This window comes from Hibiscus syriacus, unplaced genomic scaffold (genome assembly GCF_006381635.1).
Source record: "Hibiscus syriacus cultivar Baekdansim isolate YM2019G1 unplaced genomic scaffold, ASM638163v2 tig00110940_pilon, whole genome shotgun sequence".
In the NCBI taxonomy this organism is placed as follows: Eukaryota; Viridiplantae; Streptophyta; class Magnoliopsida; order Malvales; family Malvaceae; genus Hibiscus; species Hibiscus syriacus.
In genome coordinates this window covers 952,428-1,075,654 of record NW_024062923.1, presented here as the reverse complement: position 1 = coordinate 1,075,654, position 123,227 = coordinate 952,428, and the positions used below count along the sequence as shown (strand labels likewise).

The 123,227-nt window shown below is 35.8% G+C and overlaps 13 protein-coding genes, 1 long non-coding RNA gene, 1 other non-coding gene and 2 pseudogenes across 19 annotated transcripts; 9 read left to right on the top strand and 8 right to left on the bottom strand.

Moving 5' to 3' along the window:
- The first annotated feature begins 25,634 nt into the window (after window positions 1–25,634).
- Window positions 25,635–27,448, top strand: LOC120147605 (glycerol-3-phosphate acyltransferase 1-like). Its single transcript, XM_039160935.1, has 2 exons — window positions 25,635–26,378; window positions 26,545–27,448. Exons 1-2 carry the CDS (start codon window positions 25,635–25,637, stop codon window positions 27,415–27,417), a joined length of 1,617 nt encoding a protein of 538 aa, XP_039016866.1. The 3' UTR covers window positions 27,418–27,448.
- An 8,761-nt stretch (window positions 27,449–36,209) lies between these two features.
- LOC120147601 (putative pentatricopeptide repeat-containing protein At4g17915) lies at window positions 36,210–38,468 on the bottom strand. Its single transcript, XM_039160931.1, has 3 exons — window positions 38,407–38,468; window positions 38,014–38,203; window positions 36,210–37,849 (listed from the first exon to the last, which is right to left on the bottom strand). The coding sequence occupies exon 3, from the start codon at window positions 37,800–37,802 to the stop codon at window positions 36,432–36,434; it is 1,371 nt and encodes a 456-aa protein (XP_039016862.1). The 5' UTR covers window positions 37,803–37,849; window positions 38,014–38,203; window positions 38,407–38,468; the 3' UTR covers window positions 36,210–36,431.
- On the top strand, window positions 37,951–43,168 carry LOC120147602 (chaperone protein dnaJ C76, chloroplastic-like). Of its 2 annotated transcripts, XM_039160932.1 has the most exons (10): window positions 37,951–37,967; window positions 39,732–39,987; window positions 40,381–40,509; window positions 40,590–40,719; window positions 41,211–41,331; window positions 41,986–42,067; window positions 42,290–42,340; window positions 42,426–42,464; window positions 42,793–42,892; window positions 42,997–43,139. In XM_039160932.1, exons 2-10 carry the CDS (start codon window positions 39,760–39,762, stop codon window positions 43,125–43,127), a joined length of 1,011 nt encoding a protein of 336 aa, XP_039016863.1. In that variant the 5' UTR covers window positions 37,951–37,967; window positions 39,732–39,759; the 3' UTR covers window positions 43,128–43,139. The 2 variants fall into 2 exon arrangements, with proteins under 2 accessions (XP_039016863.1, XP_039016864.1); XM_039160933.1 differs by lacking the exon at window positions 37,951–37,967 and having other exon boundaries at window positions 39,760–39,987; window positions 42,997–43,168.
- A 250-nt stretch (window positions 43,169–43,418) lies between these two features.
- On the bottom strand, window positions 43,419–46,534 carry LOC120147604 (protein Mpv17-like). The gene is made up of 6 exons (XM_039160934.1): window positions 46,220–46,534; window positions 44,395–44,550; window positions 44,149–44,281; window positions 44,025–44,064; window positions 43,618–43,737; window positions 43,419–43,584 (listed from the first exon to the last, which is right to left on the bottom strand). The coding sequence occupies exons 1-5, from the start codon at window positions 46,463–46,465 to the stop codon at window positions 43,650–43,652; spliced, it is 663 nt and encodes a 220-aa protein (XP_039016865.1). The 5' UTR covers window positions 46,466–46,534; the 3' UTR covers window positions 43,419–43,584; window positions 43,618–43,649.
- A 1,301-nt stretch (window positions 46,535–47,835) lies between these two features.
- LOC120147629 (protein OPI10 homolog) lies at window positions 47,836–49,011 on the top strand. Its single transcript, XM_039160951.1, has 3 exons — window positions 47,836–48,605; window positions 48,862–48,936; window positions 48,991–49,011. The coding sequence occupies exon 1, from the start codon at window positions 48,014–48,016 to the stop codon at window positions 48,578–48,580; it is 567 nt and encodes a 188-aa protein (XP_039016882.1). The 5' UTR covers window positions 47,836–48,013; the 3' UTR covers window positions 48,581–48,605; window positions 48,862–48,936; window positions 48,991–49,011.
- Window positions 49,012–49,636: 625 nt separating this feature from the next.
- LOC120147482 lies at window positions 49,637–50,435 on the bottom strand (annotated as a pseudogene).
- Window positions 50,436–60,154: 9,719 nt separating this feature from the next.
- Window positions 60,155–64,947, bottom strand: LOC120147575. The gene is made up of 5 exons (XM_039160916.1): window positions 64,776–64,947; window positions 63,491–63,598; window positions 62,400–63,123; window positions 60,692–60,873; window positions 60,155–60,584 (listed from the first exon to the last, which is right to left on the bottom strand). Exons 2-5 carry the CDS (start codon window positions 63,584–63,586, stop codon window positions 60,396–60,398), a joined length of 1,191 nt encoding a protein of 396 aa, XP_039016847.1. The 5' UTR covers window positions 63,587–63,598; window positions 64,776–64,947; the 3' UTR covers window positions 60,155–60,395.
- Window positions 64,948–77,173: 12,226 nt separating this feature from the next.
- Window positions 77,174–78,409, top strand: LOC120147632 (S-norcoclaurine synthase 1-like). Its single transcript, XM_039160953.1, has 3 exons — window positions 77,174–77,427; window positions 77,514–78,092; window positions 78,167–78,409. Exons 1-3 carry the CDS (start codon window positions 77,176–77,178, stop codon window positions 78,407–78,409), a joined length of 1,074 nt encoding a protein of 357 aa, XP_039016884.1. The 5' UTR covers window positions 77,174–77,175.
- A 3,945-nt stretch (window positions 78,410–82,354) lies between these two features.
- Window positions 82,355–94,143, top strand: LOC120147535 (ribosome biogenesis protein BOP1 homolog). Its single transcript, XM_039160882.1, has 19 exons — window positions 82,355–82,413; window positions 82,922–82,939; window positions 84,074–84,163; window positions 84,424–84,540; window positions 84,614–84,768; window positions 85,154–85,271; window positions 85,379–85,480; window positions 90,737–90,893; window positions 90,980–91,088; window positions 91,328–91,430; window positions 91,544–91,694; window positions 91,801–91,933; window positions 92,064–92,167; window positions 92,250–92,320; window positions 92,448–92,508; window positions 92,966–93,193; window positions 93,300–93,384; window positions 93,683–93,861; window positions 93,968–94,143. Exons 3-19 carry the CDS (start codon window positions 84,104–84,106, stop codon window positions 94,051–94,053), a joined length of 2,019 nt encoding a protein of 672 aa, XP_039016813.1. The 5' UTR covers window positions 82,355–82,413; window positions 82,922–82,939; window positions 84,074–84,103; the 3' UTR covers window positions 94,054–94,143.
- Window positions 94,144–94,985: 842 nt separating this feature from the next.
- Window positions 94,986–95,505, top strand: LOC120147612. The gene has a single exon (XM_039160940.1). The coding sequence runs from the start codon at window positions 95,061–95,063 to the stop codon at window positions 95,472–95,474; it is 414 nt and encodes a 137-aa protein (XP_039016871.1). The 5' UTR covers window positions 94,986–95,060; the 3' UTR covers window positions 95,475–95,505.
- Window positions 95,506–96,876: 1,371 nt separating this feature from the next.
- LOC120147778 lies at window positions 96,877–96,987 on the bottom strand. Its single transcript, XR_005518312.1, has one exon. It is a non-coding gene; the product is annotated as a small nucleolar RNA snoR100 (small nucleolar RNA).
- A 1,050-nt stretch (window positions 96,988–98,037) lies between these two features.
- On the top strand, window positions 98,038–102,180 carry LOC120147691 (protein CONSERVED ONLY IN THE GREEN LINEAGE 160, chloroplastic). Of its 4 annotated transcripts, none has more exons than XM_039161004.1 (9): window positions 98,038–98,447; window positions 98,708–98,757; window positions 98,857–98,935; window positions 99,046–99,141; window positions 99,337–99,417; window positions 99,543–99,634; window positions 100,627–100,719; window positions 101,307–101,375; window positions 102,012–102,180. In XM_039161004.1, the coding sequence occupies exons 1-9, from the start codon at window positions 98,124–98,126 to the stop codon at window positions 102,163–102,165; spliced, it is 1,038 nt and encodes a 345-aa protein (XP_039016935.1). In that variant the 5' UTR covers window positions 98,038–98,123; the 3' UTR covers window positions 102,166–102,180. The 4 variants fall into 4 exon arrangements, with proteins under 4 accessions (XP_039016935.1, XP_039016933.1, XP_039016934.1 ...); XM_039161002.1 differs by having other exon boundaries at window positions 99,043–99,141; XM_039161003.1 differs by having other exon boundaries at window positions 98,854–98,935.
- A 1,048-nt stretch (window positions 102,181–103,228) lies between these two features.
- Window positions 103,229–105,361, bottom strand: LOC120147690 (annotated as a pseudogene).
- A 1,915-nt stretch (window positions 105,362–107,276) lies between these two features.
- On the top strand, window positions 107,277–110,202 carry LOC120147619 (DNA repair RAD52-like protein 2, chloroplastic). The gene is made up of 4 exons (XM_039160943.1): window positions 107,277–107,627; window positions 107,719–107,756; window positions 107,839–107,930; window positions 109,976–110,202. Exons 1-4 carry the CDS (start codon window positions 107,296–107,298, stop codon window positions 110,111–110,113), a joined length of 600 nt encoding a protein of 199 aa, XP_039016874.1. The 5' UTR covers window positions 107,277–107,295; the 3' UTR covers window positions 110,114–110,202.
- Window positions 110,203–110,893: 691 nt separating this feature from the next.
- Window positions 110,894–114,402, bottom strand: LOC120147423. The gene is made up of 10 exons (XM_039160801.1): window positions 114,152–114,402; window positions 114,005–114,074; window positions 113,699–113,823; window positions 113,378–113,486; window positions 113,195–113,258; window positions 113,051–113,106; window positions 112,559–112,666; window positions 112,070–112,219; window positions 111,443–111,613; window positions 110,894–111,262 (listed from the first exon to the last, which is right to left on the bottom strand). Exons 1-10 carry the CDS (start codon window positions 114,367–114,369, stop codon window positions 111,029–111,031), a joined length of 1,305 nt encoding a protein of 434 aa, XP_039016732.1. The 5' UTR covers window positions 114,370–114,402; the 3' UTR covers window positions 110,894–111,028.
- Window positions 113,428–113,602, top strand: LOC120147424. Its single transcript, XR_005518286.1, has 2 exons — window positions 113,428–113,531; window positions 113,566–113,602. It is a non-coding gene; the product is annotated as an uncharacterized LOC120147424 (long non-coding RNA).
- A 580-nt stretch (window positions 114,403–114,982) lies between the features above and the next one.
- On the bottom strand, window positions 114,983–116,497 carry LOC120147536 (probable xyloglucan endotransglucosylase/hydrolase protein B). Its single transcript, XM_039160883.1, has 4 exons — window positions 116,211–116,497; window positions 116,021–116,121; window positions 115,742–115,935; window positions 114,983–115,560 (listed from the first exon to the last, which is right to left on the bottom strand). The coding sequence occupies exons 1-4, from the start codon at window positions 116,395–116,397 to the stop codon at window positions 115,161–115,163; spliced, it is 882 nt and encodes a 293-aa protein (XP_039016814.1). The 5' UTR covers window positions 116,398–116,497; the 3' UTR covers window positions 114,983–115,160.
- Window positions 116,498–123,227: the final 6,730 nt, after the last annotated feature.

The window sequence follows — 123,227 nt, the reverse complement described above, 5'->3', positions numbered from 1 at the left end:
CGTGTTTTGTTAAAAGAATAAAAAATTATTAGAATGTATATTTTACCAAATTATCTTTATTATATATTCGTTTTTTTAACAAGTTGAATTCTACTATAATATTACTATAATTAATTTATATATATTTTTTTAAAATTTAAATTCATAAAATTTATATATTTGTTTTACAAAATTGAAAAGATAAATAAGTTTAACGAAAGGGTAAACTTTTATTTTTAACCACTGAACTTTATATAAAATTATAATTATGGATTTTTTTTGTAAATTTAAAATAATTTAAGGATAAATTTGTAATTTAACCTTCGTATAATTTTTATTATTCAAAGATAGAATAAGGATAATTTTGGGGGGGGAATTTTAAAGACATTTTAGTCTAAAACGCCGGTAATCCAACAATACCTAAGGGAAGAGGAGTAATCACATTTTCAATAATATACCAACAAAAATCAATTATTTGTAATAAAAGATTACCGACTAACTAAACAGATATGCCGTGAACCAAATGACCCATTATATAAAACTTATTTATATAGAGTTGGTCAAGTTCTTGGGCGTGCTGCAGTTTATTTTCGCTGTAATTTAGCGATAGAGGTTTGAGATTCGTCTACAAAGTGATGAACGAAATAAATGGTTGGTGTCTATTTATGCAAGCGGGGGTGGTCGCAATTACTATGGGTTGTGGTTTTGGCCTTCTATATAGCCACGCGATTAGTATTGTACTATCATTGAATGCAAACGCACATGCCTATGTACCTATATGACGTTTTTGAGTGGCATGAAAATTAATAGGTATTACTTTGGTTCGTGTTGGCCCAAGTTAATGCCGGATCTATAAATTTTAATATTTTTTTCAACAAATGGGTATGTTATTTTTTTTCTCGTTATTTTAATATATTGAACTATATTAATTAACGTATCTAAAATAATAGATATACACTTGACTCCTAAGAAGTAAAATGCATCTTCCCTGACCCCAAGTAACTTTAAGAGAGTTTAGAAATCTTAACGAGTTTGATAGGATCCGTTTGTAAAGTACGGTGTTATGGCCATGTCCAAATTAGAGGTTTTAGATGAGTAAAGAGGAGTTTGATTCACGGAATTTAAGATTACCTTTAAAAATAACATTATTGGACAATAACATTATTATGATAATGTTGTATTACCATATTTGGTTTATTTAGTATGAATGTAAGCTTGTAGTGTTTGGTTGGAGGAATATAAAATTACTTGTATGCATATTTTACCAAATTATAATTGTGATATATATTTTTTAAAGTTAAACTTTAATAATAACTTATGAATATTTGAATGAAAATTCATAAAAATATTTTAATTATTATATTATCTAACTTTTGAGAAAAAATACATTTAAATATAATTAGTATATTAAACTTATATTTTTAAATAATGTTCATAAATATCATATTTATTTATATCAAATATAATATAATATAAAAACAATGTTATGATATTGAGTGGATAAAGATATTTTTTTATATATATAACATATGTTTTTTAATAGAGAAAATCGCCTCAGTGACCAAAAATGCCTTATAATATACGATTTTAACCAACTTTTTTCGGATTTGCCAAAATGACCAACAAATGCGATCGCTAATTCGCAACGCGATCTCCATTATCGCAAATTCGCGTTGCATTTCGCGTTGCGATAGTTGAAAATCGCGTTGCGATGGTCTACAGTGTCGTTGCGATTTTCCCAATTCGCAATGCGAATAAGTAAATCGCAACGCGAATTGGGAAAATCGCAACGCGAATTGGGAAAATCGCAATGCGATACTTACTATCGCAATGCGATAATACAAAATCGCAACGAGATACTGACTTTCGCAACGCGATTCTGACTTTCGCAACGCGATTTACATAGCGTCATTCGTATTAACGCGTATTTTTTTTCAAATTCCAAACACGAATTTTTTCTTAATAAATCGGAAACTGAACCGTCCACAGTAATCGCAACTCATAACCTCAAACCCAAAATCACAACACTCAGTCCCATCTCCATCTCTCACTCTCTACGGCGAAATCCGTCCCCATCTCCGAAGATTTCCGTCCCCATCGCCGGCGAAATCCCTCACAACCATTCATAGTCAAAAATCCCTCACAATCATTCAGAAATGGAAAATCAACCTCCGAGGGTTAGTTTTTTTATTTTTATTTTGAAATTTTTGCATTATTTTAGGTTTTTCATATTGAGATTGATGATAAGTTTACTGGTAATTTCAATAATAGATTAACCATTTCACTTAGATTTCTTATTAAATTCATTCGATTGCTGCCAATACTGCTAAACTGTTTAGCCTGTGAAGTTAGTATTTGTCTTTGTTTTGTCTTTTGGTTGAAGTAATGTAGAAGAAGAATAGTTTCGAGAATGAAAATCGCAACGCGGAAATAACTATCGCAACGCGAAACCAAAATCCCATTGCGATTTTCATTTCGCGTTGTGATTTTCATTTCGCGTAGCGATTTTCATTTCGCGTTGCGATTCTCTCGTCGCGATAGTCATTTCGCGTTGCGATTCTCTCGTTGCGATAGTCATTTCCGCGTTGCGATTTTCATTTCAACCAAAAGACAAAACAGTGTTGCAAATTTTAGTTTCAAGAATAAACTACTATTTATGTTTATTTTTTTGGTATATCTTGACAGTGTAGTTTTTGGTATATCTAACTTGGTATGTTTATTGTTTTTGTAGAAATTTTTTTCGGCTTCATTGACATTAAGGAATAAAGTTAGCCTAGCCACTACAATTGCTTCGAAGCTTTCACCTACACAAAGAAAATTGTTTGAAGAAACCTGCTTCGGGCCATGGCTGAGAGTACAGCATCCGGGTGGAGATGCTAATTTGACCCATTTGTGGCTTCAGACCATGACTAGCGATCTACCCGACAGTATACAACGTGGTGAGGAAGAGATATGGTTTCATTTTCCACCGCCGTATACTTGTTTTGGGCGGAAGAAGTTCTGCTTAATCACTGGTCTACGATTCGGACACGATGATGTAGGCCGGTACACTCGTCATATCACCCGCCCATCATGGTTATCCAGGGTTTTTCCTGATGAGTCAATAGAGAAGCCGAACTTACACGTCGACGACATGAAGAAATTGTTTAATAAGAAAGATGGTTTTACTCGGATGAATGACGTCGATGTTGTCCGAGTATGCCTTCTACTACTTTTGTATGCCGGCTTTTTAGGCAGAGAGGCCAGACAACCTATTCCTCAGGAGCTAATATTATTGGTAGAGGACCTAAATGCATGGAATCTGTTTCCGTGGGGTTCATATATATGGAAAGCTACCTGGACTAAGTTGTCGTCTGCCTTTGATGATCGTAAAAGTTTGCGGGGCGATGGGTCGAAATACACTTTGTCAGGCTTTGTTTGGGCCTTTAAGGTAAGAATTTCTATATAATGTTTTCAAAATTATAATTAATTATTTAACAATTACTAATGTTTGTTATTATATTGTTTGTAGATTTGGATATTCGAGGCCTTTCCCGCCATGAAGACATATGCAATAAAAACTTCAAATGATATTCCTAGGGCTATTTCCTGGAAGAGGAAACGTCTGTTGGATTGGGAAGACTTAATACCATATGCGACAATAAATAATGTAAGTTAACACAAATATTATCATATATAAACAAGTTATTAATAGTAGACGTTTAACTTTGTTTGAGTTTTTATATTTTTAGGAGGCCAACATTCCATTAATGAGACTGACACCCATGGAGGCTGAGCTTGCCACTGATTGGTGGCAAGTTAGTCAGCGTTTTCTTGATGGCACGAATGATGAGCAGCCTCCACTTCCTCCACTTCGAGAGCCATCACCTCACCCAGAGCCATCACCTGATCGACCCGACTAAATACCTCTACAACGAGAGCCATCACCTATCCCGTCACATCATCGAGCCTCTTCTCCACCATCACCTCATGATAGGCGACCGACAAAGATGCCACGACTTCTATCTCCCTGTTCTCCTCCTCCACGGGATGAGTCAAGGGAGTTACGTGATGAGGTCAATGCCTTGCATGAGGAGATCGGTACTCTACTCGATAACGATTGTGCATGGCGTGTGGAGGTGTCTACTTTACGTGGTGAGGTTGTCGCTCTACGTGAGATGGTAGTATCGTTGCAGAATGAGGTTCATACTCTACGCAACGAGGTAAGTTTAAGATTTTCCATATTTAACTTTGTAGATGCTTAATTTGTCTGGGGCCTATATCATTTTCAAATGAAAGCAGTTATGGGGAGTTAAAAACCAGAAAAAAAAAACGTGGGGGGGGGGAGGACACGATCAGATAACAGAAAAAAGGAGACAAAGAGGGGGCAGAAGAGAATTAACCGAGTGGTCATTGGGGGAGAAAAGACAGAAAAGGAAGGCGGATTATCAGCCATCAAAAAAATTACAGAGAAAAAGATAATCACAGATTATAGGGAGAGGAACGAAAAAAGAACTGGGGGAGATCGGTAATTCATTACCATTACGAGAGGGACGAGGGACCATTTTTCAGTTTATTTTTTTTTACGCGGTAGAGCAGGAACAAAAATGGTGTGTAAGATATTTCTTTGCCACATTCAAAGATCAATTGGTGTAACAAAGGATTCAGTTTACTCTTCTGAAAAGCAGTAGAATCAATACAAGCAGGTTATCTTCTTTATGCTTTATAAATACTGAGCATGCATATTTGTCATTTTTTTATTCGAAGCAAATAGAAATATTAAGTTAGTCTCGATTTACCTGTTATGCTTCGGGTCTAGATTGAAATTTGTTTTAGGAAAAGTTCGGCTGGTAGTAGTTTCATCGCACAACAGTATTGGTCGAGAGCGTTGTAAGGGCGCCAGGGAAATTGAAAAAAAATAGAAAGCAAGGAAGGTTTCTCCTCCATCATTTTTCCCCTGGAAAATTCATAGCAAAGAGATACACAACAAAAACTTCTCAAAATGTTTTATTTCTTTTGCATTTCAAACAACTATATTTTCTTTATCTCGAAACCGGAATAAAATAGAAAAAGAGACAACCCATGTAATATTCTCATCATTTTCAAAACAAAAAAAAAAGATTACAACCGAAAAAAAATCTTTTTTTTGAGGTAATTTTTGTCTCCCTTTAACGTTTTTTTCTTTGCAACCATCTCTTTGGTTTGAACCAAAATATAGGAAAAGATGAGTAGTTTACCTTTTGTTAGTAATCTCGTTGACAGGGTCTTGTTGTCGGGGCTAGGAAATTGAACAGTCGATCATTTTTAGGGGTAGAGGTTCTTGCATGTTGGCATTGGTTTCGTTCTTTGGTTAAAACAGAGAAGAGAAAGGTTAGGAGAGTAGAACAAGGCGTTTTATGTTGATTAAGGTGTTGTTTGGTCTCTTTGGCCATCGCGGTGGCCAATCGGTGTTTATGGCGGCGCAAGTGGAAGCCTTTAGGGCTCTTGATCGGAGAAGAAGAGGAGAGTGAAGAGAGTAGAGTGAACGGCTGAGTAGCTTATTTTAAGTTTAGGTTTTAATTAGGCTTTACATTAGGCGTTTGGTTAAACTAGTGTGTAGTCACCGAAGTTTTCAGGTAAAATTATCTTTTGGTCATTATAGGTCTAATGCTTATTTTCAATTTAGTCACTTGTGGAGCTGTTTTTTAAGTTCGAGGTTCCTTTTGTCCAAATATTATTATTTTCCAGTTTAGTTTCCCTGTTTATTATTTCGGTATATTCTGCTCACGCTCCTCCTATTTAGTTATTTTTACGTTTTAATCCCTTGTTTGTTAAAGGACAAATTATAACCTTTGTGCCTGGAATGTTATTATTTTTGTATCATAACTCAATGCTTGTACAGTTTGTTACTTTAGCATCAGATTTACATTCCCATTTTAATTTGGTCACCTGACTTTAAGTTCTTTTAAATTTTTTTTATCATTTTTACAATAGTATGTTGTTACGTTATTTAGGTTTCAACCTTAAATTAGTTTTCTTTACGTTTTAGTTCGCTTAAGTTTTTATGCCTATGTATGTATAGTTATTTAGGGTTCATTTCGAATGTATGCTTCATATGGCTGAATGATGATGATATGTATGCATGTACACATAGGTTGTTCATTAATTAGATAATTATTTTATATATATATTAATTTTTGTATGATACCCTCACGTGCATAACTCGACCATATGACATAATTGGATTAAGGGTAATATACTTTTAATTTAAAATTGTTTTAAGTGGGCAGTCATAACTGATTTGAGGTCCGCTTTTAGTGATTTTAAAATAAAAGTGTATCCCGAAAGTGAAACCAAAAATTGATTCGTCACCTAAAATTTGAGAACGAAAGAAAAGGAAATGTTCATTTATTTAAATTTAATCGAGAAAATGTTGTTATATCTTTAAGATCTGGTCTCGATATTTGTAAATAATCGAACATTCTTTATCTTTCTAAAATGATTTGGTAATTTTAATTTAATTTGTTTGAGTGTTTTTTAATGTTTTAAATTTACATTTTTTATGAGATCAAAAATTAAATTAAATTTGAATTTGTAAAGTTCATTGCAAAGACGTTAATTAATCAGCTAGGTACCGATTTAGGGCGTTGTGGGGGTGCTAATCTTTCCCCGCACGTAACCGACTCCCGAACTTGGATTTTGGTAACGCATACCTTAATTTGTTGTTTTAATAAAAATTAATTTTTATTTAAAATAACAAACATTTTTGGGTGCCCAATCACACCCTAATCAAAGATTGGTGGCGACTCTTTGAACTGTATTTTTTCGATCATAAAGGAAATTTGAATTTTTTTCGAAACGAAAGGTTTTTAAATCGCATTTGTTTTTAAATTTAAAATCAATTGAAAGAGATAAATTAAAAATTAATGTGATTTTAAAAATCTCACCTTTTTTCACCTCTAAGGAAAAATCGTTTCGACAAACTTGATGATAAATTTACTCGTAATTTCACTTAAATTAACCATTTCACTTAGATTGCTTAGTAAATTTATTCGGTTGCTGCCAATAATGCTAAAATTTTTATTAACACTGTGAAGTTAGTATTTGTCTTTTTGTTTTGTCTTTTGGTTGAAGTAAATTTATTCGGTTGCTGCCAATTCTGCTAAACTGTGTATTCTTTAACACTGTGAAGTTAGTATTTGTCTTTGTTTTGTCTTTTGGTTGAAAGTTTGAAATATATTTGTCTTTGTTTTCACTGTTTAAATATCATGTCTGTTTATTTACTGATATTTGTATTTAATTATTTAGCGGACCGATAAGGTGGATGCTTTACGTCGGGTTTTTCTTACACGACAGAGTTCACGCATCAGACGGCGTGCACGTGCTATTAAGTCTCCGTATACCCCAATAGTGCGAAGACACTACAAGAAGAAGCCCGACTCGCCTGTCATCCCTCAAGAGTCCACTCCTATCGTTGAAGAGGCCCCTATCATTCCTCGAGAGGCCCCTCCCACCGTTCAAGAGGCCACTGTCATCCCTCAAGAGTCCACTCCTATCGTTGAAGAGGCCCCTATCATTCCTCGAGAGTCCCCTCCCACCGTTCAAGAGGCCACTGTCATCGTTGAAGAGGTCCCTCCCACCATTCAAGAGCCCGATTCACATGGCGTCATATGTAGGATTCTTGAGAAACCCTCTGACGTGCCGGACATGATGGATTCAAGTTGGCTCTCGTATGAGTTACCGACCAGTACCATACCGGTATCTGAAGTGGAGAAGAAACAACTACCGGACACAATTCTGGATAACACCCTTTGGGCTAAGACCGCAGTTGATTTTTATCTACATGAGCGAAGCCAGGGGTGTTTCACTGACATATGCAAGCTCAACGATGATATCTATTTGTTGCTTGATCGGTCTTGGTGGGGCGTATTATTAGGGGTCGAAGACAATGGCTATTTCGATGGAGGGGTAAGTCTTATATTTTTCTTATATTTTAATTTGATTATTTTTTTGTAAATTTATGTAAGTTACTAATATATGTCTTTTTTTGTAAAACAACATATCGATACGTGGGTGTCACGTCTTCTAATAATTAGGAAACTTAAGGAAAATAAAAGAAATACACGATATACAATTATGCCGACGTCTTTTAACGCCGTTCACTTGAAGAATCAACGAGATGAATCATTTGCGTTGGGCAATGGACAAGCTAAACTTTATCCTGCATGGTGGGAGGTCGATAAGGTTAGTGTTTATTTTAGATTGAGTTTAAAGGTATTCATAAATAAGTGCGCAAATAAATGAATTATTACTTATGATTGCAGGTGTTTATCCCTGTTTTGGAACGTAACCATTGGCTTCTCGTTGAGCTTCAGATCCCATCCCTTAAGGCAATAGTATATGACAGCATGATAAATTACATATCATTGGTTGATTTAAGAGATATTATTAAGGGATGGAGCTCTTATTTGGCTAAATTCTTGGATGCGATAAATTATTGGACTCGTTCTGGAAACAAGAAGCCAAAGAAGCTCAATATTACAGTTAGCAGAGACGAGACCGCACCATAACAAACGAAAGGACCCAGAGGGGATTGTGGTCCTCTCGTATGCTTGGCGTTGGACCGTTTGATCACAGGAAGTATAAAGTATCTACCTCCCACCGATATAGATAGAGCTGCAGTAGGCTTGTGGTTTCGACATTATATGGCTAGATCGATATATATGAGGCGCTGCCTACCTGCATCCGCGTTATAAAAATGTCCATAAACAATTGGTATGTTTATAGGCTTGTGGTTTGAAAATGTTTGGTTAAGTACCTAGAATTCAATAATTTGCTATTTGTAGGTTTTAGTTGTGTAGAAAGTGTTGTTTGAGCAAATGTTTGGTTTATGCAGGTTAATCTCAGAAGTGAGCTGCGTGAAAATGATGTATGGCTGCAAAAGTTGATTCAATAGTAGAAGTGTTATTTTCTCTAATAATTATTGCTTATTTTTTGATTGTTTAATTGATTTGTAAAAGGTGATTTGTAAAAGTTGATTTGTTTAATTGATGTTAACATAATTCTTATTTGTGCTTGTTTAATTGATTGAAATGTAATGGTTGATTTTGTTGATTTCAATCTGAATTATGTTGAAGGCAAAAAGTACTATCGCAATGCGAAATGAAAATCGCAACGAGAGAATCGCAACGCGAAATGAAAATCGCAACGCGAAATGAAATTCGCGTTGCGATTTTCATTTCGCATTGCGATTCCCTCATTGCGATTTTCATTTCGCGTTACGAAATTAGCGTTGCAATTTTTATTTCGCATTGCGATTCTCTCGTTGCGATTTTCATTTCGCATTGCGATAGTAATTTCCGCGTTGCGATAGACATTAAGATGATTGCCTATTAAGTGATAACAACTGAACAGATCATAGCAATTTTCAAACTCAAGTTACTAATACATGCCTAACTGAAAATGTTAAAAGTTCACACATAAAATCTACATAATACAACGTTTGCATTTAAAAATCACCTAAGTTAACAGTCCCAAAAGGTGAAGCAGTTGTGATTGGGATTTTAAAGATGATTGCGATTTTGATTGCCTTTTTCTTGACACCATATGAGCTTTGGATTTTGATGATGATCCATATTTTGGTAGATGAAAAGATGATTGTGATGGCACTGGTGATCCACATGTCAACCTTGTATGACCACTTTCCTTGCACCGACTACATGTCGATCTCTTCTTCTCTTCACCCTTAGACGGTATACGATCGTGACTTTTTGGTCGGCCAGGTAGCCTTCTGTCCATGGCTGGTGGTAAAACTGTTTGTAAGTCATCTGGTATGTCCCACTCAGAATGATGTGGAATAGGGTAGATAATCTCGACATAAGTCTGTCGATATACTTCTGTAGTGTAGCAATCCATAGCGTATGTGCTTGAATCATCTTGGTTTAGATGAAGAGCAACTTTTATAACATGGCCACACGGATAACTAGATGTTTGCCATTTCATACAACTACACGTCCTTGCATTTAGATCGACAAGCCCATTTAAGTTATTATCCAGTACTTCAAACAAAGTGTTTGAACATGGTTTAACTCTCCATGACGTTGACTTCACAACACATTTCGTTATCTTTTTTTCAGTCCATGGTGTAACACGATGTTCCAATGTTCCTGTAAATTTAAATAAATAATACTTAGTAAAATATATGATAAGTTACGAATTCAAAGAAATAATACATGCATGGTTTCTTTTCTTGTAGTACCACTTTTGAATAGAGGCTCGAAAAAACTCCATTAACATAGTAATGGGTAATTTCCGGGAATGACGACTTAGAGCGTTGATTGATTCTGCACTATTAGACGTCATGAAACCATATCTTGCTCCAAGTTGATGTACTCTTGACCATCTTTCAAACCCGACATCTTCTAGTATTTGAGCACACTGAGGCAAAACACGTCTTAAACAGTTTATATGCTTATTGAAATCCACTTCCCGATAAGCTTTTATAGCCTTCCAGTATGTCCATTTGTGCTTTTTTATACCAGCAGACCTTGATTTTAGATTTCTATACAAATGAATACCACAAAGTCCATGAAAAACATATGGGAAACACCTTCTAACAGCGTTGTCAATTGAGTTTGCCCTATCGGATATGATTGTCAGATTGCTAATATGACCTATGCAATCCCTAGGATGCCCCATAAACCATGTCCATGAATCAGAGGTTTCAGATTTGCCAACCCCGTAAGCTATTGGCAATATCCCATTGTTAGCATCCATGGCTACTGCTAATAAGTTTACTCCAAGGTATCGACCTTTCAAATGTGCTCCGTCAACTACATGCAAGTAATAAACGAACGAATCTAAAAAATAATATACACAAAAAATATAATCATTTAAATGTGAAATGTATGTAACTAACAGAAATGAGTCAACAGAATTATATTGATTTACTAACCGCAGCACCAATGGCGATAAACAGCAACTCAAAGCGTCCATCTCTATCTGTTTTGATATGAGTTACCGACCCAGGATTTTTCAACTTTAAATTGTGACAATAAGCCGACAGTTGGGCAAACGATGCTTCTGGCGACCCCCTCAACAATTCCAAGGCATGACATTTGGCTCTCTAAGCTTAAGAATATGATATACTAATCTTGAACCGAGCATTCATGTCAGTCATAATTTCATGTCCCCGATATACCCTGCCATTCAAAAACATTAACTCAGCCAGAAAACCACCCAACACCTTTTTGTTTGCCTGTCTATGGTTAGGAAAAACTTGGGTTCTTGAACATGTATGTTTATCAATAAAAGTCCTAACTTGAAACATTTCACAATCTTTTATCCTCTTTGCAATCATACGCCACGTACAGTTTTTGTCAATCATACACCTTGTTTCGAAACGATCTTTGCTTGATTTGTTAACTTTTAGTTGATAGCCATCTTCCACACATTTCGTATACAAAGCTATCTTCAAGTCTTCCTTTGTATCAAAACAATCATCTTTCTTGATACGAATAACTTTTGTGTAACAATCAACTGCTTTCTTTACCAACTCTTCTTCCGGTATCTGAAGTAATTCTGGCATATTCCAGTTATACTCCCGTGGCATTTTCTTTTCTTCGGGGACTTTTTCTTCTTCTTTTTCTTCTTCTTTTTCTTTTTTAGGATTATATGAATTACATAATGGATGTTCAACATGTTCATTCACAGCCTCCACTTCCTCCTCATTATCATCAACAACATCTTCCTCGGCAACGGTTTTTTCATCATCAAAATTCGGGTATTGACCAATATCAAAATCATTACACGCATGGTCTGTTTCTTCTTCTGAAACATTATCAAAATCCGAGTATTGACCAATATCAAAGTCCGGGTATTGACCAAGATCAAATTTCGAATACTGACTAGTACTCACAATTTTTTCTCTTGGTTCATCATCGTCTAATTGGTCAATACGAAAACCGAAATTTGGTGCTGAAAGTTGATTGGGATTTGGATTAGAGAAAGGTTGTGGGTTTTGAGAAAAACTTAGTTGATTACTACCCGCTACTGACCCAACAATACTACTTCTAGGTTCAACAACATATAATGTAACATCATCACTTGAAACACTAATGTAAGCAATGAATCGTTCAACATCTTCATTGTCGGTTAACAAATAAACTTTACCATTCCTCTGATAAGATAGCCTAAATCCACTTAGGGGCTCTAAATTCAATTTCTTTGAAACACGTAACATTAGAGTTTCATAAGTTAACTTTTTTAATGACAGTTTTAGTTGAAGATTAATGGGTAAAGGCATATATTGTAAAACACCATGAACATTCTCCCATGACCCTCCAAAACACAAATCTATCCAAACATGATCAACATTAGATGATTTCATGGTTGTAAATTAATTTACAAAACAAACGAGCTGCGAAACTAAGACCTGTTGCCGGATGGGAAAGGATGTAGGAACGGATATAGGAACGGATGTCGCCGGAGAGAGTGATATATGGAGATGGAATGAGTTGCGATTTAGGGATTTAGGTTATGAGTTGTTGCTTCTGCGTAGATATATACATAAAAAATTTGTGTTGCGAAACTAAAACCTATTGCGAACTTTGAAAATCGCATTGCGATTCTGTATTATCTCGTTGCGAAAGTAAGTATCGCGTTGCGATTTTCCTAATTTGCAATGCGAATAAGTAAATCGCAATGCGAATTTGGAAAATCGCAATGCGATACTGACTATCGCAACGAGATAATACAAAATCGTAACGAGATTCTGACTTTCGCAACGAGATTCTGAAAATCGCAATCATCTTCAAAATCCCAATCACAACCAGCTTCACCTTTTGGGACTGTTAACTTAGGTGATTTTTAAATGCAAACGTTGTATTATGTGTATTTTATGTGTGCACTTTTAACATTTTCAGTTAGGCATGTATTAGTAACTTGAGTTTGAACATTGCTATGATATGTTCAGTTGTTATCACTTATTAGACATTCATTTGACTATCGCAACGGGGAAATCGCAACGCGAAAATGGCTATCGCAATGCGAAAATGGCTATCACAATTCGAAATGAAAAATCGCAACACGAAAATGACTATCGCAACTAGAAAATCGCAATGCGAAATGAAAATCGCATTGCGATTTTCTCGTTGCGATTTTCATTTCGCATTGCGATTTTCTCGTTGCGATAGTCAGTTTCGTGTTGCGATAGTCTGTTTTGCCTTCAACATAATGCAGATTGAAAATCAACAAATCAACTATTACATTTCAATCAATTAAACAAGCACAAATAAGAATTATGTACACATCAATTAAACAAATCAACATTTACAAATCATCTTTTACAAATCAATTAAACAATCAAAAAATAATAATAATTCTTATTTCTTCATAAATAATTGAATCAATGAATCAACAACTTTGTGACCCCGTACATCCATTTCACGCAGCTCACTTAAGGATTAACCTGCAGAAACCAAACATTTGCTCAAACAAGACTTCCTACACATCTAAAACCTACAAACTGCAAATTATTGAATTCTAGGTACTTAACCAAACATTTTCAAACCAAAAGGAGTATATATGTTAACAAAACTTGCATTTGACTTACCAATTAACAATGGACACTTTCATAAGGCGGATGCAGGTAGGCAGCGTCTCGAATATATTGCTCTAGCCATATAATGCCGAAACCACAAGCCTACTACAGCTCTATCTCTATCGGTGGAAGGTAGAAACTCTGTGCTTCCCGTCGTCAAACGCGCCAAGCACAAGCATACGAGAGGAGCACAATCACCTCTGGCTCCCGGCAATTGTTGTGGCGCGGTCTCGTCTCTAACAACTGTGACATTGAACTTCTTTGGCTTCTTGTGTCCAGAATGAGTCCAATAATCAATCACATCCAAGAATTTAGCCAAATGAGAGCTCCATCCCTTGATCATATCTCTCAAATCAGACAGTGATATGTAATTTATCATGCTGTCATACACTATTATCTTCAGGGATGGGAGCTGAAGTTGGACGAGAAGCCAATGACGACGTTCCAAAACAGGGATAAACACCTGCAATCATAAGTAATAATTCATTTATTTGCACACTTATTTATGAACACCTTTAAAAAATTTAAAAAATAAACACTAACATTATCGACCTCCCACCATGCAGGATAAAGTTTAGCTTGTCCATTGCCCAACGAAAATGATTCATCTCGTTGATTCTTCAAGTGAACTGCGTGAAAAGCCGCCGGCATTATTGTATATCGCGAATTTTTTTCATTTTTTTCTAAGCTTCCTTATTATTAGTAGACGTGACACCCACGCATCGATATGTTATTTTACAAAAAAATACATATATTAGTGAATTACATTAATTTTTAAAAAAATTAATCAAAATCATATATAAGACAAATATAAGACTTACCTCCCCATCGAAATAGCCACTGTCTTCAACCCCTAATAGCACACCCCACCAAGACCGATCAAGCAACAAAAACATTTCATCGTTGAGTTTGCTTATGTCAGTGTAATACCCTTGGCTCCGCTCATGTAGATAAAACTCAACTGCGGTCTTAGCCCAAAGGGTATTATCCACAATTGTTTCCGGTAGTTGTCTCCTCTCCACTTCAGATACCGGAAGGGTACTAGCCGGTAACTCATACGAGAGCCAACTCTCATCCATCATGTTCGGAACCGGTGGGGGTTTCTCAATACTTCGATATATTACCCCATGTGAATCGGACTCTGGAATGGTGGGAGAGACCTCTTCAACGATGACAGTGGCCTCTTGAACGGTGAGGGGGACTCTTGAGGGAGGATAGGGGCCTCTTGAACGATTGGAGGGGACTCTTGAGGGATGACAGGTGAGTCGGGCTTCTTCTTGCGGAGTCTTCGCACCATTGGGGTGAACGGAGACGTAATAGCACGTCTACGCCGTCTGATGCGTGAACTCCGTCGTGCAAGGAAAACCCGACGTAGAGCATCCACCTTATCGGGCCGTTAAAAAAAATTAATACATAAATCAGTAAATAAACAGACATGATATTAAACAAAGACATATATGTTTCAAACTAGCATTGTATTCACCCAAGTCATTATTCTATCATAGTTCACAAAATGCTCAGATAACATTCCAGAAGTAAGCACTTATATAAACATTTAAAAGGAAAACATATATAAACATTCCAGAAGAAGAATAGTTTACTTTCACAACACGAAACTTAAAATCGCAACGCGAAAATGACTATCGCAACGCGGAAATGGCTATCGCAATGCGAAATGAAAATCGCAACGACAAAATCGCTGTGCGAAATGAAAATCGCAACGACAAAATCGCAATGCGAAATGAAATCGCAACGATAAAATTGTAACGCGAAACACAAATTGCATTGCGATTTTCATTTCGCGTTGCGATTTTGTCGTTGCGATTTCATTTCGCATTACGATTTTGTCGTTGCGATTTTCATTTCGCATTGCGATAGCCATTTCCGCGTTGCGATAGTCATTTTCGTGTTGCGAAAGTAAACTATTCTTCTTCTGCAAATTGAAACTTGAATGGATTGCATTACTTCAACCAAAAGACAAAAACAAAACCAAAAACAAATACTAACAAAAACATTTTAGCAGTATTGGCAGCAACCGAATGAATTACGAGTATGAAAAATCTTAAACTTACCTCGTTGCGTAGAGTATGAACCTCATTCTGCAACAATGCTACCATCTCATGTAGAGCGGCTACCTCACCGCGTAATGTAGACACCTCAACACGCCATGCACCATCATCTTTGCGTAAAGTACCGACCTCCTCACGCAAGGTATTGACCTCATCACGTAACTCCCCTAACTCATCCCGTTGAGGTGGAGAACAGGGAGATAAACGTCGTGGCATCTTTGTCGGTCGCCTATCTTGCGGTGATGGTGGAGAAGAGGCTCGATGATGTGACATAATAGGTGATGGTTGTCGTTGTGGAGGTGTATAGTCGGGTCGATCAGATGATGGCTCTGGGCGAGGTGATGGCTCCCGAAGTGGAGGCTGCTCATCAACCGTTCCATCAAAAAAACGCTTACTAGCTTACCACCAATCAGTGGCAAGCTCAGCTTCCGTGGGTGTCAGCCTCTGTAGAGGAGTGTTGGCCTCCTAACAATATAAAAGCTCAAACAAAGTTAAACGTGTACTAGTAATAACTTGTTTATTAACATATGGTAGTATTTATGTTAACTTACATTATTTATTATCGTATACCGTAGTAAATCTTCCCATCGCAAGGTCCGTTTCCTCTTCCAGGAAATAGCCCTGGGAATATCATTTGAAGTTTTTATTGCATATGTCTTCATGGCGGGAAAGGCCTCAAATATCCAAATCTACAAACAATATAATAACAAACATTAGTAATTGTTAAATAATTACTTATAATTTTGGAAACATTATATAAAAATTCTTACCTTAAAGACTCAAATAAAGCCTGTCAAAGTGTATTTGGAACCATCGCCATGCAAACTTTTTCGATCATCCAAGGCAGACGATAACTTATTCCATGTAGCTTTCCATAAATACGAGCCCCACGGAAACAGGTTCCACGCATTTAAGTCTTCTACCAATTTGATTAGATCATTTGGAATAGGTTGTCTGGCCTCTCTGCCTAAAAAGTCGGCATGCAAAAGAATTAGAAGGCATACTCGGACAACGTCGACGTCATCCATCCGAGTAAAACCATCTTTCTTATTCAACAATCTTGTCAGGTCTTCTACGTGTAGATTCGGCCTCTCCAGCTCAAGAAAAACTCGGGATAGCCATGATGGGCGGGTAATGTGTCTAGTGTACCGACCTACATCATCGTGTCCGAAGCGTAGACCGGTGATTAAGCAAAACTCCTCCCGCCCAAAACACGTATACGCCGGTGGAAAATCAAACCATATCTCTTCATCACGACGTTGTATAGTATCTGGTAGATCGCTAGTCATGGTTTGAAGAAACAGGTGTGTCAACATCGCATCTCCACCGGGATGTTGTACTTTCATCCATGGCCCGAAGCATGTATCCTCAAACATTTTTCTTTGTGCAGGTGAAAGCTTCGACGCAATTGTTTTGGCCAGGCTGACTTTATTTCTTAAGGTCAATTGAGCTGAATAAAAGTTCTACAAAAACAATAAACATACTAAGTTAGATATACCAAAAACTACACTGTGAAGATATACCAAAAACAATAATAAACATAAAGAGTGGTAGTTTATTCTTCAAACTTAAATTTGCAACACTATGAATTTCGTATTTGTCTTTGTTTTTTGGTTGAAGTAATGCAATTCATTCAAGTTTCAATTTGCAGAAGAAGAATAGTTTCTGAAAATGAAAATCGCAACACGAAAATGACTATCGCAACGCGAATTTGACTATCGCAACGCGAAACTAAAATCGCGTTGCGATTTGCATTTCGCGTTGCGATTCTCGGTTGATTTAATAAGCAATCTAAGTGAAATGGTTAATCTATTATTGAAATTACCAGTAAACTTATCATCAATTTCAATATGAAAAACCTAATAATAATGCAAAAATTTCAAAAAGAAAATAATTAAAAAAACTAACCCTCGTTGGTTGATTTGGTTGATTTTCCATTTCTGATTGTGAGGGTGGCTCTGAGAGATGGAGATAGACGGATTTTGCCGGAGATGGGGACGGATTTCGTCGGAGATGGGTGAGAGAGTGAGAGATGGAGATGGGACTGAGTTGTGATTTTAGGTTTTAGGTTATGAGTTGCGATTACGGGATATACTGTGGACGGTTCAGTGTTCCAATATATTAATATTCGTGTTTGGAATTTAAAAATAAAATACTTGGCCAGGATACTAATGGCGCTTTGAAAATCGTATTGCGATTATGTATTATCGCGTTGCGAAAGTCAGAATCGCGTTGCGAAAGTCAGTATCTCGTTGCGATTTTGTATTATCGCATTGCGATAGTCAGTATCGCATTGCGATAGTCAGTATCGCATTGCGATTTTCCTAATTCGCGTTGCGATTTACTTATTCGCATTGCGAATTGGGAAAATCGCAACGACACTGTAGACCATCGCAACGCGAAATGCAACGCGAATTTGCGATAATGGAGATCGCGTTGCGAATTAGCGATCGCATTGCGATTTTGTTGGTCATTTTGGCAAATCCGGAAAAAGTTGGTTAAAATCGTATATTATAAGGCATTTTTGGTCACTGAGGCGATTTTCTCTTTTTAATAACTACAAGTTAAATGTTATTTTAAATAATTATATTTTTACAATAATATTGTTTTTTCATCCCATAAAATTATAAACAGTAAATATACTGAATATTAAAAATATAAATATTTTTAAATTCTCAAGTTTATTAATATTTTAGTAAACCAAACTCTTTGTATATTATTATTATTATGTTTATAATTTTGAGTAAAGCACAAAAAATAAGAATTGAGAATGATCATTATAAGAAGAATTCATTAGTTCATGTGTATTCTTGTCCAAAGTGGTAGAAATTGTGTAATACCTAAGAATTTTAAGGTAATGACATTCCCACCATTTTAACCAAAAAATGCTACTATTGGGAAAAAAAATATTACCGAGTAATAATATTTTCCTTGAACCAAATGTAAGAATTTGATAAGGAAAAAGATTATTTCCTTTGATAATAATATTTTTCGCGAACTAAACGCACATGAGTTTATTGATAAGTTTAGAAATGATATTGGGCTAAGCAACAAAATTAAAAGGTGAAGAAGGCTAAGCAAGGATGATGGACTTGGAGAAAAGCCCAAAGTATAGTATCTGGATGAAGAAGCAACAATTTAGAGACAGACAACAGTTGTCAGAAGAATGAAATTTGTTAGTATTTTCTTTAATAGTATGCGGTAATTACCACCGACGTACATAGGTATTGTTTAGGATGGGCGTGCCCACCCGTACTAAAATCTATTTTTTATATTATTCATCTATTTTATTGATAATATTTATCTTAAAATTTTATTTGTGCTTATTTCATATAAAAATATTATGTTATGTTATATATGTGTATATCCTAAAAAATATTTCTGGTTCTGTTACCAGTGACTATAATGTATTATCTAAGGGTACTTATCGAGCGAGTCGTTCGCGAGTTAAATTGTGCTCGACTCGTGCTCGTTAAAAAAATTTGTTGCTCGACTCGTTGCTCGTTAAGTTTAATGTTCGTTACTCGTTGTTCGCATCATTGCTCGTTAAGCTTGATGCTCGTTGCTTGCCTCATTGCTCGTTAAGTTCAGTGAAAATTTTACCTTATTTTCTTAACTATAGGTAAAATCTACTAGTACACTATACAAATTGAATCATTTTGTTCACCCTACCGTTAACTATTTAACGGTGTTATGACATGACACAATAAATGGCATAATCATCAAAACGACATCGTTTTGAAAAACTCAAATATACACCAAAACGACGTCGTTTCGAACCCATTATAAAATATATATTTTATTCTTCATTTCTTCATTTTTTCCTTTTTCTTTCCCCTTTTCTCTCTAATTTGCAATCGGTTGTCGTCGTCGATCACCACACCATTTTCATTCCGGTCATTGTCCACCATTATTGATGGTGGCCGTTCGATCCCAAATTTCATGGGTCGGTCCATCTCGACCCTTGAGTCCGAATCCGGTGGTTGTTTCATCGAAAAATATCTCAAAACTCGTGAATCTGGACTGAAACGTTTTGACTTCCTTACTTTCAATCTCAAATTCATGGACTTTAGGTTAAATTTTGACAAAATGGAGGTTGGAATCAGACTCATAGTGTCGAGGTGAAGTTACCCATGAAATTTGAGACCGAACGACTACTATCTGCAGTGGTTGACGGTGGCCAGCAGTGGCATCCCATCACCTTCAGTTTTTTTTGTTAACTATGTTAGAGAGATAACAGAGAAGTGAGCAAAATAGAAAAATTGAAAGTTATGTGAGAAAAATAGGAGAGAGAGTATATTTCAATGAGAAACGGTGTAATTTACCCATTAAAGAATGATTTTGGTGTTATCAAATTTGTATATACATACAATGATGTAAATTTAGGAAATAATATAGAATTGGAGTCTCTAAAGACTAATATAGAATATTTAAAATTTAATGACTAATTTAGAATTTAAATAATAGTTTTAGGTCTATCTGCAACTAACTTTGATAATTAATTAAAGTTGTTAACAAGTTAGTAAGTAACAATTAACAAAAAAACAATTGTTATTTTTATTGTTGCTGTTGAATAACTTAGCGCATAGACGTAAATAAACATATAAATTAACTTTTTATTTGATATTAAGATGTTAGGTTTTATTAAAATTGTTAATATAAGTACTATATTATTATTTAATTTTTATAATTTATTTGTTATTAAATTCTAATTATATTTAATTTATGATATTTATTCCATCAAAGATTAAACATAAATTAAAGAATGATTTTGGTGTTATCAAATATGTTATTAAGGAATGGGTTTTGAAATTTGTTAGTAATTTAGTATTGAATGATATATATATAATAATGTAAATCTAGGAAATAATATAGAATTGGACTCTCTAAAGACTAACATAGAATATTTAAAATTTAATGACTAATTTAGAATTTAAATAATAGTTTAAGGTCATTCTATGCAATTAACTGTGATAATTAATTAAAGTTGTTAGCAAGTTAGTATGTAACAATTAACTAACAACACTTGTTATTTTTGTCGTTGTTGTTGAAGAACTTAGCATATGGACGTAAATAAGCATATATATAAATTATTTTTCATTTAATTTTAAAATGTTATGTTTTATTAAAATTATTAATATAATTAATGTATTATTACCTAATCTTTACAATTTATTTTTATTAAATTCTAATTATATTTAATTTATGATACCCATTCCATCAAAGATTAAACATGAATTAAATAACGATTTTGGTGTTATCAAATTTGTTTATGTTATTAAAGAATGAGTTTTGAAATTTGTTAGTAATTTAGTATTGAAAGATGTAAACGGATATATATACATACAATGATGTAAATTTAGGATATAATATAGAATCGGAGTCTTTAAATACTAATATAGAATATTTAAAATTTAATGACTAATTTAGAATTTAAATAATAGTTTAAGGTTATACTCTGCAATTAACTTTGATAATTAGCTAAAGTTGTTAACAAGTTAGCAAGTAACAATTAACTGACAACTCTGGTTATTTTTATTGTTGTTGAAAAACTTAGCGCATGGACGTAAATAAATATAAAAATTATTTTTTATTTGATATTAAGCTGTTATGTTTTATTAAAATTGTTAATATAATTAATATAGTATTATCTATTTTTATAACTTATTTTTTTATTAAATTCTAGTTATATTTAATTTATGACTTTGATTCTATCAAAGATTAAATATAAATTAAAGAAAGATTTTGATATTATCAAATTTTAAAATCTCATATTGTTACAAACACTTCGAACACATAATTACATGAAACAAAAAGCTCGAATGATTATACCTTACCAACCCAATGATTAACAAGGACTGCGTGACATATCTTAAAGGGTTTACAACCCAAAACCCAAAAGGAATTTACAAATAATTTGGTAGGTTATTTAACTCAAATAAATGGACGAAGAAAATCTAAAAGAAAAACCCTTTATATAAATGTTGCAAGGTAGCAGGCTGAGGGGCGCAAGGTGTGCGACCGTGTAGGGTCTCAAAAAATAGGGGTTTTGAATCGAATATATTTATCAGTTGTTGCTATTAATAAGTATAAAAATAAGGACCTCGAAATCGAATATATCTATCAGTTGTTGCCATTAATAAGTACAAAAATAGAAGTCCCGAAATCAAGTATATCTATCAGTTATTTCCATTAAAAAATATAAAAATAGAGATTCCGAAATCAAATATATCTCTATTTATCATTATTTTAATAAGCACCCATTTATTTTAATATAGGGAAATACTTGATAGTGGCATAACTTGGTATTAAGTTTTTTTTAAAAATAGGGTTTAGAACATCATTGTTTTAAAATACGAGCATCCATAATGCCTGTACAAGTTGGCAGCCTGTATTAGGTCCTATGATAAATGGATGTTCCTCTGAAATGAGTATATCTATCAAGAATTAACATTCTCAAAAAATAGAAGCATCGAAATCGAATATATCTATCAGTTGTTGCCATTAATAAGCATAAAAATAGGGGTCCCGAAATCGAATATATCTATCAATTGTTTTTATTAAAAAACATAAAAATATGGACCCCGGAATTGAATATATCTAAAAAATATTTATTTTTTTATAAGAATTTACACAGGACCCCGATAACCTAGCAACGGTCGTGCAAGGTAGGTCATGAGTTGCACGATCTTAGCCATCGAGAATTGCATGATCTTAAGTGGTATAAGAAAAGAAAATCAGTCAAAGAATTCCCAATTCAAAGATGAATGAATATAGTGGTATTAGATATGTTGCCGGCTAGTATCACACAGTTCTTGCTAGCCTAACAGGCTGCCATAGCAGCTGGAGAAAAGGGGTCTCGGTAATTGGAGAAAAATATAAATGTCATCAATTTCTTGTTGGAATATTGTTTGAGAAATCAGCATTTTGGATCGATTATCAGATTGAATAAAATTCAATTCTATTAAAAATTTATTTTTTTCACTTAATTAGAAGTCTAAAAATTTCGAATTGATTTGACTAGATTTGAAAAAAAGTTCAAATAAAATTTGAGTTATTAAATAAGACTCGTAAAACTCAAAATTTATAGTAATTATTAGATTAATTTTCAAATTCAAATCTAGTCTCTCAATTTTACATGATATATGTATATCATATGTAATTTTTTTGAAATAATATATATATATATATATATATATGGTTATAAAAATCCGTTTAAATTAGAATCAATTAGTATCATAATATTATAAATATTTAAAATTAAATTTAAACAGAAACTCAAACAACTCAACTCGATTCAAATTCCATAAACTAAGGGTCTGTTTGTTTCACTGAAAACATTTTTCGGAAAATGAAATCTGGAAAATGAATTACATTTCCGGAAAACATTTTCCAGAAAACATTTTACAGTGTTTGGATGCTACATTGTAAAATGTTTTACACTGTTTAGTTAATTTTTCAGAAAACAGTTTTCAGAATATCTTTTTAATAAAGAAACATACATATTCAATATGTTTTTATTCTTTATCTTAGTTTTAAAGGTTCATTTTATTTTTTTATATAATTATATTTTATAAAAATTTGTATTTTTATAAATACATCAGACTATATTTTTAGATAATATTAATAATTTATGTTAATTGTGTTATAAATACACTATTTTAGGTTTAAAATCTTCATGATGCTTATTCATTCATTTTTTTATAAATGAATTTCAACGTATAATTAATATTATGTAGGTTTATTTGATATAATATTAATAATATATTAAGAAGGGAAGGTATTTCGAAAGGAAAAAGAAGGGAAGGTATTTCGGTTATACTTCAAATATGTCGGTAATGACACATACAATGGCTAAAGGCATAACTGAGGTAAATGAAACTACATGTCTAATATGTTCAGAGGAAAACTATAGCATTACTAAAGGAACAACAATCTACATAGAACATTCCAGTAAATCATTACACCTTTCAAAGAAACTCAAGTAAAAATAAAAGTAAACAGCCTATGAGTTGCAACTGTTATTTTCCTAATGATATAGGAATCAATTATGAAGCGAAACTTTGGTCGCATAAAATCCAAACTTATACAACTCAGGAGATTGATGCCAGCTTAAGCAAAGAAAATTGTCAAGCAACATAGTCGTTTTAATGAAAAATGAATATTTTAAGCTCTCAAAGATGATGGCAGACAACAAAAACTGCACTCAATTTTTCAATATTCAGAACATACTTCTTCAATGCTGGTGCTATGATCAATTGACAGCTGCAGTGCAGTCAATCTCATGGACCGAGCAGAAGCCTCATTAACTGGCTTAACTGTGTTTTCACCCGGTGCCAGTGTCTCCTCCATTATACCCTCAATGCTTGATCCATTTTCCTCGTGCTTTCTTCGTCCATACTGGAACCAACATCTTTTGCTTCATAAGAAGATAAAGTGCTAGAGCAGCAGCCTTCTCTGGGAAGAACCTGTACAGATTACCAAAAACATCAAAACACCCCTCCAACGTCAGTCATCGTTAAGCATATGAACATCAAATTTCAGTTCAAAAGCAACAATCAAAGCCACGTGACCATATACATCAATTCAAACCAAATATCCCTCAATTTCATAATCCATACGAATAGCGTAAGTGCAGAACCATTCGTTTTTAATCAGAAATGCAAAATGGTCATAGAATTCAAGATCAAAGCATTTAAAAAAAGGTCAATAAATAAAATTTCAACAATAAAAAAACCCCAATTCACATTATAGAAATCAGGTGCTACAGTAACTCAAAAGAATCCACCAACCAACAAAAAATCGATTAAATAAAAAGCAAATCAAACCCCAAAAAACGTACAGCTGAACATAGTTCTTCAAGTGCTTCTCTTGACTGTACATCCAAGCAAACACCACAACTATGGAAAATGAAAATGGAGCTTTCAGAACTTTATTTTATGCCTCATCGGTGAAATTGAAAATGGAAAATGAGGGAAAGATGAAACAAGAAAAGGATATCAAGGAAGATGAAAAGGGAGAAGATGAAACGAGAGATACATGAGAAGACGACCGCCTGCCTCGCCAGTGAGAAGGATTCCAAACAGCCGATTGATTTTCTGGTGTGGAACAAGGGAGGAGAGAACCAAAGGCTGTGTTTTATGTGTGGAGCAAGGGACAGGACAAAGCTGGAAATCAACTTATGATCCTTTTCCAAACGGTAAGTTGAAATACCGTGTTTTCCTCTCCCTTTTCCATTGACTATAAAACATTTTACGTTAACCAGAGTATTTTACGGGAACCAAATACAAAAAAAGGGAAAAATATTTTCCGTAAAATGATTTCCTCATTCCAAACACACCCTAAAGTAATTAGCTCAAATTTTTTTAATTATACTCAATCAAATACATTACGTCTACCGAATATGAAAGATAAAATCACACGGAAAAAAGCCAACAGGGCGACACTAATTAAAGCAAAGTCAATGGGGAAAAGTGGGATTTAATTTTTAAACGATATTGAAAATAGTTTTGAAGAAAGTCAATTTGATCAGATGATACAGTTCATCTAACTTTGGATTGGTTCGTGTGGTGGAAAAAGAAAATAAATTTTGTATTTATTGGTTCATTCGTGTGGAAAAAGAGGAGAAAAATTGAAAGTCCATACCCAAGTAGTCCATTTTTCTATGTGCAAGCTCCAAGTATACGAAGCGCGCATTCCAAGTAAGAAAAACCCTAAAAACAAATTAGGAAGGCGGTCACCAAGAATCTGTCCTAACTACTTCAGCCAATAAATAATTTAAAAAAATGCAGCTGCTCATGCACAGCTACAAGCATGTTCATGGAAACAACTTAATAAAGTATCAAAATAAATAGCAGGAGAAGATTGATTGTGCAATCAATGCTATCTGTGTGGATTACCAAATACATCTTTTGGTCAACCTTTGCCTCTCCTATAAATATATTCTGTTTTCTCTTTACTCCTCTGTGCACAAATCGTTTACCATAATTTTCTTCATCTTCTAAAGAAAACCACCCTTTTGTTTAGCCATGTTTTTTCCTATGGTGTTTCTGAAGCTAGCCAACTGGGTCTTGTACCAGCTGCTGGCTAACTCGTGTTATCGAGCCGCCAGGAAGGTGATGAACTATGGGTTCTTTATAAGGAACCAAACTCCTCGGTCGTCGTCACAGCAACAAGCTGGTTCTTTATTCCCTGGCGTCGCTCACTTTGATTTAGGCAACGATATTAGATCTCCTCGTACATTGGTTTGTGATATTCATGGAGTTCTATTAAGAACAGACACCTTCTTCCCTTACTTCATGCTCGTTGCTTTCGAAGGTGGTAGCATTTTAAGAGCCTTTCTCTTGCTTTTATCCTGCTCATTTTTGTGGGTTTTAGATTACGAGCTGAAACTGAGGGTTATGATCTTTATATCCTTCTGTGGGCTTAGGAAGAGAAACATCGAGAGCATCGCCATGGCCGTGTTGCCCAAGTTCTATCTCGAGAATCTTAATCTCCAAGCTTATCAAGTTTGGTCTAAAACAGGTTCGAGAGTTGTGTTCACAAGTATACCTAGAGTAATGGTCCAAGGATTCCTAAAGGAATATATGAACGTCGACGATGTTGTTGGCACCGAATTGCACACCGTCGGGAACCGTTTCACAGGCTTGTTGTCCACCTCCGGTTTGCTCGTAAAGCATAAGTCTTTGAAAGGATACTTTGGAGATAAACAACCAGACGTTGGCCTTGGAAGCTCAAGCCACCTAGACCATCAGTTTATCTCCCTATGCAAGGTATTTTCATTACATCCAACTGTGAAATTTTGTGTTGATTTCGGGTAACCTTGCATTTAACACTAGACCACCTACCGAGTACATTTCTTGTGAACATTGACATGAAGTTGTTTATGGAGGAAATTTTGGGTACATTAATTCAAGTTTTTGTTGGTGAATGCGACAGGAAGCGTATGTGATGGATAGCAGAAACAATCAAAGCAGCGTGATGCCGAGGGACAAGTACCCGAAGCCACTTATATTTCACGACGGGAGGCTAGCGTTCTTGCCGACTCCATCAGCGACGCTTTGTATGTTCTTGTGGCTTCCATTTGGGATAGTTCTTGCCATTTTCAGGATCCTCGTCGGTATCTGCTTGCCTTACAGGTTAGTTATATTATGTGGTTCATTAAGTGGAGTTCAGCTACGATTCCAAGGCTGTTTCCCTTCACCAAAATCACAACACAAAAAAGGGGTTCTATACGTCTGTACGCATAAAACACTTTTGGACCCAGTTTTCCTCAGCACGGCATTGTGCAAACCATTGACGGCCGTGACCTACAGCTTGAGCAAAATGTCCGAAATCATAGCTCCAATCAGGACAGTCAGGTTGACCAGAGACAGGAAACAAGACGGTGAAACCATGCAGAAGCTGCTAAGCGAAGGAGATTTGGTGATCTGTCCCGAAGGAACCACATGCAGAGAGCCTTACCTGTTAAGGTTCAGCTCGTTGTTCGCCGAGCTAGCCGACGACATAGTTCCAGTAGCGATGAACGCTCACGTAACAATGTTTTACGGCACGACCGCCAGCGGATTGAAATGGTTGGACCCCATTTTCTTTCTGATGAACCCCAGACCGAGCTACCATGTTCAAATACTCGGAAAGGTGCCACCAGAGTTCACATGTGCAGGGGGCAGGTCTAGCTTCGAAGTGGCGAATTATATTCAGAGGAAACTGGCTGATGCCCTGGGATTTGAGTGTACTACCTTAACTAGGAGAGACAAGTACCTGATGCTAGCAGGTAATGAGGGGGTTGTCAATGACAATAAGAGAAATTAACAATACTAATTAATTAATTAGCACACTTGCATCACCCCTGATGTCAGTTCTTTTTAGCTATTTTTCGGACCTGTTTTTACAGTTTTTGTAACAGATATGGTCCTTTTTGTCAGATATTATGAAAATCTTACAGCGTTGTGTCTGAAATTTTTACCTGTATCTGATTTATTGTAGTTGCTGAAGTGAAAGTGAAACGAGGGAATCACCATATATTATAATATCACTGTTATGTATGGCTCATAAAAAGTCTCGTTGTGGGGTTACGAATTATGTGGGTTGGGGGGTGTGGGGGCGCAGCCCCCGCGGTACGGTATAGGGTTGATTTTGTAATTATGTACCAGGGTTTTCTATTATAAATAGAGATGTAACCTAGACATAAAATATCATTGAATAAAACTTCTAGCGCCGCCTAGGCACCGAGGACGTAAGCACATTGTCGAACCTCGTAAAATTCTCGTGTTCTTTCGTTTTCTTTACCCGTTTTCGTCAACAATTGGTATCAGATGTCAGGAGCAAAATTCGAAGTAGCGAAATTCGATGGTCAGGGTAACTTCGGATTATGGCAAACGAGGGTGAAGGATCTATTGGCGCAGCAAGGGATCTTGAAGGCTTTGCGACCTATAAAGCCGGCGTCGATGGATGAGGAAGATTGGGAAGAATTGCAGCAGCGAGCGGCAGGAACCATACGATTATGCTTGGATGACGAGGTCATGTATCACGTCATGCATCTATCGTCTCCAGACGAAATTTGGAGGAAGTTGGAAAGTCAATTTATGTCCAAATCCTTAACGACAAAAACTGTATCTGAAGCAGCGGCTGTATGTACTGAAGATGCAGGACGATCACGATTTGGCGCAACACGTGAATGTCTTCAATCAAATCGTTTCTGATCTGGCTCGGCTTGATGTGAAAATTGAGGATGAAGACAGAGCGATGATTCTGTTGTGTTCGTTACCTTCCTCTTACGAACACATGGTGACTACTCTTACATATGGGAAAGAGACTATCAATGTTGAGGAGATTACTGCAGCCTTGTTGGCTCACAACCAGCGGAAGCAGAATGCAGGGGAAAGCTCTCAAGCCGATAGTTTATATGTCAAGGGTAATCGAGATCATGGACGGAAGCCAGAGAAGGCAGGGTCCGGGAAGCGGAATTCCAGATCTAAATCCAGGGATAAGAAGACGATTCACTGTTACAAGTGCAAGGAGGCGGGACATATGAAGCGAGACTGTCCGAAGTTGAAAAAGCAGACTGATGAGAAGCGTGATGGCTCATCCAAGTCTGTGAACGTGGTCGAGGATGATAATTCTGATTGCAGTGAGGGTGATATGCTTTCTATTTCAACGACACAATTGACGGATGCTTGGATTGATTCTGGATGTTCTTATCACATCACGCCAAATAGGGAATGGTTTTCGACATACAGGCCGGTTAATTCTGGTTCGGTTTATTTGGGTGATGATCGATGTTGCAATATTGTTGGTATTGGTGATGTCAGAATTAAGATGCCGATGGCCGTTCGATGTTGAGTGGTGTACATTCCACTTGAAGAAGAATTTGATTTCCTTGGGCACTTTGCACAAGAATGGTTTTATCCCTAAGACGAGGATAGGGAACCATTCGGATTGTTAAAGGAGCATTGACTGTGATGAAAGGCAGACTGCAGGGAATATCTACAGATTTAGGGAGTACCGTTGCAGGTGGAGTTCACTCTGTTGAGTCCTGTGATGATACGACAAAATTGTGGCATGCGCTTGCTCATCTTGTGAACGTGGTATGGCAGAATTACACAAGAGAAACTTGTTGCATGGTGTCAAAGCTGTAAGCTCGACTTTTGCAAGTATTGTGTTCTTGGTAAACAGACTAAAGTCCGTTTCAAGACTGCGAAGCACACAACTCAAGGGATTCTTGATTATGTGCATTCTGATGTATGGGGGCCTTCCACGACATCGTCTTTGGGTGGATCTAGGTACTATGTTACTTTTATTGATGATTTTTCACGGAAAGTTTGGGTGTATTTTTTGAAACAGAAATCTGAAGTTTTTGAGAAGTTCAAGCTGTGGAAAGCTGAGGTAGAAAACCAAAAGGACGAAAATCAAGTGTTTGCGGCTGACAATGGTACACACAGATTCACAGTTCCTACAATTCTGTAAGGAGCATGGGATTCAGAGGCATTTTACACTTCTGCGCAAGACACCATCGCCAAGGGCATCGCTGGCTGGGAAAGTTGCAAAAGAGGTATGGACTGGTCATGATGTTAGTTTTGATAACTTACGGATTTTTGGTTGTCCTGCTTATGTGCATGTACCTGATGAGAGATCCAAACTTGATGCAAAATCGAAGGAGTGCATTTTTCTGGGTTACAAGAAAGGTGTCAAAGGATTCAAGTTCTGGGATCCATTGCGAAGAAAGTTGTGATTAGTAGAGATGTCGTTTTTGATGAACAGTCTATGTTGCAGCAGAAGCAAGACACGACAGTGGTAGATTTCGAGCAGTTTCCAGTTGAGAAACCAGAAACTTCTCAACCGACTTCTGGTGGTTCCACTACGGATGATTTGCAGGATTATAGTCTCGCCAGAGACAGGGTGAGACGGACGAATATAAAGCCTCCGAACAGATTGGGTTTTGAAGACTTGGTATCTTTTGCACTTACTGTTAGCAGTGATGATCCAGTTACTTTTCATGATGCCGTTACTAGTCAGGAAAACGACAAGTGGATGGCAGCCATGGTTGAGGAGATGGAGTCTTTGAATCACAATCGCACATGGGAGTTAGTTCCCCTTCCTGAGGGTAAGAACCGATTGTTGCAAATGGGTGATAAGAAGAAACCAGTAGTAACAGAAAAAAGGGGGAGAAGTTCAAGGCTCGTTTGGTAGCGAAGGGTTTTTCACAGCAGAAAGGAGTTGATTATGATGAAATCTTTTCTCCTGTGGTCAGGCACACTTCAATCCGAGCAGTACTTGCATTGGTGGCTAGTTGAGATTTGCATTTAGAGCAGATGGATGTTAAAACTGCTTTTTTGCATGGTGATTTAGAGGAGCAGATCTACATGCGGCAACCTGAAGGTTTCACTCAACCTGGAAACGAGCATTTAGTTTGCAGATTGAAGAAATCTTTGTACGGGTTAAAACAGTCTCCGAGACAGTGGTATAAACGGTTTGACTCCTATATGATCAAGATTGGCTACAACCGATGTGAGTATGATTGTTGTGTCTATGTTAAGAGCCTTGATGATGGTTCTTTTATTTTTCTATTACTGTATGTTGATGATATGTTGATTGCTGCGAAGAACATGGATGATGTTATCGGTTTGAAAACTTTATTGAGTCAGGAATTTGATATGAAAGATTTAGGTGCTGCAAAGAAATTCTTGGAATGGAAATTTGCAGGGACAGACTCAAGGAAACTGCGGCTATCTCAACGGGGTTATGTTGAGAAAATGCTAGAAAGGTTTGCGATGCAGCGCGAAACCAGTTCACTCCATTGGCGAATCACTTTAAGCTCTCATCAGAAGTGTCCTAAGACAGATAAGGAAGCTGAAATATGGCAAAGGTTCCGTATTCTAATGCTGTTGGCTGCTTGATGTATGCGATGGTATGTACTCGTCCTGATTTAGCTCATGCTGTTAGTCAAGTTTGTAAGTACATGTCTAAACCTGGTAAGCAACATTGGGATGCAGTCAAGTGGATCTTTCGGTACTTAAAGGGTACTGTGGGACATGGAATTGTTTTTGGGAGTCAGCGGGATAATCCTTTGGTTGTAGGATATGTGGATTCAGATTATGCAGGTGACTTGGATAATAGAAGATCTACAGGGTATGTGTTTACTCTTGGTGGAGGGCCTATTTGTTGGAAGTCTACTGTTCAATCTGTCGTGGAACTATCTACAACTGAAGCTGAATACATGGCAGCGGCTGAAGCTGCAAAAGAAGCTTTATGGCTTACTGGTTTAGTGAAGGAGTTGGGTGTTCAACAAGGTGGAGTTCAGTTGCTTTGTGATAATCAAAGTGCTATTCACTTGGCTAAGAATCAGTGTATCGTGCTAGAAACATATTGATGTAAGGTTCCACAAGATCAGAGAGTTGGTTGCATCTGGAGAGGTTTTGTTTCAGAAGGTACATACTGAGAATGCCGCTGATGTTCAAGCCAGTTACGACAGACAAGTTCAAGCATTGCTTGGACTTGTTGAATGTTTCGAGTTGTTAAAGAAGCAAGGTAACCCAACCCACATTGAAGTTTCCAAGGGGCAGGATATTCGCGCAAGGTGGAGATTTGTTATGTATGGCTCATAAAAAGTCTCGTTGTGGGGTTACGAATTATGTGGGTTGGGGTGTGGGGGCGCAGCCCCCGCGGTACGGTATAGGGTTGATTTTGTAATTATGTACCAGGGTTTTCTATTATAAATAGAGATGTAACCTAGACCTAAAATATCATTGAATAAAACTTCTAGCGCCGCCTAGGCACCGAGGATGTAAGCACATTGCCGAACCTCGTAAAATTCTCGTGTTCTTTCGTTTTCTTTACCCGTTTTCGTCAACAATCACCCCCTTCGATCCTTTGTTATAACATAACATGCAACAAAATTTAACACTCAGAGCAATAAACTAGACATTTGAGCGCAGAAGACTTTTTCGAAGCATTACCTCCCCGGGGGAACTGATGGTCGAAGCTCTATACACAAATGTATGATTTTATGTAAGAAAATACGAATTTATAAAATTTTAGAGAGCGGAAATAAATTATAAAGAAAAAACTTACATTATACAAGAGTTTAAAATTTTCAGAAGGTGACCACCCATCAACCACCTCGTCCATCTCTGGCTCCACGCCCACACATTTGACATACATGTTGATACTAGGGAATGGACTGGAAATATCAACCTATGGTGATATGATTCTGAAGGAATTCAGTGCACCTCTAATTCGTCCAAGTTCAGAGAAAGAAGACCAACTGGAGAGCAAGACTTCCAGTGAACTACTCTTGGTATTTTCTATGAATTACAAGTACAGCTCCAATACAATAATAATTGTAATAATAATAATACATACCTGAGCAATTATCGCATTGAATCGACTATTATAAAAGTCAATAAATTTAATAAACAAGACATATTTAAATAATGATCATATACCGTAAAGCTTACATCAGAATAAAACATAAATTATATTTCTGTAAGATAAAACTCAAACATAAAATATGAAATATTTATACAATTAAATGAATCATTATAAAATAGAAATAAATTAATAACTGAAATATATTTAAATAATAACTTACGTATTTATAATACTTTTTCTCTCACGTACACAGTTCTAGAATCTAGATTCCTATTTTGGCTATGGGTTCAATAATTTAGAGGATGGGGGCTATAATTTGATTGGGATTATACAGTAGTTGAAATGGATAAAGAGTAAGGGGGAGGATTGAGGTATCGTTTTCCTGCACAAACGTTGGAACGTGTGCACATGCAACATTAACCCTAACCCTAATCCTCTCTGTGCTCGAAATGAATGATGCAATGAATGCTTCAATACTTATTGGTTGCTTTAAGATTGAAAATCCAATACCATCCTTACTCTCGCCGCAGTTCAAGTGATGGCCGGTTTGGACCAAGGCCATTAATGAACCGAGTTTAAACCGATATATTTTTATTATATTAGTTTATTTGGTTTTAAGTTTGTTCGTCTTCCATTCATATTGTTAAAAAATTTAGAGTTAAGTTTATGTTTATTTATTTGAAAATTATGTAAATTTATTTTCGTTCATTTAATGTTCGTAGATATATCATGTTCAATGTTTATAAACATGTACATTTAAATATTTTTGTGAACTCTAAACTAACATACATATTTATGAATATTAAACGAATATAATTATAAATATGTTGATGAATATGTTTACGAATAATTTTATTTATGATTAAGTTTTAATTAATCGTGAAGATATTTATAATTATATTTTGAATATATTTACAAATAATCAATGAGATATCTTGAGTTGTCTATTATCGCGTTCCATGTTTTCTTATTAATAATTGTCATATGATACCGAGAATCGCAAGAATATAAGACATAAAAGAGAAAGGTTTCTCTCATCAAAGGTGATCTTCTTTCCTTCTGTTTCTCCACTTTTTTTGTATTCTTTTGATCACAATTTCAAACCGAATTCTGTAATAACTCTTTACTTAAATAAAAAAATAAAAATAAAATTCAACTTTGTCTATTAACTTGTGTTGCACGTAAATCTCCCGATTGAATCGCATAGGATTTTCTTTACGAAGACAAAGTGACTTTGTCTAATAGGGATAGAGAGAAGGCCTTGCACCTTAAAACACAGTGATCCATCTTATGCCGCTAACTTGCTGAATCTACGAAGGAAGAGACAAGTTACCATCGCTATAAGAAATAAGAATTCTTTTCGATTCGGTCGGGAATAAAGTCTCTTTATTCAGCTCTATGCAATTCTTCTTGAGCAGATCACAAGTAATAATGGTATGAACTATGTCATCAAGACTAAGGATTAGAAAAACTGCAGCAAAGAGTTCAACAAATTGAAAACGTTTATAAAAGAGACCATATGATATGGTCTGGTTTCCATAAATGCTTGTTTCCCTATCAGTATTGACATGGACATCGTCATCTTTTTTTTTTATGAAATATGATGTCCAATTCACAAAATAGACAACTGTCTTACCTATCTGATCAATATCCAATTGCATAAAACGATATCATCAATATCAAAACCAATTGGTTTAGCAGCAGTAAAACACAGAAGCATCCACTTCAAGGTTGTAATACGTCAATTACCTGTGGTTACTTTAGACACTAGCTTCTGCGAGGCTAAGCCTTTTGGGTTAAATATGCTTCAGCAAAATCCAATTGAATTCGATATCATTCCTAATCCATGCAGTTACATGTCTATCACCCCAATTTGATTTAATAGGGAATTTAATGTCAAGTAAGAAAAGAACATCTTTACGAGCAAATATAACTTTTAATACAAGGACCTAAAGGTCATAGCAACAAACATCAGAAGGATAAGCAAGCTTTAACCACAGAGTCAACCCGCAAAAGAGAATTTACACAAATATGATGTCCAAATACAATTTGGAAAAAGTCAACATAGCTACTTTGCACTTGACTACCTAAGAAAACCTATATATAACCTATTGTGCCCAAGATATGTCCTTGTTTTCACAAATCCATAGGTATCCTTTAATAAACAAATACAGGAGGCAAGCCAACAAAGTATCAGCCAATCAATTAGGTTCTACAAGGCAGCTGTAATTATGAAGGACACTCAATTTCACTCGAGCCTCTTTTCTATTTACAAAATTGGCTTAAAGAATTTTACAGAAACTTAAGCAATCAGTCCCTCAATGTCAGCATTAGAGCATTATGCAGCCAACTTTTGACATCTTACCAAAGCTCTGTTGCTAAATGATCCAGCCTCAAAACAAGCTACAGATGCGGCAGTTGCTTCATTTATAATAGAAGAAGATACTAAGACTTTAAAGAAGAGAAAGAAAATAAATAATTGCAAGTGTGCTAAAGCGAATGCATGCATGTCAAGTCTCCTAACTATTCAGTTTTCATATTATCATTCCATTGAAACCTCCTCTCTCTCTTTTCTCTATGATCCTCTCCCACTCCCTTTCTTCTTAGACTAAGAGCAGAGAAAGAAGAAACAAAAAATAAGTGAAGAATTATGAAACCAATGTTAAATATGTAGTTAGCCAATTGGAAAGTGATGTCTAAAGTCAATCATTTTTCCTTGTTCTACAAAATAGGTAAACAGACAATAATACGGTGCAGGAGGAAAGCTGCCTAGACAACCTTCAAATTAAATATAATTGTGTAACCTAACAAATACAAGCCCTCTCCCTCCAGCCCACCTTCATATATATATATATATATATATATATATATATACAGACATGCACATGTATATGTGTATATATATAAAGCCCTTTTTCCAGGCCATCAAGTTGAAGATTTAAAATTTAATTTTATCATAGGCTTGGATTAATAAAATTAAGATGTTTGAGATGTAGCTGGAGATACCGAGTTTATCTATACACCTTCCAAAACAGTGCCAATTGTTTCAAGCAATAAATTTATAAGAATATATATAAAGCTAATTTCTTCGTTATATCACAAGAAGAATAAAACAATTAATTTCTGAAAGGAAGTAAGTCCTTACACGATTCCATAAGGGAAATTTGAATTTTGATACAGAGCAAAGGAAGTCAAATAATCCAGAAAAAGGCCGAAACAGAAGAAACCACATGACAGGAAGCCAATCACGTAACAAGCTTCATAGACGCATCTCTTGTGAATAAGCTACACAGTTTTTGAAGCTGAATAAGAGTTTTCAAGCAGCAGACATCACTCCATCTAGTTTTTTATGCCGAAAACACACATAAAGTGCGCACATTACACAGTAGCTGCAGCTTGATTCAGAGTTGCAAATCTGTCTCTTGGCCTAGAGTTTTTTAACTCAAGAAAGCCACCAACCTTATGACAAAAGAAAATCATATTATTCCAATCAGGACCTTGGTCCAAAATGAATGACCCTCAATGGTAAATCAGCTGAACTAAATAATCTTCTAGCTTCTAGTACTGAAACTGAAAATAATGGTTATATTATCAGTAACTCAATATTCGAGCGATGTGAATCTTAGACTGAAGCTTTTTCACCTCTCCAGGAAATCCAAAATGGCAAAGACCAAGCAGGACAGCCTGTTGAGCAGACTTCAATATTTTCATGCCATTTCATGAACAAGATTGGCTGCAGAATGGTTCCTCCTGTCCCTGTGAAGGTTGTGCACCAAAGAGGAGTAGGTATATATAATCTCTTACCTCCATTGAGTTATAGATTTTCATTGCATCATCAGTCAGACCGACTTTACACAACCCACCGACCAAACAATTAAATGCAATCAAATCTGAATCAGCTGAACTAAATAATCTTCCAGCTTCTATCACTGAAATCGAAAGTAATGGTTAAATTATCAGTGACTCAATATTCGAGAAATGCGAATCTTAGACTTAAGCTTTTTTGCCTCTCCAGGAAAACCAGAATGGCGAAGACCAAGCAGGACAGCCCGTTGAGCAGACTTTAGTATTTTCATGCCACTTCGTAAACAAGTTAGCAGGAGCTTGGCCGCAGAATGGTACTTCCTTTCCCTGCAAAGGTTGTGCACCAAAGAGGAGTAGGTAAAAGAATCTCTTACCTCCATTGATTTATAGACTTTCATTGCATCCTTAGTCTGACCGACTTTACACAACCCATCAACTAAACAATTTAATGCAACCAAATTTGAATCAAAGCCCATCATATTCATGTACTTCAAATGTTGCGCAGCCCCATCTATATTACCTGCCTTGCACAATCCATCAATCATTATTGTGTGTGTATACTTGTCACACTCCAACCCTTTTTTTTCTATCTCATCCAACAATTTATAGGCTTCTTCAAACTCACCAGTTTTACAATACATGTTAATCAGTGTGTTATAAGTCACTATATCAAGCTCAATACCACTCTTCATCATGTCCATCATGTATTCAGCCGCCTCTTTTACCTTACCTATCTTAACCAGAGCACCGATAACCGTACAATAAGCAAAACCATCATATGTATACCCTCTACCCTTCATCTCTGACAATAGCTCAAGCCCCTCTAAGAACTTCTTTTTCCTAAAGAAGCATTTCAATACGGTAGTGTATGTTATGGCATTTGGAACATGCCCCGATTCCCCTATTTCCTTAAGAATCCTTCTTGCTGACCCTAATCTACCAATCTTGCATAATCCACTAACAAGAATATTGTAAGTCACTAACCCTGGCACAAATCCATGGCGCTGTAAATTCCTAAACAACATAAGAGCATTATCGGTATACCCATTCTTGCAAAGACCATTCATCATAATGTTAAAAGTAGCTCTAGAAGGCGAATGCTCACCAAGTATAATATCAAAAACCCTATTGGCCACATCTGGTTTTCCAAGCTTGAAAAAGCAGTTCATCAAAGTATTGTAACTCCAAATGTCAGGAAATATGCCTCTTTGCATCATTTCATCGAACAGATCAAGAGATCGAGCTATTTGACAATTCCTAGCGGCACCGGCTAGCAAAGAATTATAAGAAATAATATCAGGGGTAAGCCCAGCTTCTCTCATTCTATGAAGAACAGAGTAACCGGCATCAAGTCCAATGAAACGACAGTATGCATCAATCAGTATATTGTAAGTTACAACATCAGGGAGCACTCCCAATCTTATACCATCAACAATAACTGATTCAGCTTTCTCCAATTTATGGGCTTTACATAATGAAGCTACACAAACATTGAACAATCTAGTTGATAAGCTACGACCCATTCTTCTTTCTTTTTTCCAAGCACATTTAAACCCTGCCAAAAGTTGAAGAAACTCACGAGGATTAAGAATTTTGTAGTTTATATCTATATTCTATACAGTAGATAAACATAAATATATATAACTTACGTATTATAACAAATTTGGAGGAAAAAGAAGAAGAAGAAGAGGTCAGTTCAGACTCCCTAGATGAGAAAAGAAAGGAATCCACCTTATGAAACTCGACTTGTCTGGGTCTCCGCTGGCAAACTTGCCCTCGACTAGCAGGAAATGGATGAGGAAGTATAATGGCTTGGGCAGATTTGTGCAAATAGTTAAAAATTATGCTGCCGGCAGGGTTTCAAATAGCGGTGTTGCTGTGTCCATTTCGCCATAGCAGCTCTGTCCGCCACCGGTAAAGACCTCTAGCAGCGTAAACAAATCTCCAATCTATAGCGGCTGATGGCGGCCGCAAATAGCAATGTAAATGGAAAATATCGCGAAAACGGCCCGGTATTTCCGCCAAACCAATACCTTTAAAAAATTTCTAATTCTCAACAAAGTGAACGAGAGAGCAACAAGCAATAGGATCATTAACAGAAAATCAAGTTTATGTTTCAAAAAGTACCTGGTTTGTCAGAAACTTGACGACAAGGAAGGGTTTTGGTCAGGGACTGGAACCGGAAACGAGGGTGGGTTGGGAATTTTAAAAATATATTTAATAAAATTCTTTTGATTATAATTTTATTCGGAGAAAACATGACTACTTGAGTAGTTAAATTTGAGGGTGAATTGTTGAAATGGTCTATTTTCTTTCATAATTTTATACTTTTACTTATCAATTTTGAAAAGATCATATTTTAATCATTTATATTAATGATTTATTAAAATTTAGGGGTTGTTTGTTTACTTCAAAATGGTTAAGCGCTGAATGATTCAGAGACTCTGTATGAATTAACTCTGAATGTGACATGTTATTTGATAATGGCTCTGAATCATTCAGAATGTATTTTTGTGTTGAATCATTCAACACTATTTTGTTGAATTAGTCAGCACTGAATCATTCAGAGATGCGAAACAAACGCGCTGAATGTTGAACGTTCAGCATTCAGCGTTGAATGATTTCATTAAGAGGCAAACAAACAACCCCTTAGCCACTTGTTAAATTATAATTATTGATTATTATATTTTGATCACTAAATTTTTAATTTAGATCAATTCGATATTGTATCATTTTAGTAAAACAAATTAATTTCAATTTAATCTATAAATTTTGGACAGAATATTAATTTAATTTTAAATTTTTTTAAAAAATATTAATTTAATCTTAAAATTTTAAATAAAATATTAATTTAATCTTTAATTTTAATGATTTTTTATCATCAGACAATATTCACTATTATTTTTATTGATCACCGTTGAACATTAAATATAAAAAAAATCAAACAATCATAATAATAAAAGAAAATATATATTTAAAAAAATTAAATTTAAACAATTACGTATATATACTTATTATTAATGATTAAAATTTTTAAATATATATTTATATTTATTCTAAAGTATTTAAAAAATAAAAAATCAGATATATAAAGAAAGAGATATAAATTTATTTAGGAACCGAATGGCTCTCTTAAATTATCCATAAGCCGACACGTGCAAAACTTAGTCTGATTCAGTTTAGGTTGGTGTAGTGTAGAATCTGGATTACTTGTGAACTGAATGGCTCTCCTTTTTTTTCCAACAAATTAAAAATCTCTCCTTTATGCCATCTCGGCATTTCACTCTTCCACGCCTGAATCTCCTCCTCAAAATTTCCTATTTTTTCTATATTAATCCAATAAATAATATTTAATATAATGAAAATAGTAATAATAAGTCTCTTTTTCTCTCTGTCAGTCTCTCCGTTCAATCTTCCCTGTGTCTTTGTTTAGTGTTTATAACACAGAAAAAAAGAAAGCCAATAAATTTGCGTGCAACAATGGCTCAGCTACTCTCTCCTGTATGTACAGATGCTCTGAAACTCCATAACCCATCTTTAAACATGAGAAGAAGAAGCTCGTGGAAGGCCATGGCTAAGAGTGGAGCTTCTTGGAGCTTGATGGGCCATGGTGGTCTAAGGAGAGGTCGTGGCAGAGTCAAGGCTACTACAGGGAGTACTGCTTCTACTGATTCTCTTACCGATGATTATTATGCTGTTCTTGGTCTGGTAATTCTTTAGTAATGTTTCCATTTGATTTTGTTTTGAGCTTAGTGATTCTTTGTTGTTTCTTTAAAATTTGATTTGTTGGGGTTGGATCTGGTTGTCAAATTACTTGGTTAGCAAGGAAGGACGCATAATTTTATGTCCGGTGCGAGCTAAAAAAATTATATTAGAAATTTAGGCATGTAAATTAGATAATCAATATAAAACACAAGTATTGGATAGTGATAAAAAAACTATTATGTTCACAAGTGATGTTGCTTACTGGATATTCATCATAGCCATAGCTATTTTGGATCTTTATATTTATCAATTATCATGTCAAAGGCAATCAGTATTTGAATTTTTGACATGATTTCGCTCCCAGAAATATAAATAATTTATGGCCTGTTTCCATAGCTTCCGGATGCCACGCAAGAGGAGATTAAAAAGGCCTATTATAATTGCATGAAGGCTTGTCATCCAGACTTAAGTGGAAATGATCTAGAGACCACGAATTTCTGCATGTTCATCAATGAGGTCTATGGGGTGTGTTCCTATTCAGAATGACCTTTTATGTATCATGTAAATATTTATTCTTACTGCTATAATGCAACCTTTCTTTGCAGGTTCTCAGTGACCCCGTACAGCGCATGGTTTATGATGAAATTCATGGCTATGCATTGACCGCAATCAATCCTTTCATGGATGATTCTGCCCCAAAAGACCATGTATTTGTCGATGAGTTTAGCTGCATAGGTATGAGCTTCCGTAAATTTCCATCATCCATGTAGAAATTTTGCCCTTTCCAAATGCATATGGTTTGTACATAAAAAAAAATTAAGGCTACTCTTGCTTTATGTTATTCGGACGTTTCATTTTCCCTTGGTACATGTGTTTGACACATGTTCAAACACGAGCATGAGGGTATGATCCAACAAATACATGGAAAAACTCAGAAAAATTGAGCAGACGTATCGAATACTCATAACTAATACTCACTCTGAGTCCGTGTAACATAGTTCTTGCTTAACTACAACCTAGTAGAGGTGACTGTATTTTCAGCAAACGAGCTGTTGGGACACTGTTCTCTGAAATTATGCTTTTGTTTCGAGTATTTAAAATGTTCTTACTTAACAATAACATCACATTCTATTGGAAGGAAGTGGCAACTAAAGCAAAACTCCTACCACTACCCGTCTACGATCTCTAAACTGACACTTATTATGAGCTAATTGTTTCCTTCACAGGCTGCAAAAATTGTGCCAATGTCGCCTGCGATGTTTTTAGAATTGAGGAAGACTTTGGACGAGCCAGAGTTTATAGTCAATTTGGGAATCCTGAGTTAGTGCAACAGGCAATTGACAGTTGGTAGGTACTTGCTTCTGGGTATAATAATGTCATTATGTCATCCACTTTCCTTTAAGTATGCTAAATATAGTCACCTGGAGAAGACTGCTGTATGGTCTTGTCTCATCAGCAGTAACTCGCCACCATTTTCAAGCTTAATCGCGTTAAATTGTATGATTTTTATATTGAACGTTCAATAATAGTAGTTCAATGCGAAGGATAAAGAAAATGATGAGAAGTCATGTTCCAAAGCTATGATGAACACAAAATTCAAGCCATCAAATGTGTTATTACATGGGAATCATTGTGAAGCTTATTGATGAGGAAATTTCAGACCTCAACTTGAGGACGTCTGGTTTATTATATCGTTTCCGTAACCATTAACATATCAGTTATGCGAAGGAAGTAATTCTGGAAAGATGAAATTGTCGACAATGATTTCTGCTCCTGTTCTACTTCATTTTTATTCCACTCGGTTATATATTCTCCTTTAATCTTTCTAGGCCTACTGGTCTACATTTTCTTTTAGTGGTATAAGTAGTCTCTGGTTAAATACGATCAATTATTAGAACAATTGGGTAAAACTAAAATTTGACTTTTACACTGCGTGTAGCAAAAGTTAAAGGATTTACATGATTTAAATGATATGATTGCTGATCGTCTTGTGCTATTCAGCCCAGTTGATTGCATCCATTGGACTTCTGCAGCACAATTGTCGTTGCTTGAAGATGAAATGCGCAGGGTTGAAAGAGTTAATGTAAGGAAGAAACAGTCACTCAATGGTTCTTTTCTCCTACAATAATTAACCTTGATAAACATGAGCATTTTAGATGGCATCTGACTGATCAACTGTGGGTTTAGACACTGACAGAACATCATGAAGTTGTGTTAATCTTTCAGTGATACAATTCATTAATCTATATATTCAAGTTAGTTGTTTAGATTACTAGAAGTTTGAGCTTTTTGAATGGATGATCAGGTAGCATTGATGCTTTCAGGAATGGTATCGTCATCAGATGTATTCAGAATGGTAAAACCAACACTTATCTGCTACCATTTGCATTTCTGGTTTAGAACTTTCTTTGACTATCTACCGACCTCTAATTGTTCGGCAGGCAAGTTCTCGATGGGAAAAGAGGCAGGCAAAAGTGCTGGTACGAATTTTATTGTTTCAATATTCTCACATGATTTTAGTCGTCATGTTTCAGATTGTCAGGTCCAGTTGGTTCATGTAGTTACCTATGAGAAAAATATCGTATACCGAACACATTCATATCCAATATTCCTTTCAAATTCAGGATTTTCCTCAAATACTTAAATGAGAATTTCATAAATACTTCCATGTTAGGAGTAAATATCTACTAGCTGTCGTATTGGGAGAGGGAGGGACTTTCATTAAGGGACATTGCATTGAAGATGCTACGTAAAGTCGTATCTAACAACAGCGACTTGAACATTTCTTTCTCGTTCTTTACTTACCAGGAACAAGCTAAAGTAAGGATGATGCAGCAGAAAGATGCTGGTAAAACCGATTCATACTGGTCCGACCTCTGGGGCAAGCAAAAAGAATACAAGAAATCGGGTATGTACTAGGATTTTGATAATCACTAAATTCTTTTAAGTTATTGTCATGCATTATGGAGATGCAAATGATTGTATAATATGAAGGTGAAATGTTGTTTGCAGAGGAGGAAGTGAAAGAAAGAGCAAAAAGGGCTGCAGCTGCAGCAAGAAGATGGAGAGAGTATTCGAGGAGAGGTGTGGACAAGGCTCCCACAATTAAACTTCCAGAGGCTCTCTCCAACAAAGATAATTAAATTTAACCCACCACTAATCTATTTTTATCATTCCTAAAGCTCAAAAGTCAAATTTATTTTCTTTTCTCTACCATGCACTAGGCTTCCATTGAATATGAATCCGTAAACCGTGTATATAAACGCCATTGAATCACGTATATAAACATAATAAATATGGCAAAAGAAAATGGTGTTGAACCAAATGCAAGCTTGTGCTTTGTTCTAATATTTCTATTTCTATTTCTATTGTATTTGTATTCACCATGGGCATAAATTCATAGTGCGTGAATATCCTATACAAATGCACACAAATTAAATTTCATAATCCAATCGTTGTATTTCTTTTGGCTTGAATTCTGCCAGGTTTTAGGTGAACAACAAATTATCATATAAATGAAAATCTTATTCAACAATAAAGTAGATCTTAACTAGGAATAACGAAAAAGCTCAAGGGAAGTGAAGTAAACCGGTAGCAGGAGCTGAAAATATGTACTTAGCTAATGCGACATGAACTAATCAATCACTGGTGCGGTGAGGTCGAATCTACTTGCTCATGGTTGATGATAAGTAAAAGTTCCAAAAGATGGATCCTGTCGACATGAAAGCTACACGGGCTTGAAGAGGAACCACCCTGTCAACCACCAAACAAATTGCACAAACATGTTATTGTATTCCCAACAGTTAATAAATAGTTAATTATTATTCGACAATGACGTCATTGGGTTTGCACTAAAGAAATATTAGCGGATATGGAATGCCACAATATGATCTAAAAGAATGTAACTGTAAACTGAAATAGCATAAGAAATGGATGGACTAAAGTTGTTTTCCAGAACTTCAATATTGGAGTGTTGAAGTACTATCATGATTCAATGACAAACCAAAATGAATGAATGACGCAAACAAAGGAAGATTTACCAAAAATTCAACAAGCTGACGGGGATCCAAAACCTAAATCCTGCATAAGAATCAAAGATAAATGTTTAATTACGCCAAACCTAGATATCTTTATAGGCCGATGTGTTTCAAATGGGGCTTTTACCATAAAAAAGTGTCGGGAGAGCATCCTTCTGATATTTACTAGGGAGCTCTGAGAGCTTTCCTAGCCATAAATTGTTCCATGCAAAGACAACAGCAATCACACAAGGACCAAGAACTACCTGGTTTAGTAAAACCTGCAAGAACTATGTATCATGTGTCGTTCTAACGAAGTTATTCAGTTTATTTTCCAACCTTCAAATTCATTTCAGTACAGAAGCTAAAAGAATGAAAATGAAAACAAGTTTACCTTCAACATTATATTTTGCGCTGTCTGATGTGGCAAACAGTGATCCAGGTACTTATACCATGCATAGGAACCAGGGCCATATAAAAGAAACCCATAAGAAGTCATCCTCAAGGCACGAAGCCAATCATGGTGTGAAATGACGCTCGACATGATATCCTACCATGGAAATTAGGTTAAAATATAAATTATAACAGTACAACACTGAAATACAGAAGTCAATATTATAAAGCATCCAACCAAGATACCCAAGGTTTGTCAAAACTAAGACTGTATATACTCATTATGTTATATACACATATAACACAAAGAGAAAATGATTCATGATAAGTGAAACAAATATTACCCTTTTGAAAAATACATAATTTTGCATTTGCATCTCTCTCAGATTTTCTATCTTTTCCTTCCAAATTGGAATGATATGTTTTTACACATGAGGATGAAAAATGATCATCCCTCTCATTTTCTTTGTCAGTTTTCTTCTTCTTTACACACTCAAAATTCATTTTCTTTCCACTTGTCCACTCCCTCCTTCCATCCTACCATTTGTTCACTCAACCAAGAAAATCCTTAGGGTGTTACATGAACATGCAGCCCAAGGTTCCAAACCAACATTCCTAGTTGTTTAGGCAAAGCTTGATAGATCTACCCAAAGACCATATCCCCAAAGTATATGCTAATACCTGAAACCACATGCAGTGCTTTCATAGGCTATGGTCTCTCACACCGGTTGATGTAGGAAAGCTAGTGACTAGGGTTTATGGTAATTTTCTAATCTGATTTCTCGAGGGAAAAAGGATATATCAAGTAACAAAAAGAAGAATCTCCAAGCTTCATCACTTGGGGTTCCTTAGGAGTAATATCAAATGTTGTTGCATCATAAAATCATGAAGAACTATACTGCTAACAATTAGTTGACAATAAATTTATATCTCAATAGTAAAGTATATCAATTTAAATACACTCTAAGGATCCCTGGTCCATTAAGTACTTCAGTGAATACTTAAAGATAACTTGAGAGTAAAAACAAAGCCCCGTATCATTAAGAAACTCAAAATCTGCAATTTCCAGCAATTCAAAAAAGTCATGAAGATCCAGAACACTCACAATGTCAAGAAAGCAGAGATTAAAAGAACCTACAAGTTCAACATAAAGAAATATGAATGCAGTACTTAAAATGAACTACTGTAAGGTAAGTGCCAAACTAAGACTTGGGTTTTAGAACCAGCCTTAGCATGCTGCATGCTTTCTAAAGACCTTCAGGCTGCTGCATACAGCATACTCCGTCACCAACTTTGCAGTGGCACAAATCAACTCCCTAAAACCTTGTCATAACATATCATTTAGTTGATGTACTTCACTGGTCAGCACAAATACGGATGAGAAACCTGGCAATTCAAGCAGCAGCTTCGCTGACACACTTTCCTTAAAAATCGGGAATGTTTAAAAGTTCAATACAATTAAAATTTTGATTTCACAAGATTCCAAATGTTGATTGAGCCCGGGAAATACCTCCCAGATTTTTCTTGGCAACCAAACAGATCAGAACTTTGAATTTAAGAGAAGATAACAAATAACAATAACATAAATGCTAAATCTACTGGTCCAAACAAAGGGAAAGCATCAACATAAATAAATAAATAAATAAATAAACAGATGCGTGAGAGCCATAATTTCCCAAATTTTAGAGACTACAACGTCCTAAACTTCCTAAAAATAATTCCGAAAACTCAAACTGTTCCGTTTTTTTCTCACTAACCAGACAAAATGAAATTACTTAAAAAAAAGATAAAATAAATAACTAAAGCATTAAAATTGAGAATATTACCTTAGTTGTATCACTGGAATCAGAAACAGAATGTTTTCGTTTTCTCCAGCGGTCATTGAGTTGAGCAATTGTGTCGCCCGTGAGAGCAAGTGAAGCAGCCGTCACAGCTTGCTTCAACGGGAAACGGGGACCCCAACCGCCCGTTGAGTCCGAGGACTTCGACTTTGACGGAGACGGCCTTTTCGGGCTTCTTAAATCTGGAAGCTTCCAACCCCAAAACGCTCCGTTGCCGCCCAGTGCTTCCATTTTCACCAAATATCAGTTCACAAATTTGGGTGAAAAGGTTTAAAATTGAAAACCTTCAGATTGTGTCCTGCTGCTACTACGACGAAGATTTTTCTTTTTCAGTCAATCTTATTTTAACCACCAATTTTAAAAACATAACGATTTAATCACTTATGTTATCTGTCTATATTATTTTGATCATTGATACATTAATTTTCACCTTTAATTTATTGATATGATAGGTTAACAAAAAATTAATTTTTAATTTTAAAAAATCAATTTTTTATTTCCTAAAAAAAAAACTTAAAATCCTTCTTCAAAAAAGCTTCTCTAACTCTCCAACAAAGAGAGTTGAACTGTGCTAGGTTTATTTGTGAATTTTTTATCTCCTAAAAAAACTTAAAATCCACCTTTAATTTAGGACTGTGCTACCATGCTCAACTTTCAGAAGAACCCTTATGTCATCAATCTTCCCCCCATCAGCTTGTTTATTAGCATCTACGAGATGTTTGAAAACATATACCAACACTGTTCTCCAAAGTCAATCGGACCAAAAGACAAAAAAAAAAAAAAAAATCAAAAGCAAAGCAAACATTTCATATCTCGAGTATGCATGCACTCGATGAAAGCGTAGCCTCGTGGTTTATTTGTGGATTTATCAGTAACCAACCGAAACTGGTCACAATGAAGAGATAATTGACACACAGTTGAAAGTAGAGTACATAAGAAAAATCTTCTCATCGGTAGTTTTCGTTCATATACCTAATTTAGAAGAAGAAAATTAATTTTTTTTGAGATTTTTTTAATTAAGTAGAGAAATATTATATTTTCAAGTTAATTGTCAATATTTGAATCCATATAAGATGAGACAATATGAACATGCTTGATCATTGATACAAATATAAAAAAAACGTATGATATCCATTTTCTTCATATATTGATACGAATTAGAATTTTTTTTTATTAATTTAGAATGATTACAATATAGTATTTGTTTAAAAATTTTAATCATTTGACAATAAACGTTCAAACATCCCAGCAAATATCATGCTCGAACCCGATAGCTCTAGGGATGATAATCATCCCTTTAATCATTAATATCGCTTGATATTTTCAACTATAATATTTAAAAAATATAGAAATTTTTTTTTAGAAATCAATTTATTAAGTTAAAAAATATTATTTTAAACTTTATCAAATTCAATCAGCCAAAGCTGGTAGAAACTCCAGGTAGCATGCAATCTACTTTAAGAGGTGTTCAGGGCCCAGAATTGTACCAGCATTTGCCCACACTGTTGCCATTGGGCCTCATTTGCAGCAATTTACAAACAATTTCGGCTCTAACTTCAGGACATGGCAATGGCAAAACAGTCGCCAATTGTCCTGTCCCCACCAGTTGACAAATGAAAGACAGCAAACAAATCCATGTTGCATATTCTCAGTTGTTCTAGATGCTACTAGACGCTTCTCCTTTCTCCTCCAACTCCCCCACAAAAATTAGAAAACCCTTAGCTTTTTCTCTGCTGTGAAATCATAGAAGCAAAAAGGCAAAACACACAAGGAATAACAATGTTCGGAGTGGTATTTCCCAACCGGAGCTTCCCAATGGACATCTCCAGCTTCGCCCAAATAGATACTTTCCATTGGTTGCTCGACATGAACACTTTCGTCGGCGAATCCTACCATCAAATCGGTGAAATGTGCATCTTCCTTTTGAACAACTTCACGTTGCCCCCAGACAAGGCTTTGGCCGTCTACGTCCAGTCCCCTGGTTCCCCATTCGTTTTCTGCGGCGCCGTCACTCTCCAGCGCCCCTCCGCCGTGCTTTCCCTCATTTGGCCGGAGCCCGGAGGCCAGATGCAGCTCACTGCTCCCGATGCCGCGCCGCCTTCCGCAAAGATCGGTGTGTCGGTGGAGGATCTGGCCTCGTTGCCGTCCTTGGACGTGGCTGCTGAGAAGAAGATCGAACGCCTGGCGTTGAAAGTTGGGGAGAACTTGTTCAATTTTATGCAGTCTTTCTGTGGGGTTGATGGGTCTAAGCTGGTGGTGCCTATGGACATTTTGGATAGATGGTTTAAGAAATTCCAGGAGAAAGCCAAGCGTGATCCTGAATACTTGAAGGGTTTCGCCTTGTAATTTTTCACTATCTTTCTTCCTCAAGGTAACACTTTTAGGTTACCGAACCATGCGAATCATACAATTACTGTAGTTAGAATTTGTATCTGCAAATTTTTGTGGCAATCTTTAAAATCTGAAGTTTCCTGTGTTTAGTTTCAATTTTGCTTTTCAAGATTGTTCTTGACGAATCCAACACAACTCGATAGTTGGTAGAATTATCACTTATGATAAGTGCTCAAGAGAGATTGTCTGCTAAGCTCGGTTATCATATACGAAGTAATTCTTAATAAAACTCACAGTTTCTGTTGCTGAATACTTTCTGTTACTAGTTGCTTTATGGACTGGTTTCTTGAAGCAAATCTATCTATGCTTTCTCTAGAAGTTAGAATTTTAGGCGCATTGTCGATTGGTTTAATGCTTAGTAAGCATTTCAAACTAAGTGGTTAGTTGCTCGGCTTGTTCGGTCATACGATTTCTCATTGTCTTTTTTACTAGTTCGGCTTGCTCGGCTTTTATGCTTGTTGCTTAACATTCAAAGCTGTGCTTTAGTACTCCACGAAAATTTGAACTAAAATTTATCCCTTTTCTAGTCCCTTAATCACTTCAACTTCTTTGTTGATGCCTAAGATTTATAAATTCAGTGTGATTGTGCCACTGTTGTGCATAGTGGTGACCTTCTTAATGGTGATAGGTTTGGTTTCAAGTTAAGGCGGATAGAGACATTAAATTTGTTAAGATATCACTAAGTAGGGTACAAGACCGCATGAGAAGGTTTTCTAATTGAATGTTCTCTTAACGGATTTCAGAAGCCATTTTTACTTTGGTTGCTGCTGATAGAATGTTCCTCGTGCCTTTAAGACATTAGGTGTGATTTTCATTTTTAACTTCATTGAGGAGCTCAGTATTAAAGCAGTATCTTAATAGAAGTAATTTGAATATTTATGTTGAACTGCTGTATTTTTGCGTGCAACTTTCAAGACAATCGGTTTTTCATCCTTACATGTGAATGGGGTATCAACAGAGTGGATAGGCAAGTCGTAGATGTTTGTGATTATGATATTCAAATTTGAGCTTTTAGACTGTTGGATAGGAGTCCATGGCTATGCCACAAAGACCACCTTTGGCTTTGATGTTCCGTTGCATCCTGATATAACCTTCGTCACCCAATCCTGTTCCCCACGAGTTCTTGATGAGCCAATAATCAGTACAATCTCCGGATGTACCATATCCGATGGCTGTAACACCATGGTCTAGATCTGTTCCGCAATCTCCAGTGAAAATTCCACTCGAGTAGAATTGGAAGGCGAAACCTCTGGCTGGTTTGCAGCAGCCTTCTGTAACACCTGCTCATTTTTGCCGGAACAACCTACTTTGATTTGTTGCAAGTTCCATCATCGCCCTTGTATGGGTAAGAGGCTTTGGATGCAATGCCATGGTTGCAGATTATGAACTTAAATGCATCTTCCATTTCACCATCTTCACATCCTTGATCCACACCTTTATCACATTAAACCAGTTCTTGCTCAGACAAGGAATTTAGCTGGCCTGTAGTTGGTGAATCCCTTCGGTTGCTGCGATAGCCGATAACACCCAGCAGCTACCTGTGTTATTTTTTCATTACTCTTGTTATTTTCTTTAATTATACGATGTTATTATAAAATCCATATAATCTAGTATAGTATTATTACATATAACAAATTTTATTATTAATGTAATAATATCATACTGGATTGTTAAATATATGTTGGTTCATCTTTCTTTGGTTTAGCAAAACCAGTATAGTACTATTATATATATACAACAATTTACTTGTACGTGGGACTGGTTTCTGTTCAAACAGAAACTGTATACCGATACGAAGCTGGACGAGCATTTAAGCCGGAGATGCAAATATGGATTGGAAAAAAACATCGAAACAAGTGAAACAAAAGTGTTCTTCCTGGGGGGTGTCTCCGTTGCGTTCAGGGAGACGCAAGTATTACAGGGCAACTCAACAGGTCAAGGGAGATGAGGCCTTCAAATTGAAAAAGAGTAAACCATTGATTAAAAGAGGAGAAAATCGCCTCAGTGACCAAAAAAAAGTTATAATATACGATTTTAACCAATTTTTTTTGGATTTGCCAAAATGACCAACAAAATCGCAACGCGAAATAAAAATCGCAACGCGATCCCCAGAATCGCAAATCAGTTTCCAAAATCGTAACGCGATTCTTGAAAATCGCAATGCGATAGTACAAATTCGCATTGCGATTTTCCAAAATCGCAACGCGAATATGAAAATCGCAACGCGAACACATAAATCGCAACACGTATCCGTAAATCGCAACGTGTATCCGTAAATCGCAACGCGTATGGGTAAATCGCAATGCGTATCCGTATATCGCAACGCGTATCCGTAAATCGCAACGATAATCCGTAAATCGCAACGAGAATCTGTAAATCGCAACGATAATCCGTAAATCGCAACGAGAATCTGTAAATCACAACACTGAAATTTTGGGTATATAACACTGAAATCATAAACTAAATCCCTAAATCGCAACTCATTCCATCTCCATCTATCACTCTCTCCGGCGACATCCGTTCCTATATCCAACGACATCCTTCCCAATCCGGCAACATGTTTTAGTTTCGCAGCTCGTCTGTTTAGTAAATTAATTTACAACCATGAAATCATCTAATGTTGATCATGTTTGGATAGATTTGTGTTTTGGGGGTCATGGGATAATGTTCATGGTGTTTTACAATATATGCCTTTACCCATGAATCTTCAACTAAAATTGTCTTTACAAAGTTAACTTATGAAACTCTAATGCTACGTGTTTCAAATAAATTGAATTTAGAGCCCCTAAGTGGATTTAGGCTATCTTATCAGAGAAATGGTAAAGTTTATTTGTTAACCGACAATGAAGATGTTGAACGATTCATTGCTTACATTAGTGTTTCACAAGATGATGTTACATTGTATGTTGTTGAACCTAGAAGTAGTATTGTTGGGTCAGTAGCGGGTAGTAATCAACTAAGTTTTTCTCAAAACCCACAACCTTTCTCTAATCCAAATCCCAATCAACTTTCAGCACCAAATTCCGGTTTCGTATTGACAGTTAGACGATGATGAGCCAACAGAAAAAATTGTGAGTACTAGTCAGTATTCGAAATTTGGTCTTGGTCAATATCCGGACTTTGATATTGGTCAATACAGGATTTTGATGATGTTTCAGAAGAAGAAACAGACCCTGCGTGTAATGATTTTGATATTGGTCAATACCCGAATTTTGATGATGAAACAGCCGTTGTCGAAGAATGTATTGTTGATGATAATGAGGAGGAAGTTACGACTGTGAATGAACATGTTGAACATCCATTCTGTAATTCATATAATCCTGAAGAAGAAAAGAAGAAGAAAAAGTCCCGAAGAAAAGAAAATGCCACAGGCGTATAACTGGAATATGCCAGAATTACTTCAGATACCGGAAGAAGAGTTGGTAAAGAAAGCAGTTGATTGTTACACAAAGTTATTCGTATCAAGAAAGATGATTGTTTTGATACAAAGGAAGACTTGAAGATATCTTTGTATACGAAATGTGGAAGATGGCTATCAACTAAAAGTTAACAAATCAAGCAAAGATCGTTTCGAAACAAGGGTATGATTGACAAAAACTGTACGTGGCGTATGATTGCAAAGAGAATAAAAGATTGCGAAGTGTTTCAAGTTAGGACTTTTATTGATAAACATACATGTTCAAGAACCCAAGTTTTTCCTCACCATAGACAGGCAAACAAAAAGGTGTTGGGTGGTTTTCTGGCTGAGTTAATGTTTTTGAATGGCAGGGTATATCGGGGACATGAAATTATGACTGACATGAATGCTCGATTCAAGATTAGTATATCATATTCTCAAGCTTGGAGAGCCAAATGTTATGCCTTGGAATTGTTGAGGGGGTCGCCAGAAGCATCGTTTGCCCAACTGCCGGCTTATTGTCACAATTTAAAGCTGAAAAATCCTGGGTCGGTAACTCATATCAAAACAGATAGAGATGGACGCTTTGAGTTGCTGTTTATCGCCATTGGTGCTACGGTTAGTAAATCAATATAATTTTGTTGACTCATTTTGTTAGTTACATGCATTTCACATTTAAATGATTATATTTCTTGTGTATATTATTTTGTAGATTCGTTCGTTATTACTTGCATGCGCCCAGTTATATAGTTGACGGAGCACATTTGAAAGGTCGATACCTTGGAGTAAACTTATTAGCAGTAGCCATGGATGCTAACAATGGGATATTGCCAATAGCTTACGGGGTTGGCAAATCTGAAACCTCTGATTCATGGACATGGTTTATGGGGCATCTTAGGGATTGCATAGGTCCTATTAGCAATCTGACAATCATATCCGATAGGGCAAACTCAATTGACAACGCTGTTAGAAGGTGTTTCCCAGATGCTTTTCATGGACTTTGTGGTGTTCATTTTGTATAGAAATCTAAAATCAAGGTCTGCTGGTATAAAAAAGCACAAATGGACATACTGGAAGGCTGTAAAAGCTTATCGGGAAGTGGATTTCAATAAGCATATAAATTGTTTAAGACGTGTTTTGCCTCGTGTGCTCAAACACTAGAAGATCGGGTTTGAAAGATGGTCAAGAGTACATCAACTTGGAGCAAGATATGGTTTCATGACGTCTAATAGTGCGAATCAATCAACGCTCTAAGTCGTCATTCCCGGAAATTACCCATTACTATGTTAATGGAGTTTTTTCGAGCCTCTATTCACAGTGGTACTACAAGAAAAGAAACCATGCAGGTATTATTTCTTTGAATTCGTAACTTATCATATTTATATATTTTACTAAGTATTGTTTATTTAAATTTACAGGAACATTGGAACATCGTGTTACACCATGGACTGAAAAAAAAGATAACGAAACGTGTTGTGAAGTCAACGTCATGGAGAGTTGAACCATGTTCAAACACTTTGTTTCAAGTACTGGATAATAACTTAAATGGGCTAGTCGATCTAAATGCAAAGACGTGTTGTATGAAATGGCAAACATCTGGTTATCCGTGTGGCCATGTTATAAAAGTTGCTCTTCATTTAAACCAAGATGATTCAAGCGCATACGCTATGGATTGCTACACTACAGAAGTTTATCGACAGACTTATGCCGAGATTGTCTACCCTATTCCACATCCTTCTGAGTGGGACATACCAGATGACTTACAAACAGTTTTGCCACCAGCCATGGACAGAAGGCTACCTGGCCGACCAAAAAGTCACGATCGTATACCGTCTAAGGGTGAAGAGAAGAAGAGATCGACATGTAGTCGGTGCAAGGAAAGTGGTCATACAAGGTTGACATGTGGATCACCAGTGCCATCAAAATCATCTTTTCCTCTACCAAAATATGGATCCTCATCAAAATCCAAAGCTCATATGGTGTCAAGCAAAAGGCAATCATCTTTAAAATCCCAATCACAATTGGCTTCACCTTTTGGGACTGTTAACTTAGGTGATTTTTAAATGCAAACGTTGTATTATGTGGATTTTATGTGTGAACTTTTAACATTTTCAGTTGAATTAATGACTCAGGCCAACCATTTTGACTTAACCAACTCTTTTATTCAGTTGTTATCACTATTAGGCATGCATTTGACTATCGCAACACGGAAATTACAATCGCAACGAGAGAATCGCAATGCGAAATGAAAATCCCAACATGAAAATCGCAATGCGGAAATGAAAATCGCAACGAGAGAATCGCAATGCGAAATGAAAATCGCAATGCGAAATGAAAATCGCAATGCGAAATGAAAATCGCAACGAGAGAATCGCAATGCGAAATGAAAATCGCAATGCGAAATGAAAATCGCAACGAGAGAATCGCAATGCGAAATTATAAACGCATTGCGATTCTCTCGTTGCGATTTTCATTTCCGCATTGCGATTTTCATTTCGCATTGCGATTATCTCGTTGCGATTTTCATTTCGCATTGCGATTTTCATTTCGCATTGCGATAGTCATTTTTGCCTTCAACATAATGCAGATTGAAATCAACAAAATCAACCATTACATTTCAATCAATTAAACAAGCACAAATAAGAATTATGTTCGCATCAATTACACAAATCAACTTATACAAATCATCTTTTACAAATCAATTAAACAATCAAAAAATAAGCAATAATTCTTATTTCCGATCATCTACTATTGAATCAACTTTTACAAATCAATTAAACAATCAAAAAACAATCAATTAAACTATTGAATCAACTTTTTCAGCTATACATCATTTTCACGCAGTTCACTTCTGAGATTAACCTGCAGAAACCAAACATTTGCTCAAACAACACTTTCTACACATCTAAAACCTACAAACAGCAAATTATTGAATTCTAGGTACTTAACCAAACATTTTCAAACCAAAAGTATATAAACTTACCAATTGTTTATGGACATTTTTATAACGCGGATGCAGGTAGGCAGCGTCTCGTATATATCGATTTAGCCATATAATGCCGAAACCACAAGCCTACTACAGCTCTATCTCTATCGGTGGGAGGTAGATACTTGATGCTTCCCGTCGTCAAACGCTCCAACGCCAAGCATACGAGAGCCAACTTGAATTGTGTCCAAAGGGTGTTATCCAGAATTGTGTCCGGTAGTTGTTCCCTCTCCTCTTCAGATACCGGTATGGTACTGGCCGGTAACTCATACGAGAGCCAACTTGAATCCATCATGTCCGGCACGTCAGAGGGTTTCTCAAGAAGCCTACATATGACGCCATGTGAATCGGGCTCTTGAATGGTGGGAGGGACCTCTTCAATGATGACAGTGGCCTCTTGATCGGTGGGAGGGGACTCTCGAGGAATGATAGGGGGGGCCTCTTCAACGATAGGAGTGGACTCTTGAGGGATGACAGGCGAGTCGGGCTTCTTCTTGCGGTGTCTTCGCACTATTGGGGTGTACGGAGACTTAATAGCACGTGCACGCTGTCTGATGCGTGAACTCCGTCGTGCAAGCATAACCCGACGTAAAGCATCCACTCTATCGGGCCGCTAAATAATTAAATAAAAAAATCAGTAAATAAACAGACATGATATTTAAACAGTGAAAACAAAGACAAATGTTTCAAACTTGCATTGTATTCACCCAAGTCATTATTCTATCATAGTTCACAAAATGCATCAGATAACAAAGAAAAATATGTTTCAAACTAATACCCTGAAGTTAGTATTTGTCTTTGTTTTGTCTATTGGTTGAAGTAATGCAATCCATTCAAGTTTCAATTTGCAGAAGAAGAAATAGTTTACTTTCGCAACACGAAACTTAAAATCGCAACGCGAAACCAAAATCGCAACGCGAAATGAAAATCGCAACGACAGAATCGCAATGCGAAATGAAAATCGCAACGAAAGAATCGCAACGCGAAATGAAAATCGCAATGCGATTTTGGTTTCGCGTTGCGATCTTATCGTTGCGATTTTGGTTTCGCGTTGCGATTCTGTCGTTGCGATTTTCATTTCGCGTTGCGATTTTGGTTTCGCGTTGCGATTTTAAGTTTCGTGTTGCGAAAGTAAACTATTTCTTCTTCTGCAAATTGAAACTTGAATGGATTGCATTACTTCAACCAAAAGACAAAACAAAGACAAATACTATTTCACAGTGTTAAAGAATACACAGTTTAGCAGAATTGGCAGCAACCGAACAAATTTACTTTCAAAAAGACAAAACAAAGACAAATACTATTTCACAGTGTTAAAGAATACACAGTTTAGCAGAATTGGCAGCAACCGAACAAATTTACTTTCCAAAAGACAAAACAAAGACAAATACTATTTCACAGTGTTAAAGAATACACAGTTTAGCAGAATTGGCAGCAACCGAACAAATTTACTTTCAACCAAAAGACAAAACAAAGACAAATACTATTTCACAGTGTTAAAGAATACACAGTTTAGCAGAATTGGCAGCAACCGAACAAATTTACTTTCAACCAAAAGACAAAACAAAGACAAATACTATTTCACAGTGTTAAAGAATACACAGTTTAGCAGAATTGGCAGCAACCGAACAAATTTACTTTCAACCAAAAGACAAAACAAAGACAAATACTATTTCACAGTGTTAAAGAATACACAGTTTAGCAGAATTGGCAGCAACCGAACAAATTTACTTTCAACCAAAGACAAAACAAAGACAAATACTATTTCACAGTGTTAAAGAATACACAGTTTAGCAGAATTGGCAGCAACCGAACAAATTTACTTTCAACCAAAAGACAAAACAAAGACAAATACTATTCACAGTGTTAAAGAATACACAGTTTAGCAGAATTGGGCAGCAACCGAATAAATTTACTAAGCATCTAAGTGAAATGACTAATCTAAGTGAAATTACGAGTAAATTTATCATTAAGTTAAATATGGAAAATCTTAAACTTACCTCGTTGCGTAGAGTATGAACCTCATTCTGCAACGATACTATCATCTCACGTAGAGCGGCAACCTCACCACGTAAAGTTGACACCTCCACACGCCATGCACCATCGTTATCGCGTAGAGTACCGATCTCCTCACGCAAGGCATTGACCTCATCACGTAACTCCCTTGACTCATCCCGTGGAGGTAGAGGTGGAGAACAGGGAGATAGGAGTCGTGGCATCTTTGCCGGTCGCCTATCATGAGGTGATGGTGGAGAAGAGGCTCGATGATGTGACGGGATAGGTGATGGCTCTCGTTCTAGAGGTGTATAGTCGGGTCGATCGGGTTGATGGCTCTAGGTGAGGTGATGGCTCTCGAATTGGAGGAAGTGGATGCTGCTCATCATCCGTGCCATCAAAAAAACTCTGACTAGCTTGCCACCAATCAGTGGCAAGCTCTTCCTCCGGGTGTCAGTCTTTGTAATGGAATGTTGGCCTCCTAAAATATAAAAACTCAAACAAAGTTAAACGTCTACTATTAATAACTTGTTTATATATTATATGAAAGTATTTGTGTTAACTTACATTATTTATTGTCGCATATGGTATTAAGTCTTCCCAATCCAACAGAGTTTTCCTCTTCCAGGAAATAGCCCTGGGAATATCATTTGACGTTTTTATTGCATATGTACGCATGCTGGGGAAAGCCTCGAATATCCAAATCTACAAACAATATAATAACAAAATTAGTAATTGTTAAATAATTAATTATAATTTTAGAAACATTATATAGAAATTCTTACCTTAAAGGCCCAAACAAAGCCTGACAAGTGTATTTGGACCCATCGCCCCGCAAACTTTTGCGGTCATCAAAGGCAGACGACAACTTAGTCCAGGTAGCTTTCCATATATACGAACCCCACGGAAACAGATTCCATGCATTCAGGTCCTCTACCAATATTATTAGCTCCCGATGAATAGGTTGTCTGGCCTCTCTGCCTAAAAAGCCGGCATACACAAGTAGTAGAAGGCATACTCGGACAACATCGACGTCATCCATCCGAGTGAAACCAGCTTTCTTATTAAACAATTTCTTCAGGTCGTCGACATGTAGGTTCGGCTTCTCCATTGACTCATCCGGAAAAACCCGGGATAACCATGATGGGCGGGCGATATGACGAGTGTACCGGCCTACATCATCGTGTCCGAATCGTAGACCAGTGATTAAGCAGAACTCTTTCCGCCCAAAACAAGTATACGCTGGTGAAAAATGAAACCATATCTCTTCCTCACCACGTTGTATACTGTCGGGTAGATTTGATGTCATGGTCTGAAGCCATAAATGGGTCAAATTAGCATCTCCACCCGGATGCTGTACTCTCAGCCATGGCCCGAAGCAGGTTTCCTCAAACAATTGTCTTTGAGCAGGTGAAAGCTTCGAAGCAATTGTAGTGGCCAGGCTGACTTTATTTCTCAAGGTCAATTGAGCCGAAAAAAATTTCTACAAAAACAATAAACATACCAAGTTAGATATACCAAAAACTACACTGTGAAGATATACCAAAAACAATAAACATAAAAAGTAGTAGTTTATTCTTGAAACTAAAATTTGCAACACTGTTTTGTCTTTTGGTTGAAATGAAAATCGCAACGAGAGAATCGCAACGCGAAATGACAATCGCAACGAGATAATCGCAACGCGAAATGAAAATCGCAACGAGAGAATCGCAACGCGAAATGAAAATCGCAATGCGATTTTGGTTTCGCGTTGCGATTCTCTCGTTGCGATTTTCATTTCGCGTTGCGATTCTCTCGTTGCGATTTTCATTTCTCTCGTTGCGACAGTCATTCTCTCGTTGCGATTTTCATTTATCTCGTTGCGACTCTTCTGCAAATTGAAACTTGAATGGATTGCATTACTTCAACCAAAAGACAGAACAAAGACAAAGACAAATACTAACTTGAAAATCGCAACGAGAGAATAGCAACGCGAAATGAAAATCGCAACGACAGAATCGTAACGCGAAATGAAATCTAAGTGAAATGGTTAATCTATTATTGAAATGACCAGTAAACTTATCATCAGTTTCAATATGAAAAACCTACAATAATGCAAACATTTCAAAATAAAAATAATTAAAAAAACTAACCCTCGGAGGTTGATTTTCCATTTCTGAATATTGTGAGGGATTTCTGACCGTGAATGGTTGTGAGGGATTTCGCCGGAGATGGGGACGGAAATCTTCGGAGATGGGGACGGATTTCTTCGCCGTAGAGAGTGAGAGATGGAGATGGGACTGAGTTGTGATTTTAGGTTTTAGGTTATGAGTTGCGATTACGGGATTTTGTCTTAATATTCGTTTTTGTAATTTGAAAATAAAATACGCGTAGCGATTATAATGGCGCTTTAAATATCGCGTTGCGATTTACGGATACGCGTTGCGATTTTATGTATTATCGTTGCGATTTACGGATACGCGTTGCGATATACGGATACACGTTGCGATTTACGGATACGCGTTGCGATTTATGTGTTCGCGTTGCGATTTTCATATTCGCGTTGCGATTTTGGAAAATCGCAATGCGAATTTGTACTATCGCATTGCGATTTTCAAGAATCGCGTTGCGATTTTGGAAACTGATTTGCGATTCTGGGGATCGCGTTGCGATTTTTATTTCGCGTTACGATTTTGTTGGTCATTTTGGCAAATCCAAAAAAAGTTGGTTAAAATCGTATATTATAAGGCATTTTTGGTCACTGAGGCGATTTTCTCTTAAAAGAGTTGAGAAAAGATGTGCATTCTTCGATTTATTGGAAGAAAAAGCAACCGCAGGGTGGCCCTGATTACAGTCGCTGGTGTTTGCCTGGTGGTGAGCCTGATACGTGAAACAAGAAATTCAAGCCTCGGAGATCAATGGCACATGGGAGGTTGTTCTTTTATCCAACATAATTCCCATTTGCAGCAAATGGGTTCATAGAGTCAATATCACTCGGATGGCTTGGTTGAAGGATATATTAATAGCCGGGTTGGGTGTTGAATATGAAGAAATGCTTAATGGTTTGCTATAGTCAAGCGCCTTTGCAAATTGCAGGTAATCCGACATTCCATGAAAAAAATAGAACACATTAAAATTGATTGTCACTTGATCGAAGAGAATATTTGAAGGAAATCGTCTGGATTCAACATGTTTTGACAAGAGGAGCTGGCAGATTTGTAATCCAAGTTGGGAGTGAGTGACATCTATCACCCTTCAACTTGAGAACTTGAGAGGGAGTGTTATCGGTGGTTCATTTGTAGAGATTGGTTAGGTAGCTATGACACATAAATCAAGTGTAAAGCAAGCACAATTACCAAAGCAAGTTCGGCATTGCTCATTTCCTTTTAACAGGCGCAGGATGGTTAATTTAATTATGTACATAGATATGGCATTTGACACTCAGAATCCAAGATATCGGGAGTTGGTGATCCCGATGATAATGAGTAACTCTTGCAGTCTTTATCAGATTCTACATCATCTCCATACCATAGTGCAAGTTGTTGGTATTCCTTTTTCCTTGCTGACCTCATTCTTGACGAAATAGCATCACGAATCTTTTTCTGGGAGAGAGAGGAAACGGTCAAATGAGTCTCACGAGAGAGTAAAAGAGAGAAACAAGGGGGAGGGACCGTAGCTACAAAGAAAGGCAAAAGGAATGTCAAAGCACCTGGTAAGGCTTGTGTTTACCATCCTTCCGGCGATGAAAATGTAGTCCAGCTCCATTCACCATGATGCAACTTTCATCAACCGGTGTGTCGCCTAACGCTTGAACAGTTCCAGTTTGCTTTCTACAGGCAGTAGTAGTCCTTGTGACACCTGCTGTATCCATGGTCCAGTTATTCGATTGTCCTGCAAAGCTCATTCACCAAGTTAAGACATGCGGCTTGCCAGATACAAACAAGTCAGCAAACTCATATATAAAATGAGAAAAACTAACACAATAAATGAACATAAATGAAAACATATTTTTTTCCTAACAATTTTAAGATTATATTTTATTTAATTGTTTTGAGCTTTTTTTTATTTGTATTTAAAATTAATTGAATTTTAAAATATTTACGAGTACCAAATTAAAATTTATTAGGCTAAACATAAATGAAGCCCATATACAAACAAGTCAGCAAACTCATATACAAAATGAGAAAAATACAAGAACGGGGAGAGTGGGCGAGGGATGAGAGATGTTTCCGGCAAGATAATGAGACCAACACACAGCAATTAAGAAAATAACTGAAGTGGAGTTCAGATAATCATGAGATTCCTCAAACTTTGACTTCTACTTTGCACCTTCATTTCTAAGTTTGTTTGTGTTATTAAATATCAGGAAGAAAAGAAAATCCTTTCTCAGGATTAAGGTAAACAAACAAAAAAACTAAATCATGGTCGTGCAACAGCCGTCTGCTATTCATAGTTGGTGAGACTTAAAGATCGTACATTAACCTCACTCAATAACAGTCTTAACCAACACCACCTCTTCCCCAACCCTTTTTTCCTAACAAAATCCCAGAAGAAAGAATCCGTGGATATCATAGATTCTTCGATTGGTAAAGTAAAATCCCTGAAAAATCAAAATATTAACAATACATTGCTTACAAAATCAGTGTTAGAGCTCGGGCTAGAAAGGAATAAGATCTCTCTCTTATGGAGAAACAAGGGTTCTATTGAAGTAAAACATACAGGTAATTGTTCTTGAATCTGTGTATAAACCAGAAACTGGGTTTTAGAAGATGAAAAACTTTTGTAAACAAACTGATAATTGTTCTACAGTCTTGGTGTATAACTCCAGTTTTGATTCTAAAGTTCCAAGCCAAGTGCTTTAACTTCTGGAGTAGACATCTAGATTTTCTGAAGCAGTGTAGACATGATAGGCTATTTCTTTCAAAAGGCAAACAATGCATCCAAACTTTAAAAGGCACAGGCAGATTGTGAACGTCTCAATAAAGCTCAATTAAATAAATTATCTAGAAAGGAGGAGGAAATTCGTCAAAACTTAATTCTTTCCCCAAAAGAACTGATCTGGAAACGGAAATCCACACAGCATCAGATCAAACAAAGATGGCTTTTCAATTATTCACAGATCAAAACCATATTTCAGAACTTAACTAAATCCTAATTACCAATGCCAATAAAAAGACTTTCCCAATTTTATTCAAAAGAAAGTTTGAAAATTTAATGATATATAGATACCATGAGGACAGGATGCAAAAGCAATTTTATCAGAAATTCACTATGTTGAACGTCATCATTCATGGATCTTCTAATTAAAGAAATCATTCCATCATTTGAACAACTGTCTGCAGCAACTAAATCAAAATAAACAATTAGCAACTTTAAAACAAGGAAAACTTAAGATAACATAGTTTAGGAATTCTCACCATTTGATTCTGCTGATCCAGTAACATAGGATGACAATCTTATCTCCATTTCTTTATCCGCAACGGACTCACCCAACTGTAAATCATCATTTAGAATTTCAGGTGCAGATTCACTTGCACTTCTAATTTCATTGCAACCTTCTTCTACAGAATCACAACCATATTCTTTAACCAAAATCCGGGAAAATGTTGTGGGTGACTGATGACTTAAAACTTCATGATTTGCATTAGCATTTCCAGAAAATGATGGCATTATGCTGAACTCATTCTCCACAGAAGTTAATTCGGAGGTCCTAGCTAGAGGTAAATTCTCAATATTTGGCTTATCATGTGCATTGTTGCTATTCTCCCCAGAAAGCACATCAGAGGATGCTCTTTCCACAAATCTTCCATGGCATGATTCAAATATGTTATCATCCATGTGAAGCCGGCTGAAGGAAGGTACATTGGCAACATTTACATTAACATCAGCAATTACTTCTGGATTTTCAGTTACCCGCTCACCTTTACTCATTATAGCAGCCTCCTTTAAACCTACATTAGGCTTTTTTAATGTCACAGAATTTTTCTCAACTGGCGTATTAGATGCCGCAACTGCTTCCTTAGGCTCCAATGAAGATGGAAGAAGCAAATCCTGCACCATGTCTTGCATCACATCAGCGTAGAACTTTTTAACACTAGCACCGACAGTCTGCACCTGATCCTCCACATATTTAACTGTGTCCTGTTCCCAAAGATAATGAATTACTGGAATTTTAGTATCAATTTACGTGAGCGTACACTGGACTGAAAAAATACGAAAGGTGACAAGTGAATAGAAACACATCCACATGGCACAACAATGATGCCTCTAATAATATCCATACAAGTCACCTCAAACACAAAGCCCAAAACATAGAAATACATACTTCGGAACAAACTTCAGTGCATATTGTTATTGGTATGAAACACAGGAAAAACAAGGAGCAGAAGTTGAGAAAGCGTATCTACCTTTTAACACCAGGGTTCTCATGGATTTAGTCCACAAAACCTAGTATATAACTCAAAATCGTTGGTGAAGTTTCAAGAAAAGACTATCAAAGGGGGCGTACCTTGTACATAACTTCTTCCGCCTCAAGGCACATGGATTCAAATTCCTGATATACATGCCCCACCCAGGTTATACCTTCTAAATCCATAGTGATCATCAATCAACCTAGCTAGAATAACAGAAGGAATTTTTCCACTATATCACGTTAGCAATTATCTTTAAATTTAAAGCATTTGTCTGCAACAAAGTAAATTTAAAATCAGTATACTCTTCAAAGAACAGTGTTAGGAAGTTCAGTTGAGATACATATATCGTAACCTGAGAGGATATGCCGAATAACTTAAACAAGTATTGTTCAATGTAAAAATCACAGATTCATATTCATGCAGTGCCAAGCCTAACCAGAAGAAGATTAAAAAAATAGTTACTTGGAAAGGGACCCTTGATCTAGGGAAAAAAATGAATAAGACCTTGAACTACTTCCTAGTCAAAATTCATAAATCGTGAAAAACCAAGACATACTAATAGTCCCCATCCAAAAGTTTTATATTGTTCTCACATGATGACATTGATCCCTCTAGAGGCTACTATGTAAAAGCCAAAAGTCTATCGAACCGGACCAAATCACTTAAAAAGCACATGAAGGGGCAAAAATCATGGATTCTTCATCAATATTATATTTGTTCTTAATATCCAATCTTCATCCTACCAAGCTTCAGTTTTATGTACAAACTTCTAACCCGAGTATGACACAACAAAAGAGCAAGGAAATGGTACAAGAAAACTGAGGAACACAGGATTGCAGTATATCGGCATGCATTCTACAGATGCAATCAATGGTACCCCATGCAATAAAAGAACGATTATCACAAACTAGAAGGTAATACCATAATTCTAAATCTTAAAAATTACAAATGAGCTGTACGGATGGATCATAACATAATTCTCTTACGACAACTTTCCCGAAGACCTAGCTTCCAATAGATACTCTTTAAAAACAATAATTAAAAACAACATTTATAATCAATTACTTCGAACAAATTAACTTTATGAGCGTACGCATCAACAGCTTCGACTAATAAATGTCACATAATTTTCAACTTTATAGAGAAAACAAAAGAAAAAAAAGGTTAATCCAGAACGATCAATAGCTAAATTTACAAATGCGAATTCCCAAGCTAAAAGAACAATTCAAACCGCATCAAAATTTCATATATTACCCAGAAAAAAGGGAAAAGTCTAGAAATTATCTATTTTGACAATAAAGAGAGAATCATATCATGATGTAAAAACAGCAGAGAGTTTTATCTGAAGGAAAGTTGAAAAGAAGAAGAAGAAGGAATTACCCTTTCCTTTTCCCCCTTTAAAAACTGAATAACCCGCCTGCTATGAAAGATGAAGGAAAACCAGAAGCTAAAACGTTGACGGGAAACTTCTGGGATTACGAATTTATGTTGTGTGTTCACAGATTATAATGCCTCAAACTTTATTTTTAACTTTTGTAATCGAAGTTAAGAAATGATTTATTGATAAGGTTTAGGGTTGAGGAAAATTCTTTCTTGTTAGAGAGTTAGGCCTGTAAATGAACTGAACGTTCAACGAACCGTTCATGAACCGTGCGGCGGGAAGTTCGTTTATGTGCGTTTATTTATTAAATGAACGAACATGAACAAGATTTTTTGTTCGTTTAATTAAATGAACAAACATGAACATAGGTTTCGTTCGTTCATTTACGTTCGTGAACGTTCGGTTATGTTCGTTTGGTTATGTTCGTTTATGTTCGTTCGATTATGTTCGTTTATGTTCATTCATTTATGTTTAACCCAATCTTCTTAAATCAATTTTGGTGACCAATTTGTAAGTATCTTAAAAATATTAATCTGATATTCTGATGACCAACTCCATAATTAACCCAATTTTATTTGGAGATTAAATCCAATATGTTAACCTGTGAGACACCTCGCTCTTATATTCATTTTTCCCCTTTTTTCCCAAATCTTATTGTTCACTGGAGAGTGGAGACGATATCTGAAAGATTTAAAACAAGTTATATTATAGTGCAATATGAAGTTTTACAGGTCTGTTTTCATCTTTCTCTGTTTTATTTGACTTAATAGTTGATATGTAAAGTTATTGTGGGTATCTTCACATCTAAAACTCAAGAAAACATAATACTTCTTTCTAGAAATAGATGAGAAGATAAAGGTAAAAATCGGAAGTATATGAGCATCAGTAAAAAGAAAAATATATAGAATTTGCCAGAAAACAAAACAAAGGTTTCTATGCAATTTCTGAAAAATAGTGTAATAGCGGAAAATGATTGTTCATATGTAATCATGGAACACTAAGATAAATGTTATAGCGTTAAATTAAAGTCGTGCGGATCATTTAATATCTTTAAAAGATCGATCAAAATATTTGATATCTTCAAACATTTTATCACTGCTAATAAGCTCTTACGCTATTTATCACTGTAGATTTGGTTGATTTGCATTGTCGACTATTTTTCATGAAAGAACAAGGGTCTCCAACGTTTATGTTCGTGTTCATTTATGTTCGTGTTCGTTTATGTTCGTGTTCGTTTATGTTCGTTTATTTATTAAATGAACGAACATGAACAAGTTATATTCCTTAATAAACGAACATGAACAAAAAAAATTTTGTTCGTTTATGTTCGTGTTCGTTTATGTTCGTTTATTTATTAAATGAACGAACATGAACATACATTCGTTCGTGTGCGTTCGATTCGTTTACAGGCCTATAGAGAGTAGTTGATTAAATTTCAAATAGGTTTACTTTTTTTCATTGAGGTGTTGAGTTTTTTTTAATGAAAATTATGGCGAATTTCCTCAAAAATCACTCTTGATTTTTTTATTTTCCTCTCAGACATCTTTTCAGGTATATTTTCTTATCTAACACCTTTTGCAGGAAGACGTAACTCATGCATCGCGCCTTATGTTGATGTGGCGTCACGTAGTGTAAGGCGCGACCCATGCACACCGCCTTACGCTGACGTGGTACCACGCTGGGTAAGGTGGTGCATGGGTCGCACCTTACCGTCGTGTGAGACATGCACCAAATAGGCGCGGTGCATAGGTCACTCCTTACCGTCAATAGGCACAGTGCATGAGTCGCGCCTTGCATAATTGTATTCGCAATTCTCGGCTTTAAAGCGTTTCCCCTCGGCTATAAATAAAATGCTCTCATCCCGTAAAATTCACACAACAATCATCTCAATCGAAAACATCAAATAACAATCCTCTCAACCCGTAAATATCACCTGACAATCCTCTTATCTTTGATTCAGAAGTTCGTTCGATCTTTCATTGTAATGTAATTTTTTATAATATTTTTTATAATTATATATGATTATTTTAATAAAATATTGTACTAATTGTTTTCAATTAATTTTTATGGTTGTAAAATTGGAAAGCGGGAGCATATGTCGAAATATTTTTGTTTATACAGTAATAATATAAAATTATATTATTTAAATTATTTACATTTATGTGTAAAATTTTTATTGCGTTATATTTTAATTCATATATTATTTATTTAATTAGGCTTGTTTCAGGGTTTTTTTTTGCAGATATAAGATTGTCTCACTTTCAAACTCTAAAATTGACGTGAATTTCAGCTATTGTTTATTATGATGGAAAAATTCGGGAAAATGAAACCGGCGTTGTTTTCATATCAAATCATTATGTTAAAATATCTTTCAAGAGAAACATAACTCTTGAGGAGTTGATAATGAATATTTCAAGGAAGGTTCATGTTGGAAGTACTAGAAGAATGTCATCGTTTCATTACAGATTTTCAACATCATTGTTTCCGTTAACTTATACAGCGTTCAAACTATCGAACAATGATGATGTTGAAATGATGGTTGATTCTCAAAATCATTATTCAGACGTCGATACGGAGATGTATATAAAGTTTGTTGAAGTGCGTGATGTTCAGGGTCTGTCATTAAGCTCCCACTATGGGCTGGCTGAGTTAGATGATCAAGTTGACACTCCAACTACAGTAATATGTAATGATTTTAATGTCATAATGAGAAATCCTCATCATGGAGTCATTCCATCAACTTCAATGGGGAGACATTCATCAGCAACTCCTTACTATCAATACCGATGTGGGTTCACGAACAATCCCTATAGCAACATCGCGTCTAATTCAAGGGGAATGCATTCATCTGCCAATTTCTTTGACCTAAATATGGAGATGCCCTCGACGCAACAATCTGTGCAGTTTCTATTTGACATGATGACTTTAAGCTCCAGAGGGAGGCATTCTACTACGAGCTTTTTCGATCTCAATGTCGATATGCCTTCTAGTTCAAGTGGAAGGCATGCAAGTAGTAGGTTCTTCGACCTAAATGTGGAGAGCATGGAGGAACCATCTTCTCCACCAGAAGAACTGCTTCGTGAGCCAGGTGCGGATGGTGCTAAGACTAGAATATTCATTCACCTAGAATCACCGTAGTTCAACTCCGATGATGATGATGATGTAGATGAAGTTCCCACAAATGTGGCACAAACTGAACCTCCAACACACATGTATGAAGCTGATTATGGTGCAATGTACGGACCATAATTTTCGGATATGTCTAATCTCGGTGACTATAGATTTGACTCATCAATAAATAATGATGAGTTATATTTAGGATTGGAGTTTTCAAGCAAAGAAGAAACGATGATGACTATAAAAAATTACAATATTCGTAATTATGTTCAGTCCAGAGTCGACCGCTTTATGACAGAAAAGTATGTATGCCACTATGTCTGACGTGAAAACGGATATAATTGGATGGTTCGCGTATTGAAGAGGAAGAGGAAAAATAATAGATGGGAACTAACAGTATACAACGGTCCTCACACATGTTGTGCTGGAAGGATCAACCAAGATTATCCCAACTTGGACCCTGAAGTGATTTGCCAAGCCATCATGCCCTTGGTAAAATCAAGGTCCTATATAGTTATTGTTGTGTTGATTTCAACTATACAATCGCAGTATGGGTATTCCGTCTCATACAAAAAAGCATGGAAGGAAAAGCAGAATGCCATTAAAAAACTTCACGGCGATTGGGATGCATCTTACAACGAACTTCCAAGTCGGTTTAGGGTGGTGCGGAGGTTGAATCCTAGGACAATTGTGGAGTTCAAAACTTGCTATACATACCATAATGATCGAGTTCTTCACGATCGATGCCAATTCTATCGGGTTTTTTGGACTTTATAACCCCCTCAGACCGATGCAGATAACCCGATCCGATCTGGGTTGTCATATTAGGGCCACTAGAACGACCCACTTTAAAATTACAGAAAATTTAAAACTTTTTATCATAACATGTAAACTCATAAAATCATTTATCAGTATTCAGAAATAAAATAGATTTTCAGACTCGTATATATAAAACAAAATACAATTACATGCCCCCTAATCACATGTAACATACTCTACGAACAACGCCGGAAAAACTCTCTTAATAAAGTCGATAATTGCACTATTACAATTCTTTTAACCTACAATGGTGAGTAATAGAGTGAGCTTTGGAAAGCTCAGTAATACAAAACTACCAGATGATGCTGAAGAACTTGCAGGTACAAATAAACATATATTTCCTTATCGGTTCACATATCTACAGATATTTATGTTGAGCGAAAATCCTACTGATATTTAAGGTAGTAACAGACAATGAGCTTTCAGTTCAGAGAAATATTTTAGATGACTGAGTTCAGGAGATCATAATAGGTTATCTAGTGTGTTCCCGCAAAAACTAGTGAAAAGATACATATCTTTTCTTTTAAAACATTGGCAGTTTAAAACATATTTTTATTCAAAAACCATATTAATCCCTCTAACCATACACACCATAATGTGTAGGTTCCCTAGAACCATACACCACCAACACACCAAGTAAGGCCCTGAGCACAAAACAGAGGAGTCTGCAGTAACGGTAACTTCATCCAACAACACCCTCCCATAAAACATTTATAAAAAGCCATAGTAATCCCTCCAACCGATCACACCATAATGTGTAGGTTCCCCAGAACCATACACTCACCAACACACCAAGTAAGGCCCTGAGCACAAAGCAGAGGAGCCTGCAGTAACGATAACTTCCTCCAACAACACCCTCCCATAAAACATTTATAAAAAACCATAGTAATCCCTCCAACCGAACACACCATAATGTGTAGGTTCCCCAGAACCATACACTCACCAACACACCAAGTAAGGCCCTGAGCATAAAGCCGAGGAACCTGCATATATACTTTCTCCAAAAATAGCCCCAAATAAAACAATTACCGTCAATAAACGGAGATATCAGAAAACAAAACATAATTCAGATCATATATCAGAACATAATCCAGGTCAGGAAATAGAACAAATTTCAGATCATATGTCAGAACATAATTCAAATCGGAAATCAGATAAAATATTCATGTGAATAGGGAACACACCAGAGTTTACAAATATTATTCAGAAGTACATAATAATCTTATCAGGCAGAGAAACACGGATACTCAGTATACCGATAAAATGTTAGGATTTAGAATCACTATTGGAAGAGTTCAATAACTGACGGAATCATAAGTTATTAATGTTGAGACTTATTTGGATCATATCTTATTCATACATTTTTCGGAAGTTCTACATAATCAAAAGGGTATTCAGAATCCTTTACATCTGAGTTACTTGTATTTTCAGATATAACCTGACTGATTTGAGCTGATAAGGGAGAACAACGATTCATGAATTTTACAATCTTTGTCGATTGATCAGATTAACGAGTTACTCGATATGAATAGTTCCTATAACTAATGTTTATCGAGTGATCAATTCTTTGTCCCTCTAGGGTATCTATTTTTTATACCTAAAATTATTATCCATAGATATTCCAATGCTCTTTATTTTAATATCATGAAATGCTGTCGTGCTTAATTTATAGTTCATGGCCCATAAAAAACATTTCATCATGTATGTTCATTAACGTTGGCATACTCATCCAAATCACTTATTTAATCCTCAGTCATTGAGGTTACTTATTTTATTTAACAGTCAAGTCTATCCCGGTTAATTCATAGTTTTCCAAAGTAAATCGGGCATTTTCTGAATTTCGGATACATATTGTACTTTCATTCAGTTCAATTTGGTCTTCATGGTTGATTTGTCAAACAAATAACCAATTCTTAATACTGAATGTGATCTATAGTTGAGCTGAGCTGAATACTTCCAAAATTATCATCGAGCCAAACTTGAGAAGACGAACACGCATTCAAGTAATATCTATGTCGTTCAGGTACTGACATATCATTAAGGATGATCGACTTACTTAAGTTGTGTTCCATAACTTTTAAGGGTAGTACAACACCCAAATTTACTTGGATTCCTTAATTAATTCAAAACATTTACATAGTCTAGGACATAAGGGTATTTTGGTCATTTTGGTGCTCAGTTTTATTCCATTCATTTCATAGATTGATGGTATCTAATCATTCCTGGGCTTGGTGATATTCTAGTCATTTTGGTGCTCAATTTTATTCGTGCCATACTGATCGACTATTTAAACTCCATTATAACGTCCTCGATCTTGAAATCAACTTCCAATAATTCCTCAGATACATATCAACAGAAATTTCATCAAAAACGGAGCTTAATTACGTAAAACAGATTGAATCTGGCGATAAATCAGTGAAAATCAGCTTATCGGGTTTGAATTTGACGAAATGGACTTCGGATTCGGATTCAAGATGTTGAAAAACAAAAAAAATATGACTTTTCGAAAATTTTGACTTTTTAGTCAAAATCAACGGGTTTGACTGACAATTTTGAGGCTTTTTGGTATGAATTTGGCAAAACGGACTGCGGAATCGAACTCAGGACGTCGAAAAACATTAGGATATGTATACCCGGAAAAAGTCAACGACGGTCAAAGGTCCGGGTCAACGACAATCAACGGTCGACGGTCTACATACAACAGTAAACGGCTTGGTTTGGCTCGGGTCAAACGATTCCTTAGGTTTTTAGACGAAGCCCAATCTCAGATGGTGGCACGCGTACGGCGCGTGAACAGTGTTATGGTATTCGAAAAATTTCTAAAAAATATTTTATGGCATTTTGGGACACTTACCAAGTTCGGTTCACAATTTTGAACAGTGGAGAGCTCAATTCCGAAACGTCGAATACTTTGACTTCCTCATCCCTCTACGCACCGGCAATGACGGAGATGAGAAGGGCACCGGCAGACTTGGAACGATGCAAGGGACACGTTGGTGCAGGAGGTGTCGAAAACGGGTGGCCGGATAGACGTGAATCGACGAAATATTAACGAAAATTGAGTTAAAACCGACAATACTTCTGACTGAAATCAACGACGAACGATGTCGATTCACAATGAGAGGTTTGAGGGGTTTTGTTCATCGGTCGACAACGAACACAATGATGGTTTCGGTTCGTCAAACGGTGGTCGGATGGTGAATAGATAGGAGTTCAAAGGAGGGTTGAGGGAATAGGAAAATATGAAACTTTTCTGCAGAAACATGGGGGAGAGACTTATAATTCTCTCAAAAAGAAAAATGGTTAAGCTATGAGTTTGGCCACTGAATTTTCTGCACTTTATAAAATAATATGTTAATTTTACGATTTTACAATTTAATCCTTAATTTCTTCCCAAAATACCAATTAAATTCCCCACTTTCCAATTTCTGAAATTTAGCCACTAAATTAGGGTATTACAGAGTTACCCACAGTGCATTAATGATGTGAAATACTACAAGCTTGTGGTCCAAATCGACGAGACTTTCTTGTATGGAAAACACAAGCAAATTTTACTATTGGCAGTTGTCCAATATGGTAATCACAACATTCTTCCAGTTGCTTTTGCCCTTGTTGAAGGAGAAGATACATATTCTTGGGCTTTTTTCCTCCGAAACTTACGTTCACACGTTATCACGAGGGAAAAAATCCGTGTCAATTCAGATTGCGGAGCTGAGATCAAAGCAGCAATGGAGTCTTTGGGTCCAATGTGGCAACCACCCTTTAGCCAACATAGGTACTATATCCGACACATTGTTGCGAACTACCATGGAAGGTTCAAGAAGAATGATGAGCGTCAATTACTTGTGCGCATGGGTAAGTGAAACTACTGTAGTTTTTTTTTTCTTTCGATCATTTTCATTTTTAAAGAAACAAAGTTAGTAAGTTCTACATTTTATGCTCAGGTTACGAACTACTACCTCAAACATTTGAATCAATGCTTCAAGATTTACGGGCGAAGAACGAGGAATGATACGATTACATCAGCCTCATCAATAAAGAAATGTGGACAAATGCATATGATGGTGGATATCGATATGGACACATGATGACCAACTTGGTTGAGGAAATCAATTCGACCTTAAAGGGGCATATCACTTACATGTAGCGGCTTTGGTAAAAACTACATATTTTCGTTTGGGTGTGTTTTTGCAAAGCTCGGGGGACAAGCTCAAACATGGATGCAAGGTGGTCATGTCTATCACCCTAGATTAGTTACAGATCTACAAAAAAAATTGATGCATCAAATGGAATGTCTGTAATAAGTTTCTCTAGAATGCATGAATTGTTTCATGTCACAGAGTTGTCGTGACCTCTTCAAGGGATTGAAGCTAACTCGTTAAGAGTAAATCTACGGGACAGATGGTGCGACTGTGGGTTTTTTCAAGCTCTGAGGAATCCATGCTATCATGTGATAGCAGCTTGCTCACATACCCGCCAAGACTATAACCGTTTTATAGATCTTATATTCCTACTATAAAGTGTTTAAGGTATACAAATTTGAGTTTCCCTATAGGTAATGAGAAAGACCCTAATGAGGTTCAGAATTGAGTTTTGATTATACCATATCAAACTTTATTGAAGGACCGTGGTCAACCAAATTCCACTCGAATTCATTGTGATATGGATATTTGAGAAACATCTAGACATGACAAAAGATGTGGGCATTGTAGAAACCCAGGACACACTAGAAGAACATGTCCACTTCTTTTGTCATCAAGTAACCATTGATGAGGAACTGATGTAGTTGTTGTTTATCAAATAATAGTTCAGACGAGTTTAATTCACATTTACTTATAGTTAATGTTATTTGATAACCACTGATTAATTAAAAAAAATAATACAAGAAAACGAGATTCGACGTTGGCGTTATATGTGATTATAATAAAAGAGATAATAAGTTACAAACTTAATAAAGTTATCGAACACAATTATTAAATTTTATCAAACTAATAGCAATTTGGTATTTGAATATAATTTTAAATATAACAAACTTTTAAAAGGCAAATGTTTTTAATATATAAATTTACTATTATTATTGTAAAAACAATTAAAAAGCACTAAATGATCATCACCATTCGCTTGAATTAAGTAATAAACAAAATTAACAAAATAAATTAAGTATTAAATGGTAAATAATAATAAAATTACAATAAAAAAAGTCCAATAAACAAGTAAATACAAATATAATAAAATATCAAAAACTATCGATGTTTGCGGTGCGAATGTGCTCCGCAGGGCGGTGGCTGTTTGTATCGAGGATGTGTATGACTGACTATCTTACCGCTCATAGAAAACTGGGAAAACTCAGAAAACACAGACATCGATGAGTGAGAAAACTGTACAGGAGGTGTCTGTGCGACGACTATCGGTGATGAGGCTGCACCTGCCAAATAACCAGCATAAAAACCCCAAGTCGGATATGCAAACATAGAATCATAATATCCTCCAGGAGGGGTGATATAACTCTGTGACGGTGGCAGCGGCGGCATCTGCTAAGGGAAAGGCAGTGGCGACATCAAATATGGTTGCAGGGTGTACGTCGTTGCAGACGGTGGTTGGTGTGAAGGTTCTGGTGGTGCAGCTGATGACGAACCGAAATCACCTACTCTCCGTCTATGAGTCAAGGGACGATGGGGTTGTGACTGTGCACGTCTCTGTCGACGTCGATGAATGCTCCATCCTCGTACATCCTCGGAAAGTAGAAATGTTTTCCTGTTACTGTTGAACCACTCATAATAACCATTTGCAACCGTTAATTGGTCAACATAAATGGGTTCTTTATGGGGAATACGCCGATGTCGATCCTCCCATATCATGAGCCACTCATAATGCTTCACCAGCCAATCTATATTCGTCTTACCGCGTCGATCTGTGTTATGCATCTGATCCATATTTTGAGGTTATTCCGGAATTGGTTGTACAAAACTAAATTGCTAGAGAATGCGATCAGTGGGGTGCCACTCGACAATCCCATACAGATCATTAGGAACACCGTCATCCAAACATCTAACGGGCCCCTTAACTCAGGTGGGATGCACATCCTCATATCATCATTACAATAAGGAGCTCATTCAAACTAAAACAAATATATATATATATATATATATAATTCTATAATTCTTATCAAAATAATAATCTAATTATATAACTATAATAGAAAATATATTTTCAAACATTAAAATACATACCTTTGTGCCAGCCTTCTGATCGATTAGTAGCCTGATTATTTCTAATTCATCAGGTAGATACCGATGATTTTTCCTGTAAATAGACCACCTATTCAAGGAAATAATTTTTATTATACACTGGATAAAATGATTAATATACAAAATCAATTTTGTAATTACCTCAATAGTTGCGGAAATACAAACGAGTTCTTCACAACAGGACATAAAAAGGGCAAACGATACCATGCCCAAGAAGGAGACATCCGCCGATAGCATTTTTTCTGTAGTCAGTAGCTCGACATATCTCCCTATACAGGAATGCTAGAACTGCCGAGCCCCAACTCAGTGATTCAGTCAGATGAAAATTGCCAAGATGCCGTAACCACATAAAGTGAACTTAGTTGCATGATTTGTCCGACATCAGCAACCCTACTATCAGCTGCAGTATGCATTCTCGTGCATACTTTTTAACTTGATCCTCTGAGGCGTCCTCACTCAAATTCTGAAAATTTGCATCAAACCAATTTAACGGAATCCGACCACTGTTAAAATTTCGCGGGACACCTCCTACATATTCCTGACACAAAGTATTTCAGTTATCGTGTGCCATCCCTGAAAGCACATCTCCATCCACTGGAAGCCCCAAGTGTATGAAAACTTCCTCAAGCGTAATCGTGCACTCTCCGCACGAAATATGAAATATGTGTGTCTTCGGTATCCACCGCTCCATTAATGCAGAAATCATGTTTGGTTTTATCCTACAATGACCTTCATATCTAGCTATGTGACTGAATCCAGCCTCGACTAAATACGGCCAGACACGGGTTGGTATCGCTAAGTTAAGGTTCCGGATAAAAGGATCTAATATACGGTCGCTCTCCTAAAAATATTAATAATTACAAAAAATAATTTATAAACTAATAATAAAAAATTAAATAAATAAATTATTACTAATAATTTAAATTAAATTAAAACGTCAAAATGTTATCGTATCAGCAAAATGTATAGATATTGATTTCCATCCAAACGAAACATACCACCTTCCATTTTATAACTGTAAAAAAATAAAAATAATTAAATAAAATACTAAAAAATTTAAATAATTAAAAAAATACTAACAAAATATTAAATAGAATAAAATATACCTTATAAATAAAACTTAAAGAGCTATGAGAGAATTTCAGACTATTTGAAAGAATTTGAGAGGATTTGGTGTGATGAAAATGGTAGAGAATGGACATATTTATAGGGTGGGATGTGGGTGTGAACTGGCAGGATGGGGGTCGAATTAAAAGCGAATGTGCGACCCATGCATCGCACCTCACGCTGACGTGGGTATGCAAAGTGTGTTAAATCGAGAAATAAACCTGCATGGGTGTTTGACAGAGAAAAAAAACCGTTAGGATGAATTTTTGGGAAATTCACCAAAAATTATAGGTTAATTTTTATTTTATATTAGTTTAGTATCCAATAATGAGTTAGTATCCAAAAATTCACCAAAAACCGATTTTATTATTTAAATAAAAATAAAACAACAACACCTTTATTTAATTTTATATTAATGGCACCGCGCTGTAGAACTTCCGTATAAACTAAGTTTTGCGGGGAAGGAGAGAATTTAGTTTTTCTAACAGAGATTTTCAAAAAAAAAATTGATTTTTTGTGATTTTATTTTGATAAAATAATTAATAATTAAATTTTATATAATGTGTCATGTATTTATTGGATGATTGACTTTTCTTAATAAAAGTTAATATAGTTCAACGCCACTCAAGTGAATCTTAAGGCCTCCGAAGTCCCTATCTTCTGGACGAATTTCTGTAGATTAATACTATACATTATCTCTAATGATTTTTTTTTTGTTTGTAAATTTTAGTTTATATAAATCTATTTATTCTAATGAAAAATTATCACGTGTCAGATTTTAAATCTAAAATTAAGAACTAGATGTTAAAGTTTAAAATTTAAAATTTTTTATTTTAATATTTAATATTAAAGTAAACAATTTATACAAGATAATAAATTTAAATATGATTTGTATATAAAACAATAACTCTAATATTATTACATCTTCATGGACAGCCAACATGATTTAATAAAATAGAGATGATTTACAAGTTGCATAGGGGAAGCTTTAAAAATTTAACGCGTACTTGATCTCATCTTTTCCTTGGTCAACAGGTAACGTGGTGGCTGGAGTGTTATATTTAATTTAGCATGAATCAAAGTTTTCTCAGATGAAAGCTCGACAGAAATGGAAACCAAGGTGCAGTTTGACTTTAGATTGGGTGGTGATTCTATACCTGGTCCTGTTGAGAATGTCCAGGCTCTTGCATCCAAGAACCTGAAGAAAGTCTCGTCCAGATACATCAGGTCAGAGATTGAATTCGATGCAATTTCCATGGATGAATCCTTTGAGATTCCAGTGATTGACATGAGCAAACTAGATGATGATAGTGAACGGAGAAATCTGCATTTAGTTTGCAGAGACTGGGGTTTCTTCCAGGTATAACATTTTCTCTCAACAGAATATGATCTTTGTACCAGTAACCTTTAACACTCGTTTTTAACATTTTATTGATGGTAGAACAGTTGATCAATCATGGTGTAGCGAATGACGTGATTGAGAAGATGAAGATCGACCTGCAAGAGTTCTTCAAGCTGCCTTTGAAGGAGAAGATGGCTTTTTCGAAGACACCGGATAACCCCGAAGGATACGGTCAAGACATCCGTGCGTCAGATTTAGAAGACCAGAAGCTTGAGTGGAAGGACATCCTCCTCCTCGTTGCTCAGCCTATTAACTCAAGAAATATGAGATTCTGGCCGACCAATCCCCGTTCGTTCAGGGAAAGCTTCGAGAAGTACACGATGGCGTTGCATGAAGTTATGATCCGACTCGTGAAGCTGGTTGCTGAGAATCTGGGGACTGATCCCGAGGCATTTTCGAGCTTTTTCGAGGATGGAAGACAGGTAATAAGGATGAACTATTATCCTCCCTGTGCAGAGGCAAGAAAGGTTCTCGGTGCATTTCCACACTCCGACTCCTCGGGTTTAACATTGTTGATTCAAGCGAATGAAGTTGAAGGATTACAAATCAAGAGGAATGAGAAATGGATTCCTGTTAAACCCATCCCTGGTGCATTCATAGTCAATATCGGAGACGTGATCGAGGTAATAATATGACCATATTTGAAACTCTACGTACACAGATTTAAGACTCGATCTAAGAGATGTCATAAATACAGATTATGAGCAATGGAGAATACAAAAGCATTGAACATAGAGTGGTGGTTAATGAGGACAAGGAGCGCCTTTCGATTGCATCATTACACTATCCAAAAAAGGGTACTCAGATTGTCCCACTGCCGGATGTTACTAAGACCAACAAAGTAGTGTACAAGAGTATGCCGCTTGAGGAGTTCCTGACAGTGAGGCTTAGCCAGAGATCTAATGGGAAACGTCTGTTGGATCAAATTATGAAGCTCTAGTTCAAAATCTTAGCTCACTTATTCACCTCTTGTGAATGAGAGATGGTTGACTTTGGTATAAGAAAAAACAAAGTAGTCTTTATGAATAAAAAGATAGTTTTTTTTCCTGTTCTTCATCTTCTTCAAAGTTCTTTTATACCATCTCTTTCGACTTTCATTCTGCAGAGACTTTGGGTATGGTGTTGGGGCGTTAAAATTTTGGTCGATAATCGTTTTAGGTGACTGTTATTCACTTATTCTTCTGTGTCTTTATTATAGCAACTCAAGTTGTCACGTATTGAAATTGGGTCTAATAATTCTAGAATAGTGGATCCAGTAATCTGATCGAATTTTAATTTTTTTTTAAAAAAAAGAGTTTGTTCGACCATTAACGTGAGATTAAATGATTATTTTCTCCAAAATAATCAATATCGGGTTAGGTTTCAAGATTTTTAAATCGAATTCTAGAAATGAATTTTGAATTTTTTTTGCAAGAATCAGAAAAAGACTTTTATATTAGCAAAGGATCAAATTATAAATGGATCGAACTTAACTAACTTTAAAAAAAACATTTAAATCATAAATTTAAAAAAGTGATATTCCTGTAGTTTCTCACTTTCTCTGTATATAAAAAGAAGGAACTGCCCTTCCCTTTATGCCTTTTAAAAATTAGATTACTCTCGCCTTATGAAAGTGAAGCAAAACCATTGAATTCCTCTTGGTGTTTCAGACGAATGCTGAAATTAAGATGCATTGCCAGACCTCTGGTTGCTTTTTCTTCTGCTAATCATACGAAGGAAATTTGGGAAGGCATTCGGCCAAAAGACAGCAAAGTGTGATTTCTTGGATGACTTTATTGGATCGGCTTCCCACCAAGGACAGACTGCAACGCTTCGGTCTGGTTACTAATACTGACTGCATTTTCTATTCTGAAGCTATTGAAACACGAGATCATCTATTTGCCAACTGTTTACAGACATCTTCAATCTGAATGTCTCTTCTTCAACTTTATGATTTGAATAGACCATCCTCATCATGGTACATTTTGCTGGAATGGGCAGCCAATACATGGAAAGGTAAATCTCTGATTTCAACTATTTTAAAGCTCTCTTGGTGTGCTTTTAATTACACCATATGGGAGAAAAGGAACCGAAGAATCTTCACAGGGAAATGCATAAGTGAAGAAGATATTATTAACATCATTAAGTCAATTGTTGGAATTGTCTTAAGTAATATGAATGTTAATAGAATTGATAGCACAAATTTAGCTCTATGTAACCATTAGGGTATAGTCTAGTTTTGATGTACATAGATTCCCATGTTTTTTGTTCCTATGATTGGATTGTTTTGCAAGCAGATATCTGCTTTCTTTGGTAAAAAAATTAAATTATCCAAAAAAAAAGTGAAGCAAAACCAAAAGCTATGTAACTCCCTCGTATCGATATGAGTGACATGATCCAATCTGAGATATCATATTAGAGCTACCGGAGCGATCCACACTAAAAATCTAAAAAAAAAATTAAATTTGATAAACCATTTAAAAATCGTTGAACAGTTTATAAATAAAAATATAAGTTCAAAAAATCATTCTTATATTAAAACAAAGTTCAATCATATCCAATATTTAAAACAAATTTCATACTCGAATATAAACACAAAATTCAACCTACACGACCCCTAATTACATGCGTCGTACTACGCAAGCAACACCGATGTAACTCATTTACTGATGTCGATAAAAGCGCATGATCAAACTCTTTAACCTGAAATGGTAAGTAACAAAGTTGAGCTTTGGAAAGCTCAATAATACATAACTACCAAATGAATGCAATAGGTCATCAGATATATATAAAGTATAATTTCCTTAGCGGTACAGTCAACAACAGGTTCTAACGGTGAGTTCAGATTCATTAATTAATTTTTCAAGTAACAGTTGAGAAACTTACAGTCTAAAGGGTGCGTTTAGAGAAACAGATTCAAGAGATTGAGTCAGGGAGTCTAGTGTGTTCCAACAAAACCAGAAAAAGTGTTCAGATCTTTTAAAAACAATAGTAGCTTAAAAACTTATTTTAAAATAACAATAACAGTAATATTCTCCAACCGAACACCGATATGCAGTTCTCTATAACTACATCCATAAGGATTTACCCTAGACCCAAATGGTGTAGGAGCCAACCTAATGGAGCACCTTGGGTCCATAAGGTCTTACCCTAGCCGAAGCGTAGGAACCCACCTGAGTGTAGTACCCTTAGGCTCATAAGGACTTACCCCATGTACACAACAGATGAGCCACCCTAAGGAAGTACCTTAGGATCCTTAAGGTCTTACCACTAAGTCCATTGGGCCCAATAGCCCACCCAAAGGTCGCCTGAGGTCCATAAGGAATTACCAGCTTGATCGAAGCTGAACCTACAAAGACTTCTTCCCGGATCCCAGATAAACCCCAGTAAATAGGAATTTCAGACAACAAACAGTATTATACTTTGGATCAAAAACAGAAATTAGAGATCATATTGTCGTTCCAGATAACATAGTCATACTTTTAAAATAAGAGAAAATATTCATGTGTTTAGGGAACTCACTAGAGGATCCGGTTGTTTCTTAGAGGTACTTGATAATTTATCAAATTGGGAAACACGAAACTTTTGTATATCGATAGAATTTCGGAAACGATATCTTTATTCAAGAGGTTAATTAGCTAACATATTAATTAGTCGCTCAGAAAGTATTACATCAGGATCAGTTAGTAATCATATATATCAAAAAGACATTCAGAAACTATTGTATTGGATTTATTTAATTAGTCACTGCCTATGACGAGGGACAAATATAATATCGTGAAGAAACGTGTGGCTAAATTTGAAGAGACAGTGAGGGAGCATAGCAACAATGCATATGATAAGCCGTCATCTTTCCAAACCACCTGCACTTCCATACGACAGGTCATTACACTTTTTTTGGCAGGAACGTCGCGTTGCCTATTAATAGGAGGGACTTAAAGTATAATTTCTTACCTGAAAATGAATTGAAAAACAAGGTGAATGCCATCTTCACCAGCGCTTTCCAAAAATGGTCCTATATTACGCCACTAACGTTTACAGAATTGATTCATGCTCTACTGTTGATATCACGATTAGTTTTTACATAGGAGACTATGAAGACAGAGAATTGTTTGATAGGGTTTTAGGGACGTTGGCTCACACGTTTTCTCTTCCAAGTGAGAGGTTTCATCTGGATGCGGATGAGAATTTGGTTGTTTCCAACGATGTTACTTGGTCGATGTTGCCTTCAGTTGTGGATTTGGAGACAATCACTGTGGAGGCTATCTCACGTGGAAAAGAACAGTGTCACGTCAGCTGGTTAACGCGCCAGATTAGCATTCTATCACCCCCAATAACGACCGTTAATGTCGAGTGACTGATTTGTTATAAATCAATAACATTAATGATCAAATTATTAATTTTAAAATGTTAGTGGGTTAAAAGAAACTTACTCAAATATGATTGACAATTTATGTGGTTTACCTTTTTAATATCAATATATATATATATATATGTGTTTATTTATATAGCAGCGAAATAAGAAGACAAGTGGGTAGCATTCTTTCTTACTCAGTTTCCTTGACTGAGTCGCTGTCATTATTTTTCTTAGGTTTCTATCTTTCTCTTCTCTCATCTATCTGTGGTTGCCTTCTCCAGCTGTTCAGTATGCTATAATTCCCCTTTCTTTTATCAAGGGTTAACTTTGCCAAGCTTTTGCCGTATTTCGTTTTTTTTTTCTTATATTATCAATTTTATCAATTTACCATCAAGAACCAATAATTCCTTGTTTTAGAACAAGCTAAGATTGATGTAGGTACTCGTCATTATTTAATAATTGATTGGTTATCATTTTTTCAACAAGTTCGTTTTCGATATAAATCAATTTCATCATCTTAGAGCTTATGTTAAAAAGGATAGCTAGTTTCAGTTCCTTTCTTTGTTGTAGAGAAAGTTGTCTTAGAGCGTGAATAAGCTAAGATTGTTGTAGCTACTTGTCATTATTTTTCTTTTGCTTTGGAAGTTATGTTTCCCGTGTTAGCTTTGTAGAAACTGGAAAGTATAGCTTCTATTTGTTTCACAGCCTTGATTGGTGATAGATACTTGTGCATTATGTTGAAGTGTGCTTTCATGAAATCAACTCATCATTTGCCTACAACTGTCCTCCCACAAAACATTTGTGCTGTCTGAGTGATGTATTTTTTGGGGGGCTTGGAAATATTACCCTGACACGGAGACTTTAATTTAATTGAGTACCAAGTCTCCAATTGCTTTGAGCTTCTAGCTTGCATGGACTTTTTTCTTAAGGTCTGTTGTGATATAAGGCAATAGAGTATTGTGCAAGCATTGTATTGAAACAAGAGTGTTGTTATTTCAATATATTGTTCACATTGAAGCAAACGGACAATGACCTTTTTTGGTGGTTCATTTTTCTTGACAAATTGCAGTCCATATCGAGTTCAAACCTTCTCTTCTTCTAAACTTTCTTTTGCAGTTACAGGAAATCTCTAAGGTGGCGTTTGATTCGCTAGAATGTTTATGAGGGAATTGAAATCTGTGAAGGAATTGGAATCTGTCAAGAATTGGAATCTAATTCCGTATTCTGTTTGGTTGACAGGAAATTGAATTGGAATTCAATTCCATATTCTGTTTGGTTCGCAGACATGTCAGATGAATTTGATTTCAGTAATGTAAAATGATAGGATTGCCCTTCTTTCTTTTTTTTTTGCTTAATTTTAGTTTGTTTTATAAATTATATGTAGCAATATATTATAAAAATTAAAAAAAATAAAATTAAAATTAAATTTTATTGATTGATTATTCATTTCAATAAATTAAAAAAATCATGCTAATAAACATAATAAGTTAAAATCATCCCAATTAGGGATGACCATGAGTAAGGTTTTTGGTCCACCCGACCCGAGAACAAGGGAACCTCCATCCGAGACCCGACCCGACCAAAATAATTTTCACCCTACCCGACCCGACCCGAATATATGAATTAGAAATCCGATCAGACCCGAAATAATAAAAAATATTTTTATTCAATAAAAACAATGACTTAATTGAAAAAACAATTATATATAGAGGGGTATTATTGTAATTATTCCTAAATATATAAGGTAAAATTATATATTTTTTGGGTTGGGTCGGGTATTTTCCACCCTAAACCCGAACCCGACCCGACCCAAATATCACACTTAAAAAAAGCCGACCTGACCCGACCAAAATAAAGTTTCACCCGACCCGACCCAAATATATGAATTAGAAATCCGACCCGACCCGAAATAATAAAAAAATATTTTTATTCAATAAAAACATTGACTTAATTAAAAAAAATTATATATAGAGGGGTATTATTGTAATTATTTCTAAATATATAAGGTAAAATTATATATATTTTCGAGTCGGGTATTTTTCACCCTAAACCCGAACTCGACTCGACTCGACTCGAATATCACACTTAAAAAAACCGACCCGACCTGACAAAATAATGTTTCACCTGACCAGACCCGAATGTATGAATTAGAAATCCGACCCGAAATAATAAAAAAATATTTTTATTCAATATATGAATAAATTATCAAAAGATTGATGAGGATAATATGATCAAATTTCAATACCCTCCAACCAAACGCCACCCAAGGTTTATGACTCCAAGTCTGAGTGTCTGACTATGGGTCATCTGGAGAGTCAGAACCTGGATAACATAAACCCTTTGGAGACAAGGAATGAGGTAATTGTTTTGTTTTTGGTTTCAGGATGTGATGTTCTTGAGTTACCCAACAATAATAAATTGACAATACAAGCTTTTGGGAAAAAAGATGAAGTATACAATTGAACCCAGAAGAAATCCTTCCCATTTTCAAGAATAAAGAACTTTATTCCATCATTGCTTGCTTATCAACGAGCTTGAAAACATTATCATCTTATCTTCTTTAACAATAAATCATTATGTATTATTTCAAATATATAATTATGAGTTAACAATATCAGGATTTTGTTGAGAGAGGAGAAAATAATATCTTGGACAATAATGATGATCAAGACGAGCATAGTGAAAGCTCCCAATCCCAACAAGCTGTTCATGAGAGTGATTCATCCGAAGATGAGGTCAGGCGTCCCTTCTAGTATTTAGAAATAACAATATCATTTAGATTCTTACACATCTTTTTTGGCTTAACAGGTAGCTCCTCGAAATACAATTGGAGATGTTCCATTGGAGTGGTACAAGGATGAAAAACATATTGGGTATGACATTGCTGGGAGAAAGATATCCAAGAAAGAAAGACGAGATAAACTGGATTCCTTTCTTGCAAGTGCTGATGATTCAAAGAGTTGGTTAGTTTTTCTGCTGCAGATTATTTTTATGTTAATAACCGTTTCTCTTTAGTTATTTCTTTTATCTCTTCTTCTTCTGCTATGTTTGGGAAGCTCGACTATGATACTTGCACTGCTATTTAGGCTTCTTTTATTCTCTATTTTGCAAGACTTTCTAGCTCAATAACGTGCCTCTGCCTTCTTTTTTGTTCCATTTTTGTCGTGTTTTATTTTTGTCCGTTAAGTACACGGAAGCTAAGTTGCTACGGTTGGAATATTTCTGTTTCACACAATGAATGTTACTGGATAATTCTTTTGTTTTTATTTTCAATACTATTAATTAAATGATGCTTGCTGAGTACAATTTAACTCTGATGGCTCATCACATCAATGCTGTTGCCTTCAGGCGCAAGATTTATGATGAGTATAATGATGAGGAAGTTGAGCTGACTAAAGAAGACATCAAACATATTCGTAGATTGCTCAAAGGGAAGGCACCACATGCTGAATTTGATCCTTGTGCGGTCTGTTTCTCCCATTAGTTCTGATGTTCATTCACACTAATAATATTTGGCCTGAATATTATCTTGACTTTATGCTCAAAGTTAAAACTTATAGCCATTTCTTGCAGCCTTATGTCGATTGGTTTAAGTGGGATGACGCAAAACATCCTTTATCCAACGCTCCTGAACCAAAGCGGCGGTTTATTCCTTCAAAATGGGAAAGCAAAAAGGTAAACCTTTGCATGTATAGGTTTTCAGATGATGGGTTGGATCCTTACCTCTCCAACCCCCTCTGTACCTGCTTTTTTCCAGCTTTATTTATTTCTTTGAAGTAAAAAACCTGCAACGATCATTTGCTAGGAGCTGGAAAATCTAAATTGTTCATAAGGGTGTGTTAGGAAATAAACCGAGTACAAGTAATTTCCCTATAACCAGATTAGTGAGAATGTGAAATAAAAGCGGAAAAATAATACTCGAAATTGATAACGGAATTCAGTCAATTTTGCTTACGTCTCCGGACTGCTGCAGATCTTTTACTAAGAGAGAAAATTTACAGGTGTTTACAAAACACTCACTACTCACAAGAAAGCTCTCTAGTATTTGAAGAAAGAAATGATTTTTGGGATAGTTTTGAAGCTAAATGAGCTAGGGTATTTATAGTTGAAACTTAGGGACTAATCTTTGAAAATACCCTACAGTGCAATGACTAAAGTGAATTTACCCATTCCTATTTTCAACAAACATCTACCAAACTTTGAAAAACATTTTTCAAAGAAACATTTACCAAACTTTCAAAAATGTTTTCAAAGTTGGTTGCCAACCTTTGGACTTTTAACAATCTCCCACTTGAAGACTGATTTTAATATGTCTTCACACCTCGATCGATGCAGCAGCATTTCTAGTCTTGTTATTCTTGCATGCCAACTGAAGCTGAACACAACTTCAGTTTGTCAGTGGTCACCGTCTTTGTCAACATGTCTGCTGGATTTTGAGCTCCACTGATCTTTTCAAGTTTCAAAATCTCATCTTCCAGAAGAGACCGGATAAAATGATATCGCAATTGTATGTGCTTTGTCCTGGAATGAAAATACAGATTCTTTGTTAGATGGATAACACTTTGACTGTCGCAATACTAGATATTGTTTTCTTGTTTCTTGCCTAACTCTTCCAAGAAACTTTGGAGCCAAACCATCTCCTTGCTAGCTTCCGTAACAGCGGCATATTCTGCTTCAGTTGTGGAGAGAGCAACTATCTTCTGTAATTGAGAACCCCAACTCACTACAGTTCCTCCTAGAGTATAGACATGCACTGTAGTGCTCTTTCTGATGTCAATATTTCCGGCTAAGTCAGCATCTACATAGCCTGTCAATATCGTATCTCCACCTTTGAAACAAAGTGCTTTGTTTGTGGTACCTCGCAGATATCTGAGGATCCATTTGACTACTTCCCAGTGTACCTTGCCCGGATTATTCATGTACCTGCTAACTGCTTCCACTGCATGAGCAATATCTAGTCTGGTACATACCATGGCATACATCAGACTTCCAATTCTGAGGCATACGACACCTTTACCATGTGTGTACGTTCTTCCTCCGTCTTTGGTGATTGTTCTTTGGAGAGTCTAAAATGAACACCTAAAGGTGTACTTATTGGTTTAGCATCTTGCATGTTGAACCTGGAGAGTACTTTGTTGATGTACTCAGCCTGTGATAACATCAAAGTCCCCGAATTTGTGTCTCTCTTGATCCTCATCCCAAGAATCTGCTTTGCAGCACTCAGATCCTTCATAGCAAAATGCTTTGACAATTTTTGCTTCAAGTGTATAATCTCTTGCATGTTTGAGCCTGCAACGAGCATGTCATCAACGTACAAAAATAAAATAATTAAGCTATTGTCGAACCTCTTGATGTAGCAACAATGATCTGTTTGGCATCTGGTAAAACCACTGCTACCCATGAAGCTATCGAACTTCTTGTACCACTGTCTAGGAGCTTGTTTTAAACCATACAGGCTCTTCTTCAACCTGCATACTAGGTTTTTCTTGCCTGCCTCTATGAAGCATTCTGGCTGCCTCATATAGATTTCTTCCTCCAAATCACCATGAAGGAAAGTTGTCTTTACATCTAACTGCTCAAGATGTAAATTTTCTGCAGCTATAATTTTCAACACCAGTCTGATTGTAGACAGTTTTACAACTGGAGAGAAAATTTCATTGTAGTCAATACCTTCCTTTTGCTGAAAACCTTTGACAACCAATCTTGCTTTGTAGCGTTTGCTCCCATCGTGCTCTTCCTTGATCCTGTAAATCCACTTGTTGTGGAGCGCTTTCTTGCCTGGTGGTAATTCAACTAATTCCCACGTCTGATTTGACATAAGCGAGTCCATCTCATCTTTCATGGAAGACTCCCACTTGATTGAATCCTCCACCTGCATTGCTTCATCATAGCACTCTGTTTCACCATTGTCAGTCAGCAACAAGTATTGCAAAGAAGGAGAATAACGTTGGGTTGGTTTAGGAATTCTGGAGGAGCGTCTTAGTTCCGGTGTGCTTGGTTATTCTTGAACTGTTTCGGGACTGATCTGAACATCATTTCCAGAAATCTCCTCGAACTCATCAAATTCCTTTGTTTCAGCTTTGGTATTGGAGCTGCTTGATTCTACAGTTGACATGTCTTTGTACATCACATTCTCATTGAAAATGACATCTCTGCTTCTGATGGTCTTCCGATTTTCATAGTCCCAAAACCGGTAGCCGAACTCATCACCACCATAACCAACAAAGACACATTTGTTGGACTTGGCATCAAGTTTACTTCTTTCAGCAGAGTTTATGTGTACATAAGAAATACAACCAAAACTCTTAAGTGTGAAAGGTTTATTTCTTTCTTGCTCCAAACTTCCTCTGGTATTCTGTCATCCAAAGGAACTGAGGGCCCACAGTTGATCAGGTAAGCTGCAGTGTTGATAGCTTCAGCCCATAGAAATTTGGGCAATCCGACATGTATCCTCATGCTTCTTGCACTTTCATTCAGAGTTATGTTCATGCGCTCTGCTACGCCATTCTGTTGCGGTGTCATGGGAACTGTTGTCTCCATCTTGATCCCATTGTTTGAGCAAAATTCTCTGAATCTACGATTTTTGTACTCTCCTCCATATCAGACCTCAACCGCTTGACTTTCAGACCAGTCTCATTTTCCACCATGGCCTTTCATTTTCTGAAGGTATCAAAGACTTCTGATTTTTTCTTCAGAAAATAAACCCACACCTTCCTTGTAGAATCATCGATGAATGTGACATAATATAATGAGCCTGCAAGAGATGGAACTGGAAATGGTCCCCATACATCAGTATGAACCAACTCTAACTTTTCAGCCTCGGGTGTCTTAGCAATCTTTGCAAAGCTGACTTTCTTTTGTTTGCCAAAGATGTAATCCCCGCATAGTCCGACATCTACATTCTTTAGATCCGGTAACTTCACCTTTGACAAAAGTGTCTTCATCCCTTTCTCGCTCATATGGCCAAGCCTTTGGTGCCATAGGTTTGATTTTCCATCAGCATCTGCTACTGCAATGATATTCTCTAAATTTGAGGTTATATAGAGAGTACCAGTTTTCTTACCACGAGCAATGACGAGTGCTCCTTTGGTAATCTTCCATTCACAGCCTGAAAAGGTTGTACTATATCCTTCTCCATCAAGCTGTCCTACAGAAATCAAATTCCTTTTGAGGCCAGGAATATGTCTCACTCCTGTCATCCAGGTGGTCTGGTTTGGCAACTTTAATCGGATGTCTCCTTTTCCGGCGATCTTCAAGTTTTCATCATCGGCTAGATGAATCTTCCCAAAATCACCACTGACATAGTTCTCCACGATTTCTCGGCATGGGGTGGAGTGGAAAGATGCCCCTGAATCCAAGATCCATGATTCAATCAGAGTGTTGTCGCTTAGAATCATGGCATCACCTGTCTCCTCTGTCATGTTGGCAGATTCCTGTGCACCGGTATCTTTCTTCAGTGCTCGACAATCTCTTTTAAAGTGACCCTTCTTGCCACAATTATAACAGGTAAAATCTTTCTTTCATGTTCTTGATTTGCGCATTCTGGATTTCGATCTGCCACGATTTGAATTTCTTTCTGAAGTTCTCCCTCTGGACTCCGTGTGCAAGGCTGAGAAGGTTGATACTTCACCCGATTCTCTCCGTCGAATTTCTTCGCTCAGTACCAGATCTCGAACATCGTCGAATTTCAATTTACTATTTCCCGACGAGCTGCTAACTGTTGTAACAGTAGCATTCTAACTGTCTGGTAGAGATGATAAGAGAATTAAAGCTTGAACTTCATCATCGAATTCAATTTCCACTGAACTCAACTGGGTTGTGATTGTGTTGAGTTCATTTAGGTATTGTGCCATCGATGCCCCTTCCGTCATCCGCAAATTGAATAATCGCCTCATCAAGTGCACTTTGTTTGAGGCTGATGGCTTCTCATACATACTGGAGAGAGCCGTCATAAGACCCACCGTGGTATTTTCCTTTGCTATGTTGAAAGCAGCATTGCGGGATAACGTCAGTCGGATAACTCCGAGGGCTTGTCTGTCTAGAAGAGTCCAGTCTTCATTCTTCATGCCCTCTGGTTGCTTTCCTGAGAGAGGTTGATATAGATTTTTCTAGTACAAAAAATCTTTGATCTGCATCTTCCAAAAGCCAAAGTTCGCACCATCGAACTTTTCAATTTTCACATTCCCTTCGTCTGCAGCCATCGCTCCCACTCGAATCTGGTTTCGTTTGGATCATTTCTGACAATTCTTGCGAACCACCGTGTATTAGAACACCTCCGTCGACAAACTCGTATCGCCGACAAAATTTTTACTATTCACAGAATTCACTATTCACGTGAATAGTAATGAATAGTAACCTCGCAAAAAAATTTGACAAAATTCACAACCAAAAGCTCTGATGCCAGTTGTTAGGAAATAAACCGAGTACAAGTAATTTTCCTATAACCAGATTAGTGAGAATGCGAAATAAAAACGGAAAAATAATACCCGAAATTGATAACGGAGTTCAGTCAATTTTGCTTACGTCTCCGGACTGCTGCAGATCTTTCACTAAGAGAGAAAATTTACAAGTGTTTACAAAACACTCACTACTCACAAGAAAGCTCTCTAGTATTGGGAGAAAGAAATGATTTTTGGGATAGTTTTGAAGCTAAATGAGCTAGGGTATTTATAGTTGAAACTTAGGGACTAATTTTTGAAAATACCCTACAGTGCAATGACTAAAGTGAATTTACCCATTCCTATTTTCAACAAACATCTACCAAACTTTAAAAAACATTTTTTAAAGAAACATTTACCAAACTTTGAAAACCATTTTCAAAGAAACATTTACCAAACTTTGAAAACCATTTTTAAAGTTAGTTGCCAACCTTTGGACTTTTAACAGGGTGAATTTTCTGTTTTTCATAATATTTGACTTGTTAATCTACAGGTTGTTGAGTATGTTAGGGCAATTCGTAAAGGATTAATAAAGTTTGACCAGCCAAAAGAAGATCCTCGTTTTTATTCCCTCTGGGGTGATGATTCAAACTCAGCTAATAGGACTAAGCATTTGGCTTACATTCCTCCCCCGAAACCTAAATTGCCTGGTTTGGCTTTGGGCCATGTTCTTTGAATTTACATTTTGTTATGCTATTTGAACTATTATGAAAGCTTTGCTCTTATTGATTTTCAGGTCATGAGGGATCATATAATCCTTCTTTAGAATACATACCAACACAAGAAGAGATCAACTCTTATCAGCTGATGTATGAAGAAGACCGCCCTAGATTTATACCTAGAAGGTAATGTACTAACACATGATTTGTTAATTACAATTTCACTTGAAAGTATCAACACTTGTACTGTACTAACACATGATTTGTTAATTACAATTTCACTTGAAACTTGAAAGTATATACACTTTTACGGTACTAACACATGATTTGTTAATTACAAAGGCACTTGAAAGTATCTACACTTTTACTTGCTTGTAAGTTTGAGAGTTTAATATCTAGCATACTAATCATGTTGATATGCTTAGGTTCACATCCTTTAGAAGCATCCCAGCATATGAGAATGCTGTCAAGGACTCTTTTGAACGATGCTTGGATCTATACCTGTGCCCTAGAGTGTGGAAGAAACGTGTAAGTCTGTGATTTTTTTTGAAGGAAATCATAATGGTTCCTGGCCTAATGTCCTTTATGCCATTTTGGCGTCATAGACAAGTTAATCTAAATTGCTCTTTTCCATGCTTCAGATCAATATCGACCCTGAATCCCTCAAGCCCAAGCTACCCAATAAAAAGGATCTTAGGCCTTATCCATTTGCATGCTATTTGGAGTATAAAGGTCATGTGGGTGCAGTTTTGTCAATATCCGTGGAACCTTCAGGGCAATGGATTGCATCCGGTATGAACAATTTACCTATAAACTATGATTTGTGGTCAAAGTATAAGATGATTCCGCTCTATAAAATCAGTGCACTAGTGTTTGATAATTGCTTATGTTTGTAAAGGTTCCAAGGATGGAACTGTGCGTATTTGGGAGGTGGAGACTGGCAGATGTCTTAGAGTTTGGGAGATTGGTGAAGTGGTTCAGCATGTTGCATGGAATCCTTTGCCAGCACATCCTATTCTGGCAGTTTCAGCGTAAGGCTGATTAGATTGTAATTAATTTCACTCTGCTTTTTGTATCCTCTTTTTCACTACCTGTTTCTTCAAATGACGTTGTTTGCCAACCTCTTGTTGTGTTCCATGCTAAGACTCTAATGTTTGACAGCGGAGCTGATGTTCTTATTCTGAACACCGGATTTGGCAATGAGGAAGAACAGAAAGAAATTAAGAATCTTCTGCATATTGGAACACCAACCTCTGATGATTCTGGTCTGTTTGAAACATTTATTATTTCAAATGTGTTGAATAAAGGATATGGTCTGACTCTGGAAAATATTACTTTAATGCACAGATGATATGTCATCTTACTTAAGCTGGCTTCAAGATGAACAGCATGACTGCATCCGGCTAAGGCATTATAGGGTACTCGGTTTCTGTTCCCATCTCTTTCGTTATTTGCACTCAGAATTACCTAATAATGTTGAACCAGAGGATTGGTTAAAGGCTTTATAGGAAAATGATAACCGTTTGCTTGGATGTGGTTTTGCAGACTGTATCTTCAGTAGTATGGCATCGTAAAGGAGACTATCTTTCTACTTTGATGCCTGCAGATATCCTTTTCTGAGTGTTATCTAAATCATTACATTTTCTTCTGTTCTGACTTCTATGCATCAATTGGTGTCGTCTGCAAAAAAATGATTTCATTTTCAATAGTCATTGTTAAAAGACCAATATGAGAAGTCTCTACACAGGAGTCCGCCAGATTTTTTTTGGGGTGGGTTAAAGTTGAATTATAAATTTTTATAGGAGTCAAAAATACAATTTTATCACTATATTAGCTTTTAAGTTAACAATTTTTAGGATGAAATCACAGATTTCTCATTTTTAAAGTGGTGAAAATGTAATTTCACCATGTAGTAACTTATAATTCTATGATTTTTAGAGGGACTTACAAACAATTTTACCATTTTTGGAGTTCGCCCCTGGGTCTACTCATTTCTTTTGTCTATGTTTATTTGTTCTTGTTGATGTTTTGGTAGACTCTTCTCATGTTATTGAATTAATCACGTAAATCAAGAGCAGTTCTTATACATCAGCTCTCTAAGAGGCTTACTCAGCGATTCCCTTTTAAGCTCCATGGCCTCCCAGTGTCGTTAGCTTTTCATCCTACTCGTTCTATCTTCTTCGTTGCAACAAAGAAGAATGTTCGTGTGTATGATATGTTGAAGCAAAAGCTAATAAAAAAGCTTGAGACTCAACTGCGTGAAGTTTCATCAATTGCTGTTCATCCTGCTGGTATCTCCCTTTTTCTCTGATTTCGTTTGTTGCTACAATCTGTGTGCCTTGCAATCCCCGCCCCCCAAGTATTATTCTTAATATTTGATGCCTGTTTCATCTGCAGGTGATAATGTAATTGTGGGGAGCAAAGAGGGAAAATTGCGTTGGTTTGACATGGATCTGTCATCAAAACCTTACCAAAACCTCGAGTATGTGACCATGGTTTTCTTGATAAACACTACTTTTAATTATATGTTCTTTGATCTCGTGAAACTGATATAGATAGGTCTTCATCAAGTTCTTTAGCTAATCGTTGAAGTCATTAAATACCATTTAACTAAGTATAATCATTGTTTGAGCAATAAGGAAAGTCAACACGCCAATACTATTTAAATTAGCAAGTGTGCAGGCGTAGAATTTTCATATCAGAACTTTCTGGCCCAGTCTTCTGTCATGGTTTTATATTGGTTTTAAGCTTCACACCTTTCTTTTTCCTGAACATTTCAGTTGTCATCGTAAAGACATTACTAATGTGACATTCCACCGTTCATACCCACTATTTGCATCGTGCTCGGATGATGGCACTGCCTATGTCTTTCATGGCATGGTTTACGCGGATCTTAATGAGAATCCTCGGATTGTACCGTTGGAAATTCTTAGAGGGCATACTAGTTCAGATGGAAGAGGTGAGTTTGGTTTTCCAACTCGGTTTGGACAGCATAATTTACATTTTCCAAATGAACGAAGGTGTGCATATAGTTGCAAAGTAAATGGGGTGTTGGTTGATTGCAGGAGTACTGGACTGTACGTTCAATCCAAGGCAGCCATGGTTATTCACTGCAGGTGCTGATTCAACAATCAAGCTCTACTGTCACTAGGATGACTGTTTACCTGCAATGCAATGTGAGTAAACATTAAGGAGACAATTATAGGTTCATTGTGATTTTGTACTCCTACAAAACATATAGTAATCTGTTTGATGGGAAAGCGTCATTTCTATTTATTAATATTTGGGTAAACTACTTATTTGGCATCTCACCTATTTCCATATTTTTATTTTGGTCACCTAATTATTATTTTCAAAACCATATCCAACGTTATGTTTTGTTTATATTTTAATATGCTGACTTAATGAAAACGATAATGTAGAATAGTATAATAATAGTTTTAGTTTCAAAATTTACACAATTTTTCAAATTTGTCTTAGTTTAAAGTAATTTGATTAAATTTTTTTTATCAATTTGATTGTTATTTTGATTTAAAATAATTATTAAGTAAAATACAAACTCAAAAGTTTGATATGGTAAAGGTTATGATTGAATTAAAGATAAAATAATAACTAGTAAAATTGATCTTATAACTTAAGAATAAGGTTATAATATCATGCTTTAATTCAAGATATATTTTTAATAAATTAATTAAACAAATTTTCCAACTAAAAGTATTTGATTTGTTAAAATGCATTCGTAAGTATTATACAAATATACTAATAATCTATCATTAGACAAATGATTAATGGTGTCTCTGAATTACATTACAAGGTAAAATCAATACGAACAACGTTAAATATACTAAATCCTTGCTTTTTATTGTAAAGAATCGAAAATTAACGTTGAAGATTCTCCAGCCGATTATACACAATGAAATCTGGATATGGAGTATGACAAAAACATATAGACACGGAGATGAGAAGGATTATGTAAAAGCATAAACATAGGTTAATGCATTGGACGATTACTTCAATGCATATGCGTACTTGGTTTTGCCACACTAATTTTGTCCCACATTTATCTCTAAAACCATATATACATTTCCCCTGAAGAACATCCATCCATCTTCAATTACAGTAAATCAAGTTTTTGAGGGATTAATTTGAAGCATTAGCATGGCAGATAACAAGGAAGGGGGCACCGTGAAGAAAGGTCACGACGAAGGAATGAAAATGGCGGTCGATCTTTTGCAAGAGATGGAGCTGCCCGAGGGGCTTCTTCCGCTGGCCAACGTCGTGGAAGTGGGGTTCGTGAAAGAGACCGGGTACATGTGGATCGTGCAGCAGAAGAAAGTGGAGCACGAGTTCAAGATGATCAGCAAGCTGGTGAGTTACGACACCGAGATCAACGGGTTCGTGGAGAAGAAACGGATCAAGAAGCTCAAGGGAGTGAAGGCCAAGGAGATGATGCTGTGGCCGCCAGTAAACGAGATCACGGTGGATGAGAAACAACCCGGGAGGATCCATTTCAAGAGCCTTGCCGGGATTACCAAGACTTTTCCCGTTCAGGCTTTTGCTGCGGGGCAGTAAGATGAGATGTGATGAAACGGTCAAATTTGTCCTTGATTATTTGCTTGGGATGAATAAAAAATGTTTCTTTTATTTATTTATTTAAATATGAAACATCAAAGAGAAGCATGATTAAAAGTTAATCATGTTGCTAATCTTGCTTTTGATCAACTCACTTCTTATATTTTCTTAATGTACAATTCCTCAACCATGAAGCATCCCTAGATTAGTTGCATTAATTCTACTGCCCTTATCTCTTCTATATATATAATAAAACAATTACTAAAATGAATACAATAATGTATTGTACATGATTATTTTTTGAAAATCAAATGGTAAATAATAACCCTGCTTATTTTTATTACTTTTTCTTACCATTTGTTATAAATTTAATAATAATAGCACGAAAAATATTTTATGCTCATATAATGATACATTTAATTAATAATTTATTTCATATTTAAATTTAATGAAATTTTAAAAATTAATAATATAATTTAGAATAAACTACATTAAATATCATTAAACTTTCAACTATAACATTGAAATATTTAATTTTAACAATATGATGATGTGATAATGACAAACTATATTTTCATCAGTCTATAACATGATATGTCTTTACAATAAATTGATATGTTCCAATCGAAATGCGCATAAAAGGGTTCAAAAACTAAAAATCTTTGAAAGAAAAGATTGACACCCGATCACTAAATCAACTTAACATTTTATTATAATTTTAACAAAAATAATATATATGTTAAATTATAGTTGATAGTAACTTTACGACATGGTTTTATAATATTTATAATATAATTTCATAATAAAATTAATATATTTATAAAATTCAATAGCTAGGCAAGAAAAGAAAACTAATGATTGTTTATGTAATTCGATACCAAGAGAAACTTTATCTAGTGATGAGCCCATCATTTAATCTTATTATAAATGATTATTTTATGCACTTGATAATGTGTACACACGCAACCTAGTCGATTTCCAAAGAAATAAATAAGCTTTTAATATGTAAACTCTGTATGGTTATTTTTAGGAAAAATTATATATTTAACCATCTAATTATCAATTTTTACTCATTAATTATCATATTTTTCAAAAGCACATCTAAAGTTAAATTTTGATTTTATTTTAATCATTCGTCGTTAAATAATATATTAATTTTTGAATGAGTGATATTTGAATAAAAACGTCAAAAGTAGTGCGCTCGCAATTTCAAGCACACTCAGTTAGTATAACCCAATTTACTTGTAGTTACTGTTATATATATAACAAGCTATCCAGAATCCAGCAAAGTCTTGCGTTAGTAATTTGGAACAAAACTATTAGAAAAAAATAAACAAATCCAAAAATGGATTTTAAATTTTCCTAAAGGGAAAAAAAAAAAGAACAGAGAAAGTGAAGAAGCAAATGTAGGAGTAAACCAGGCCCCCTCATCAAAGCCAGGCTCAGAGAGAGCAGACATGTCGTCCCATCGGAATATTCAATCTCCGTGCACATTACCATGCTTCCTTCGTTATTTTCCAGAGCATCGGCTTATTGTACACGGCGTTAATGATATTTCAAAACTATCTAAATCCTCACGGAAATGATTAATGAGAGAAAGAGAGAAAATACATAAAAGAGCAAACGAATTCAAAACAACTGCTTTCTTTTACTCGGATTACGCTGCGGAGGAAGAAGAAGATGGTGAGGGTTTGCATATATATAGAGGCCAGAAATGCAGACTGGTAGCGTTAGGGTTTTTATACTTCACGAACGAAATACTAAAACGTCCTCCGCCTTACCTGCCAAATGACGCAGCTAACCCATTTGACTAAAGACTCCGGGTTTGGGGCTTCAGCCTCGGGCCCAAATAAACTGCTGTTGGTTGTGTATATTCGTCCCTAAAATTGACTGCTTATGGGGGTGTAGAGATTTAGCGGTGACCTTGGATTAGATTGGAGTAGAATTAATGTAAATGTTCATTGAATAAATTTAATTTTTAAATAAAACCATTGATTTTATAAAGTAATTTTTTGAAATTATTATAAAATAAAAAATAAAATTGTATTAAGAAAATAATTAATTAATCTTTCTAGTTTATAACAACTTTAAAGAAAACTAAAAATACAAAAATAAAATAAAATTCTTTAAAAATATTATGAAATGACAAATTTCATTAAGAAACTCAAAATTAATTTAAAATACAAGAAAAACAAATAAATGATCGACTACCATCAACGTCTTTATTGAGACTAATCTCATTTTTATCGGCAATCATATTTATATTTTCTTAATTCTTTTTATACCATCTCCAAATCTTTATTTTTTTTCAAATAACTATCCCTTAATTGTACCTTAAGTGCATATATGATTCAATTCTATATTACATAAAAATGTTATAAACATCGTATATGTGCATGTAGCATCGTTTGTAACGAATCCTCATACCTGTTTTTTAATATAATATTTTTTTAAAATAAAATTTCCTTTTTCTTGTGAGCACAAAATCAAGTGAAAGCTGAGATGAGAATTTTGTGGAAATTCAATGGACACGATTACACCAAATCCAAACTAGATATTTTCCTCGCTTTTGTTTTCTAAACGAACGAACGAAACATAAATCTTCATTTTTCCCTGCTGTATTGAGCAAGCTCTTGGCTTCGGTTAACAATGGCCGTACTGAACTCTATATCACTGGGACTAACTTCACCAACAGCAGCACTCTCTCAAGAACGGCCAACACCAAACCAGAGACCGACCAAAGTCATGCTGCCGAAGAAGAAGGCGCTTAAATGGTCAACAGGTGTGGCTCCGGGGGACTATGGCGGACCACCCACAACCTCCAAGCTTCGTAAGTACTGGGGTGGCGAAAAGGAAGACCCTTTAACTTCCGATGACTTCATTTGGAACAAAGAATTCGTTGATAGGATGAAGAAGCTAATTCAGGACCCCGATACTGCCGCCGGCGAGAATTCTTCTCTTCAATCGTCTCCTGTTAAGCTCCAATATATTATTTCTTTCGATTTATTTGTCTTCTTCTCACTATGGGGTGCTTCTGTTTTGTTAATTTTTATGTTTTTGTAGTTTGATAGCACAATTGGAGTTTGGAATGCCGTTTATGTTTACCATTTTAATCACTTTAGAAAAGATATATATGTATTTTCTGATTTGATAAACATACAGTAATTAGATTATTATCCTATTTTTCTCCTCCTTCATGTTATAATTCAGTTCATATGGTTTGGTGTAAACAGGAAGAGTCTTCTGGATTCTTAAGCTTGAATCGAGTTATGAGCCTTGACAGGTTTGTCTCTTTTAGCTCCGACGTTGGTATTTCTTTCTTTCATTTTGGTTGCTGGTGTTATTGTTTTGTTTCTAATTGAAATTATGTGAATATAAATAGTCTGGAAGTTGACCTGAGCAAGGAACTTACAGCACCTTCAAAGCCTGTGTTACAACGGGCTGTTGAAACTACAAATCGAGTAAGACAAGTAGTCTTTGTTTTCTATCAGTACTTGTTGTTATAGTGGACTTTACTCTGTAATTACCATTTTTTTTCTTATTTAATTTATTGGAACAAAATGATTAGCAGAGCAGTGGCAGCATGTCGCGCAGATGGAAATTGGTACCAACAAGGCGTGAACAAGAAAAGTGGGATAAAGCAACAAAGGCTTCAACAGGTGGCAGTGTAAGTGATATTGTATTTCACTTTGTTGCTGGTCAAGAAAGGCTGAAACACACAGTATTAGATATTTTAGACTTTGAAACCCACATTTGGCTTTGGTTTTTAGCTTAAAAAATAGGAGCTCTAATTATGTTGATCCGTGCCACTGTCATACCTTGATTTTGTATCTTCTGATTCTGTTTTTGTTCTTCCATCTAGGACGTGATGCTCCGGGAACTGCGGCGGCCTCAAGGAGACCCTGAACTACTGGCTGCTCAATCAAGGGAGCAGTACTTTAAGGTAGTTGGAGTAGTTGGTTTTGGTCTTTTCATCTCATTTGTTACAGTTTCATTCTGTTTGCATCTATCATAAGAGATATGTCAAGAATTCTCTTCTATATATAACTTTTTAAATTCCTTCTGCAGTTGAAAAATAAGTTGCAAGTTCTTACCTTGGTTATAGGTGGTGTGGGGTTAGTCTCAGCTTATGTTTCTTACTCTCCTGAAGTCGCAGCTAGGTTCGTACCTGTTTGCACATGTTTTAGTTATTCAGTGCATTCTTACCAGTCCATCTTATTGTGTTCCTATTGTGATTAAAATTTTGCACTTATATGTGGATGTTATTGGTAATTAACATTCTGTAACATCTATCCGCGTCTTTCTCTCTATTTCCCCCCCTTCTTTTGTTTTAAAATTTTATGGCCTAGTCATACAACTAAATTGTCTGAGTAAACTTCCAGACTAATCAATATGCAGAACCTGAACCTCAGAGCAATATTTATCGTTTGTTATCTAGTAATTGAGAAGGGAGAAATGCAGGTTATGAATTCTAGAACTGGTTATTTGGAGGCTACATAACAAATTTGTATTCTTTCATATTCCTTCCACTGGTTAGGGTAAACAAAAAAGAAGGAAAAGGAGGTAAAAATAATATTGAGCTACTTAGGATCCTGCATGGGTTTCTTTTTGTCATCTTTTTACTGGTAATCAGACTGGACCACTTAAAAATGGTTTCAAACCACTTTTTAAAATGTTGAAATTTAAATGTAATGACAGGATTAGAACTCAACTTAAAATTTAAGAACAATTTTTGTTATTTATGCTTTTCGTTGCTTTTTGGATCCTGATATACATGTAGATACAGTTTTTAGTATTTTGTAGACTTGGATAATTATCAATAGCTTTGAAATCTTGCTTTTAGCCATGGGCAAGGCATGATCATCTACATCAATTCCTTTTCGTATAGCTATTGGTCCCAGCTTACTAGTATTGTCAGATATTTGTCAAGAGACATAATTTCAATTAAAACATGCCACCACTAACTTGCTTTATGTAACAATCCCTTTTGAACCGATAAAGATTGTTTAGTTGTGATTATAGGTGGAAAAGGTAAATTAATTTTATAGTTCAAGATCTATTTTATTGTTGAGTATAATTTTTTTAATTAAGAGTTCATTGTTCTCTCCACCATAACCATATTTGAAACTTTTGTCAATATTCTTGATTGCAGCTTTGGTGCTGGGTTGCTTGGTTCTTTGGTGTATATGCGAATGCTAGGAACTAGTGTGGATTCTTTAGCAGAAGGAGCAAAGGGGGTTATGAAGTAAGTAAAGTTGCTTTTTTTTTTCAATCCAATTTCGGAAATAAAATTTCTTAGAGAGGACAAATGTTGGTAGCAGTGTACAAGTAGAGAATTTGTTTCGAATGCAGAGATATTCATTAGAAATATTTTGGTTATTAATGTACCTAAGGTAGTTTTTTCCCCCCCTATCAAAGCTTGGAAATACATTCATTCTAGAAACAAGGACAAATTTTGGTAGCAAAATATAACAAGAGAGGGAGGTGTCTTTCTTCTCTATTCTACCCTCTTGATTCTTGTTTCCTCTGTTATGGCTTTCTTATTTTCCCTGTAACCAATACTAATTTCACATTACTGATGCGATTAAAGTTGGTTGCTACCTGCTTTGGGGCATTGTAACAATCACAATGTGTTGTCCCAAACAAGCTGAGGGCAAGCCCTGAATGCAGCGTCAATAGCATTAACCTGGACCCAACAAATCTTGCACTAAAATACTATGTTCGGGAGTATGGGAAAGTCGGCATATCTTTCCACTTTTGTTCCTTATATAACCTTCTCAGTCTATAGTTACTGGATTTTACCTTTTAATTCATTTTGAGCTTTGGCTGCAGGGGGGCAGTCGCACAACCAAGACTATTAGTTCCTGTTGTATTGGTCATGATCTATAATCGTTGGAATGGGTAAGCTGCCCATTGTCTTTCATTATTCTTAAGTATTGCTTATGATACATCTGTTAATTTAAATTTACTCCTCTTTTGAAGCCAGTCTATTGAAATTCTTTTGATATCTATGCTTGCCACTCCTTCACCTGCTTCTGACCGTCACTATTACTTTGCCTCTCTGGTCTTGCTCTGTATTTTGTAAAATCTATTGATTAGGGAGTTTGAGTAACGGAGGAAGATAACCCTCTTGCTTCCCCTTATTCCTCCTAAAACATGCCATATGCCTAGATTTGAACCCAACACCTCAAACTTTGTTAAGGGAAAAGAGTGCACCTAGCTACATGTGTGCCCTTGACTGTTATTTGAACTTTTCCCTTGATGCATAGAATTTCCATTTTCATATCACTTAAAAGAAAAAAGTTTACCAGATATTGAATCATGGTGTCTTAGATGTTCCCTTTCTTGATCATATACTGTAACTTGTTCTACCATAAGAGCTATAAGGTCGGGTGTTGGAATTCTCGGGTTAAAGATATGATTTATTTGGAGTTTATGTTTCCCCCTCCCCCAATATTGGTTGAAAACCCACTAACGAAATATCAATCTTGTTGGAATTATTGCGCTAAAAACATGCTGGCAATGGATGATGTGTAGGATCCTTGTTCCAGAATATGGATATATGCAGTTAGAATTGATTCCAATGCTTGTGGGATTCTTCACATACAAGATTGCAACTTTCTTTCAAGCCATAGACGACGCTATTACAGTTGTTGGGGAAAACCAAAAGTCTAATATCAAAAACAACTGAACCATCGATCTTAGTATTATATATCATTCTTCTTGGCAAAATGATGATGGCCATTATACTCTGTATAATTTCTAGATGTCCATGTATAATTCCTGTGTGGTTTGTTACGTATTATTAAAACAAAGAATTCCCTACGATTGATTGTTACATATCATTAGAACCAAGTATTTCGTTTCTGTGATAATATATAATTTTATACAGTTCATTTTAGCCCCTGAATTATATCATTTTTCTATTTTGGTACGTCTCATACTTAAAAATATTGATCTGTTACTTATTTAAGTGGACGATCTTAGAAAGAAAAAGAAAACCTTTACATACGGTACCTTCAGAATGTGACATGCTTTTTAAATAATATATGATTTTCATAAATTAAAATTTCTAATAATAAATTTAATATATATATATATATATAATTAGAAAAAAACTAAATTATAAAATATATATAAACAAAAATCTCAAAATTTCAATATGAATTGTAAAAAACTAAATAAATGTAAATATGAAATGTTGTACCGTATATACTAAATATTAAATAAAAAATTAAAATATCATTAAAATTTAAATTCTAAACATCAAGTACATCTCTTGTGAAATATAAACCTTAAATACTAACTTTATATTTTAAGCCCTAAATCATAATAATTAACTCTAGAAAATTAAAAAAGAAATATGAGGGAAGCTTGAATTATATTAAATGTTGTGTTGGCGAATTGTTTTTTTTATAACCCTGATATCCGATTTATTAATTGACTAATTCGGATCAGGTACTACAGAGGTGAGAGTGATCATTCCAACCCAGTTTGTTCCATTCGCAAACGTCGAGATTCAAACCTCTGACATTGTTTAAGGAATTTAGTGTCTCCCCTTCCAATTCAGTTTGCTCCATACGCAAACGTTAGGATTCAAAATCCTAACCTTGTTTAAAGAATTTATTGTCTCATCTCACTAGACCAACTGATTGTTGGTTGTGTTGACGAATTGTTATGAACTCATTTTTCATTATCGTATAAATTTTTTATCATATTAAAAGAAAATAATAATAATAATAATAATAGATTTATTAGATGCAAAATTCACCCTTGAAAGGCAATAGAATTCAGACAATCAATAGGAAAAAAAGCATGCATGAGAAGATAAAAAACTACAGTGGGTTTAAACTTTCAACCAGTGTTCTGCAAGCCAGCAGCGATACCCTTCATGGTCAAAATAAGGGTGTCTTCAAGACCAGGAGCATACTCGCTTTTCGGGTTCAGATTCACAAGTCCGCAGCAGACTTGCTCGGTGTGTACTTGGATAAGTGAGGCCTCACCTTGCAGTGATAATCGGGGTCTCGGATCCTCTTCAATGTGTATGCTTGGCACACATTAAGCGTCATGATGTAAGCATCACGAAGGCGGAGTCTCTGCTTCAGGTACGGGTCTCCTTCAAGATCTTTGTGTCCAGCAGCCTGCAATGCAATGGAAAGAAAGTCAATTTTGGTTTAGCCTATCAACAACATAAGCCATATCCCTATTACCTGGAGAATAAGACTTTTGGTCTCTTCATAGTTTGTTCTCAATTTCTGTCCCAAGGACCAGAGATCCTGTGATACTAGTAGCTTGTCGTACAAGGCAGCAATTCCGTGGTCTCCCTTGGCGAGCACAATTTCGATCAAGTCCATTGTGACCCTAAAAAAAGGCCATTGGTTATACATGTCTTGAAGAATTTGGATATTCTTTTTATCCTTGTCGATGACATGCTTAAAAGCAGCCCCAAAGCCAAGCCATACAGGCAAATGAAATATCGTTTGGGCACATGCAAAGATCCATGGGATTGCACGAGTGATTCGATGCCTCCACTTGGTTTTCGTTTTGATGGACGACTGCCGATATTCATCCGACCATACTCGAATTCTGGTGTCACCTGCAACCAGTTAATTCACATACAGATTTCTCAACCCGATCCATATTCTTATCCCTAAATCTTTATCCGAAGTTTGTAGCATTTAATAACAGTGAAATACTTACCAGACGGAAATATTCAACGAATCGAGGTTCCTGAAAGACTAAGGAACGGTATTCCTTTGTTGCAACAGCTGCCATTTCATCCATGAGTGCACACCATTCTGGCTTTGGTGACACGGGGGGATGCATTCCGTGCTCAAGTGTAGCAGCAGTAAAACGCTGAAGTGCCCTGAAGCACAAGTGCTCTTCTCCAAATGATTGCTCAATAACTTCACCCTGAACCGTTACACGAAGTGTTCCATGAATGGTGTCCGGTGGTTGAGACAGTATGGCAAGATGGGTAGGTCCTCCTCCACGTTCAACCGTCGCTCCTCAGCCATGGAACATTGTGAGCTTAATCCCATATTGCTTCGCCACCTTTACGAGTTCCTCTTGAGCCTTGTATAGCTGCCAAGCAGCAGAGAGACGGCCGGCATCCTTTCAGAGTAGCCTATCATTACTTCTTGTTTTCCACTGATGTGGTTTTTGTACCAATCTATAGAGAAGAGATGAGCCACGGCAGCGGGAGCAGTGTCGAGATCATTAAGTTTTTCAAACAATGGGACTACCCGTAACGGGTACTTCACATGGCATTCACGTGTAAAAGCTCAACGGCAAGCACATCAGATAGGGTTGTTTCCATCGAGATTATATATGCACCAAAGTTGTCTGGTGGCAGTTCTGAAATGACATGAAATGTGTTAAACACATCGGCGACTTCTTCTGTTTTGGGAAGATCGACCGAATAGTGGGCGCTTGTCTCTGAGTTCTGATAAGAGCCACTCCTGTCGGTATTCCTCAGGCCATTCTTTATAAGATCCGATGTCTAGGTGCTTTGTGATGGCATCAAGGACATCGGTATGCCGGTCAGATTCTTGACGGATATCAGGTCTTACAAATGAAATCCCGAAGGTGGAAACTTACCGTAAGAAATCAAGAGGGCTTCCATCAGCTATTGTTCGATCGCCACAAGCGCAGAGTGATCGGTAGAAGATCTCAAGAGGCTCCATAAGCTACAGAACGCAAGAAAGAACTAGTCAATATTAAGAATAACATAATTCTACATTCTACAGAATAAAATGGAAATGAAGTTGATTTGAAGGAATTTTAAAAGAAAAGACCTGCTCCACATTGGTGCAAGTGGCTTCTTCAGGAATTTCCGACCACCCATCGGCCAGTAGGCTACGAGCACGTTCCCGTATGTTGTACATATGTTATGCATGTTGTCAACGTGGGTGGCCTCCAATCCCCTGGCCACCAAACAATCGAAGTAACCATGTATTTCTTATCACATACAAGACTTTGCGAGTGGAGAATTTCGAAAATTAAAAATAATGAAAAATACTGTATTTTCTTCTCTTCTTTTTAAGTAGGTGCTGCCGTTTTGGTAGCTTTGAATTTGGAAATGCACAAGGAGATATCCTTGTATTAATTTAAAGAGTTAATTGCATCATATGTCCTCAAACTATAATTAATTTGGTCCTTAAACTTTTGAATAATCCAACTTCATCCCCAAACTATAATTCTCATTCTAAATTAGTACTTAAACTGTTGAACATTCTAATTTCATCCCTAAACTATAATAATCTTTCCTAAATTGTCCCCAAATTTTTGAATATGCTAAATTCATCCAAATATGTAATTAAGTTCAACCATAGTTTAACCTAAATTTTGTTTTTTTAACATATAATAATGTAACTTGACGTAACGACTTTATTAACAAGAGATATGGTGAGTATATACATATAGTTTGGGATGAAATTGGAATGTTCAAAAAGTTCAGGATCAATTTAGAATGTAGGTCATAGTTTAGGAACGAAACTGAAATGTTCAAAAGTTTGAGCACTAGTTTAGGGATGAAACTATAACATTTAAAAGTTTATGGACTAATTTAAAATGATGGTCATACTTTGAAGACACGTGATGCAATTAACGCTAGTATAAATTTAAGTTTAAATTTATGAAAGGGTTAAAGTAAATTTTACCCTTTTTATTAATTTATAATTTCATATTTTTAAGGGGTTAAAAGTGCCGTTTTCCATTTTCTTGGATAGGTAACCAAAAAACATAAGAATTCATGAATTTGATTGAACTTGATGTATATAACTATCAATTCATCAAATACAATATAAATATTAAATGTAAATAAACATATTAATTTTAGAATAACTATTTGATATAAAAATTATTTATACAGGTCTATTTATTTTAATATTGTTTGTCCTATTTAAAATTTAGATTTTATAATTTATGGTTTAAGTTTAAAATTTTAGGTTTTTAGTATAGAATTTAAGTTTAAGGATATAAAATTTTAGATTTTAAGATTTAAATAAATAAGATTATATAAATTTTAATTTACACAATATGTGTCGAAAAATTACATTTCATTTTATTATAAAAATTTAAATCCATGAAAATTAAAAAAAAAAGGGAACACGTTAACGTTATCAACACATAAGTCTACTTAGAATAAAATTCATTAAGTAGACTTAGTAATATACAAAATATTTTTTAGAGGACTCGAGTTCAAACAATTATGCATGTAGTGATAAGAAAAACTTTCTGAGATAAATAATTATTTTAAACATAATATTTTTATTAAAAATAAATTTAAATATTTTTATTAAAAAAATTAAACTCACAAATAATTTGTTAATATAAATAATCATTTCTTAATAAAAAATACAAATTTATAATTCATAAAACAAACACAAGAACATAAACAATAAATGAATATTAAAAAAATATTTGTATGGCTCTGACACATTTTTCAAATATAAAAGTCAAAATTTATCGCTTTGAGAATATTTTTCAAATGCAAAAACTCGTGCTCTGTTCTCCTCATCCTCAACTACCCACTTCAATATTTTTCTCAATTTTTATATTTAATTTCTTAAATCACAATTTACTTGTAAAATAAATTACAAAGATACAGCAGTGAAATTGTAGCATAAATATGTACATTAGATTGCAGAGAAGAAAGAAGAAGACAAAGAGGGTAGGTTTGAAGAGGGGAAGGAGGTAGGTGGAGTACCAAACCGATGGCCATTCAATAATATAATATATATATATATATATATTTAATTCATAGTTGCCTTTCACGAAAACCAACTTGCGAATTCGAAGAAAAAATTAAGGAATTATAATGGCATCGTTCCAACTGCAAACCTCTGTCGTCCTCCACTCGCAGTGGTCGCCGCAGCTCTCTTCCGATTATAATGGGCGGCTGGCGGTTGGCGGCGCGTGCAGGGGGAGAGCCCGATTCATTGACCATCTTCGTTGCAGCAGCAGCAGCAATGCGGAAAAGGGTGTCCCGAATTCAAACTACGTTGTGCCTCTGGACAAGACGTTTTCACCCTCCAACTCCTTCATCACTCGCCCTCTCGTCGAAATCCTGCGCGATCTCAATAAGCGTGTCCCTGAGAATATAATCAACGCTCCTTCTAGCTCTTCTGCTTCTTCCACGTTCCTCCCTTGGTACTAATTCTTGGCTTTTGTTTTGTTTTGTTTTTGGATTTCTCAATCTTATTCAGTTTTGATCTGATCTTTTCTTATTGGATCACCCCAGGTACCATGCCAATCGCATGCTGAGCTTCTATGCCCCTGGTTTGCCCCCTCCCTTAATTTTGAGTTTCCAGTTTAAATTGTGAATGGTTTTAAGAATTGGTGGATTCAATATTTGTCGCAGGATGGTGTGGAGAAGTACGTGATGTGAAATTCGCTGATGATGGAACCATCACCGTTGTATATCGACTCACTATACGGGGATCTGATGGAGAGGTCTGCTCCCTTCTGATCTTTTTCTTTTTACTTGTTTATATTACTGTTTTCCATCTAATTATCTTCACTGTGAACATCTAACAATTTAAGATTCTACTTGCTTTCTAATCTACTATTTCTCCTTTTGCTTCTGTTTCCCTTTGTTTTCCAATCAATTATTTTTCTCCTTTTGCTTCTGTTAGACTTTGCTTTGCTTTCCCCTCATTTTTCTTATTGGAAGGAACATTTGGCCCCTATTTTAATTTAATTGGGAAGTGAGAACAGAAAATTATCTTTATTAGGAAGGAACTACTTGGATGAAAGAGTTGTCTGTTACTATTATGATTTTCATTCAATCAATGTTCTGTGGTGCTTTTCGACGTCCTGTTAGATGATGACGTTGATTACTTTGGAGGTTTGTTGAGAACTCAATGGCATTGTGGAATTAGAACTAGGGAATTTTTCTTTTGTCTGAACTAGTACTCATTTGAAGCATAGAATGGCCGAATAGGAACCTGATGCTTGTTGAGCACTCTCATGTGGCCAATTTCATATTGGAGTCTGGCAGGACTGATGCATAGCGGCTTATGGGTGGTTTTATGATAACAATTATCTGCAATTCTTAAGAAAACATAAATTAAGTAATAAAACATAGAAGAATATCTAAAATAATCAATTAAGTATTAAGATGCTCCTGTAACATCAAAACATAAATTTGAAGCCACCGATGGGAATCTAGACTTGAGATTGAGTTTGATGAATAGACTTCGAAGATGGAATTAAGATTCAAATGTAAGATATTAAGAGACAGAAGTAGCTTGAGCATGCGTCAATTGATGAGTCAGGCAAACGTGCAGACTTAGGCCCGGTACTTTAACCTCATATGTCTTAGTCAACATTTATGTTGCAGTTAGGGACGGCAAACCCCAAACCACCAAGTTAATTTCAAATTGATCCGTTCCAAATGGGGTGGTAGTGGTTTTCAAGATTACAAATCAACAGTGGAGTGGGCAGGGCGTGCCAACTGGAGAGCGGTGTTGGATTTGAAAATGTCCGTCCCCACCCTACTCCACTTCCTTCCCTAATTGCACTCCGAAAAGAATTGGATGCACTAGCTAGCCTCGGAAATGCTTAACTTAGTATGAGAGAAGAAGGATGCTAGAGTGTGAAAAATGCTTGGGGCTTGTTTTGATTCGGCAACTTGGGTACAAATGTGGTTGAGTGACCGGACCCCATTTGTAGGCGACGCCCCTGCAATGACTCGTATATTTAAGTGTATGGCTAACGTACGTGAAATACAATTATCTAAACTTAACACGGTTTAAGAGGGGAGCAGAGGCGGTAGGTTCCTAGGGGATTTTAGAGGCCTCCTTAAGGGTCACATGGGTATTGAGGTCCACCTCTCTAATAAACTTGGAAAAAACTGAACATACCTATGCTAGATAACTTCTGGAGTATCATTCAATTTGTTATGGACATAGCTATTTCAAATCTTATGTATGAAAAATTGCTGGATGTTTGTGATAAAATGCGGGTAAACTCACCAATTTGATGCTCACTTTTGTTGGTTGGGCAACATATATATATATATATATATATTCTCTTTTTGGCTCCTAATAAAAGTAACACCAATGTGAAAGTTGCCGTCCCAGCAACCTGAATTCCATCTTGTTCATGTGATGCATATTTTAAGTTTTGGGTAATGAAGTTGATCACATTCACAGTGGATCTCTAAGCCTTGTGTTCCATACTTGGTTCTTTGACAGTCCTTTTACCTGCTTTTTTTCTGAATGTGTTACTGGATATAAGCTGCTGTGATGGTGATCTATTTAAAGTTGGAAGTAGATTACGACTTCCTCCCCTTTTTCTTCAACTAAAATCCATACGGAGTTTTTGATTTATGAGACCGTTAATTTGAAGTTTGTTTAAAGAACCAAATACTGACCATTTCGATCAATTAAAGTAGACAATGGAGAGTTTGTGGTCTTAACTATGAAATTTAACCAGGTTGGTGCTGTGAATATTTAGTTATGTTTCATTGAAACTGTTTGCTTACTCTTGTACAGGTGCATCGCGAGTCTACTGGCACGGTATCATCCAGCGACATTAACATATCGGATCCTGTTGCTGCAGCGGAAGAAATGGCTTTCTGCAGGGCATGTGCTCGATTCGGTCTTGGATTGTATCTTTATCATGAAGAATAGATGCTACGGATAGCATGGAGGTTGTTGACCTTCCAGATATATGTTTGAGAAGTTTGGCTTGTACTTGATCCCTGCTTTTACTGTGTATTGTAAATAATCAGGTTATGCGTTTTGGTATTTTAAAAATTAAAGTTTTATTGGCCAAACTGGTGAGAGTTTTGATAGACCAAATGTATGGTACTGCCTTCGCTCCTATTATTTTGTTTTTAGATTATGTTCCAAGTAACCATTAATTACATAACACACTATGATTACATGGGATGAAAATATTATAATATTTGTGATACAAAAAGAGTATGAATATCTCGAGAATGTATGATTAAAATGAATTAGTTATGTCAAATTTCATATATATGTATATATACAGTTTTTTATACAATATTTAAATTATCCATACCATCTTTAAATCTCTAAATCAAAAACAATTGCATGAGGTGAATTCAAACCCAACACCAAAAAAAATATCAGTCGAAATATTTACTGTAAAACTAAAATGCATAATCTGAGGTATGATCATCCAATATTGCCGACTCAACATATCAAACCCAATATTGCTAATGACACTCCAACGACATTGCAGGTGAAGAAAGGAATGCAATACTGAAAGTAAAATGATACACACACACCCCTCGTCCAGAAAATGTAATTGTAGCTTACTACTCATGAATTCTGAAAAAGCAATTGCCCTTTTTCATGGTATCATAGTGAAGAAGGATACAAGTTTCCTGTTTGATATCATTTGTCTATCTCACAGTATGTTGGTTTTGCATGACTGATTTGTTTTTAATGAAATTCTACTTTCTTGTGGTAAAAAGGATAAATCCTATAAACAATAGCAGAGGTACCAGATACAACATTCCTTTTCACGCAGTACATGAATTTAACCTATTTACATAGCCTAATTCATTTTACTCATCAGGGTTTTAAGAGTTTTGCACCTGAATTTGAAGCCATCCAGGAAGTGATCACGTCCACAAGATTGTTTATGTCCTTCGAAATTCCTGCACGAAGAACGGGTGCATCTACACCTAATGTATTGCTGACCTCTTTGGCAACAGTCTCCCATGGTGTTCCTGCACTCAGATTTGCCAAAAGCTCACTTCCACGATTCACGGCATCTGCCATTGCAGGTGGAACATCTGGTAGAGCCTGCAACATAGATTTATGAATACTGCTTTTCATTTCCAGCAAGGAAAGAATTTACAAACCCAATTGCTAGCTGGAATCGTTTTAATCAGAAGCACATTATTCTTGATTCCCGGCGATGATAAAAACATAAATCCATCATTCATGCAAAAGGATTCTAAAAGTAATTTGTAACAAGCATACTTGTTGTAGAGGAAGCCCATGATCTCCTGGCAATGATCGAATTGACATATCTAGCATTGAGCTGATGGCTGACTCTGAACTTAGCACCTGAGCCAAGTTTGATGTTTCATCGATTGTATCATCCTTGAACTTTATTAGAAGATTCCTTGAAATGCCATAGTACGACTTTATCTGAAAATAAATGAAGAATGATAAAAATTAGCTTAAGATTTATCTAAAAGGAAAATGCAGTACTTTCGATCCAATTAATAAGGACCATGTTCAAATTTTTAACATGTTCCACTTGAAACTGCGAGAACGGTGTTCTAGATTAAAAAATACAAAAACTCAGAATCTATCAAAAAAGATGCCTGGCTAATTAGGCATATGATCAACTATGCCTCTCGCCATTCTACATTGCCCTTAATCTTCAGGAATAATGAAGAGGAGCAACATAAATGAGCACAATTAGAAGTAATGCCAAAGTCTAATTTGTCTAGATATGGATCAAAACTATCTACCCTGAGATCCAAGTACCAGCCATGCAGGTTATTACATTTTGTCTATGGTGAAAGATCTTATAAACAAAACAAAAAAAAATATTTAATTAAACAACCCAGGAACAAAAGAGTTAGAGATTTTACATACAAGTCGTTGAGTTTCTTCTGGTTTTGGAGAAAAGTCTTCTCTTCCATTGACCAAGTCCATGTACAAGGGAGGAAGTTGCTCAACTAATGGAAGAACCTGCTTCATAATGGGAGGACTAAGGCTCTCTAATTGCTTTAGTGTCATCTCAGCCTGCAAGTAGTTTATTTAAAATGGGATGAGTCATTCATTCCGTAACCACATAATGAATAAACTCAAGTTTGAGAAAACACAATGAAGTATTGCCCCTGGATGGAAGATAAATTTCAGGAAACTGAAGAAACATAAGACAAATCTCACACAACAATACCAGTCCTTCTAGGCAGAAATAAGAAAAAGAAAAACATTTGAGATGCACCCTTCGTGTCAAACAGTCACACTTAAAAACTGGAAAGAAAATGGTGAACTAGAGAAAATCACTTATGTGTGTTATATATATATATTTGCATCTTTGCATGTAAATCAGGAAAGAAACTCGAGTTCTGTTTTTACCCCCATGCGAATTGTGGGTGTTGATGCAATTTGTGATAGAAAGGGTCCAATGCTTTGGGCCATCGGCACAAGAACAGGTGAGAACAATGGGATGGCTACGCTCGCTTCCTGCAGGATCATAAAATATATCTTATTTCACAGGAGTAATTATAGGGTTGCTATCTTAGAATAATGTATAAGCAGTAAAAAAAACAGTATGAGAGATCTACTAATCAGTTTCAACCTTAAGGGAAACGAGAAATATGCAAAATGAAGGCGATCAATCTCATTTATTTGGTTCAGCAGAGATTGTAGAGACAGTAAAGAAAAGGGAGAAGATGAATCTTTATTAACTTATAATTTTTCTCCAAATCAGCTTCATATGCAAGTTGCTAAGTGGCATCTTTTTGATGAACCAATTTGATTTGAGAATGTGTAGATGCCTCCATAATCACAAGTATCTTGCACTACTTTTCAGTAACTTTAGGAATGCATAGCAAGAAGTTCAAATACCTTGTTGTTGAATGCCATTAATACATTGCCACTTCTTGGCACGGCATATCTTGAACCTGTACAATGAATTCATTAATCAAATAACTGGAAGCAAAAGCAGGAGCATCCTTCGGATGAATAGCATACAAGAAGATCTACTATTACCAATCAAAAGGTGGATGACAGAACCCAAAGAATGGCCAATACCAAATGTAGGAACATCATGCACCTGTGCCATGACCATAAAGTCGCCATTTTAATTTCTTCCAAAAATGAATTTGGAAAAGTGAAGCGGGAGGGATTTCAATTGGAAGAATATTTATTTGGACGATTATAGTAAGAACTCACTGTTTCTTGTAGAAACCGTAAACACCTATCAAATTTGAACTGGACTTCATCAGCAATGAAGAAGTAATCAAACCCACTAGCATATGGTGTTGCGATTACCAAAACGCCCCTTAATCACAGAAAAAGGTTAAATAGTGAATTCACTTAATTCTCAGTAAGATAACCTAATTAGGCTCCAGCTTCAACAGGATTAGATAGCAGTTTAGGTAAAAAAGGCATACATATGTGTTTTGGGGGGGGGGGATATGCCATTTTACTACCACACTAGAAATGTAAAATAATTCGGTAAGCAGGCTACGGGTAACTAATAATAACACTCACTTTTCAGCAAGACGCTCCAGAAACAAACGATAGGTAAGCTGAGGAGCGGCTCCAACAAATATACCACCAACGAAATGAACAACAGCTCTAGGTTTAGAGCCTTTCGGTTTGAGAACCCATGATCCCTGGATGCATCAAAAGCAAGCAAAAAGATGAGATGATGAACATAAAGGAGTTGGAAAGAGAGCTAGTTCCTCAAATGCATAAAATTAAAATTGACCATTTATATATTTCCTCCGTTATTCTTTAATCAATAAAAACAAGATATCCAATTCAAAACTTAGAGAACAAAAATCAGGTAATAACCTCGACTTGGCTCCAATCGCCCGAACCACCCCAAGCACCTTGCGATTGCCTTACGGTGTCCGTAAGTAATCTGAAAAACAAATCAGAACGAAAATTAAGAATCCAGGAAGCAGAAGAACGGAGAGGACAATAATCGTGTGTATATACCTCTCGATGTCGCGGTAGAGCTGAACAGAAGTGGACTGTGGCCGGTTGTTTCGATCGGAATCATCGTAGTTACAAAAGATTCCGGGAGAGGTAAAACGACGGCGAATAGCTGGAGGATGCAGAGGAAACTTGAGAGGTGATTCAGTGAAGCATCGAAGAAATCCAATTCTGTGGGAATGGAACTGAATAGGGGTTGGAGTCAGAACGCAATGAGCCATACCCTTTCTTTGAGGATGTCTGTTGTCAGCTTCTCTTTTCAATATATTAGTTAGTTACTGTTAAACAAATACTTTATTTACTATTTAATCCTTTAACTATACTTGTTTTTTAATATTTATTTTTATTTTACTTTATTATTTAAATTATTTTATTTTATTTTAAAAACTATCGGTTTTTAGTAAAAAAAAATCACGTGTCATGTTTTAATTAATATTTTTTTGGGTAAATTTAGATAGAAATAACAATTTAAATACTAAATACTGCAAAAAAGTAAAAAAAAAATAAAAATAAAAATATAATTATATTACTAGTTCTTAATTATTTAAAAGAATTATTGTTATTTCTAAATGTTTCAGGTTTGAGTATAAAAGATTATAATGATATTTGAGCTCCAATTATTAAATAATTGAAATTTTTTTAAAATAAATATTATATTATAATCCCCTAAATTAATAATAAAAAAGTTGAGAGTTAATTATTTCTTATACCAGACAGAACAAGATTTCATAATTATACATCATGTTTGTTCTCCAAAGAAATTGATTAACATTATTACAATAATTATTGATTAAACCAATGCATCATACACACAAAAATAGTATAAGTTTAGTATTATCATGATAACAAATTCTCCGAATAAATATTACATAACAAATACAGAAGGCCACCCAACAACGAAGCTTGAAAGAAATGAAAGAAAAGCATCCCAACATGATCCATCTCATGTACTTGCTTTTATATCATTATAGTACTGGAAATCATATGTTGATTAGGGTTTTAAATTATAAATTTAGACGTCCCTGTCTCTCCTGCACTCGGCAGGCATGGTAGGGTATCGGCTCCTGTCGTTGCAATAGTTGTAGATGGTGTACTTGCTGCGGACCCAGGCCAGCCTCCTCCATTGGTACGAGTCCAGGTCCTGGAACTCCTTTTGGTCCCACCACCGCTTCCCCTGTGTGGCACAGAACTTGGCTTCCACGGATGACTCGCACCCATCGACGTGGAACCCCTTGTAGGCTGCTACGAATGGTGCTTTGGACCAATCTGTCTTCTCCAGACCACCCCTCGTGGCCCAGTCGTCGGCGTTCCACAGGCTCGAGTATATCTTCATCGGCTGGTTGAATGGGAAGCTCACCCCCAAATCTTTGCAGTTCTTGAACACTCTAATCGGCACGTCATCGACAAAGAATCTGTCCCATATGTTTCAAAAACATTACTTTAGAAAAAGATTAAACATAGATTGGAAAAATAAAGTGCATTTCCAGGAGCAATCAATTCCCCATTGAAAGTCTTAAAAGTAAGCCAATTACTCCATGGCTAAAGTTAAGCCTGAAAAATCACCAAATGTTGAAATTTAAACACGTGACTTACACAATCTGGTAGAGATTCCAGAGGACAGAGTAGGAGTGGTAGTCTTTGGTTGGGTCGAACCAAAGATAAATCCTTTGTTCTCTGTCACCCTTTCCTCCGGTGAACACATTGGTCTGCAGAATGTATGGCTGTCCTGTCCTGTTCCCCAGGAACTCGAAATCTATCTCGTCATGCTCCGAGTTTTGAGAAGATAACTGCGATGCCAGTAGTGACTGATTAGCAAACCTTAAGCATTATATCAAGAGATTTAGGCAATGGGATTGCTTTCTTTTTACTCACATAAAAGGCAGTAACAGTTCCGGCAGAATCTCCGGGAACCATCTTGATTTGCATACTAAAATGTCCAAACAAGTAAGATCCTTTTGACTGGAAACCAGTACCTTTCATAGCAGAAAATATAAGATACATTATAGGAAGAGAATAGAATAGAGGCAACAGACATTAGCTTGGTTATTATATTCATACATACCAGTATACATGTCAAGGTAAAGCTCGATATTGGAGCCACCATTGTAGTACTTGATATGATCAAAAGCCCAAGTAGGCACATAGTTCCTCCCGAATGGGACTGCTACTGGCCTTCTAGGGGGGACTCCCATTGTTCCAGAGACCATAAACAACACGCCCACCAACAGAATCCATAGGGATGAACCCATATTTCTGCACAAAATCTACCAACACTAAAATAAAAAAGAGGAAAATGAGGGGGAAGGAAGTTGAAGAAATTGCATACCCAAGAGAAAATAGATGATTTGGGGAAAAAGAAAGCCGCGGGGAGGGGCTTTATGTAGGCTTTGATTTCAATGTAGTTCCTGTAAGGCTGTAACTGTGTACTGTTTATAATGATAATGCAAATGGCAGTCAGTACAAATACAGCTAATATAATATATACTTCTTTTTGTATAAATCCAAATAGCCTGCCCATGCCTACATCTGATATGTGGGAATAGTGAGGGTTTATTAGTATCTGAAAACATGTTGAAATGTTGAAGTTTAAACAAAATATCCAATTCTTTAGTATTATGGTCATGGAGATTTGAGTCCTGCAAAGCTTCTGCTAATAACTGAAGGCAAAACGACCCAAATATTGCGTACGAAAAACTTTAATTCCCAAGATAATGTTATCAGCTTATTATTTCCCAAAATAGAGTGATTGCTATAAGAAACATGCAAAGCTCGGCGTCTTCATGTTTATGGAGCAGATTACACGACGTCTTCAACTTTGATGGAGCTCTCGGCGTCTTCAACTTTTATTACTCGTGTCTTCAGCTTTGATGGATCTCTAGGCGTCTTCAATTTATCTTGGATTGCTAGGCGTCTTCTTTGTGTCTTCCATGCACGTGAAATCAGCTTTGTTATGTTTGGTAGCCATGAAATTTGCAGCAAAATCAGGAAATCATGGAAATAATAATGCACGTGGGGACGGGATGAGATTTAAAACAAAGAAAACTTTGATCAAAGTGAATCAATAATTCATGATAAGGGCATAAAATAATACTTATTTGATTTAAAACAAATCAAAAGCAAAAAAATAGGATTGAAAACAAAGCAAAAGTAAAAGAAAGGGTGTTGAATTGCATGCATAGATTACGTTTACAAAAGTAAATCAATAATGCATGGGGCTAGATCAAAAGCAATTATCAATCAATGGAGACATTGTGAAGCAACAATGCATCGAATATGATTTATAAAATGGGGGATAACTGAGTTCAGGGAAAAGTTAGAAAAGAAGAGAAGAGAAGCTTGCATGTTCGAGAGTTATTTTGGGAAAAAAGTTCAAATAAAGGAAGAAATAAATCGAATATTTGGTAAGTTTTATGTAATTTTTATAATTGTTACATGATTATAATTTTAAATAGAAATTAATTAGATTGATTTTTTTAAAAGAATGAACTATATTTTAGATTTTGTTATTGAGTAATATAAAATATGAGACTAGTTATTATGATGTAACAAATTTAACATATTTTAAAAAATATTTTACGTGTACAGAAAATGAGCAACAATTTTTTCACAATTGTCCATTACAATGGACATATGATGGAAAATGAGGCCGGAGTTATTTTTCAGTCTGAAGCACCTATAAATATGATGTTTAAAAGAGACATCACATTTGTAGAGATGAATGAGATGATAGAAAGAAAAATCCGTGCTAAAGTTGATGGTTTGAGGTACAGATTTATTGTATGTCCCAATCCAGTCAGGTATGCTGCAATACCACTTGAAGACGATGATGATATTATAAGTATGGTTGAATTACATGACTCAACAAATATTTCAATTATTGAGTTATTTGTTGAGTTGTGTAATATATCTAATGTGCCTGGTCATCAAGATATGCGGTTGGAACTTTATCTCAAATGGGGTTTGAGAGTCATTTGAGCAGCTTTGTGGCGATGTTGGAAAGTGCAAATGAAGTTGGTGGAACATCTGGAGCCACAGAGTATGACGCTGAAAACCGTTGGGAAGAAATACTTGAATATTCCAGTGAAGAAGAAACTGAGGAACCTCCTTTGGCTGAGGATGACGCCATATTTGATGTTGATGAAGTTGATATCAATATTGATGAATATTCGTCGTATCAACCTACCCCTCACATGTAGGAGATTGATTATGAAGTAATGAGGGCACCTGAATTCTCGGAGATGCCACATTTAACTTCATGCTACATGAGTGAATCGTCTGATAACTCTGGTGAATTATCAGTTGAGAACCAATACAGAGGAAAAAAAAGAAGCTACACTAGCGATTAAAAAGTATTGCATAAGAGGCCATGTAGATTTCAAGGTTGTAGAGTCCAACCAGAAAACTTTGTACGCGAAGTGTGTTAAATATGGGCATGAGTGTAAGTGGCTGATCAGAGTATCGAAAATACAGAGGCAAGATGCTTGGGTCATCTCAAGGTACAATGGTCCACACACACAAAAATCTAACGAACAAGACCATCGACTATTGGACTCCGATGTAATTTGCCAATATGTGAAGGTTTTGGTTGAATAAAATCCACGGATCTCTTGCTCGGTGTTGGCTGCATCTATTCGAGACCAGTTCGGATACAATGTAAAATACAAACCCGTTTGGCATGCGAAGGAGAAGGCAATGAGGTTGATATATAGTGATTGGGATACATCATATAATGAGTTACCTGATTTGTTACGAGCTATGAAACAATTCATTCCTGGAACCATCATGAAGTCTCAGACTATGTATGCATACAACCGAGAAGGTTAACTTGTTCAAGGGAAGAAAATATTACATAGACTCTTTTGGGCGTTCAAGTCATGCATAGAAGGTTTTCCATTTTGCAAATGTATGGTCCAAGTAGATGGTACGTGGTTATACGGTCAATACAAACATATATTATTGATAGCAGTTGCGCAAGATGGTCAACGAAATATATTCCCAATTGTATTCGCCATCGTTGAAGGAGAGACGACAGAGGCTTGGGACTTCTTTCTGACTAATCTACGTAAGTATGTTGTCCGAGAAGAAGGAGTTTCCTTGATATCCGATCGAGGATCAGACCTTTTAGCAGCAATTGAATAACCGGGAAGTCATTGGACACCTCTGTACGTATATCCCGCATATTGTATCCGTCATATTGGTAAAAATTGTATTGAGAAGTTTCATAACGTCCGAATTCGTAGGGAGATAGTCAATATGGGTAAGTTTTATTTTAAGCATTTGTAATAATTTATGTGTTTGTTTATAAATTTACTTTAACACAATATTTATTTTGAAACAAGATATGAACTACGACAACCAAATTTTGACAAGATATTGGAGGATTTGAAGGCCATAGATGAGCGCGTTTGGAACTGGGCATCGAAAATCGAGCGGGAGAAGTGGTCACAAGCATACGATGGTGGTCAGAGATACGGACACATGACTATAAACCTTTCTGAGGCCATTAATTCGGTACTAAACGTACACGCCATCTCCCAATAGAGAGTGTGGTGAAAGAGACATACATTAGGTTGACTAAAGTTTGGTGTGATAAAGACAAAGAGATCGAGTGTCTGATAAATCGCGGTAAAATATGGGCTCCGACGGTGGTAGAAACAATGGAAGCAAATGAGCGTATGGAAACCTCAATGTATGTTCATGACTTCGATCGAATTGGACATACTTTTGTTGTCATCGCATGCATACGTCGCAACGAAGTAGCAGATAGAGAATCATTTATTTTTAATTTACGATAAAGATGGTGTGATTGTGGCCGCTTTCAGGCGTGGAGATATCTGTGTACTTATGCAGTAGCTGCATGTATGCATACTAGAATCAATTCATACACTTATGTTGATGAGTGCTTTCACCTACAGAGGATATTAAATATATACAACCATGAGTTCAAACCGATCCCAAATGAATCTTATTGGGATAATCTAGATCATGATGAATGGTTGCCAAATCCACTACTTCGTAGAAGTCTGATGGGTCGACCAGAATCTACTCGTATTCATACCAGTATGGATATCCATATTAGAGAGAAAGGTTGTAACATCCCAAACTACGGGTTAGTGATCAAATTGTAACATTTTAGAATTTGGTGATTAAAGTGGAAAAGTTGAAAAGTTCAATGATTTATTTGAAAGTATTTCCTGAAGGGTTGTTAGTAATTATTGAAAGAGTCAAAGGGAAAATAGGTCATTGAACAAGAAAAATAAGTAAATAAGAATTTATGGGTATTATAATAACCCATGTGGAGCATGTTTGGAAACAAAGTTTCAAGACAATTCTCATCTTCTTCATCTTCTTCTCTTCTCCAACATGCCCAAGCTAGAGCAAAGGTGAGTTTTATATTTTGTTGATTATTTGTTAATTTTAAGAGTGGGTTTCGATCATTAGATGATAACTAAGCTTAAGGAAAGCTTAAGTTATCTTAAAATCAAAAGACGAAGAAGTTACGAAAGATTAAAGAAAATGGGTTTTTAGGTGGAATTTTGAATAAGAAGGTTTAAATGAATTTGGATGATGAATTTGACTTGTCATCTATGAGAATAAGAAGTTAGAAGTGTTAGAATTAAGTTTGGATAACATGGAAAATTTGGTATGATTCTTAGCCTTGAGAATTTGGATGAAATATGGGAGATTATAAAGTGTTGGAATGATAGAAATTAGTTAAAGTTGTTATAGATGAGTTTAGTAGCATGATAAGGATTTTATACATGAAAATTGGGTGAAGTATTGATGAATTTCGGGCTATTTTGGACAGGTGTATCGATACACTATGAGTATGTACCGATGCACTAAGATAATTTTTGAATGTGCATCGATGCATGGGAGTTCGAACTATTTTGTGTACCGATGCACCCATAGTGCATCGATACACCCCTAAAGGAAAAATGAAATTTTGGTTCATTAAACTAGTTTGAGTTATTAACATCAAGTTATAAGGTTTAGGCTTTTGATAATTATCTCGGAAATTATATTTATGTATATATCGAGCCTAAACGAGTTACGGAACAATCGAAGAGTTATGATTGAATCAAAGCAAGCAAGGCTAAGGTGAGTACAATTTAATTTGTGCTTATGTTATAGAAGAACATTGGCTTGCGATGAGTCAGTGACGGAGTTACTATAGTAAGAAGTAACTCTTAAAATGTTATTGTATGTGACATGATTTACATGACTACATTATGTAATATGAATGACATGAAATGTATGTATGCTTGATTATATTAGTGTATATGTTAAATGATAGGTGCGAGTACATATTAGTGTGATTGTGAATAGGTAGAAAGGAAACAAGTGATGATATAAGAATCTATTATAAGACATATGATATGAAAATATGATAGTAAGCTATGTGAAAGAACGATGAGATATATGTGCTATGAGATGTATATATGGGAAATATATATGAACAAAATATGATATATATGTTTATGTGAAACCATGCAAAGTGATACGAGCTATGTGACATATGAGTGAGAAATAAGCTATGTGATAAGAACATCGAGAATGAAATGAATACGTGATAATGAAATATGAGAATATACGAGAAAGTCATAAGATATAAGATATATGGTTACACATACTGTGGTATGTGACAGAAAAGAAAGAACAAGTGATATGAAATGCATAAATGATAATGCCCTTGTTATGTGATATGAGAGCTAGTGGTATAGTTGGCATACCAAGAGTCGAGGGTTTACCTATGTCTTTCGGGACATATGGACAGTATACCTATGTTCTAAGGAACATATGGACTGTTTACCTGTGTTCTTCGGGACCTATGGACAGTTGCCGAGGTTTTATATGACCTCTGGATAGGTCATTCGGGACATTTAAACGAGCTGTGGTGACAACATAGTGGTGCACAACCTCATTGTACTCACATACCTTAAGTTCTCAAAAGTATACATAGGCTAATACATAGACTTTAAAGAGAGTAAATAAATCAATTGATATGATACGATGCGTGTTCTGTTTTGAAATGATATATGTGATATGTATATTTAGTAATATAAAATATGTTATAGAAATTACATGATGATATGTTATTCCTTAGTATAGTGATATATGTGTTATATGATGAATATATGGTAAGTAAAAGGGATTAATGATAGTATTTGCAGATGTATACCTTTTGTTTATACGAAATGTTATATGGTTATATTATATGTTTTATATGCCTCACTAAGTCATAGACTTAGCATGTGATTGTTTCACGCGTAGGTTCTGAGAAGAGGAAGATTGATAAGAGTTATGAAAGACATGTCAGTTCTCCTTTTCAAAGATCAGATCAGAAAAGAAATGTATAGTATATATTTTTTTAATAAGGAAAGTGGTTGGCATGTAAATAAAGGATTAAATCCAATATGTTCTAATCGGTTTTGAAAAGTCATACGATTGAGTTTTGTAATGTTTTAAACGTGTTTATGTAAATGACAATTGTATACTAATGAAAGGTTAAATTTTTACGAGTTTTATGAACGTTTTACGAAAGTCACTGTAACAGTAATGTAGCAGTGCATCAATGCACTGTAGCGCTGTTAATGACATTATTTATTACTGTTCATTACTGAATACGGTATTGTTCATATCGTATTTCACTATTCATAAATATGTTTTTATTTCAAAATTTTATACCAAACACAATTGAACAATATATGATCGTATTTTCTTAATAGAAGTTCAAATGTTCAGTTATTTTACAAGAATAAAGGTTTTGAAATGTCAATGTGTCATCTCGGACTCGTATCCGGGTCGGGTACGAGTTGGGGTGTTACAAAGCCCAACTGAAGAGATGTGGATTATGTAGAGCTGGAGGTCATTCAAAAAGAAATTGTCCAAACCTCTCACGGTACATGCCTCAGCAGTAATCTTATTATTTTATAAATTTGTTAAACAATTTTATAATTTTATAGATTACATTCGATTCAATTACTTGATTATTTATTACTAAATGATTCGAACTAAAATGGTAAAATTTAATGATTTAATAATAATAATTTAATCATTATTAAATTTTAACTTTAAT

What these genes read in the sequence shown, in the direction of transcription:
- LOC120147691 (XM_039161001.1), top strand. Translation starts at nt 98,124, where the DNA reads ATGGCCGTACTGAACTCTATATCACTGGGACTAACTTCACCAACAGCA. An exon ending in AGGCTTCAACAGGTGGCAGT is followed by an intron (nt 99,142 to 99,336) that starts GTAAGTGATATT and finishes TCTTCCATCTAG; the next exon opens with GACGTGATGCTCCGGGAACT. An exon ending in CAAGGGAGCAGTACTTTAAG is followed by an intron (nt 99,418 to 99,542) that starts GTAGTTGGAGTA and finishes TTCCTTCTGCAG; the next exon opens with TTGAAAAATAAGTTGCAAGT.
- LOC120147605 (XM_039160935.1), top strand. Translation starts at nt 25,635, where the DNA reads ATGTTTTTTCCTATGGTGTTTCTGAAGCTAGCCAACTGGGTCTTGTAC. An exon ending in AGTTTATCTCCCTATGCAAG is followed by an intron (nt 26,379 to 26,544) that starts GTATTTTCATTA and finishes TGAATGCGACAG; the next exon opens with GAAGCGTATGTGATGGATAG.
- LOC120147536 (XM_039160883.1), bottom strand. Translation starts at nt 116,397, where the DNA reads ATGGGTTCATCCCTATGGATTCTGTTGGTGGGCGTGTTGTTTATGGTC. An exon ending in TTACCTTGACATGTATACTG is followed by an intron (nt 116,122 to 116,210) that starts GTATGTATGAAT and finishes CTGCTATGAAAG; the next exon opens with GTACTGGTTTCCAGTCAAAA. An exon ending in GAACTGTTACTGCCTTTTAT is followed by an intron (nt 115,936 to 116,020) that starts GTGAGTAAAAAG and finishes CTGGCATCGCAG; the next exon opens with TTATCTTCTCAAAACTCGGA.
- LOC120147612 (XM_039160940.1), top strand. Translation starts at nt 95,061, where the DNA reads ATGGCAGATAACAAGGAAGGGGGCACCGTGAAGAAAGGTCACGACGAA.
- LOC120147629 (XM_039160951.1), top strand. Translation starts at nt 48,014, where the DNA reads ATGTTCGGAGTGGTATTTCCCAACCGGAGCTTCCCAATGGACATCTCC.
- LOC120147602 (XM_039160933.1), top strand. Translation starts at nt 39,760, where the DNA reads ATGGCTCAGCTACTCTCTCCTGTATGTACAGATGCTCTGAAACTCCAT. An exon ending in CGATGAGTTTAGCTGCATAG is followed by an intron (nt 40,720 to 41,210) that starts GTATGAGCTTCC and finishes TTTCCTTCACAG; the next exon opens with GCTGCAAAAATTGTGCCAAT. An exon ending in GCAGGGTTGAAAGAGTTAAT is followed by an intron (nt 42,068 to 42,289) that starts GTAAGGAAGAAA and finishes ATGGATGATCAG; the next exon opens with GTAGCATTGATGCTTTCAGG.
- LOC120147632 (XM_039160953.1), top strand. Translation starts at nt 77,176, where the DNA reads ATGGAAACCAAGGTGCAGTTTGACTTTAGATTGGGTGGTGATTCTATA. An exon ending in GAGACTGGGGTTTCTTCCAG is followed by an intron (nt 77,428 to 77,513) that starts GTATAACATTTT and finishes ATGGTAGAACAG; the next exon opens with TTGATCAATCATGGTGTAGC. An exon ending in ATATCGGAGACGTGATCGAG is followed by an intron (nt 78,093 to 78,166) that starts GTAATAATATGA and finishes TCATAAATACAG; the next exon opens with ATTATGAGCAATGGAGAATA.
- LOC120147535 (XM_039160882.1), top strand. Translation starts at nt 84,104, where the DNA reads ATGGGTCATCTGGAGAGTCAGAACCTGGATAACATAAACCCTTTGGAG. An exon ending in TCCGGCTAAGGCATTATAGG is followed by an intron (nt 92,321 to 92,447) that starts GTACTCGGTTTC and finishes GTGGTTTTGCAG; the next exon opens with ACTGTATCTTCAGTAGTATG. An exon ending in TTCTACTTTGATGCCTGCAG is followed by an intron (nt 92,509 to 92,965) that starts ATATCCTTTTCT and finishes TGAATTAATCAC; the next exon opens with GTAAATCAAGAGCAGTTCTT.
- LOC120147575 (XM_039160916.1), bottom strand. Translation starts at nt 63,586, where the DNA reads ATGATCACTATGGATTTAGAAGGTATAACCTGGGTGGGGCATGTATAT. An exon ending in CGGAAGAAGTTATGTACAAG is followed by an intron (nt 63,124 to 63,490) that starts GTACGCCCCCTT and finishes CTTTGGGAACAG; the next exon opens with GACACAGTTAAATATGTGGA. An exon ending in GTAAACACAAGCCTTACCAG is followed by an intron (nt 60,585 to 60,691) that starts GTGCTTTGACAT and finishes TCTCTCTCCCAG; the next exon opens with AAAAAGATTCGTGATGCTAT.
- LOC120147601 (XM_039160931.1), bottom strand. Translation starts at nt 37,802, where the DNA reads ATGGGTCGTAGCTTATCAACTAGATTGTTCAATGTTTGTGTAGCTTCA.
- LOC120147423 (XM_039160801.1), bottom strand. Translation starts at nt 114,369, where the DNA reads ATGGCTCATTGCGTTCTGACTCCAACCCCTATTCAGTTCCATTCCCAC. An exon ending in TGTCATCCACCTTTTGATTG is followed by an intron (nt 113,107 to 113,194) that starts GTAATAGTAGAT and finishes TTCATTGTACAG; the next exon opens with GTTCAAGATATGCCGTGCCA. An exon ending in CACCCACAATTCGCATGGGG is followed by an intron (nt 112,220 to 112,558) that starts GTAAAAACAGAA and finishes AACTACTTGCAG; the next exon opens with GCTGAGATGACACTAAAGCA.
- LOC120147619 (XM_039160943.1), top strand. Translation starts at nt 107,296, where the DNA reads ATGGCATCGTTCCAACTGCAAACCTCTGTCGTCCTCCACTCGCAGTGG. An exon ending in TCTTCCACGTTCCTCCCTTG is followed by an intron (nt 107,628 to 107,718) that starts GTACTAATTCTT and finishes GGATCACCCCAG; the next exon opens with GTACCATGCCAATCGCATGC. An exon ending in GCTGAGCTTCTATGCCCCTG is followed by an intron (nt 107,757 to 107,838) that starts GTTTGCCCCCTC and finishes TATTTGTCGCAG; the next exon opens with GATGGTGTGGAGAAGTACGT.
- LOC120147604 (XM_039160934.1), bottom strand. Translation starts at nt 46,465, where the DNA reads ATGGAAGCACTGGGCGGCAACGGAGCGTTTTGGGGTTGGAAGCTTCCA. An exon ending in ATTCCAGTGATACAACTAAG is followed by an intron (nt 44,551 to 46,219) that starts GTAATATTCTCA and finishes TTTCCATGGTAG; the next exon opens with GATATCATGTCGAGCGTCAT. An exon ending in TCTCCCGACACTTTTTTATG is followed by an intron (nt 44,065 to 44,148) that starts GTAAAAGCCCCA and finishes ATTCTTATGCAG; the next exon opens with GATTTAGGTTTTGGATCCCC.